Source organism: Grus americana, chromosome 3, assembly GCF_028858705.1.
Source record: "Grus americana isolate bGruAme1 chromosome 3, bGruAme1.mat, whole genome shotgun sequence".
In the NCBI taxonomy this organism is placed as follows: domain Eukaryota; kingdom Metazoa; phylum Chordata; class Aves; order Gruiformes; family Gruidae; genus Grus; species Grus americana.
In genome coordinates, this window is record NC_072854.1 from 48377734 (window position 1) to 48512510 (window position 134777).

The 134777-nt window shown below is 39.1% G+C and overlaps 1 protein-coding gene across 4 annotated transcripts; it reads right to left on the reverse strand.

The window, feature by feature from the left end:
- Nucleotides 1-56831: 56831 nt before the first annotated feature.
- Nucleotides 56832-110157, reverse strand: HACE1 (HECT domain and ankyrin repeat containing E3 ubiquitin protein ligase 1). 4 transcript variants are annotated; one of them, XM_054820349.1, is made up of 24 exons: nt 109971-110157; nt 105480-105534; nt 104169-104258; nt 102301-102405; nt 100899-100974; nt 100490-100621; nt 99561-99643; nt 97215-97311; nt 93948-94049; nt 91407-91513; nt 86615-86765; nt 80417-80754; nt 77399-77467; nt 76648-76735; nt 74772-74883; nt 74586-74683; nt 74311-74398; nt 73043-73192; nt 67978-68174; nt 64311-64442; nt 63480-63578; nt 63119-63189; nt 58144-58257; nt 56832-57692 (listed from the first exon to the last, which is right to left on the reverse strand). In XM_054820349.1, exons 1-24 carry the CDS (start codon nt 110044-110046, stop codon nt 57590-57592), a joined length of 2733 nt encoding a protein of 910 aa, XP_054676324.1. In that variant the 5' UTR covers nt 110047-110157; the 3' UTR covers nt 56832-57589. The 4 variants fall into 4 exon arrangements, with proteins under 4 accessions (XP_054676324.1, XP_054676323.1, XP_054676325.1 ...); XM_054820348.1 differs by having other exon boundaries at nt 86519-86765; XM_054820350.1 differs by lacking the exon at nt 58144-58257 and having other exon boundaries at nt 86519-86765.
- Nucleotides 110158-134777: the final 24620 nt, after the last annotated feature.

The window sequence follows — 134777 nt, forward strand, 5'->3', positions numbered from 1 at the left end:
TTTATATTTTTGTTAGTGTGGAGGAAAAGGAGTTACCTCTCAATTACATCTACTTTGAAAGATCAAATTCTGTAGCATTAGCACAAGGCATTGATCCTGGCACAAAGAGCTTAAGTGCACGTGAATTGGCTTCCAAGAGAAAAGGTGATTCCTCTGCTTGTCTTGCAGAATTATAGGACATTTTTTTCTTAAATGAGCATAGTTCTTACCAGAGCACAAATCAGTCATAAGAAGACTCTAGCTTGAGTGGTTTCAGAGAAAAACCTTACACTGTTTTGTGCATCAAAATTATTGAAGCCGCTCCCTATTGCATACACAAGATGTAACCCTGGGCAAGCCTCAGAGCAGAGAAGCTCCATAAATAAACTATTTCTCCCCATGAGCCAGAACCCATGGCAAAGCATACAACAGAGCCTTATGAGCTGATCTGACCAGACTGAGCAAGAAAAATTCCTTCTTTCTAACAATTATAGTGACCAGGTAAATTATGAATGTGCATGTGCTACCTCTTTCCTATCCTCATCTGGAGTGAGACAGTAAGAGGAACCAAACGTTGAAAATCCCTCTCCCTTGAGAAACCTCCACTCTACTTGTGTTTATGTTCTATTCCAGTGCCATGAAAATTAATATTAAAATTACACTGTATTAACACATTTGCACAAAGCCTGAACAAGGAGATAGTCATTACTGATATTAAGCTGCTGATATTTAAATAATTGCTTTCCTTTATGAGCCTTATTATCAAGTGATCTTGTTACAGCTAAAGAATTACCTATAATCACTTGCACAGAGAGGATTTTAAGCCTGATCAGAAAAGAATCATTAAACATTAATTAAAATACTGCATGTGCACTCTGTATTTGGCTTGACAGCTTGCAGGAGCAGCCTGCTAAACAATTCCTGCTAAGTGCAGAGATAAAGCAAGGTGTGTCTGTACCAAGTGCACAACTGGGAACTGGAGACATGACTTTAGTCCATTTATAAAGTTTTCTCATTAGGTTTCAATTCAGGAGCAATGCCACAATGGTATTTAAAGGATATTCAATCACTCATGACAGAAAAGCTAGACTGACATTGCACAAATAGTGTTTGATTATTACCAATCTATCATGTCAGTTAGCAGGAGGACAAGATACATTTCAATTGATTTCAAAAGACCGCCGTGACAAATGCGTTCCAAGAAGCTGGGCAGCAACAGATTTCAGATCCTGATTAATCTGGTATACACAAAACTGTACACCCTGGCCTTTTTTAAGCACACAACACACTCTTCAACAGAAAATTTGAGCAGCTACATGACCAAACACTGGATTATTTTCTTTCCAGTCTTTTATTTGATTCTTGTGTTTGTAGGCTCAAGCTGACCAGCACATTAGTCTGTTCAGCTCTCCAAGAGGTAGTGGTTGCAACATTCATTAAAAATCTGGACTTCCACTCATTTGTTATATTGTCGCCATAAGCAAGAAGTAAAACAATGTCTTTGAGAAAATGACCCAAAATATTTGGGGACCATAAAAGTCAGTTGGATTACATAGGAGAAAGTAATGCAATCAGCCAGGCCACGCTCCAAACATGATGGAAAGGGAATGTTACCCACCAGCAATGCATTGCACGGTCTGCTACCTCCATCTGCTCTGAGGGGTACCAGGGTCTATTGAGGGGTCTCCCACAATAAGCAGACCTGTATGTCAAAGAAAATTCTCCACTGAGTTATTTTTTCCTTGCTGTGGACACTGCTAGTGAAACCTGGTGTATAGTGTTCTCCAGAAACAACATGCAGGTTTTCCCATGTCTTCTGTGTTCCCAGATTTGTTTGCCATATAAACACAGAAGAACTATTGGCATTCCAAACATGAAGGAAACATGAAGCAAAAACAGTTTCTTCAAATCCAACACTGCCCAAGCAGAGAGTATTTATACAGAGGTTACCGGCATATATGATTCCTTACAAAGGGTCCCATTACAGCAGGGAAAGCCATGGAAGCAGGTTAGATTTATTTGTTAGATTATCTGGTGATTAAGACAAAAAAATTGTCCTTGCAGGAATTCCCTTTTCTTTCCGTATGGATAAGATAGCCAGACATTTTCCCAGTTGTTCTCCATTGAGGATACCACAGAGATACAGAATCTTTTTTTTTTTTTTTAAAGGTCCCTTGAAAATATATTTTCATGGGTGGAGAAAGGAGGGGACAAGGGAGAATTTCTTCTATGCAGGCTATTACCTGTCTAGTTAGAACCATGTGATTGGGGAGATGGCTTTGAATATTACTGTATGTCATGGAAGACTAAGTGCAAGAACTCGTAAAAACCACAAGCTCCTTCATCATGTTCCTTTCACATTAACTCTGATGGTCGGGGCAATCAACAGCAAGAGAAGAAGTGTTACCCCTTTTGCTAATGTGACTAATGATTAACTAAGACTATCTAGCACCGAGGGAAATATTCCAACAATTAATGGGGAAAGTGTGAAATGTAATCTGCTGGCTTCTTCGTTAGCTGAGGATCTTGAGAAAAGAATTAAAAGTTTAACAGTAATTGATGTGGGCTGATGTAGTGAAAAAACAGGAGAATTAATCCTATGGTTCAAAGTCTTGTTCTCTGACGCAGCGGTGCAATCGTAGAAAAATATCTTTTGCCTTCACACTGGGAGAATGAACCAGAATATGAATCAATGCAAGGCAGTCTTTCATCGGAATGACTGTACATAGAGACCTTTCTGGCACTTCCACCACATTTCCTCCTTCTGGCAACTAGCAAGAAGCACAGTACTGTTGGATGACTCCCAACGGATTGATCCATAACAAAGGCTTTGGGAAACTCCCTGACGTCCAGATAGGGCTCCCGAATTCTGTATCATAAAGCAAAAAAGAAGGCAGACAGCCAGCTTCCTTCCACACATGCCCATAGTTGCTGTCTTCTCACTGAGATTACCACTATGGCTGACTGTTTGAAAGTCTGATTTCAGATTTTTCTTAAGGCTGATTTCTCAGTACAGACATCTTTATTTCTAGCTGTAATGGCAACAACTTCCAGAAAATAACATCCCCAGTTTGCTTCACAGTGACACTGAGCTACAAGGTTTAATCACGATTAGCTAACAGGATGCTGAACACAGTTTCTCCTGGTCTTCTAAGGCTATAAAATCACAATCAGAAACACAACAGCCATTTATTCTTCAGAACAAATTTTGCACTTTGATAAGCTTTTACTCATGTTTTCAGCGACACTGTTCATAAAGTGAGGGACTGCTCAGTCAGAGTAAAGGAAGCAGAAATGAGATTTGTGATTGGCACCATCCTTGTAGTCATATCAACCACAGAAAGGCATCTCTCTCCAGCTGGGTCCTATGGGGTGTTCGGAGCGCATGTAAAAACTGAACTGCTGAACTAATTATTTCACACGTCTCATAAGAACAAAACACCCAAATCTACTCTTAGGTCTGAAGTCTTGTGTGACAAGTTCCAGTCCATTTACTAAAACCCCTCGATGTATGGAATTCATAACCACTCTGACAGCCTTAGTTAAAAGTGTGCCATTATAATTTGTTGCTCAACATAACTATTACCCAAAAATGATGTTCCTGCGTACTCACTTGGTGAAACGTGGGCAGGTACGGAAAGAGGAAGGGAGCTGGGATAGCATGGCATCTGAAGTGGGCTTCACTGTCTCACACCATTTGTTGAAAAATGCACTTTGAAGTTAATCACATTGCTTTCACCTCAATAACCAATGTAGACCCTGAATGTTTAATTATGCTACTGGTTTTATACCTAATCAATCTTTTTCATTAAAATCCAGTGAAGCAGACAACTGAGATAATTGCTGAAGAATCATCTTAATTAAAAAATTTAGCTTCTAATTAAGAGTCATTGTTTACCTCATCAGAAAGCCATTAGGATTCAGGACAAGGTTGCCCTGTTCATTATGTTTTCACCTTTTTTTTTTTTTTTTTTTTTTTAAGCTTTGGGCAAAGAGGGTGATACAGGATTTTATGTTAAAAAAAGAATTATTATAGTCACAAAAAGGGAGAATATGCACAAGCCAGTGTCACCGTTTGTCAGAAGCCCCATAGCATATTTACATCCAGAGTAATTGCAGAATATCTTTGCATAGAAATTGACACTGCCTTGGTCCTTGAAGATAAAGCCACATCTATACTTAAAATGGACATGACCTCCTAAATGATTTCTTTATTGCTTTCCAGCTACAATGAAGATAATTTTGAAATCCCTTAACACTACTATCCTGCAATCAGAAACTTCTCTCTATTTCTCACTGTTGTTTTCACAAGCGTCTGACACTGACTGAGGTCAGCTTCAACTTCAGGAAAGTACAATCAGGCATTTCAACTAGGGAATTAGCAATGCATAGCAATTAAATGACATCACTGAAGACGTGCTGCTTCACTACGCTCACACTCACTGCAAGGTATCAGCACCAGCTATACAGATGCAATGATACTTCAACTGACAGAATTAATCAGGGAAAATTAATATCCAGTCCTAACCCTTGCAGGTTTCCCCTCTCTATACATTCCAAGGCAGAAGGCAAAAAACAAAGAAATCTCCATAAGGAAGCAAATTCATAAAAATCATGATGATATCAGACTAAGAAGCTGAGTTCCAAGGTCAGACATTTGAAATGCAAAGCTAAACATGCATAGTTGAAATGGTTGCTAATCAGCACAAAAAAACCCAAAAAAACCCCAAAAAAAAAACCCCACAACCTATTTTATAGAAACATCTTGTCCCATGTTTTTATTTCTTTAGTTTCAGTGGCATCCTGCAGGATATGGTGTAAGGAACAATACAAATCTTTGGTTACACTTCTCAGCTGACCATTATTTCTGACACAAGGAGTTCACACTTTGGAAAACTACTGATCCACACTTCCCATGGCAAATTGAGAAGATAGTATTACAAGTATGAAGAATTTCTTTTTCACGCAACTTCTTTGCAACCATTAAAGTAGGTAAGGGTGGAATGAATAGCTGCCGGGGAATTCCTGTAAAACTTTCAGGTACCGCCTGGGTGTTATTCATTTAAGTAACAATTGCCTCTATCAGTAGGAATGATATTTGCCAATAATAGAAGGTAGCCAATTATGGTTCAGAAGAAAGTATCAGATTATAGGCTCATTTTAAGAGGGGGAGAGAGAGAGAGAGACAGAGAAAACAGAAGACATTTAAAAGAAATTACACAGAAGAGTAAATAGCAGCAGCTCCTAGCTGGTTTCAGACAAAGAACTCAGTTGTACTAGCTGGTGCCAGCACTTCTTAATCAGTCATACTTGCTCTAACGTTTTAATAAAGTCTGATTGCAGGAAGCTGAAGCAGTTCTTGCTCCACTCAACAGGTAATTTGAGCATGCACAACTGAGTGGCAGGCAACCGGCTACAGTACAACAAAGTGGCACACCAAAGTGGTTTTAGGGGTGTGAAATGCCAGAAGGCACACGTTTGCCTGGGAGACTCTCACACAGAGGAAAGACAAGATAAAATGTTCCGTTTACAGATGCACCTGGGTGACGTCACTGAAGTTTCAGGTGACCTAATCCAAAACTTAGATGTTCAAGATATCGTCAAATGCCGACTGTACAATACCCAATGAACAAACACTTCTATTACACTGTCACTGAACTGACCCAAATGCCTTCCCCAGTAAGAATCTCAAGCCCTCCTGGGAGGCTGCATCCTGTAAGCATGTTCAGATATCAGATATCAAGTTCAAACCCTCACTTTCTCTGATTTGGATGAGTAAGCAGAGGAAGACCCATACCATAACCTAGCTGTTAAGGAATTCAGACCTAACACAACATTTCACACTTCTGCACCCAAGTAAATATGGGATCTCATCACTGGGATCTTGGATGTAGAGGAAGGAGAACCAAGAGCAAGAACAAATCAATCATTTTAAGAACCAATAAAGTCCCCTGGCTTCTGAAACAGGTTCACAACTGCTCATCCAAAAGGAATAGCGAAGCATTTCTTTCCCGTCAAGAGTTGGGTGCTTGCCTACCCATGCTAGAGAACAGAAAGCTTTTCAGTACTGTATCTGCGGGAGCTTAGGCATCTCTTCACTCAACTTTCTTGATTCTGAGTTGCCGGCACTTCTACCTCCACATGCATTACAGGGGAGCCTATCTAGCCTGATTTTACTACAGAAACTTTCTAGTTACTACGTTAACAAGACTTGTCCTTGTAAAGGTAAGCCCTATCCACCATTACAAGGTTGGCTGTGAGTCAGTTTTACTGGTTACTTTATACTGTGCTCATATAAAGCTTTTATTGCAGTCACTAATGAAAAACACATGCCAGACTAGTTACTTATTACAGCCGTAAGAAAGCTAGTGACATAAAACAGGCACAGTGCCTTGCCGCTGACCCCCTATAAAATTTCAAGCCTGCCATTTTAATTGGTGGAACTAAATCAATTTATCACTTAATTATGTGTCAACTTATGAAGAAAAGTGATTTTTAATTTGCTTGCAATCCTACCGATCAGGGCTGCAGTGGCTAGAAAGTCAGAGATTTAAACATAAAAAACTCCCTCATTGCTGTACCCACTCACTTTTACGACTCCTTTAACAAAAGAAATTGTGTGCTTACCCAAGAAATGAAATTTCAGAGGTTCTGAAATGCAATGGTATTGAAGACCAGTTGTAAGGAGTCATAAGGTAAATATGAAGATTTTCTAGGCTGGGAAAATATATTTACCGTTAGGGTAGATGAGCAAACATTATCCATCTCAGCCTTTTGCTATCTAGGAAGCCCTGAGACAAACAACAGAAGAAAAAGCTCAGCCTTTTAAGCATTGGACTTACTTGAGCATAAGTAGCTTCAGACTCTCATGTCCACCCATGTAATCCAAACTTACAGAGGAACTTTATAAAGTCTGAATGACACTTAACATTATATCCACGCGAGGCACGGGAACTGAAAGCACCCATGCTTGCTCTGTTCCTGGGGCTGGTTTGCTTGGTTGGTTGTAGGTCCTTGTCTCTGGGACAGTGATGGCAGTGCCCGCTGCACAAACAGGTAGTTTCCATATAGCAACTTGGGTCAGTGTGAGGAAGGAGAATTCAAGAGGCCTCTGACTACAGAAAAAGAGGGCTATAGTTATCGTTTTGGTAGAAAGTTGATGGGATTTCCATTCGAGGGGCAATATCACCTGCCTGCCTGCCATCATCAGCCTGGGGATGGGCAAAGCACATCAAAATTAGTCCATGCATGCTCACACTTGCCTTCAAGGTTGAGTAGCTACAAAGCTATGAAATGGAGTAAGGAAAGAGATTATAAGGAGCTACAGCTAAACAGGCATCTTAATAGGTCCCGGAAAGGCCCTACCAACCCTCAAAGCTTCCAGAAAACGTCAGTAAACTGTATCCTGGAAAGAGAATGAAAGAAGAGCCAAGTAGACATCTAAACACAAGCACTGCATGTATGTGAATGACAACAGCAGAATTCAGGAGGCATTTACTACACATAGCAGGGAAATACAGTCTTAAAGGAAAACTGTAAAATATCTAGATTTCATTCTGATTAGCACAACAGGGGAAAAAAAACCAACAAAACATTCAGCAGTGAGACTGAAAGCTGCAAAAATCATTAATTTTGGCAATATACAGTGGAATCCACAGAAGGGCAGCTCAAGGCAGAGGAAATTAAGAGATTTACTGACGTGTTGGAGGGCATGGGACATCTGCAAAGACAATGAAGAACTCAAGCTATCACTGAGCGCAGTGTCAGTGGTGCATGCAGAGTAATGCGGATCAGTAGCATTACGGCCAAAGTGGGAGAGCATCTCCAGCATACAGCATAATTAAGTGTAATTGGAAAGGTGGAGGAATCCTCGGAATGGGTTGGCTGGATTGCTGCAAGTAATAAAAAAACAAACACATGCTGAGCCAGTCTGAATGTGTAAAGGCCCTTGGGACCCACATGCAGCTAAAACAGGGAAAATTGTCCCACAGCCACCCTCACAGATATAACTTGCAAGGGTTTCACAAAGGCTGGGTTCAGTGCGTAGGAACACATACAGTCTACTCTCATCTGCTGGGGGAAGCAGAGAGGTCGTTACTTCCATTACTGTGTTAGGAGGAAAGCGCTTCTATACATTAGCGGCACTTTGTATCTTAGAAAAGGCAATGAGATTAGGAGAGGGCGAATGATCTGATCTAAATCTCAAAGGAGAAAACTTGCAAGGATTTAAAGCACCAACCTCCACAAAAGAACTGAACAACACTGAGGCTGTGGACTCCCTGTTATTATTTATACAAAGATTAAGAGAAATGTCAGCACTTCCATGAGGTCTGAGGGATAGAAGAGGGCAACTCATAGCGAAGGAGATGGACAAGAGCCTCAAAAATACAAAGGATGACAATTACACTCAAATGACTCAAATTAAAAGTCAAAAAAGTGATAAAATCCTGTAGCAGCTGTCCCCTCATGCAGCAGGATGACAGCATACAAAGAGAAGGGACACCTATGATCTGCCAACAGAAGATGGGAAGGGAAGCACAGTGTGTAGATACCATTGATTTCTTTTTAATACAGCCAATGAGACCTGGATATCAGGCACAGAGCATGGTCACCAGAGATGTCTGGATTAAAAATAAATAAATAAATCAGGCTCTGCGTGTGGGATATGAACAAGTCCAAAAGTGGTTTAAAGAAAAAAACGAAGGGGTTCCAGAGCATATTTCCTCCAGACATGTGGAAGAAAGTCTGTGAGGGACAGTAAGATGTGGCCCTGTACAAAAGGCAAACAAGTGCACAGGAATTTTCCAGAAAGACTTCACAAGTAACATAAATTCCCCTAGACTGTTTTATTTATGTAAAGTATCAGAAAAAACAGCAAGGAAGCAATAATAGTTCATGATGCACCTAATAGAGGCTTGGCAGCAATTGGTGCCTGATTTATATGAACATCAGCAGAACCACTACCTGCTGATACTTGATTATTACAGTCGTTTTGTCAAAGTAACTCAACTTAGAAACACATTATACAGCACTGCAATGAGTCAGACCACAGCAATATTCACCAGGCATAGTATTTACAGCAAGCTAATTTGGAATAATGGCTTGCAATACATTCCCAAGGAATTCCAAAAATTTGCAAAGGGCAGTATTTCATACATACAACAAGCAGTTTGTGTTAGCTGCAGTCCAATGGAATGGCTGAAAATACACATTTGCTTAACTGAGTAGACATTACTAAAGACAAATGAAGAGAGATTGAAATCCATACTTCAGTTTAGTACACTCCCCAAATCAAGTTGCGGAGTTTTATTGGCACTGATGTTAAAAGTGCAAGAAGCGCCCTGTCTAAGAAAAGGTGTATCACCCAGAGGTGCAAATCACTGAATACTCTAGACTGTGGTGGACAAAAGATAATGGAAATTTCACTATGAAATGTCAGGCTGCTAAATCCTTTCACAAGCAACATCAGTGTCATAATATCACATCCAGGTGATAAGATGCAGTAACAGGAGGATAAAACTATTTCAGGTTCTTCTGTAATATAGAATATTGTAACATGTATAGATATATATACTATAACATAGAATACTACCTTATTTGCAGTAAACAGCAGCTCTTAGTCAGATGCACCCCATAAAACATCCACCAAACCCAGCAACCCAGCTGATCAGTGAGAAGCTGTCACATTTGCTAATGCACCAGTACCGTTTCCTCGGTTTATGTATTTCCCACTTGCAGCTGATGGGTCTTCTGTTATCTGACCAGATCTGCTTTGCAAAGCCTGCTGATATCCCCAGACAAATGCTGCATCCTCACATATAACTATGGGTTTAATAGAAAATTAAATATAAACCAACACAGGAGTCAATATTAAGAGCATTAGAGTACACTAAGATTCAAGCATTTGGTAGTTAGAATACCAAGGTAATTTTAATTCATGCACGTCTCATTCTGTCCCGGCAGGTATAAGCACCATGAAGAATTTAAATGTTCCTTTTGTTCCACCAAAAGCGGCAAAACCAGGGCTGCAGAAAGGGATTGGACCCAGAGGTGCTGTGCAAAGCATTCAGTTGTGAGGCATGTCCCACTCTCAAGGGTTTAGAGTTTAAAGTTACCAAACAAGAGCAGAAGGTAGAACAAAGGCAGAAGAAACTTACTTGGGGTCATGCACCATGTCAGTATTCAAACTGGGACCAACACTAGTCCTCCTGAACCCCAGTTCAGAGTTTAGATGTTACATCATAAGAAAAGCCAACCATTGGCCAATAACTTGGGCACACCGCAGGATGCCATGAAGCCATCGATGTGGTTCCAAGTTTGACTGCAGGAACATCAGCATATTCATAGATAACGAATCCTTCCTCCAAAGGTCACAAGTCTTCCAGACTCAGTGGTAAAGTAAACTAGACCTGCTGGGAGTAAACAAGCCTTGGGCTCATAGCTATGTCACAGAAATTCAAATATTATTCAAATCTTTAAAATAATGAGGACTTAGTTTTTTAATATCTAAATAAACCAGAGAAGCAGACTAGAGGATGATGCCTTTCCCCAGACAGTTATAAGCAATGACATATTTCCAGTAATACCCCAACAGCAGCCTGAATATGTAATAGATTAAAAGTACACTGAAAGAGATGATTAACAGACAGTCCATTATGGGCTCCCTAAAGTAACATTTTCTGAAATATTAATATTTAATTATGGAAGTGGCAGCAGACTGCAGGGTTTCCCTTCTTTCTTTTCAATGTGTTCTCCTTATCTGTCACTAAAATATTACAGATAATGAGAAATCATGTACCTGTGTAAACTCTAATAGCAGTAATATGGCAAAGCAGAACAGAAAAAGAAAAAAAGAAGATAGGCCTCAAGCTGTTCATGGGGGCTCTGGTAATTGGAAGAGTCAATGGCTATATGATTCAAGAAAATACCTTCCCTGGAGAAGGAGACTGATTGTCCCGCATTTATACAGCAGCTAACCAACACTAAGCAGGCTTTCCTTTGCATATTATTGGTGCCAGCCCAATGAGGCAGAAAATTGCATCGTGTCATTTAATTTCCCAATCTTTGTTTTCATTGTATTAATCTTTTGGCTTTACTTCACTTTATAATTTGAAGGCTCAGCAAGAAGCAAACCAAATGGAAATTCAGCTTACTTTCATGTCTAGCTGAATGTTCATTGCAGTTTTGGAAAGTTTAATTCTGCGTAATCTCATCCATGAATAATAATCATCTGGTTTTGTATGCAGACACATTAGTGGTTATTAAAGACTGCCTTAAAAATTCTTGGGATTGTGCCCAAAAGTCAGTCACCAAAACACGATTAACAAATAGGTTACAGGAAGAGAGCAGATATAGGTTTTTTAAGCAGAACCGTGTGCCCTGTTGTTATAGAAGAAAGTAAAGAAGTTGGCAAACTTCCTGAACTTGACTAATGATTTTAAAGTTTACAATTCCCAAACTGGAAATTCAGATACTGAGGATGTTGAGACAGAGTGGTTATCTTGGAAAAAGCACAGGAAATAATTATGGAGGTTTCACTGAGATATATGGAAGGGGAGGAAAAAAAAAAAAAAAGAAAAACCCACTGATTCTCTCCTTGTGCTTAGAGTTAGTTGGCTCACCGAGGGCTGTGTTGTGCTGGGTACCACTCAGACAGCAAAGCCCTACCGAGATCTTCTGTTCGGAAGCAGGAACAGATTAGCAGGATCATCTTGCAGAGAAGTTCCTTGCCTCCACCTCAGCCGTCATGTCAGGGCAAAGTGAGGAATAGATCTCAAGTCCAGGCCTCCAGCTCACTCTATTCTCCCTAACACCACACTGACTCCTTCTAGAAGGTCTGAAGGCTCACTCAATCGCCTTTGCGTGCCTTTTGTGCATTACTCTTGTTTTCATTTATTGAATTGTCATGAAGACACACTGCAAATTTATACGACACATCTAATATATATTTCATGCTGTAGCTATATGATTCTCAGTTCATCCAAATAGGATTCATGAGCCATATCCAATGAATAAAACTATTTTAAAAATGAGATGTCTTTTTCACAATTCTGTCTCTGTTTTGTCAAAAAAGGTGATTTTTGCTTTCAACCAGAATTTCTTGTAACCATGATGAAGAAGCTTCCCCTGCTCAGATCTCCAAGAACATGTCTTACCCAGAAAATTTTAGGGTTTTGCCTATTATCTTTCAATTGTGGGAAGTTTCAATACTTGCATGCACCTTACTCACAAGAAAAGAACGTATAGCAAATATTGATGTCACTGCCTCAAGATATAAATAATGAAGACCTAAACAAAAAGAAGCTTCTGTTTAGAAAAAAGCAGGAGAGGGTCCTTTAAACATTCATGACTCGGAGACAAAGGAAGAGCACTGTCAGCTAGACCCTGCAATTCAATGCACCTCTCCACGTCTCAGTAAGAGACATAAAACCTCTGACCTGATGCTAACTAACTGATGGTGAGTGGAAGGACCCAAAGGAAACCACTATCTGACACGAGACTCATGAGAGCCAAGCTTCATTACATAAGTTTGGCCAACATTTTTTGTCCCTGTCAGGGTGACTACCCAGTTACTTTTCTGTTTCCCCAAAAAAGCTGTCCTCATGGGACACCTCGGGAAGCTGGTTGTAATTAAAAGACTCCAAACATGCGCTGCTGCTGTCACTTCCTCTACCTGTGCCCCCTGAATGCACAAATTATGTAGAGGAGCGATTGCTTCTTGCTACTGGAGCCTATTGCAGGTTTCTACAATTAAACACATTTAGAAGCACCTGCTTATCATCACAAAGTAGATAAGATGTTTTAATGCCTCTCACGAGATGGTCATCATTCACAGAGATGTGTTTTGGAGTTTAAAATTTTATTCTTAAGCTTTAGATTTTGAAATAGACTGTTGAAAAGTTTAGGAAAACTTTGCTAGAGTCACCTATGCTCCAAATGCACCAGAAGGTACTGGACTTGAGCATAAAATATGTCAGGAAATTCTGTATCTATAGTATTCTAGATGCATAATCAGATAGTCATAATGTTCCCTGTAGCTCCCAGATTTCACAGGAAAAGATGAGCATCAACTCAGAGCCACATTCGTCTTGCTGAAATCCTAGAAACGCAGTCCTCTCTCATCTGAGTTAATCTAGCCTCAAGCAAACTCAGAGCATTCACGGCTGCTTCAGTTTGCACATTGAAATAATCATTCTTCTCCCATTGTAGACTCCCCGTGAGCTCATTTAAAACAGATAACAGGTACCCAAAATAGTTTCATAGACCTCAAAACATGAATTCAAATACTCCACACATTCAGTTCAATGAAGTTTCCACAGTTCATTAGCAGCAAGAATTTATTTTAATTCCATATATCTGGAATAAAACAAGTTCCAGTAACAAAAGGAATTGACATTTTTTTTAGATTCTGACTTAAATTGTCAAGAAATGTGACCTGTTTCACCAAATTGTAATTGAGGCGATAGATGGACAATTGTCAGATATGATATGGTACAGATTTAAAGGGTCTTCTTACATAAAGGTTGATGTGTCTCTGAAAGTTAATTACTAGTATTTTGTGCAAACTGTCAAGTAGTTTTCATAGCCAGGACCCGTCATGAATATATTGCTGATATTCAATTGCAGAACTGAGAGAAGAGGGAACATGTATCAAGACAACCAAATTATGAATGACAGTTACAAGTCCTGAAGGTGGTAATTTCTGTTTTTCGTCTACACTTGATATTACTTTTTAGTGGACTTCCTGCTTTCTGTAAGAATGTTTTTCTGTTTAACTTGTATTTTCCAAACACTTGTTTTTCCTTGTTATGATTTGATGCAGAAAGGATGAAACTTTTTTTTTTTCCCCCAATCTTTGCTGCAGAAGTAGGATGGGTATTTTGGGGCTGCCTTACTGGAGGAGGAAAAATAATGCACACCTTCCCCTCTTCTTCCCACTCTACTTGAGAAGACCCCAGGATGAATCCATCAATCTCCAGACACCTCTTTCCCACTCTCCTCATAAAATGTGAGTAAATTACCTCTTTTCAACTCCTTCCTCTAATTTACCCTGTTGACAAACCTGCTGGGAAGCAAGAATTTTAGATACCAGCCTTTTGCAGCACCAGAGCGCGCCTGATGTATCTCCAACCTGGGCACCAGCTGAGGACAAGGCAGATGGGCCTGAGTCTTTCCAGCAGCCAAGGAGAGCAGGCATGGGTCTAGGGCAGCAGCACCAGTACATCAGGATGATGAAAGAAAGACGTGGGATAACCCTGGTACAAAAGGTTTTCTGCTATGGCTCAGCTTAGATGTTAAGGAGAGAAGTGCAAAAAATGAAGTGTTAGCCTTCCCCAGAAGTCTTTCCCAAAGACTTCACTTGGCAGTTAATTTATATTTTCATGAAGATCTATATGTGTGTAGATATATTCATCAATAGCTTAAGGCGACCACGAGTACATAACTATAACTGGAATAATAATGAAGCAAACAGAATTACAACATTAAGAAGGTTGTGGACATCTTGGGTAAAAGAATAAAAGGACTGTGCAAAATGTTAAATAAACTAAATACACTCACAGACACTGACATGTTGTACAACAGATTAACCTCCATGAGAGATTACATGTAGTGGAATAGCTTAATAAGCGCATTTATTATAATAAAAAAAACTAAAAAGAAAGTTTTTGGCAAAAAAACTTCATAAGAAGTATCATTACCATTATAATTATGTAGAAATCTTTCTTTTTCATTATGCCGATTATTACCAGATTGCATTAAGTGAAAAAATGGAAGCAGACTTGGTCAGCCAGTCTTCTAATCTAAATGAATTAGTAAAGACTTGTTTGGTATCAGAATTAAGGGGCGCTATCTTTTTTCAAGCCCAATTCCCTGAAACATAGGCAAATCATTTAACAGCCATTTAAGTCCTAAACAGTTAACAGATGGTCGTCTTAATGCACCACAAGTCACAGAGCCTTGCTAAGAAACTTAACAGCTCATACCAAAAAAAAAAAAAAAAAAAAACCACAAAACCAAAAAAAACCACCAAGCCATAAACTACAAGGTAGCAAAGCAAGAAAAGAGTGCAGTCATCATCACCTTTTTACATCCCCATAATAACAGGATATTCATTAAGAGGTAAAATCCTATTTGCCCTGGAAAATGAGCAAGCAACAAGGAAGTGTTCACACTGGTGGAGAGCGTTCAGAAGAAGTGATGTTAGGAAACCATTTACATGTAAAATTATGGTAGCTTTTTTAATTCTTTTAGTTGGCAGAGTTCAAATTTGGTCTCTAAGGCTCAGTGACAGTATGCTTTAGCATACATAAATATATACTTGTTCCTTGCTTATCTGGAGATAAAGGTTCAAAGGATCTGATATTAAAGAAACAATTCACAGCTTCAGAAAGAAGCTTTCAAAGTGTTTGCAGTGGAAATTACAGCAGTGTTTCCAGAATTTGTATCTAATTGCTCTTTCAAAGCCAAAACTCTCATACTTTCCCATCTATCTTCTGGATAGACTATAATTTTCTTTTACAATTAAAAACAAAGGGGGAAAGACTATGGGAGCTTTCATTTCTTGAGGGGGGGAGGTGTACCTTCTGTGTAAGCCACAAGAAACAGATGTTATAGCTAACAGCAATGAAAATAGTATTTTTTGGTTTCCTGTGTTTTCAGAGCTTTGTATGGGCACATCAGGGACAGTATGCTGCTTCATTTGTTTTTAAATTTCTACAGACTGCAGAATATCTTTGTACTTTTCCACCACTGTAACACTCTGCCTTAAATAGCTGGCATGGTAAAATACCTTCAAGCTTTAAAATATTGAAGAAACTTGAAGAACAGTTTTAGATTGCTCAATGCTGTGCCCTTGAGACCGCTGTAGCCTTGCTGTGCCAATAGAAATGATCTTTTGGCTTTTCTGGACTTTCGATCAGAGCCTGAAAGTATAGTTTCAGTTCTCATTAATTGGCTCAGATGAAAGGGAATGATGATAACCATTGCCTGAAGTCTTGGACCCATATGAGCTTCCATGAGGTATAGATATTAGTGCTGAAACCCCGTATACCTTGTGGCTCTGCCCTCTGACACCTCTTTTTAGGAAGACTGTCACATTCAATAGCACTGGCAAGCTCTAAACCATAAGGGATTTCTGATGGAAATGAGGAGAGATACTGAAGTTACGGCTACAGGCAAGTGCTATTTTATTGCTCCATAAATACCTGAATTTTGGAGCCTCAGTCTGGAGCAGATCCCCTCCCAGAGAGTCTGTCCTTATTGTCCGCCACAGCTTGTAGATGACTGCTGCGGTATTTACGCTGGTGTGCATTGCAGCCCTACCATGTCCCACAACCATCCTGGGACTTGCAGCTTCTTAGTTCTGCTCTATTTGGGAACATCACATCTCCTAAAATGTGAGAAAAGGCCAACAACAACAAGAAAAGAGAAGTTCTGCTAATAAGCATTATGGTCTGCATTTCACACAAGGGGAAACTAGAACAGAGAGATTTGTTTGCCTGAAATCACAGAAGAAATCTATGCCAGAACCAAAAACTGGAACCAGGCTCCATGCTTTGCCTGTAACCAACCTATCCTCAGGTAGGTATTACCCACACCCTGTGGGGTGCCTTCAGTCACTAGCCAAATTACCTCCGATACCGGAGAAAACATAGGGAGCATTGACAGCACTATGTGAAAATCCTCAACCCAGGACTGCCAGGGTGGCTTTTTCCTTCTCCAGAAGATATGTATCACTCCATGGCAGGATTGGAGTGTGGACACTAAGACACCACACTCATCCCAACATGGGGGCACTGCGTGGGGACGACGAGGTGGGCGCTTTCAGGGAGATGAGGGAGTGTGTCGGTAGGAACAAGAGGCATCCCTGCCCTGCCAAGCGCTCCGCCGGAGAGCCACGTCCCCCAAACAGGGAAGAAAGGAGAAGCAAGAGGTGGGAACCAGCTGGAACTATAAGGAGATTCATGGAAGAAGTGCAATTGGAAAAGTTAACCTCTCAGCTAGAAAGAATTTGGTAGTTGGGAAATAGGAAGAGGTCCACACTCGAAATTTTATGCAAAGAATTTGGACCATTTGGAGCAAACATTTCGAGTTTGCATTTAAATTTAAATTGGGAGAAACAGCAAATAATAAGAAACAATGCAGACAGATAGAGAAGGTCTTAGAGTAGATATTTTAAATACCAACACAGCTAATAAATGCAAATGAAGTTCAGTGCAGATAAGCACAGAATTATGAGACTGAAAGCAAAGAATAAAAAGGAGGAACTATCTGCTTAGTGGCAATCAGCTGCACTGTAATGACCAAGAATGAGATCTGGGGAATTATTGTGAGAGAAATCCCTAAAGCTTTCAGCCCAGTGAGGAAATGATTGAAATAAACAAGATGATAGGCTTTATTAAACCACCAGAGTATAATGTTCAGCTTCCAAACCCTGCAAAGGGTAGGAGTGAAATGCACCAAAGCGAAAGGATTAAAGCCAAAAAAGTAGCACTAACTTCATAGACTAAGACGGATTTTTTTGCCCTTGGCTTTTGTCTGGAGTCTGAATCTTCTCGATTGCTCTGCTTCTTTGTTACAATAATGTCCTCTTTTATTATTTCTCTTCCTTTTATTATTTTTTAATCTGTCATATAAAACTTTATGAGAACTTAGCCAAGAAAGGACAACATCTCCTTCACAATCGCTGTAATCTATTGTTCAGGTCAGGCAGATTTTTAAAACATAAATCCAAATTCTACGTTGGACGCCTGCCTGGATTACCAGATGACCTCAGAATTATTTGCAGGAACAAAATTAAAAGCAGTATTACTGCAGTATAGCAATGTTCAGAGGAGGTGTCAGCAGAGCCTGGGATGTGGCAAGGAGGAAGCAGATTGGACAGAAGGAGAGAAGGACTTGCACTGACAAAGGTCTGGTGTGGAGATTATACAAGAGCTATATGCAGAGGAAGCCTATCACTCCAGCAAGCCAGTTTGCCCAGCCATCTCTCATCACAGGCCCTCCAGTACTGACTGGGCAGCTCCTGGCAGCCATTGGCATCTTCTGGTACAACCTGATGCCTCTTCATCACCATCCCTCACCCTCATTCGTGGCAGAACAGAGGAATGGACGTAGTGTGGCAGCCTGAAATTCATTTAGCTCAGACCTGCTAAAGGGTCAAGCACAGAGCAAACATGCAGCAATATTTTCCCAGGACCTTTTCGAGCCACTAAATAAAATACTGTTGTTCAAACAGGACACTTTGTTTCCATTTAGTTTGTCAGGTTAACTTTTAAACTCGTTTAAACTTTTAGCATCCACAAAATCTGGTGGCAAGAAATTCCATGGGTTCACCCAAAATAAGACCATTATTCTAGCTGAGGCCTTTCTAGTGATGAGCAGAACAGAGGATAAAATTTTCCTGCCTTTTTTTATGGTTCTGTACCCTGCCTCAAGAACATTCAGCTTGTGGTCCACAACAGTCCTACATTTTTTTCCACAGAACCAGTTCCCACACATTTGCTCTTAATCCTGATTTTGGCAGCAGTAAACAACTGCACTGAGCATGGAGCCCGCCTTTTGTCATTATCTTTTTGTGTGTTTAGACTCTTTCTGCATGTTGCAAACACCATTTAATCTGTTCCTCACATGGCTGCTCTCCCCTCCACACTTTGCTTCAACTTTAAATTTAATAGGATATTTCTTATCCCCCAAGTAGGACATCAATGACAGCATTGACTTGTACCTGAACAAGAACAGACCCCTGCAGATACATTTCCATTCTGTCAGTTAAATACTGTCTGAGTAGTTTTCTAATGTGTTTTGCATCTACCTTGCAGTAATTTCATCCAGTCCATAATTCCCAGTGTGTTTCCAAGAATGCTGTACAAACAGACTCAGAAGCCTCACAAACTTCAAGGGGTTTTGTTTTGGTTTGGTTTGGTTTGGTTAGGTTTTTTTCCCAGTAGGTACTTGTACGTAGTTCATCTACTCCTGTATTTTCCTGCGGTTGACTTTAAGTTGACTGGCCCTCAGCAGCTCTTCCACCCATTTTATCCTTCATGAAAAAAGACACTCTACCTGACCTTCTTCCAGAACCTCACCCACACTCCCTGAGCTCTCAGAGATAACTTCCTATGGCTTCAGGATCATTTTGGGCTCTAACCATCCTAATGCTAAACTTCGTACTGCCCACCAGGAGCAGCAAATTCAAAAGTTTGAACTTCACATAACTATTCTCTACCTTCCCAAACTTAATTAGGGTGTACCTGAACCTGCAATGAAAATGAAAAAGCAAAAGGCTTTGGGCACTCTATTTTGATGACAGTTTTGGTCCACAGCTTTCATGCTCTGTTGAGCAACAAACCAGCCCTTTCCTTGGGCATCATCTCCTTCAGCAAGTATGCCTGAAGAATGATTTCTTGCTGCTTCTTACGCCTCCTGCTAGTCAAGTCGATTCTTTTCATGCGGAAGAGTAACAAGCAACTAAAATGACAGTGACACGTCGCTGATGTGATCAGAGTTCAAACCGCTGAGCTACAGGTGCAGCTCCCCCATTGCCTGGTGATGTATTAAAAATGCCTCCTCTGGTCTATTCCTGCAGACAGCTGTTTTCAGATGGATTCCCGCATAATTGCACTTTCCAGGGCATATTGCTTCTCATTCTGTTCTAATCCTTCTATTTTGGTCAGTCCAGTGCACGAAAGCTAAATCGAACATTTTCAGGCTGTCACAAAGGTTAAAAAACCTATTTACCACAAAATTAGACTCTCACTTGCAGGAGATGCCAAGCTCCTCTGGACTCAGCAGGGCTCCAGTCTTTATTAGGACCTCTGAAAACAGCCATACTCCTAATCAGAAGCTCTCAAGGCTAGGTCTTTTTGTCTCAGCAAGGCTACTTTGAGCTCCTCTACTTGAAAAATGAAGCCCAAAACTCAGAGTAAGAGCTGCCTGGGCATTTCTAGAGGGCAAAAATCCTCTGTAAACAAGTCTAACACTTTGCCTAAGTGTTCCCAAAACAGTAGTACAGAGCTGCTTTCTTTACCCCTTTGAGTCCTTGTGTATTTAGAGGGAGCTCCCAAAGGTCAGAGTGATGCCATAGTAACTTTTGCATCACCACCAAACCACTCAAACGTCTGCAAAATGTGTCTGGATCAGGGTCAGCTGCAGCTCAGCAGCCCCAAGGGGGGCTGGCACATGTCAGAGCAAACCCAGAGGTGCGGAGAGTGAGCCTTGGAGGGGGCTAATATCCCATCTTCAGCACCTCTTAGGCACAGCTCTGCCTTTGGGTGATTGACTTTGCGACTTTCTTCACACTGGGGGGAAAAAAAGAAAAAAAAAATTAAGGAAGGACATGGTGAAACATAAGCAATTGAAAAGTATACCTTGAATAGCCTCTCCCGGACAGAATCAGCTGAACTCAGATGCAAAACTGCTTTTTGCCAAACTGCATGAAAGCATCATAAGGTCTCATTTTATCTCCATTCTCTAGATTTATCATAGTGATGCCCTCTCATCCTTCCACTCCAAAAAGCATTCCCATTATAAACCTCCCTTTTTCAAAGATTTTAACTCATCTCCGTATGTGCATGATGCTGTAGCTTGGCATACGAAGTCCTTAGTCCAGATGTGATATTTTTTTTAAAGAGGCTAAAATGAGTTCTGCAGTTTTTGATTTACAGACCCATAAAAACTATAAGATTTACACTTTAAAGAGCTAGGAAGACTATCTGAAAAACAGAAATGATTGAAACTGGGGGAAAAAATGAACTATCCAAGATTTTAATCCTGGAATCATCTATTTGAAAGGCAAAATATTTTTTCTCAGACCTCATCTTCTGGGCATCTACTATTTTTAAATATAGCAAAGGCTAAATTGATTCCACCTGCAATAAAGGTGCTGGGGGGTAATATAGTAGGAACAGAGCATTTTGCCTGTGATACATGGTATGAGGGAACAATTTTGGTATTCGTAGTTATGATTCAAGGAGTTACAAGGTATGACCAAAGGAACGAATATCATGTCACCAGACGCAGACAACAGCAATATGACATGCTAGCAAAGCTGGCACTGTATGCAAAAGGTAACAGCTTCTGAGAAGTAGAATGCATGGTGGCTGATCCCTTAGAAATACAGCTGCTAACAAGCTGTCCACACACCCACATTGGGCAGGTTTTTGTGTGTGATCTGAGCCCAGTCCAGTGTCCCAGGTAGCCCCTATAAAGCCAATTCAGTTTTGCTGAGAACCAAAATCTGCTACACACCAGTACTCAAGACACTCCAAAGGGGGCTGTCGGTGCCGCAAAGCAAAGAAGGGTCCACCTCTGCTTTCCTGCAGTACTGCCTGAGTCCATCCCCAACTGTTTAAACAAATGGGTATAAAAGTCTTAAAGACTTAGTTTACAGCAAAAAGGAACAAGATGCAGCTGGTAAAGGACCTAAAAAGCAGTGTTCCCACATCAGCTGTTGAAAACATCTTGCATAATTTTATAAACCGCGTGGTGCTTTCCATATTCAGCAAATGAAACCACCAGTGGCAGCATCTTTTATACCAGCCTGCTGATAAGTTAGTGTGGGTAACACAGGAGACCTGCTGGTCAGATGTTCAAGACCAGAACAGACCACTGGCATCATTCACCGTCTCCCTCTCAAATGGCTCAGTATACAACATCACACTCCGTACCTCATGCCTCAGCTCGACAGAAGCTAGCGGAGCCTAAACCCTCCATTGAGCACGTATTTCATTTGCAGCTCGGTGCCATCACACCGCTGCTGCCACAACCCACTCTTGCTGCTGCTCTCCCTGTGCAATAACCCGTGTACTCCTCGGTCCGGGCAGACACGCTGTTAGGAAAGTGAGCCAACAGCTCAAAAGGTTGCACTGGCTCCTCGGTAGATACATTGCTGGTCTTTCCAAGTAGAAAACATAACTGACTAGTTTTTCTGCTGCCTCACAACAGAAGGAGCCCCTTTGCATGTATTTAGCCTCCATGTGCTTTGAAAGACATCCCAAGCACTGAGATGCAAGGGGAAACTGAGGCCGTCTCATACCCAGTGCCATGTCCTCTGAATCCCCTTGGCTCTGCTCTTTTTCTCTCTCTTCTCATCACAGCATATGCATTGAAACGTTCTTTCGGCTATTTCAAGAGCCATGTCAAAAATTTGGTATTTTACTAAGGCTACGCGCTGTAATATTGCTGCCATAGACTTTGCCTCATGCTTGGAAGTGATCCAAGCAAGAGAAAGTAGGAACTTCACACTTAAATTAGACAAGTTCAAAAGTCAGTTCACTGAAGGTATTTCAGTAGCAAACCAAAATGGGTCAAGACACTGTTTATGGCCTTATTAATTGTTTCTTGTAAATTGAGTAATAGAAGAGATAAAATAATGACTGCTTCATTGTGTTCCTTTTTGATACATTGCCTGAAAGACCTGACATATTTTAAAAGGACACTGCAATTGAACATTTTAGATTTCCCCTGGCATTATTTTACTATATGTTCTAGAAAATATTTAGCTTATTGAGACATAAAAGAAGTGCACAAGGAGATGGAAAAATGGAAGTGACATCACAATTTTCTTTTTAATGTGATTCATAAGCCAACGTATTGGTAACTGCTGACTGAGATATTTCAGTATGAAATTCGAAGTATGCAGTATGAAACTTCCCTGATCTGTTTTGCAATGAGCAAGGAATGTGAGAACAGGATATTAACAAAGGGGCAGCTTTCTTATAATCCATGAAACCAATAACTTACACTGCATTTAAAAAATGAACTGCACTTGCTCTTATATTCTGGTTACATTTTCTCTTTAAATTTAGATGTAAATGCCTTTTAGATACAGTATTCTCACTACCTATCTCCTGCAGCTGTGAAGGTTTTGGTTTTCTCACTTGATGGTGAGTAAAATAATCCCCCAATATATGCCTCGATGGTAGGACATGAGATTTAAGTGGTTTTTGTTTAAGACAATTCTAGAAAAGAAAATGTCATGTTATTGCAGTGAAAAACAGTAGCCTTTGTTTTGCAGTTTCACTTTTCAAAAAATAAAAATCAAACCACTTGAAAACAAAATCATTTAAAACTAAGTTAGGGAGCTCAGTATTTTCTGCTGTGCTCGTTCCACTGAGCAAGCTCAGTTGTGAGCAGGGACTTTTCCTCCAGAGCAATGAATCCTGCAATAACATACAAGCATAGAGCATTTACTTTCCCTCATAAATTGTCACACTTGAAAACATCAAAAAAATCTTTCTATACTCTCTTTAATCAAAATCAGTTCTATAAAAGCAGAATACAGGTTTAAAGAAGGCCTCAAATAATACATTACCATGACACTACAAAGCACGGTGTGCATGAGGTATGCTACGCTGGCGTTGCTACTGAGCAGGGGAGACCTGCAATGCAGTAAATGTTTGATAGGAAATGAAAGGCTAGCAAGGTTTTCATTTCCCTTAGATGTACTCAAAACATTTCTTATTTCAACATATTTATATAAACATGCCCTTGTTTCAGGCTTTTAGAAAAAAAAAAAAACCAAACAAACCCAAGCACAGTTTACTACTAAATGACTACTATCTGCAAGTGGCAGTTCCAGCTAGCAGCCTGTAATTTGTCAGGGACAGATAACAGAACACTGTTATACTGCACCCAGTTAATCCTAGCCCAGTTTATCTCGTGTGCATGTCTGCACAGCCCAGAGATGTAAGCGGTAACAAATCTCATGGCATATGTGCACATGCCGTTGCCTTGTTCATCAGATTTTATTGTATTTTTTTAAGCCCCACATAAAATGTTCTTCCAAGGTTTGCTAACTATAGAATGTACCTTTGAACTCCAGGACAACTGAAACTTAATGGGAACCTCAACTCTCATTCAGCTGTTTTGAGAGAGGTAATGAGAGAGGGAGAGAGATTTTTCTAAACAAATGAGTTTTCATATTGGAAATAGTCTACTTTATGTTTTAATGCATCATGGCGGAACATTAAAGTGTGCTGTGCAGGCTTTTAAAAGAGAGAATATTACCATTTGTGGTTAGTCACCATCCACAGCCCATTATTTGAAGGAAAATATTATCCACTAATGGCAGCACATAGGAAATTGCTCCCTTGATAGAAATGGTTTACAGCAAGTAGGAAACAACTTTGGAATGGAAATTTGCTAATAGCTTTACCTTGTCTTTGCAACTTTTTATATTCTTCTTTGCTTTTACTGCAAAGTTGACTCCTTAATAGGATAGAGCCTTTATCAGAGAATATTAGTTATTCGTGTAGCTTCTGTGAGCAGTGGAAATAAATCATCACAAGTTGAAAATGTTTCTCAAAGACCATGAAAAACATCCCTTTTAAATTGCTCCATTAGGTACAATTATTTTATTTATTTCCAGCTTTAGATTTCCTAGTTAGTATCTTGTTCACTTGTTCTAGGGACAAGTTTTAATTCGTCTTATCAAAATCACCCAGCCCAGCCTAAGGTTAAATTTAATTGGGAAAACAACTAATAATGATGTAGTTCATCTTTAGTAAATACGGGATAGGTGCAGTGTGCCCAGACTCTTACATTAGCAGGCAAATGCTACACAGAAGAGCATGGATCAAACATTAAATCTGGATGCTGCATCTTCCATTCCATCAGTAGACATTGCAAAATGCAGATGTTTCAGTAAAGCTATTTTTCAGAGTAAGATTTAACCATGTAACTCTCTTACACAGTACAGAATGTGCATTAATACCTTTTTTCTATATTGCCTTTCATCTGACAATCTCAAGTGGCTTTTGAGATATTAAGGTATTAACCAAAAAAGGTTAATACGCTACCAAATAAGATTTCTTTCTCTGCTCTTGATCCATTCAAGTTTCTGTTCCCTTTACAGCCAGAATCCAAACAAGGTTGTTTTTTTTTTTTTTCAAGCCAGCCATAAGAGTCTGTTCAAAGGAATGTTCGCCCTGACTTGTTTTGAACTGCTAACACATAATAATGACCTTTACGATGTGTTGATATTTGCAGAGAGTGAAGCCCTTTCTGATTTCCACTGCCAGTCCTTTCCCTCAGGAGTTTGGAGGGGCTGGAGAACAACTTGTAGGCAAAAGCACCTGATAGTTGGTTAAATTGTGAGCCTCTGTCTTCTGTCTGTCAAAGATCAAGTAGTCAACACAGGAAGCGGAGGTCAATGGAGACACCTGCTTACCCATAAAACTCACAGGAGCTGATGTGGGAATCTGAGCAAGTAGCAAGCTTTTTTCTCTCTGGGTGCCCCAAGGTAAAAAGAAATCTTGTTATTCACCCAGTAAGATTAACAATATGCTTAATTCACACTAAGTTCATGGTCATTTAAATCAGAACATCCAGTAGTTTGGGCAGATACCTATTGTCCTCAGGAGCCTTAGTTGCCAGCTTACATTCCAGACGAGTACCCTCTTGAGTATTCAGAAGAAAGGTTTGCAGGTTCAAGCCTTACAAATATCAGACCATGACAGTCTTTATGCTTATATAAATTGACATGTATTCTGCCAGCTCTCTGTATAGCTACGTCATACGTTAGCCAACATTACAAGCAATACCAGAGCTTGTCTCTTTTAGCTAGCTTGCAGTAATCAAAAAACAAGCTAACTTGCCCGAGCATCGCTCCTGGTCAGGAGCACATGCAGGCACAACCATTCTCTCACATCGCAAACCCATTTCTCCAGAAGGCAGTACTTGTAGTCAGCTCAAGGCTGCACCCAAACGGATCAGCTCTGCAGGTGGAGAAACAAGATAATAACCCACCAGTGACAGGAGGAGCAAGATGTTGAGCCCTTCCAATAAATTCTCCCCACCTAGTAGGAACAGGCTGTTAGCTGTCTGCATAAGTTATCCCCACAATCTGTAAAATAAGGAGATTCTACCTGTCCAGCCTTCTCTCCCTGAATATATTGTAACAGTAGGACATAACTCAGCTGCTGCAGATTAAAACTGTAATTCAGATGCCCAAGTACTTTATAGGTGAATTAAACCTGTGTTTGAATTTTGTCTATTAAGCATTTCAGCTGAAAGGGAATGAGAAAGTTGCATAATTTATTATTTAATGTTTTCAATAGACCTCACTATCACACTCAAAAGAAAATAGTTTGCATGAGATGCATATGTAGACAGGAGTTATAAAAAGACTATGCCAAAAAGTTTTATGGTGATGCAGATGCAATAAGAAGATTGCTTTATAAAGATGCTTTCTGCACAGTAGCTCATTTAAAGACTGGAGAATTCCTTGTTCATTATCACAAATGCATACAAGACAAATTCAGGTTTTTTAATGACTGTGGAGAGCATGCCTCACTTAGGCTTCCAAATTTCGGTCCTACTCTTTCCTTACCTCTTCTCACAATATGACATTTGCCTGTTTCCTAAGTAAAGGTTAATTTCTTTAACATGCCTCACAAAAGAGGAACCAAAATAACACACTCCTTTATGCTTTCCTTTGGAACAGCATCATTGAAAGATTCTCATTTCTCATTCTCTCATTCTCACCAGTTCTCACTTGCTATTAGCTAGATTGCTTACTAGCACCACATTGGGTTCCACCAGGAGCTGTGCAATCTAATAAAAACTCCACAATTTTTCTTTTGAGATGGTGTTTAAAAATACTAAAATCACAGGACCCAGCTACTGTCACTACCCAAAACATGAACAGACATTTCAACCATTAAAAGTCAGATATTAAACACCAGTGTTGCAACCCAGTAGCATTTCCACCTACTTTTTGCAGTGGTACAGGCATCACTCCGTGCTCAGGATGTGATCACTCTCCCACTCTGCCAAGCCCTTTGAGGTGACAGAACCATTACAGGTGCCAGCTCAATGCACTGCGCTAATCGAAAATCAAGCACACATTTGGCTTCACAATGCCATGCAACAATAAAAGCATTATTTTCTGTTATTTGACCCAGACATTCTTAACTACAAAACACTCCAATCTGTAACCCGAGACCCTGAGAAGGCCTCCTATTTCAGGGACAAAAGGCAGAAGCTGATACCATCACAGCTGAATTAGTGGGTTGCTTCAACACTTTCTCTGTCATCAGGCACGTAACTTTACACATCAGATGTTGCCAGCAGGCTTGTAGGAGGCCAACTTGCTCGATGTCTAGAGACAACAGCAATGACACGCCAGCTGTTTGAGAGAGAAAGGAAACCAACAATCCTAACCTCGAGGGCCCAGTTCTGTACAGGGTCGTTGGATGACTGGGAAGCAGCAGGCAACCAGATACAAAATTCTGTAGACTCAAGTTCAGTTGAGGGACCCTGTGGGACACCAGTGGTTTGTGACAGAACTGATCATCAGATGGGATGAGGAAAATGCACAGATAATTGATTGAAGCAACATTTATGCCCAGATAACCCTCCAATTTTCAACTAATACTTAAAGGAGATGTCAAAGGAGCAATAGAGCTACCAATAATGATTACATCACTTTTCATCCCGTAAGATCTTTGGATGCTTTTCAGACTACAGGATTGCTCATCCACTGCCGAATTACAGCTGGCTACAACAGCCATTTTGCAGCACTATACAATAGCTATTATGAAGGAAATGAAGAATAAACAACTTCTATTGAGCTAGCAATGGGAATCTTCAATAGACAGAGTGTAATTGCCTAAGCTAAAGTAGGTGAAGGTTGCAAAATGGCAGTAACTATAAGTATTAACAAAGCACAAACAAAGTCAGCAAAGTTAGCCTTGAAACAGCCAAAAAATTTTTGTGAAAAGTTACAGAGGACACAGGGGCAATCAACAGCAAGCTTTAACATCACATCAGGGAGCAAGGAAGAAGGGAATCTCAGCTCTGCCCAGCTATCCCACCCTCCTTCCCCCACAAATATAGCATCCTTTCCAGCCAAAACCATCACTCCATATGGTCTTGTCACCTGAGTAAACAATGACTCTGTATGCAACTGTAATTCACTTGGTCTGAAAAAACAGAGTGAGAAAGGAAGATAAGGAAGGCATCTTTCCAAAACAGTCTCCCTCCCACTGCCTGTGGGGATTTACACTACTTACAGCCTTTTGGGGTGGCAGTCCTCCCTCGTTCTCTGCTCCAACAGAAGCCATGACTTTGCTTGCAGGACAGCAACGCATCCTGGGAACACCCAGGACTGTCATTGCACAGTGTGTGCTTTGTTCCAAAACAAAGGATCCAAAAGTAGCTCCTAGAGACTCTCACTCTACAGCTTGAGGGCCCACAAAAACACAAGTGTGATACACTCAGCTATTTTTTGCTCATATTCTGCCCTACACCTTTGTTGCCTCTAGTTACTGGCTCCTGCAGAGAACGGTTGCTTTCTTCTGGAACAAGGTTTTCATGTTTTCCCACAAAATATGGCTTCTTCAGAGCCCTAAGGAAAAGAGGATCAGCAAATCTCACTGTCCACAAAACCAGCATCATTTTCTGAATTTGCACGTTACTGTGTAAAACTACTCTTTTCTGTATCAAAGTCTGCCTGACACATACAGCATAAGAGAGGAGCAAGGGTAGATCTCAAATTTACCTATAAAAGTAGGGATCTCAAGACTTTTTGTTTTCCCTAGATCACCTCAGATCTTCCTGTCCTCACTAATGTCTTCCTACCCTGTCATCAAACTATCCTTAGGATTGTTTTTCCAGAAATGTGTTGAATTTTTGCATTAATTCAGAACTTAAACACAAAGGACATGAGACTTAAAGAAGTTGATTTGTTTTGTTTTCATTTACTTTTAAGATTATCCAAAACATCTTTACCTTCATACAAGTAAGGAATGTACCTTTTCACCCAATAGTCATATATCTGCAGGAGAAGCAAAGACCACACAACACCAGCTCCTGGTGGTTAAGACTGCACTTTGATATGAGCCTTAGGCATCTCAAGGCAGGTTATTTGTTTGAATTGCAAACTCTTGAGTAATGTGCAAAGAAATATAAGGTCATTACAAATGACAAAACTCAGAAAAGACATAAAAATTACTTCTCGACAAGGTGCAACAGTTTACCGACCATTCAGGGACAGACAGTAGTATGACTAGGAATGTGCAGACCACCTTCCACTGGTACAGAGGAGAGGGGGATGTTGATCACTAGAGTCCTTTAGAGCTTCCATCTATCATTTATCTAACAAAATCCATCAACCTTCAAGGAAAAAAAAGTCATATAGAAAAGTCCATTTTGAAGAGACTTGTTGGACTGCCTGCCATAATGAATATTACTGCTTGGAAGCTGGCATTTTCTACAGCTTGCAGTAAGTCAGATCAGCAGAGTCAATCTGGAAGGAAGGAAGGAAGGAAGGAAGGAAGGAAGGAAGGAAGGAAGGAAGGAAGGAAGGAAAACCAAACACAAAAACCCACCAAAACCAACAACTAAAAAAACACCTTTCATGTCCTGTTTGTCAGGAAACTGGCTGTGTCTCAGGTAGATTTAATCCATATTTTATAGTCTTTGTAATATTCTGCTAAAATTCCACTAAATGTTAGTTGTCGTGCTGTGGCATGATGGATTTAAAAAACCTCATGACTTCATTGATTTAAATGGTCTTTGGATAAGACCCAGTCTTGCATCCTTGCCTAGTCTCATATTTGCCAAAACCCAATTTAAAAACCATTAAGTCCTGTGAGGAGGGGATTATCATTAAGAGATTATTTTAATTCAATACCATTTAAGCTTAAAGTAATAGCTAATAACAGCAGTCAATGCTTAAAAGAATGTCTATAGTGCTTTGAAGATAGAAAGTGTTACTTAATATTTATGCTAAAAAAGAGAGCTGATTTTGAGCAAACTATCTCTTTTTAGGGGAGCGAGAAGAAATAAAGCAAGCTACTATGTGTCAGTCTGTAAATAAATAGCTTTTGTGCCACTGGAAAAGGCTCAGACAGCTAATGAGATTGACATCTGAACCAGAAGATTTCAAGTGTTTTGGTGCTATTAGGTACTAATCTATTTCTTTGAACACTTTCATAAAAATGGCCATCTTCATCAGACAAGTAAAGTGGTAAAAATCAGGTCTCAGCAAGACAGCTTTTCAAGCGCTTACCAAATTACAAAAAAAGGACACACACTTATGGCTTTGATTTAATTAACTTGAGTAAGCTACAAACTAGCTGTTCTAGTTTCATTTTTTCCTCATAATTGTACTCAGAGTTACTGTGCTTCAGTGATCAGAGGTGGATGAATCTCACAGGTGAACAGTTCTCCCATGCAACAATAAAAGTCATAAATGTGTTGATTCATTTCCACCCCACAGAGTGGAGGTTGCGGGGAGCTCAGAAGGATAGAGGCAAACCAGCCTGAGTTATATCACCAGTGTGAAGCTGCAGCACCTAAAAAAAATGTTATTCCAGCACATATTAACAAGGGTTTAATTTGTAAGATAGCAAATGGGTTTTTCGAGAACACTGAGACTGATGCCTTAATGAAGCAAACATCCAGGACCCTTGTTCACTGCTCTGCCTTCAACACTAAGAGCAAGATTGAGCAGCAAACAGCTCTACTGTGAACCCATCACCTTTGTGTGGTCTCTAATTGAATGTCAAATCTGTGATCAGCCCCAGTTTGACTTACTGTTGTCAAGCATCATTGTAAAGTCATCTTCTCTGAGGCCTGTCTTTTGGCTTCGCTGCGTGGCAGGGACACGAATGCAGAGCTGCCTCCCTGCCCGGGTCAGGGGTGGGTGGATGGGTGTGAGGCTGCGACGGGGCAAGGATGACTCGTGGCTCAGTGTGTGAAATGCTCTGCTGCTGCTCGTGCCCTGAGTTGTTCTCTAGCAGCACTATTATGTTAAAAACATAGACCGAAGTTAATTCTGGTTAGCCTCGAATAGTTATCTTCTTCCAGACTCAGCTAAGCCAGAAAAAAGGGCAACCATCATAGCTGCTGATCACCCTTCTCCCTTGTTGGAGGCTACTGTCCCTGCCAGTCTGCAAGTCAAGAAATCTGTCCAAGCACTCTCATCTTATTTCAAGCCAAGACCTGTGAATTAGCTCCACATAACACCACAGGTGTTTTTTCCCTGATGCAAATAAGGGCGAAAGCTTGCACAAAAATCCCCATAGTCTGAACAACATGGGAAGTAACCTCTTCCACCAGCTCAGCTAGAAGATATCTATGCACAGCCTACACTGCTGGTTTCTTACATTACCAACTTCTTGTTTCAATGGACGGATCCTCCAGGTCTCAACGACATGATGCCACAAGACAGCTTGTACAAATAGGTTACCTGTCTCCAGATAATGTGGCCAGTTCTCCTCAAGTTTCAGGAGTGCTATAGAAAGGGTCAGCTAAAGAAGAGGAAGAAGAGTAACATCAACAAAATGACGCCTCTCCGTCAGGGTCTTCCTGAAGCCAGCATGAATAGGCCAAGACAGAGGGACCTCAGGACATCAATAAACAGCCTCAGAAGTCAGATGCTGTTACAAAGCTCTCAGTTCTGCTGAGAAGTGTATCTTGGGAGAAGTGTTTGCTTCTTGGGAAGCAAAGAAAGGAAGGAGATCCCCTTCAGGAACTGGGAGGGAAGGAGATGCCCAGTTTTGACCACTACCATGGATCGCATGAATCTGCTGCAGATTCTGTTCTTCACTCCATGGGTGCCTAACTGCCTACGCTAAATACTGTCTTAAGGCACGTTTGCTTTCAGGTGTGTGTTTGCTCAGGGTGACTTTCAGCAGATAAGTGCTATGAAAAATCCTCGTACCTGTGCTAATAGCAAATGCCTTTCTGGATCATGAAATGAAATCAGGACAAGTAAAACGACATTGAAATTGCACAGAAAATGATAGTAATGAATCAGCAGGAAGACAAACAGTACTTCTGCAATTACATGTGCTACACAGAAAGCTCTCTGTCAACAGCAACTGACCTCTTCAAGTTGTCACGCATAATATCTGATTGTACGATTCACCATCTATAGCACTGAAGGGAGACAGTTGTCAAGCATCATTTCTTTATTATTATCATTTGCCATAGATTCAAATGCTCTTTGAAGTGATCAGAGATTAATAAATAGAAACAATTGGTCTGTTCCATCACTCTGCAAAGATTAACACAATCGTGTCCTTGGCAAAACCTTGCATGTGAAGCTAACATGAATGCGGCAGTGAGGAAGATGTTCAAAGGACTCCTCCAGACCTTGGAGCAATCTACAGCTGCATCCTCTAGGAGTCAAAATAGGAATATAAGATGAGGCTTTGTCCCATGACAGTTGAGTCTGGTTTAATATATCTCAGGAAAGGATAAGAAATCAACTGAAATTGGCAGTGTATTTAACAAAAATTAGAAGAAAAAAACAGTAGAACAGGCTCCAATTTTTCTGTTGATACCCTCCTGCTGTTATCACTGATCACCTCATAGACCATACCCACAACACATCCATGAGCTGGAAAGTAAGGTTAAATAACATGCCTAAGCTTCTCTAGGAAGTCTGCTGAAGAGAAAAAAAAAAAAAAGTTGGAAAAAAAAAAGTCAACCTGATCATCCAAATCCCAGGCTAGCCTCCCAAGCACTGGAGCATCTTTCCTCTCTCAAGTATTTATCAGACCACTTCACGATTCATTGCCTTTCCAAATAGCTTTTCACTGAGGAACAGTGAGTTGCAAAAGGCTTTGTAGATTGAGCTAGAAAGGTCTTCAGAAGGTGAGCCAGGAATGATTTCAGATACAGAAAGCAAAATGCTGTCTTGAAAGAGGTCAGAGAAACAGGTCCACATCACTTCAGTGCTACTGTAAAACTGATATGCTGAACATTTAGCCTCAAACATGAACTGAGGAGCCTCCATCCCCCCTCCCTGCCCCTGCAGCCTATTCCTTAGGTGCCATTTGAGGATTTTTCCACTCTTTCATCTCTTACAACAACTTCTCAGAGCTCTTCTACCATCCCAGGACAGATTCTGTTATAAAAACAGAATTATGCCTGTTACAGATGTGACTTTTGATAAGTTACCAGCATAACCCTTTATGTAATCACCAACTGCATCATGATAGTATCATATATGAACATTATTTCTTTTTCCTCCCTATCCAATTACACAACCAGCCTTACTGACCCTGTGAGCAGCTTACAAAATGCCTATGGCCAAGAGCCATACAAACAGGTATGTCAGAAAGCCAAGGGAAAGGAGGGGGCAGGTGACAAGAAAGGCTGGGGCATAACAGCTGCTCAGACCCTAGGGCTCCTTTGCAGGATGGGTCTCAGCAAAATATCGGGCCGATGCAAGGGTACCCCAGCAACGTTCAGCCAAACATCATCCAGTGATGGGATCCTGTAGTGACACGCTGCACATGGCTCAGGAGTCACAGGTTGGCCACGTGGGAGTCGTTGGTACCACCATCAGACACCTCCATAGTGGTATTCATGGGTCTGTCCGGGATGAGAGACGGGAAGTTTGTGCCCCTACCATTATCCTGATGCAGTTAGAGCAGAACAACTTTTACAGTCAGGCAAGATTTCATTCACTTATCTGACACAAAAAAAACCCGCAACAACTCCAAGGCAAAACCTTCTCAAGTGGATTTTGACAAAAAACCCCTACTTGCGGCTCAGCCACTAAGGACAGCCATGCTCTTTCTGTCTGAAACTGTCAGTGGTCCCCTGCTTGGCAGAATATTGACTCCAGCGCCACAGGGTTTGGGGGCTGCAGGGAGGAAGAAGGTAGGTTTTAAACAAGTCCCATCAATAATGTCTTACTGGGTAAAGTGCAAGAGGTTATTAGATCTGAGACCTTTCAACAGGACTTTCAGCTTTCTTCTTCTGAAATTCTGCAAACTGAGTTTTCAGATTCACTGAATATTTTCCCCAGTCTGATCATATAAAATACGATTGAGGGATAAACAGAGACCTGGACACTTCACCTGAATACCTGTTTTCAAACAGCATATCCAGTGGTGGCCAGAAGGCAATGCCACATGAAGCGCTCCTCCACATTTTGCTTCAAGCTCTCTATAGCTTGCCAGCATTTTTAAAAAACAAGACACAGCATGTCTGTAAAAAGACAGAAACTAAAAGGAGCTGCCAGTTTAGGGTCTTGAAGTCTAGTTGCTGCTGTGCTAGAGGAAGACGACCACAAACAAGGGGTCTAGTACCAGCAGAAGAATAAGGAGGAATAACTACACAGGTGCTTTTTTCATCCCGTGTGCTCACCTCAACTTGCCTTGGGGAAGGAGGGGAGGAGGAAGGCGCCTGGCACAGCGGAGGAACAATTGAGCAGTTGTTCTGAAAAGAGACTGCACAGAAATAAAGTTTAAAGTTCTCCTAGTTCTGGGGAACTGTTACTGACCTCTTGCACTGAGTTGATAAGGGTTTGGGGGCGGGGTTGTTTTTTTTCCTTTTAAACTCTGGCATGTCACTTCCCAGATTAAACTCAAGTCTCTGCCAGAAATCAGCTGCTACTTCTTCTTTGTCTCACTGTCATCATTAGAAGCAATATGATTTTAAGAAGCAATTGAGAAAAAAGTGCTTTTATTTACAATTCCAAAATATCTTAATCTAGGGTTTTCTTTAAGGTGATCAGTTTTGAGCTCTTAAAAACAAGAGAGTGAAACTTAACATAATGAAGCATTTGGTTTCTAACTACCATCAGCACAATGCGTACCTGGATTGTGGGTTGGCTTTTTGAGATAGTTTTACTATCTTTAAAGCACATCAGGGTTAGAGAGGCATCAGACATAACCTCTGACTGTTGTGGAATTGGCTGAGAAGTGAAACCAGTAGAAACTGAGCTGACAGCAAATTTGGGGGTGTCATTGTCACCCCCAGAGACAGGTCCTCTGCCAAGTCGTCGTTGTCCCCCGCACACACATGTTGAAAGCAGAGCTTCAGCTTTCTCCCAAGGGCATGGATTGATTTTACACAACTGACAGAAAAACATATAAGCATCTGTGAAAACAGCAAGTGTAGAGAAGATGTTTACTGTGAATATGCCTGGATATGAAATACTGAAATGTTATATGCTATAAAACATTTTTTTAAAAAACCAACAGAGATATAAAAGACATCTAAGTAGAACACCTCTTAAAATAATATATTAACAGCTGGGGAGGTATTCATAGTTCATTTCTTGATAAGAATATCTATCTGGAAACTCTCAGCCACTATTAAAAGACACCATAGTTCAATGTTTCTTTCTTCTAATCAGTATTTTTAGAGAGAGTTTGAGGGTTTATGAATTTACTTGCACCATAATCCAGAGATCTTCCTCATATTTCTTCACTGCTCTATCTCATGATTGGTTTTAGCAATTTATTCTGACAAAAAACAAATACATTCATGCTAAGAGGTTAAATACACACGCACTCTCCCAAGGAATTTCAATCTTGTTTATCACAAATACATCTTTCATTTCTGCTTTTTTTTCTATTCCACAGCAGTAACCAGATGAGCTTTCGCTTGTTCATTTGTATCCAATCCCATCTCCCTTTCAAAAAGCTCAAAAATATACTGCCAGCTAGGTGCACTGTATTTAATTATTACCTGACAGTTCTTACAGGTCGCTTTCACATTTGGAGCTACATGGGTAATGCTTTTGCTTTACACCATTAGCAAGCAGGAAGGTTGGGCAGCTCTTTCTTCTGATCCCCACCCACCTATTCCATCTGGATCTCTGAGCACTTTGCACTACAAGGTATCATTATTTGCAATAATCAGCTGCACTTTATTTGCATAGTACATCTTGACATGCAGCATCAAAGCAGCGTTGCATTCTGTTGAGATCAGTGGTGCATTAAGTTCAGTGCCAAAGCACAGTGGAAGATTTTCCATACAAAGCATTAAGGTGGTGTGTGTTAAACCAAAATGAAGAGTGAGAAAAAAACTCACAAGTCTACTGCAGTTTGTCCACTCAGTTGCATGGTCTGGTTTGTCTTACATATGCCTTTCAGTTTGTCAAAATGATGTCGAATTCAGAGTTAAACTCTAGAAACTGTAAGAAGGAGTCCCACATGATGCCAAGCAGGCATTTGTCTGTGCATTTGCCCTGCCTAAAACTAGGGTCTAGGAAAAACCTCTGTGGGTAGGAAGGCATTTCAGTTAAAATACAAAAGCCAGGAGAGCTGCATTTCCAAATTAAACACTTTTGACTTCCTTCTGTTCAAAATGGACATATCTCATGTCATTATCCTAACTTGTAAGAAAAGCAACGGCTGAAACAATCATCCCAAGGTCTTTCTCATGGGACAGAAGGGTTAGACTTTTCCTCGAGCACTTCCATACACTTTAAGACATTGCTGGGAGTGTTATTAAACCCTCCATATGTTAGAACTACATAAGGAATTTATCAGCTTCTGCATGCCCGTTCAATAACGGCATGGTCTGATGGCCTATTGACAATACCCTTCCGATAAGGTCTTGCTGGTGGCAGAGCTGATAGCTGGGGGCTGGCTTGTTTAACAGCATCTTAACGTTAAAAACCATCTCTTCGAATCTTGCAGAAACACTACAACATCCTGCCACAAGCTCAGTGAACTGTTACACTGTCCGAGTTTCCTTGAATTTCTCTGAGAAAAAATAATCTTTATGCTAGAATTTGTTTAATGACTTGCTACAGAGCATCATTTAAAACAGGCTAACTTACGAAGTTGTAGGCGGTCATTCTTAGATGTCCATTTTTGCATTCATAGTGCCATAAATAATGGCCTTCATTTATGGCCTTATCATCTTTCCTGTTTTAGTATCTCCCAAAGTGGCATTTTGTTGGGTGCTCCTGTGTCTCAGATGGAGTAACACCACTCGTACGTACTGAACCACATTTTTTAGAGAAACATTCCCTGGGTTAATGACTTATACTCTAACATGGTTCTCCCGTACATTGTCCTTGCAAATTTTAGAACTAATTGTTTTACAAGTGGTTTCAAAGCACAGCAGTATAGCTTCTCACATACTTTCCTTTCCTCTTGGAAGCACGCACTTGCATTAGCAAGTTACACTCATGTTTTACTGCTCATAGATTGAATGACATTTATCACTCTGCAAGCAGAAACAGCATGACTGCCCTTCTACATGTGAAACATGCAATTCATTGATTTCTGGAGCTGTAACCACAGCTTTACATTTATCATATGTCAGTTCTGGTTTACTTAGCAGTCCCCTGTGCAGGACAATGTAGTTAAAAACATTGCTATTAAAGACTGGGGGAAAAAAAAAAAAAGAGAAACATTTCACATACAATGGTAACATTCATCAAGTGTTCTTTGCAAAGTGATGTAGCACTATTTATCAACTACCAGTTTCAAATCTCTCTAGCAATAACTTTCTTACCCTTATAGACAGCTGAGAGATGTAAGTACAAAATGACAAAAAGAATAGTTCAAACACGACCCATATAAACCTGTTACTTGTGCTGAACTACATCCCCTTTTTAACAATAGGAAGAAACAATTTTTGATCGCCGAACATTTTGTCTGAAGGTTCAGATCAGCTTCATGACCCTTGGGGAGATTGCCCCCAAAATTAGAGCTTCACTCCCAATTTTGAATACCCCCATTTGAGTGAACAGCTCCAAACTGAGGCATCCTACTTCAGAAGCCTCTGAATCCCTCAAGCACTCGGCTTTCTGTAGGCAGCCCCTGTTCAAGGGGACTGACTGATGACCTCATGGATGTATTACAAACCCAAACAAACCTTGGCACCTGCCATTTGGTTTTCAGATTAAATGAGTGAGGGTAAGTGACAAAAAGCTCATCCCTATCGCAACTATTCAAGTTAATATCTGCAAATATCTAACACCTTTACACAGTTCTGAAGATCTTCCACCCACTTCTCCCTTTTTTTGATTTGTGGCTGTGATCAGCACAAAGGCTCTGACAACTGGTTGAGTGCGCAGGGCCAGTGCCTCTGGTTCCTGGTCAAGTAAGCCTATTCTGTTGTCCAGGAAGTCAGAAGAAGGTTTTCCTCCCTTCTCTTCTGGAGGTGTTGCACATCCCTTCCAAATCCCATGTGGAGAGTGGCTGCAGAAACATACCTAGAATCATCTGCAAAATATTCGGTAAGCAAAATTTCAACAACCCGGAGCTTGTCACATGTCTCTAGACTTTAAGGAACAAAGTATATTTCAGCAAAAGAAGCAACAAAGCGATGGTTTTGCCAGCTGCCGGAGCTGGAGGCACAGCAGCTGCCTGCCTGATGCTGTGTTAGACGCAGCAACGCAGTCACCCACTCGCTGCTGCTCAAGGATCTTCTCTTAGTCCTTTGCACTAGAAAAGACAGCTCTTGCCATAAGAATAGCTTGTCTTGGGAGGAACGTGGGGGGAAGAGGGTGGCAACTGTCACCACACCTTGTTCCTCCAACTGAAATAAAACATTTTCAGCCAGCTGAGGGGAAAAGCAGAATTTGTTCTGTCAGATGACCACAGGGACACATCAGCACGACTGCAGGAACCAGCAGACTTAGACCTCTTATTGAAAATATATTCTCTGAGGCAAATGAAAGCAGAATAGCTTAAACAAAATGATCTCTTCTGATGACACTTAACCTTGAAGATTGTTTCTTTCTATCAGAGGTACTTTCATGCAGTTTATGACATGAATAGCAAAATCACAGACTCCTTAATCATAAAGCAGGTCTTATTTTCTCGTTGTTCTCTGTGTGTGAAAATTGCTTTTCTGGTTAGCGTTGAATATGACTGAAATGAAAGGCTGTAAAAGAAAAATCTCCCCAAAAATTATTGGCTTCCACTATTGTGTAAAAATGTTAGCAAAGAGTAAGTTATGTAATGATTTTATCTGGCTTTATCTGTTTTATCTGCTCAGGAGTAAATTATATTTAGATTAAATAGGTCATAGGAAAAGATAACCCCCAAGAACTCACATTTCCACCTCCTTCAAAACTTGCTAGTATGAAAACAAAGTAAGGTCTTTCCAATGTTTCTTATTAAGGAAATGTCACCATTTCCACCCATCAATTAGGACAGTCACTTGAAAAGTGGGAGATCCACATTTGAGATCTTACTGTCAGTTAGGCAATGCAGAGACTTAAGTTTATCTTTCTCAAATCCTGGGTGTGGAAAGGACCTCAAAAGGTCAAGTGATCTGACCTCCTTTTCAAAGTGCATCCACTAGATCAGGTTGCTCATGGCCATGTCCAGCCTAGTTCTGAATGCCTTCAAGAACAGACACCACAACCTCTCTGGGCAGCCTGTTACAGTGTTTGATCACCTTCATGGTAGCAAAAAATTCATAATACCTACTTGGAATTTCTCTTGCTGTAGCTAGTCTCTGTTGCCTCTCATTCTTTTTCTGTGCACCTCAGAAAACATCATTAAAGTATAAACATCACCCATTGCATCCCCTTCATCTGCTCACCACAGAAGGTGGTCAGACTCGTCAGGCACAATCTGCCCATGGTACCTCCATGCTGGCTGTTCCCAGTCACCTTCCTGTCCTTCATGTGCTTGGACATGGCTTCCAGGAAAACAGGCTCCGTAATCTTCTTGGGGACTGAGGTTAGGCTGACAGGCCAATAGTTCCCTGGGTGGTCCTCCTTGCACTTCTTGAAATGGCCATGACATTGGCCTTTTTCCTCTTGCCTGACTGCCATGACCTTTCCAAGATGATAGAGAGGGGACTTGCAACTGCATCAGCCAGCCCACAGCACCCTCTGATGCAGACCATGTGGTTCCAGAGTCTTGTGTTTGCCCTGTTGACTTAAGAGGTCACTAACTCAGTCTGGCTTTCCTGCAGGTCAAGTATCACTCTCCCAGTCTCTACCACTAGACTCATAGACTTGAGATGCCTCAGGACAAACCTTACCAGTAAAAAATTAAGCAAAAAAGGTATTGAGCATCTCAGGCTTTTTCATGTCCTTTGTCCCTAGGTCCTGTACCCCTCTGAGCCATGGCCTCACAGTTTCCCTGGTCTTCCTTTTGTTGCTGGTGTATTTGTAGAAGTCCTTCTTGTTGCCCTTCACTAGATCCAGGTCCACTCCAGTCATACAAATTACCCCAGCAGATTTATGTAATCCCAATGCTATCATAAGTCTTCAACTGCACGTGGACTTCTATTTGTTTCCCATGCTGCATATATACCTGCACAAACACTTGACCGATTAAGTCTACCTTCATAGAAAGTAAGCAAGCAAACTTTCCTTCTTTAATACTTCTCATAGGAAGTTCTGTTTATCTATACAGGTATCAATGCTATCATAGTTCTTGGATAGCTAAAAACAGGAATAGTAAGTTAAAAGCTTTCTTTCTGCCTATATATGGGTTTCATATGGTCAATAGTCAAACACTAGCTATAACTCCCATGCCCATATTCTGAAAATAAAACAAACAAAAACCCAGATAAACTGTAGAGGGTGAGATAGGGACTGTTATAAGGCAGATAGGAAGGGAGAAGGGATCTACAACTGGGTATTCCTTGGTGTTGATATTCCTCCCCAGTAGTGATGAGTATTCCCCAATACTGAGCACAGAGTTGAAATGATTTTAAAGTGTCAAGAACTAGAGGCAAGAAAGATTTTGGCCATGGTATCCAAGTGCCACGGACATGGAAAGCACAACTCACAGAAGTAATATTTAAATAAATGGAATAGAGAAAGCCAAGCTCCAATGAAAGTTGAAGCCAAGTAAATTTAAGTTATACATAAGCTAAAAGTTCATAAAATAGTGTGGCAGTTGACTACTAAAACACGTTCATAAAGAAAAAGGTGGACGACTCAGCTGTTCAACTCTTTTTGCTGGCAGTCTTTCTGGGAAGTGTATTTTAACAGAGCAGAAATAATTGGCTCCTGAAAGAACATATCTTGTGGCCTCTTACACAAAAGGTCAGATGTGAATGTACCCACAGACCTGAATGTTCATAGACTGAAACCAGAATAAAGCATGTAGTTTCTTGTTTCTGCTACACAGCAAACAAAATACTCAGCAAGCACCATAGCAAGAGAGGTGTCCCCAACAGCACCACGTTCTGTGTAGCTGCTAAGGAGCTTTCTGCCGGGAAAGATTCATTTTCATTTTACTTGCATTAATAAATTCAGACAAAGTTTTAGGCATACGGATGTGAATACAGTAGTAACGCAGTAGGGCAACAGCCTGTTTATATTCCTGTAGAATGACATTTATTGCAACGCTGAACTTTACAAACACTTTGGACCAGATGGTGACTGGTCTCCTTGATGGCACACGGGGGAACGAGAGCGCCTAGGAAATGAGCACAAAGGAAATCTTGGCAGTGCATGGGGTAACACCTCCACTGACAGTAGCTTTCCCAAAGCAACAGGGCTTTTTCTGTTTGCCCTTTCCATGGGTGTAAGCCTGGCTGGCTATGAGCTCATCAGGAGGAACAGATGTGGCAACCTTGTCAAGACTGACATAGTTGTCACCTGCTCCTTGCAGTCTTCAGACTGGGGCCTACTTCAGCTGAACTTCTGAAGGTAGCTCAAGCCTATGCTGAAGTGAATCAGAATATTTGGAGAAATCCTCCTAAAGCAAGAACAAACAAGGGTAATGTTTTGGCATGTAGCTGTCCTTTTTTATTCAGGTCTCTAATCAATTTTGCTCACATTCAGCAATCCTTTTTTAGCTTTCTTCTTTTGCCATCTCAGTCAGCCCCTTTCAAACAGCTTGTTGTCCTGACCCCCCAAGCTGCAGATTTTGCTAATGGTCTGGTACCCCACTGCAATGAGCAGAACTTCATGCCCATGCTGTGGACATAGAGCAAAGTCCAAAGAGGCCTGGAAGCAGAGAGATCTTTCTCCTTCCCTCTCCCATCCCAAGATGACTCCCATGTCCTGTTCGACTCTCACAAATAGGCTTTAAAAGGTTTGCTGGTAAAGCCTAATCTTCTGTCCGCAAATGCAAGCTTTTGCCTGCACACTGCAGATGCGCTCTTTCGGTTTTATGGAATGCAACTGTTCACATCAGCAAAATCTACGTGCCTTACCAGGCTCCTCACCATTAATTCTCATCTGTACCAAAGAAACAGGATGCTCTTTGAGATACCTGGTGAAGGTACTCTTTAAGCACTTGTTGTAGCATACATAGTGCATACAAAACACCACTGTTTGTGTATATCTCTGCAGTGCAGCATTTGAGAATGTACCTTTACTTATTACCATAGCGTAGGCAACGAATACAAGCCTAATGTAACGACGTATCTTTTTCTCAGTCATCCAATATATGTATTAGAAGGTCAACTCTGCAGACTCATCTGCATAGACAGCATAGAAGAAAATGTTTAAAACAAAGATTTAGAAATAAAACTCTGGATGGTACAATTTCAGGAGAAATAAAAACTAAAAGCTACAAAATCACGCAGACTTCATTTTGGACTAGCTGAATTTACGAGTGCAGTTGCTTCAGGCATTTTCCCCGAGAGAACTGAAAGCCACCGGAGGGAAAAAGCATTTGTGTGTACACATGCATATCTCGTGCATACACACAGACGCATACATTATATTTACGCACGCACATGGTGCGGTTTCTCCTTTCCACTGAATAAAGCATACAGGATCCTAGGAAGTACCAGTCGATTTGGTGGCTGTATCTTCACATATAGAGCACATCTGCCAAATGACAGAGAAATGGATTGATCGCCACAGATTTTTTTTTTTTCTTATTTGATGCTGATGTAATTTATATCAGAAGCAGAACTGGAATGCCAACCCGGACCAGCAGCCAGCCACAGCACCAACGCGTCAGCTCCCAGTTTCCTCTGTTAGTTGTGCACATCTGTAGATCTATCAACCTGTCAGGCCCAACTCCTGAACCACTTTAATGTGCTCCAAAGATAAACACTCCTATATTTAGGAGAGGAAATGAGAGGCTTCTTTTGCTGATAAAAATATGATTTACAACTGGCGTGGGGACAGAACCTTTCCAATTAAAAACACCACTCAAGCATTTTCTTGTCCTCGATGTCAATGAAATCAGAACGTCGGTGTAATTCTGTGTGTTAATTTTAACTTGATTTACTGGGAATAATCCCCCTGAGGCAGTAGCTGAACTCCAAAGCATTCCATCTTCCTATGGGATAACAAGGAACAATAAGAAACATGCTACTGTAAAGTAAACAAGGCTGGTGTGAAGTTTGTTTCTGTGTTGTCAGATAAACAAAGCCTATAGCAAGAACTCAGCAATGATCAAATAAATGTCCAGAGACCTTTTTCTCTAACAGACAACTCAGCAACTTCAAACAGATTTCTTGAGCTAATTCACTCGTGGTATGGGACGATAAAGCGGTATTAATCTCCCGCTTTAAATCAAATTTCTGTCATAGGGCTCCATTAATGTCTCCCATGTTATCAGGTGTCTTAGTGGTAGGAAATTATATTTCTAAATTGAATTGTTCTCTTTCATTGTAGTAAGAAATATTTTCCAGACTTCTAATAGGAAGAGTAAAACCTATGACGCAAACAATATATTTGAATAAATAAAAGCTATAAATTAAAGCTACTTTCTTCCAAGCCCCAACATTAGAGCAAAATAACAAAAACTGGTTACCTAGAACGGAGAAATTAAATACAAGATTTTAAATGAAAGTGAGGCAACAGATGGTTAACTTTTTTTATTTACCATTTTATAGCAATTGGATTTTTTTAAAAAACCTTTATAGTCAAATAATCTCCAGGCACTACTAAAACACTTATTGATTCTCAGTGTATATACTTATTCTACAAGATGTCCTAACCTGCAGCCTCTACTATTTTTTAATGGAAAGATAGTCTCTACGCAAGTCTGCAAAGTTAGTGCCCCTTTGTTTCATGGGAGACAAATTTGCAGTAAGTAAATGTCTCTGCATTAAATTTACTGTGCTAAAGTTAAAATGAATAACCACAGGCGACAAAACAACTTAATTTTATGGCCAGCAGTAGAGCTGCAGGGTGGAGAGGGGTAGGAGGCAGCAGAATCTACTGCAGCATTAACAAATTTTACAGCCTTTGCTTTTCAAGAAGAACAATACCGCAATCTCAGTTATGTTCAGACAGACTCGTCCCACAGACTTCTTTGAAACTTGTCTACTGCTGACCATCGCCATCTCACCGAGTGCAACAAACAGCACTGGTCAGGAACTTAGATCAGAGATGCCACCCGCACGGTCGCACAGCAGTAAATACGGAGAACTCTCATATATCAATATATTTGGATTTGCATTAGGCAGAGCATTCAAAGCCACCTGCCTGGGCACCACCACTCAATCCACGTCAGCTTTGCAGCCAAACCCAAATCCAGGTGCTACAAAAGGAAGGAATCATCTTAATTTATCTGGCTTTGGATGACTTAGAGGGATTCAATTGCACTCAGATGCAATTTACATTTAAGAAAATACAAAAAGAGACAACCTGTGTAGCTATAGATTTATTCCCTTTCTATAGTAATTAGACTTGTTTCACAAAGTGAAAGGCAGAACCCTTGCCACAAAACCTTTACTTTGGAGGGCAGTGAGGGTGGTGTTAACTTTTAAGTTCAGCTGGGAAACATGATGTAATGACTGAATACAATCAAGAGCACAGCAAGAACTGATCTGCCTTAAATATTCCCGTTTTCACTCCTAAGACAATGGTCCCAGAGAGTCCCCTCCAGTATCACCATGATCTTCATTGCTGCATTTTCTGATATGTCCCAAACTTTAAAGTATCTATCCTCATAATTAGAGATGATCATGAAAACATGCAATAGTTGTGAAAGTTTTATCCATAAGGAAAATTTATTATAAACATTTCTCAAGGCTAATATGGGCACGTGCATGATGTACTTGCAAGTAGAGCAGTCACATATACACACAAAACAACTAACAACAGCGAGCTGAGAAAGCTATGGTGAAGACCGTCTCTCAGGCTACTGGCTACTTTTGGTGACAGGAACTAAACAAGATTTGATGCAGAGCTAAAATATAACTTAAGCGTTTCCACAAAATAGAGCTCTTGATTTTGAGCCAGCTTACTTTGAGGCAAAGGGAAGGATCATTCTCCCATTCAAGAGAAAAACAGGGAGAGAGAGAAGGGGGAGAGAGAGAGAAAAGAAAAAGCAGGAGAGAGAAGAGCGGCCGCAGCCGCTGAGGCTGGGGAGAAAGGGCGAGCGCATCCAAGAGGTGGCAAGCCTGAGGTTAGCATTGCAGCAGCTGTACCGCACTCTCTGCAAACGATTAGTAATGAGAGGAGCCTGTTTCCTGTCGATGCATCCCAAGGGGTCTCAACACTTTTTATAGTTCCTCTGTTTGCCCATCGGGCTACTCACGACATTAATTTTGTCCTCTTTCAAGTAAAGCTGGTTTACTGCACACATTTGAGAGGCGTTTGCAGCCCCGGCTCCTAAGCAAATAGATGGCGCGTACTGCCGCATTCAGCAGCCTGCGCACGCCACGTCTCTGCGGAAACTTCTTCCGCAGTTTGCCCTGGGTATCCCTCTGATACATAGCGGAAGAAATGTCTTCCCAAAACACTGATTTTTCCCTGTAGACTGCTGATCAGGGTCTTTTTCTACCAGAACCGATATCCAGCAATAAAGAGGAAATATGGTCTTAGGACAACATAAGCACAACCACGAGCCCCTCTAAAAATCCAGGATTTTAAGAACTCCTCAAGAGTACATGTGAAAATATGTAGTGTAGTGCAGATGTTAGCTCTCATATTTCAAGATGCTCTTCTACATGGAGAAAGAGAATCTAAAGAGAGTAAAAGACTCCTTAAAGTGTCCTTATTTGTATTACCTGAATTCAGTAAAGATTTAGATAAGTCTCTGCTCAGAACATAAATACAGAAGTTCGGCAATAAAAAGAAAAGCCAGTGATCAAAACCAGCAAGAAATAACAAAGCAAGTTATTCAAAGGTCAAACCCACACCTCCCAGACAGCAGTCTATTAAAAAAGGGCTAACATACAAACACTAAATTCATTAGAGGAAAGAGGAGTTAGACTAATTATCATCTAATACTCCTCATTAGAGGAATATTATACAATCCTCCCATTCCAGCACTTTCTTACACCAATTTACAAGCAAGAGACCATTTTCTTAAGCAAGCTGTTGATATAAATGATGCCTTTTCCTGAAAGTTAAAAGCCAAGCACCTTTGGAAGCTCAAAGATTTCTGAACAGAGACTTCCCTTTACCCACCAAGTTACATGAGCCTGACGTACAGGATGGCCAACATTTAGGTGGGCCTTTGACAGGTTTAAGGCCTGGCATCCTGCAAAGATAGAAATCAGAGCATTCTACCACTGGCAAGGGAGACTTAGCAGCAAATAATTCAAGATAATTACACTTAAATGCATTCCCATTGCTTGATGATACTGATTCATTCTTTGCATGAAGCGCGCAGCAAAACAAAACCAGATGTTTACCTTCTGATATAACTTTATATGCCAAAAAAAGCAGCTTAAAGCCCTGAAGTAACAACGCCTTATAATATTTAATGGAACGGCTGGCAAGACGATCTCACTTGTAAAGCTGGGTGCCACCAATATCTCAACTCTCCTGCAGCCAGAAAGAAAACACGAGCATCAGCAAAAGCGGGTGTTCCGCAAGCAGCCCTGTACGCTTTGGTATTCTGACACCATGATCTGAATTTCATGTGCTATAATCAGAGATAGAGAGGTTATGCCACCTACATACATGGCTCGTATCTTTCATTATGAAATACGTTCAGTTTGTGATTTCTTGCTCCTGATGATGTCGATCTTTGCATTGCTCCCAGGGAAATACAAATGTAAAAAATCACAAATAATTAAGTTCCCTTAAGCAGGTTCAGACATACTGAACTAGCACAGCTTTATGGTCCAGGATCAGGGTAGGTAGTTATCCTAAAGCCGAAAAAGCAATGGAAATATTGTAGATAGATTTATACTTGGCACTTTTTTTTTAGGGCTGGTAGGAGCTGATGTTTGACATATATCACCACCTGGCTGTATATCACCTTCAGAATTAAAGACCTTCAGACCTTGCAGATTCTTTACTGGTTTACTGCTTTCTATCTTTGCCTTCATCAAGACATGCTCAGAAGCATTCCTGATGCTGTGAAGTTTGATTTGTCTGAAGGGGAGGATGGCATGAAATTTAAAGTCGTAGAAAAATAAGGTATGTTTTAAAAAAACAGTGTCTCTGTAGAGCTGCAGGATAGCACCCTGGACAAAGAGACTGGCACGTTTCTGGAAAACCAAGAAACTCCCCATCCTTGGTCTTCAACTTCTCTTTTTTCCTTTCTTTTAAGTGCTCCATGCTTCAAATACAGACTTAAAGTTTTTTCATGTATGTAACTGTTCATCTTACAAAGATACAAAGCACAGAGCAAAACAGACCAAACAACACTTACTTATCTTTACACTGTCCAGAAGCTGCTTTCCACTTTGTAGAAGGCACCAACACCCAACTCACTTTTCCCCTCCAGGAAAATTTTTACAGAAGCAGGAGGCATGTACCTACACCAGTCGCACCAACAGTAGGCTTTAAATCACGATGCCAGTGCAATACTAGGGAAAAATAACTTAGGGGGTTGTGTTAGACAAAACCTGCTAAAATATAGGCATTGGGCTTTATTTTATTAAACTAAAAAAAAAAAATCGTTATTTATAGCAAATATGTATTGAAGGCACGTATTAGATTTAGTGTCTGAGTCTCTACATAACAGAGAAAGAAATGCAGGCTTTCTTAAGCATAGATTGTATTAGTGAGAGCTTGTATGTACAGAAAAATGTAGGATTGACACAAGATGGACTGTGAGTTCAACTTTAGGTGGTTAGTCTTGGTACAGAAGTTGACAGGTGATGTTGAATGGATACAGAAAAAGACCCAAGAGGAACGTGACACCGACATCAAGGCCTCTGAAAATGAATTTAATTTCTGCTGCAAGGAGAAAGTAAGATTTCCCATAAGATAACCCCTGTTGCTTACAAGCGACTTTCCAACCATGTCAGAAGCTGGAAAGCAACAGCTTGAAACTTATCTGAACATTAAGGAATCAGTGTTAAACCACGAGGATTTCCCACCTTTACCAAATGCACCTCTCCATTCAGGCCATCAGTTTCTGGACATAAAAGCCTCCAGTAACAAAGCAATGAAGATTCTTGAGAAGATGATGCCTCTAGGGGAAGTTAAAGCACCTGAGACACACTCTTATGGAGCATCCCCACCAGTTCACTAGTTGTTGAACATGATTGCTTTCCAGACAGATCAGAGGAATGAACCTATCGCCCCACACTTCACCAAGCACATAGTCAAGGTGACAGGGAGGACAAGACACTGAAGCAGAAGCAAGCCTGGGGGAGCGTTTGGCTAATCCTGAGTCCTTCTGTATAACTTTATTACCGTTTTCAAAATTTGTGAGCGGTGAGCAGCATTTTTAAAAGAGAGAGTTTCCTAACTGCATGTTTACGACAGCCATCCGCTCTGGTTTGCTCCAGCTGCCAGAAGAGCTCAGCAGGATGGCGAGACAGAAGAGCAGCAAGTAGACTCCTGAGGCCCCACTCAAGGGCTGTCTCCAAGGAATGGTCACCAGAATTAAGCCCTGGGTAAAAATACAGACACTACATCTGGATGCTTCCAGATGTCCCTACCAAACTCATCTGTTCTGCTAGGCGTCACACAGATATACAAAGGGCGTCTCCTTCCCTCAGAAGTTTAGTCTAACTACAATAGCATGGGCCTACGTACGGAGACATGAAGTGATTTATTAAGGTTGCAAATGAGGTCAGTGGCAGAGGTAGACATCAAATGTGAGCCTCGGCAGTCTCTGTATAATCTGTCTGTCCATTGAACTTTGCTGGCTGTTAAGCACAAAGATACACGACCAAGCAAAAGCCCCTGGTGAACTCACATCAAACCACTCAAGACTGAGTAACAAAAAAGCTTGGTGCTGGAGACAAGACAGACACGGAAGCAGAAACAAACCCTACAGTGCAGCAGTGCAAGACATGGCCAATGGTGGGGTTTTTTCTGTGAAAGACAGTAAGGAAAAGATTTTCTTCAGGCTTTTCCACACATACACAAAAATAACGTACACACAGATATGAGATGTAATTAACACGCTGGTCTCTTCAACAGTTTTAATCAAAGTATTAATGCAACTTCTACAAAGCATAGCTTTACATTAAATGTTATCACACATTTCCATTATTTCATTTCTCTGGTAATGCTATTAGTGGAGACACAGGAAATCATCACCAAATATGCAGAAACTTTAACGAATAGCAAAATACTTTTTGTCTGGTCTTTCTAAGATAGTTCTTAAATTGCCACAGTCTACTCAAGACTGGAGATGGAGATTCTAATTATGCTAAAATAAAAACACTTCTACAAGAACCCCAAATCTAAATAAAAAAGCAACACCTACGTGAATTTCATCCAGCTGGATTTTCAACCTTTGTGTGTTAATTACTTCTGAGTAAAGTCAGGGGAATGGCTCTTTTCTGGCAAGGAAGGTAATAATAAGATGCAAAATATATTTTTTTTAAAAGGTACACACAGAGAGATTATTTCCAAGACAAACAGACAAAATAAATAAGCTGCATTTGAAAAAGACATCAACAAGCTAAGGATCAAAAGCACAGATATGGTAATTAGCCCCCACGTGTCCTGCCCATGGAGTTTACACTTGGAGTTTTCTTAAATTAGAGACGCATTTTAGCAGAGTTACATGCTGTTGTGCTTAATGGGGAGCATCTTGCCTGTACAGAAGGGAGTCCCTTCTCCTATACAATGTGAAGCAATGCCCTTTCAGCAGAACCTTAACTTGCTTTTGCAAATACTGCGGAGAAAATCTACCTTAAGGCAGAGGGAAAAAAATTATCAAAATTATGAGTCAGCAGAAGACTCACTCTGAGCTGGCATCAAACATGAAAGAGACAATTCACCATCTCCACCAACCCTCCCCGAGACCTGCTGAGCCCGACCAGTTGTCCCAGTCTCTGCGGCAACAGGCTGCAGCCATCAGACCAGGTGGGGAAGGAAAAAGGATCGCGTCCCGAGGAGGCCCAGGCACTTTTCCCGCCCGTCAGCTGAATGACGTACTTACCTGTGGTCAAAAACATCCCTGTTATTCCACATTTACGCTCGGGACACTGTTCACCTCTTTCCTGAAGATACTCTTCACTTTCAGAAGTGTGCTCCTACTATTGCTTTTCTCTTGCTCACATCCTACACCTAAAGCATCACTAATATGTGCCACAAATCAGGGGTAAAGCACAGTAGTTGTCTCCGGGCCACCTCACCAGGCCTAATCTATTATGGAACTAAGATTCCCTATAGTACAATCCCTTCCTTTAGGTGACAGACACCTAAAAGCCATACTGCCATAACATCCACAGGCATCCAAATACCAATCAATAGCATCACTTTATTCCCACAAAGAGAGCAATTAGAAGAATTAATCTAAAATAATGCTTATACATAGACTCACCTAAATACATCAGAATAAACTTATTAGCACAGAAAAGATATATATTAGATACCTGTGAAATCGTTGCACATGTGCATGTAAACTAGCTCTTCAAGCATTCAGTTTTCTTTCCAATTCATGTAATTTGTAGACCAAGGTGTTTTTATATACTGGTCAGCACTAGGGTTCCGTTTCCTTTTACCAGAGGTTATAAATTTGACTAGACAGCAACAATTGCTTTTTAATCTAAGCAAACTGATCTGTCAGAGGCAATCAGTACGGTGAAGCTATCCCAGGAGAATCCTAATAATCCCGATGAATCACTCGGCGCTGTATGAAACTCAATAGTTGAACTCTTGCCACAGAATGTCACAAGCAGTTAATGCAGCAAGTATCTACAGCTGCAAACAGCGGGCTCGGGGACGCATGTCTTCACAGTGTTTGCACTCCTGCTGAATTTCTACACCTTTAGCATTCATCAGTTTCTAATCATACTAGCATAACTTTTTTATTTTTTAAATAAAAGAATTTCTCATGGAAAAACATTAACACACAGATATTATTTGGTATTTCTATCAATGGGTACATGTTACATTCAGATAAAACGGTCCAGAAAAATCTGGGTGAGAAATTGGAAGGGTTCTGTTTAGCAATATACAAGGAAATGAGGAGACCAAAATGGATGGAAGACACTGTTTTCAGAGGAAATATTTCGACGGACCTTAGCAGCCCTTCTCATTGGTGTTTTGAGCCTATTTCAAACACAAGCTTAATATTTCAAACACATTAAGTGGGCATTTTAAAAATAATGTGCTACAACTAAATCATGTGTCATGTACGGAAAGACATGCAATAACGCCTTTTATAAAACCCAAAATAAATGTGCATAGGAAACCCATTCTATTTTAATTCAAATTTTATTAATTTATTCTCTAAGTTCAAATTACATGCAGATTTTTATAACTGCAGCTAGAAATACTACTTTATATGCATAACTAGAGATGTTTCAATCTACCTAACTGTATAGAGCTATTTTCAAATGAAACGAAGTATAAGAGTTCAGACAGCAACCTTATACTAAGTTTCCTTATGTGGTGTGATTCCTACTGCCTCTAAGCTACAGGTAGTCCCGCAGAAGTACGTGAACTCTGTTATTCTCCTCAGAGAGTAAAAAAAAAAAAAAAAAAAAGTTGAATTGACAAGGGTGTCTATAAAATATACATGCCAGTCTCTAGTCTATCAGCTGTATGATTATCTATAGTAAGTCTGGGTACAAACAGATGTTCTGACTTGAAAAGCACTTATCTTTACAACTCAAGAATCCCTGAGGAAGTTTAATCTAGTTGATTTAGCGCTTTGGTTCTTAGCATCAGTTTAGTAGCTGGCCAATTTTACTTCTTAACTGCAAATATATTCTTCTATGGACATGCTAAAAATTCTTAGTAACAACAGCTGCATATACAAACTACTGATTTGCCCACAATTTTAACAGCCTAATTGAATACCCACCCACTATTTCAAAATGAAGGTAAAGAAAACACATATATGCAAAATCTCCAACCACAAGGCTAAAATTGAAAGCCTGCTTTGCTTAATCTATACAAAAATTGTCCAGTTAGTAGCATTAATACAGGAAGACAAAATCTCCACACCTTAAAACACTCTGATATGTAGCATTTCAGTATTAATAATAATATCATATATATTTTTTGAAATATGTTCTAGTAATTTAAATGCTTTGGATTTATGTAATGTATATATTTAATATATAGTTATTTTATACTTATTTAAATATTTATTGTTGTATATTATATATAATACAGCACGGAAACTACAGAGAAAAAGAAACTAGCCTTAAAAATCTGAAAAGCTCTCTTGGGAAAACACCTTCTTGTTCTCCACTCTTCAACATCTGCATCATGTTCCAAAAGCTTGTGGTGGAGATAAAAGGTGCTGAACACAGATCACTACACCTGCCTGGTAAGAATTAAGACAGGGTCACCCATTTCCTCTTACTATAGTTCATATTTATCAGCCTGTTAATTAATCAGCTGGTTTTCTTCAAGCATTCTTTCTAACATGGAAGGAAAACTCCCATAGAGATAGTACTATCTTTGTTTTCTGATTTCTGCAAAGGGAGCTGATTACTTATTACCTGGAATAGAGGATACCAGAATGGTAGTCAATAAAGCAATATGTTCAATTTAGGATGCCAAATAGCTGCAGTATTAAAGTACCCACTCCAGAAAGATTTTCTGTAGAAAGCATCTCCTAGAAAATAATCTTGCATCACAAGAGTTTGCAGGGATCAACTAGTGTAAAGGACCCCAGGCAAACAGCTGTTCGTGCAGATTACACACTGACACCATCTCAAATTTCTTCTGGAAGCTAACCTGTCCTCTTTTGCTCCTCACATCTCCGTTGATTAATCAAAAGACTTGAGGTTGACCTCAATCATGAACCAACAACTTCTGTTTAACACACAAAGAGAAAAGTATGTAAGACGGGGAAGAAAAAAAAAAAAGAGAGAAAACAAACCTTGAAGAAGTCCTGCTTCCACTCTGGTCTGCCAGCATCGGGCAGACATCAGACCTTTCGGAAGAAGCCTTCCTTCTTAAATTACCAGCACCGCTGTATTTGATCTCAACTTTCTCCTCTGCTTCCCCCCATCAATAGGCCATGAACTCCTCTTTTGCTTTTTCTCCCCAGATGAAAACCACTCTGCAAAAACTAAGGTACAGGAGCAGAATGGCAACTTGGGGGGGGTGGGGGGAAAGAGGAACACAGCAAAACACCCCTATCTTTACAGATTATAAAGCCTTTAAGGGGACTGTTGTCTCCACTCTGGAGATCACAGTGGTGTTACAATAGGAAGAAACTATTAAGATAAGGCACTCCTTTAATTCACTTGCTGTCTTCCTTTTTCATAAAGGTGCCAAAAGAAAATCTCCTTTGTGAGTTTTAATAATTTCTTGAAACATGTATTTAATAGAATATTGTATAATAACTGGTTATTTACAAGGTCTTTAAAATGGTGACTGGGTGCTCTTAGTGAGATTTCTGATTATGATGAGCCGCTTTTTTCTTTTTTTTAATTCTAGAAGAAACATGACAAATTTATCAATTGAGAAATTTGCCTTTTGTCAAGATTTGCTCACACACAATCATCAGTCATAGACTGCAAGGAATTCAAGGTTCCTCTAGATGTCAGACATAACCAAATCCAGGGTCTTTACTGAACCAAGAAATCAGAACTCAGCAACTGTATTTAAATAATACCAAGAATGACTTACAAAGAACTAAAATAGCATAATTACAAAACCAGTTACTCCTAGTGGGAGCATTCAGCAGCTGCATTCTTTAGATACAATCAATTAAATTTAAGTCTTGATTATTGAGGGAACGCTGGATTTTGCTTTTGAGCCACATCCGCTTGGCTGGCACAGGCCACTGGGAGGAACAGAAGCCAACCAGTGCCAGCAAAAGACTTGCACTGCCTGAGCAGCAAAAGGATCTTGTGTGTCCAAGGAGCAGAACTGCAAAGACTACTTCCCTTCGGAGTGAAAGATCAACCCCACTACGTGTGCAAAAGGAATGACAATGGCTTGATTCAATTTCTACACTTGATTCCTGTGCAATGCCATAGAAGTATTACTGGAAAAATCACCTACACGTTAAGACTTGGAGGAACACCTACAGCATATTGCTTGTCTGCATATCGTGAGGGACAAATAAGGTTTTTTGCTCTTTTAAATCTTTTGAATAAATAATCTGAGCAATCTTCACCCTTCTGTGCTTTATGCACCATACATCCAGGTTGGACATCACTGAAGAGAGTTTCTACTCCTGCTCAGTTCTGGAAGGGGAAGAGCAAGGCTTTTCTGAGGCACTACTGAGCTAAATGAGCTCATTAGACTTCAAGAAGAGTCCAACTAAACTAAAACTACAACTTTGAGTTTATACTCTTAAATAGAGAGTTCACGCGCTTCCAAAGTGGAGATGGTCCTAATATTTTTCTAGTGTACACGTGGAAGTCTCCAAGTCTCTGGAAAATTCAGGCAAACCACCTTCTCCCTCTCATTCCGTTTTCAATCTTATTGACTACAGAACATACAGTAGAAGTCATTAAGCTACATTTCACAGTTTATGGTTTTAATGGTTTTGCAACATTAGATGCACAACACATTTTCAAGCATCAAAAACTAGGCTTTGCTATCTAACATTTCATAAAGATAATAAAAGTTAATGAGTGTTCATGATCTATGATCTGACAAGACATCTGTTCTGTTCTTTCTGAGATAAAACGCTCACACTGCCTTGTTCTGGCACAGTGGGAGAGAACAAATATAAACCAATTAATCATTCTAAACGATAAGCTATATTAAGTTATAGTTTCTCAACAGGCTTTTCATACCCCATTGCTAATAGGGCACAGGTGTCCTAAAAACAGTCTTGCAATGCAATAATTAAATCCTGCTAACTTCACATGGTCAGCTGTGGCAGACAGTACTGTTTAGCGTTTCAGCAGGAAAACACCTGTTCAAAACGAGCAGTAACAAGGCTGCTGTTATACCAAGAGTCCAGCATCAAGAACTCTATTCCCATTTTCTACACATTTTCATCGTGCTTTTTTATTACAGGAGTGTTTTCACAAAATTTCATTCTGACCTATCAAGGGAGTATTTGGTGCAAATATTATAGGAAATACTACAAGATGTTTCGTATGGCACATGACTAACATCAGCATGGGGGAGGAAGGAGTAATCTGCTTCTGAACCGTTTGTGAGGCTGCAGCAGGAAGATCTGTCATAGGAACTGCTGAGAACATTAAAACTCTGCACTCCGTTACATTTCCAAACCAGTTGCTGAGCACTTTAATAATACCTTTTGAGAACAAATTCAGTTTGTTGAGACTTATGTCACCTACGGTATAATACAAAACTGCAAAAAAGAAGAAAAAGAATCTGATTCTTACGGTATGATATATCTGAGCCTTATAGTATGACATGCTTTGGACACTACGCAGGAGTACGCGAGGTTTCCGTTTCCTGCAAAACGCTGTATGTTACCATGAAACAGAACATGCGAAATAAAAAAAGAAAAAAATAATCACAGATTGCGTAGCAGTTAATGAACAACAGTATTTACAGTAAAACCCTGGGATAAAGATAAAATCCCAGTTTGCATAAAGAAAACAGAAATAGGTAATTCCTGACAAATACCTTGCATCGCTCAGAACACTGTCCTGCTAGCAATCTACCTTGCAGAGGCACACAAAGAAATGAGCTGTTATATAGTCAGGGAACAAAGCACTGCCTAACTGGGTAGAAAAGTGAAGTACTTTTGCTAACTGAAGGATCCGAGATAACTGCGATTTAACACTAAACACTGCCCCCCCGGCCTCAAACATCCAACCTATCTTAGCCTAAGCTTCCTAGAGCATGCCAGAGATGAACAGCACCTCTCCACCGACTGAAACAACAGTCTAACCAGCTTTCACTGGATTGCCTTGCTGGAAGAGCCTGCTCTTTCTGCCAACTAAAAGCTGTATTTTCCTTAAGTTGCAGTCACAAAGACTGCGTAAGAATTTAAACCAACATTTATGCATACATGTGCACAAACAGAACCGGAAGGGAAATAAAGATAAGTCTAGGTATAAGCATAGCATAAAGGACAAATACTGTGGCACCACAGAATCAGATGGTCCACAGATTTCTTGCTCACACCCCCAGAGAGGTTATGTATGCTTCGGATTAAAATAAATAACATCTGAAAAAACCAGCACCAAGCAGCCTAGACAGATCAGCTGGTCAACTCAGGCTATATGTATATTAAGTACTTGGTACAGGAAAACACAAATGGATCAGTAGCAAACAGTTTGTGCTGAGGACCTGAACCTTAAAATTTAAGTGTCTGAGGGGTTTGCTGTGCCTGAACTCATTTACTAACTCTTCACATCAGTTAGGTCTTGCAGACATAATTAGATGTTCCTCCATTAGCATTTGGTACATTTTTGGATCATGTTTTTCTGTTTAGTTTCTCCTGGAAATAATCCAGTTTGCATTCTCTGAAGTAAAAGAGCGACAAGCAGGGATGACCGGATGATTAAAGAAACCCCAAAAAACCAAACCCACAAGCCCACCAAAAAACCCCACTCCTAGCCTGAATCAAAACAATAATGTAGACCTACCCTAGGGCACCTAAAAAGCAGTTATGCAAATGCATCATCTACCCCAACATGTGCAGCTATTTACCAGCAAAACCCCATGCTGATAGCCATTGCTGTGTATTTTTACATATCGAGTACTGTATTCTAATTTTATACAAATTTTGACATGAGATTCTAATTATTATAGTCTTGCCAATTAACTTCAAGTTCCTTGTGCATTTGCTTATGTCCATCCATACACTTTGACAATGACTTCTCAAATGCTGCTTCCATGACAATTTAAATTATAGTAAGATGAATAAAATCGGGGGGGGGGGGGGGGAATTAACCACCCACAAATACACACAAACTTGTCAGATTCTGGTAAAAATATTAAAATTTAATAATACCTTTTGAACATACAATTATGTCAAGGAAAGAGTAAAGGCATTCAAACAAATGGATATAGAACTTAAATAATATTTACAAATTCTAAACTGCAAGTTGACTATAAAGTCACAAATACTTTAAATATTTAGTAGAATATAATGTAAATTCTAATATAAATTAGATATTAACTTCATCTGTTATTTTTTCCAGTGATAACAGTCTAATCTTTACATAGTATATACATTAAAATACTAAAAAGTTATAAAATTTTATTTCTGTTACTATGCAAAGAAATGGAAAATACATCCGATCTGTCGTACTGTACAATATCCAAATTGAACTTTCTATAGCGTTCTCTGCAAAAATAAACAGCACTTTCACATGCAACAAGGCATAAAGTACAAGTCTGTCCATTAGTAGGATGCCATCTGAGTGCAAAGTAAACTAAAACACAAATGTCATTCAACCATGTAGTCGAAAATCAAAAGTAAACTGCGGAAAGAGATTTTGACAAAACTTTCTGATTCAGACTGAAGTAATAACGAAAACCATGTAAACTGATTTCCATACAGATCTGTCATTTCAAAAAATGAATATACAGCATACTGAGAAGCTTATCGTGACGGTATCAGAGTTACTTTGACAACATATAATGGAGGACAAGCCGATGATCCTGTATGAATTCTGAAGCCCTGCCCTGCCAATGGGCTGCAGCATCTAAGCTGCTTTTCTATTGACAGTTTCCAGAATTACTTCTGCCACTCTGAATTGCACATCGGTAGTCAGAAGAGTCTTCTAGACTTCATTATGCCATTGTGTAACCATAGCTTCCACAGTGCAATGCCACAAGAAGCCTGTCCTTAAGGATTTCTTTACTTGGGTATTCAGGTAACTTCAGCATGTTGATACTGAAAAGGGGAGGAAAAAAAAAAAAAAGGCAAGCACATCACAGTTAAGCAAGAAACCCAACAGTAAAGTTTTCTGATGGAAAACCCTGAAGATGTCACATCTATGGAAGAAGACAAACCTGTGCTGCGTTACAGTGCCATTGAACACTTGAATACATTGCAGGAAATTAAGGGGTTTTTTCACTTCAGTAAATTGTAATACAATACTGTAATATTCCCTTATTGATCCCACTGCCTTAATTAAGCAAAATGAAGTAGTAAATGAGCAAACAATATAGCATCATCTTGGTTAAAATCTACCACTTTCATGTTGGATAGTCAATACTTCACAAATTGTCTAAATTTATTCTTGGCCTTTTAACGAAAATATTCATGAGAATGGTACTTTTGACTGCGACTGACATGAAATAGCCCCATTTTTAAGATATTTCAATGAGACCAGTTAACATACCATGTGCTTGATGTTGGTAAAAGATTTGCAGTATACGGCACAGCAGCAATTGTAAAATTTTGCAATCCACTGCCACCCATTATATGGGCAAAGCCACCATGAGGCACCCTGGAACTGAGAAAATTCACAGAAATTAGACCGTTACGAGAATGTTATAAGACAAAAGCCATATATTCCTTACACTGCAAATACCTCTTACTGCTACATGGGACCAGTTCTTTTATCAAGGTTCCCCCTTTTTTACCCATATCAAAGTTCTCATTGCCAAATGCTTTTTATTACAATATTAAATAATGCATTAGTCCATTTACATTAGGCATCAAATTGTTTGAATGGTATTTAAGAGAATTCTGTTTGCAAAGAGGACTCCTTTCTACAACCAGTTTTTATAACAGAATGTTTTCTCAGTTTAGGCAAACATCTACGGTTATTTATATTTACAGTTTAAGAAATACTGCATCATAAAAAAGTTTATTCTCCAATTACTATCTGTGGGACAGCTGCTCAAAGTGTCCTTGACATGTCTTTTCATTTACTACTTCAGATCAAATATTTCAACTAATAAAACCATTACATCAGTCACACTATCACCCAGTGACAACCTATGGCAAAACTAGAACACACTAAACAAATCACTAAGTGAGAATGCATTCCTGAAGATGCTAATCATATTACTCAATTTTTTTCCTTTTACCAATATATTATTCAAGGAATACTCAAGGTGTAAATGGACAATAGCCCTGGAATCTTCAGAGTCCCTCCCTATAAACTGAGACAAATAGAATAAAATTCAGATATTTTCATAACATCAGTTTAAGTTGGTACACATTACAAGGTAACATGCTGTTAGCACGGACCTCACAAAATAAAATAATATAAAAAAAAATCATAAAAAAATCATAAAACTGTAATGAAAGGATAGGGACTAAAGAAGTTGAATGTGAGCCAGCAATGCATCCTTGCATCAAAGAAGGCCAGTAGCCTCTTGGGCTGCATCAGGAAGAGTGTCACCAGCAGGCCAAGGGAGGTGATCCTTGATCCTCTCCCTGTACTTGGTGAGAAACATCCGGAGTCCAGCTCCTCGCTCCCCACCACAGGGGGGACAGGGACATACTGCAGCAAGTTGGGCAAAGGGACACAAAGATGACAAGGGATTGGAGCACCTGACACGGGAGGAGAGCAAGCTGGGACTGTTCAGCCTGGAGAATAGAGGGCTCAGGGGGTGTATATAAATACCTGAAGGGAGGAATAAATAAGGTGGAGCACAACTCTCAAGATGAAGCACCCAGTGGTGCCCAGTGACAGGAGATAATGGGCACAAATTGAAATCCAGGAGATTTCCATTTAAACATGAGAAAAACTTTTTTACTGTGAGGTCATTAAATACTGGAACAAGTTGCCCAGAGAAGCTGAGGTGTCAGCACCCCTGGAGACAGTCAAAATCTGTCTGGATAAGACCTTGAGTATCCAGCTCTAGCCCGACCCTGCTCTGAGCATGGGGTTGGACTAGACAATCTCTAGAGGCCCCTTCCAACCTCAGCTATTCTGCAATTATGTAGCTAGCAAAGAAAGAATCTGATAAAACAAAATAAATATTCCGTAAAATATATAACAGCTGTTAGAATTTTGGAATACAGGTACTTACATTAAAAACAATGCTCCCATATCCACAAAATCAAAGTGACTGTAAAAACCAGGAGCAAGAATGGAAAAGAATGAAGTAATGTTTCCACTCACAGTAAAACTACTTGGCAAAAATGCAAAAGAGTAAAGGTTGCTACTGCCTAATGCTAAAGAGTTAGGACAGAACTCACAGTAATGCTTTTTAAGCGTACCTTTAAGAGCTAGCTATAGTATCCCACACATAAATCTGTATCATCCAGCTTAATGACAGCAATGTTGGGCACATAGTTCTAGCACTGGTATATAAGGCAACCACTACGGAGGGAAGTACTGATTATTTGCAGCGTACTATTTCTGACATACAAATGGAATTGTGCTCACAGCCACAGTTCAGAACAGTTGTAAAGATTTTACGGCAGTACTCTTCTATACCATGTTTTGGCTCGCATTTCTAATTCAGTGCTGCCTCCCCTGCAGTGACTTTTTTTTCCCCTCCAATGAACCAAGAGAATTCCACATTCAAATCAGCAATAAACCAGAACTAACTGTTGAAAAATTCTCATTCAGCCTGCTATTAGCTTAACGTTTTTACAAATTAACTTATTAAAATGTTTTCATACAACAGGTCAAAATCATATAGTATGATCAGGGCTTTGAACATTTAAAAGTAACAGCTGCCAACTTATGCCTCCAAGAACGAGTTTTCTTTCCAAGCAAAACACTGCCAATATAGTAAATAAAGCCTTCCAAATATGCACAAATAATATCACAAGATCTCATCTCTCTTACTGCATGTGCAAACAGCCTTCAGCAAGAGCAAGGATACAATTTCCTAGCTTTGGAAACTTCAATTCTATTAAAATGTTTAAGTTTACAACTGAATCCTAACTTTTATACCTATTTTCCCCACTAACAGATTTTGCATAAATTTACTTGTGGCTTATTACTCAACAGAAACTACAGTCCCCTAAAAAGTTAAACAGCAATCCTGATACTTGCAGAATACCAATAAAGTAGAATTTATCATGATAAGCTCTCAACATTCCCCTCCAACTGTTAACTAAAAGCCTGATCAAAAGTTGCCAATGGATAATTAACAATAATTTAGCCAAATTCTATTATAAACACCAAACAGAAAAAAAAGGAAATGCATGTAGAATTGGCAATACAATTTCAAGCAGCTGTCAACACAGAAAAAGTAGGTGGTGCATAAGTGGACTTTCAGATCCCCAACATGATGCACAAGAATATTTAGGGTTTTTCTTGAGTGTGCTAAGACCTCCAAACACACAGAATCTGCTATTCAAACATGGCTCACGACAATTACTGTTAAGAGATGTCTCAAAATTGGTATTAACGATGAATGCAATGGTATCTCCACTGAAACTACCAAAGCAAGACTTCATTACATTGAAGAGAAAAAAAGGTGTAAGAATGGGGGAAGAAAACAAAAAGCAAAGTTTAAGAAATATTTAGAGATGTCAGAGAAATACTGAAGACATCGTCATAAATATGTTTTATTTAATTTGCTGAATTTTATAGTCTTTGATTGGAAAAGAAAGAATAGTACCACTTCACACACACACAAAAATCAAGTAAGGGAATACGCAGAAGAGATTAAAGGGAAATGGAAAAAACAAAATCTTGAATGCAGCCTGCCAACCAGTACATACAGAAATAAATTCTTCACTAAGAAATATGATGCCAGAAGGAGATCATAGTTTGAAATCAGGTATACTTTTAGTGTACAATTTTACTTCAGATACTGGCCTGTACTAGACTAACAGGTGTTTTAGCTCACAGACAACTCAGCATCTAAGTCTTCCATGCACAGAAACTAGGACTGTCTGGGGATTTATGTGCAAAACTGCTAGCTGCATACCACTATTAGAGGTAACTTTCAAAAGTTAAATTTTTATGGGAAAAATAAACCAATTGCATTTCAATCGCTGAATCGCTAGTTCCTACTAGCTGATACAGAAAAAAACTAAACAATTTGTTTTTAAATTCCAGTCCAGAGTTCTTAAAAGAGATACCAAAAATTTCTTCTCTACTAACAAGAAATGGATAAGAACAAGTCAGTATGTGATTTGTGACCAAAATGAACAGTGCTCAAGCACGTATTAATCAGACAACATAATTGTTTACTTGATAGAAAGCGTCTCTTACAATCCAGTAGATTATCCCAAATGCCATGAAAATACTGAATGCCACTTCAGTATCATTTGGAATGTTTTAAGAAGCATTTGAAACATGACCTTACATCTTAAAGATCCTTATTTGCCATCTAGATTTAGAAATGGACTAGCCCACTAAAAATAAAAGACCAGCAGCTGGCGTGCAACAGTTGTGCAGTTAGAACTGCAGGCATCATTTCTGCAGAGGACAAAAAGATTGATGTGCAGGGAACTAGCATCTTAAATTGTCTGTGATCCCTAAAACCAATGAAATTCATAATAAATCAAGTGAAACTAATAGAATTTGAAGACCGTGCCATTTGACAATACATCTGTGACTGTGAAATTCCTTAGTATAAAGATAAGGTTTGATGATCTTAATTTGTGTTTTACCATTGCTTAACCACAAAACTTATAAACAAAAGGTCAACGACTCTCCTAATCCTAGAATATGAAGGGAACATCAAATTAAGAAGATGGTTCGATCTCTACCTGCCACCACAAAAAGACACAGCTCAGGTGCCACACATATGTCTGCAAAACATCTGTATACACAAACATGGCAACTCACCCAGCTCACAGGGACATTTATTGGTCAAAACCTTCCTCCACTGCCCTCAAATCATAAAGTAAATAAAAGTGGCTTTCTCTGAAGAACAACTAGAATTTAGGACAGAAACCCTACATAAAGCAAACACAATCTTTCATAAGGTTACATCTTCATTTGATCTTGACATGCTGCACTAATGCTAAATTCAACTCAGATTTAGAAGGATGTTCTGTTTACACTGAGCGAAGTGATACCTAGTTATCTCATATATTAAAGCCTATATTAATTACTGGACAAGCCAAGAGCCACATAAATATGCAAGAGGAAGAAGAATATAAAGCACAGTTAAATTCACTACTGCCTTGTTAAAAATTGCCTGGGACAGCATCTTAACTACACAAAGGCCTCTTGCAAAGTAGTCAAGTATAATAAGTAATCTATCATTTCACTGGCAGAACAGGCAGCAAAAATATTAACACACACTTTGTCTACTTTGATCAACATATAGAACACTAAAGTATGCAAACAGTTTCTAGTTAGGTGATCTTGTATGGTAATCGGAAGTCTCTTGACTTATTTCAGAGTATCCAGACAATATATTTGTTGTTACAGAAGAGTTTCTCACCTGCCAGTAACGAACTGTAATAGTAATACTCTCTCTTCCTGAGTTAGTTCTTCCACAACATCCCAGAACCACTAAATGAAAAATAAGTTAGCTTATATTTTTCATTAAATACATGCAGTTCTTGAAAAGATAATGGTAAAACAACAAATGGAATATTTGTGTGTTTGTTACTTAATGATGGGCATTTTCATATGAAATTCATACATAACTTAGTCACTTAATACAGGAATATAGTATAAAAAACCTCCACAAATTTTAGCCAAAATAAACTTCCATAAACAAAAAGTGACAACGACAACAGCAGCAGCAGCTTTTTTGGATTAAAATGCAATAGTCTACATTATTAAAAAAATATTTTTACCTGAATAACTTGGTCTCCTCTCTCATAGCCACTGGTGTATTCTGTATTTTTTAACCAATCATTCACATCAATTTCTGGCATACCAGACAACAAAAGCTCCTTCAGAAAAAGCACACAGATTGTGAGTAGTCCTCCTGACTAACCATTAATTTTAAGTGTTTATGCTATTTTAAAAAGTAATGCTTTAAGAAGCATGAAAATTACAGTGCTTTTCCTGTTTAGTTGCAACCTTACGGAACCTACAACTAAATTTTAATACAAGAAGATTCTTTAATTCAGGTAGCTTCACATGATCTGTTTCATTTAAGCACACAGAGGTGTGCATCAAGAGGCAGAAATTATTGCCAAAGAACCTAAAAGAAAAAAAGCTCTGAGTTTTGGCATGACTTGAAACAAAACTTGAGAGGTCGTGATTACAGAAGACCAAACCACCACAAAAACTTATCGGAATTTAATTCTGTGTCTCAGAAGAAGTAATGACAATAAACAGCACCCCCTTACTTTTAAAAAACTACTTTCCTCCTGAAATAAAATATGAACAGGTTTAAGGCCACAACATCCTGATACCATGTTGAAATTACAATTTAAGGCATTTATCACTGGCACATGAAGTTATCACATTCCAGGAAGATGGTCATTCTAAGTAATTAGGATAAGCAGGAATACACATATTGAGATCCTCACTGATAGATGCACAGGAAGCAAACCAAAGTGAAAGATACAAAATGCTTATTTTGTGAGTCTTGAGCTTTATGTCTACATCATTACACTACTGATGAAGTATGCTGAACAAAGTATTCAAAAAAAAAAAGTATAGGCATTTATGCTTACCAGTTCATATTCATCAAAAAGCTGAATCAAAGACGGTGGAATGAACATATGGAAGCCTTGTAAAAAGGCATTTATCTGAGGCTGAATGGCTCTTGTCATTCTAAGCTCTGTGACAAGCTGGACATACTCAGCCTGCAATGCAGAAAACAACATTAAGGCATACAACAGCAAAAATACATAGTGCTCACACAAACTCACGCACACATAAATGCAGTCCTCAATACATCACAAATCTCATCTATTGTAAGACAGTTAAGAGTCCCTATGCACTTTTCCCCACACACAAGCAACCCAAAATAATTCAGAAGGCCTCCCAGAGTTCAGAATCCCTTCTGCTCTTCCCCTTTCCTTCCTTCCAAAGGCAATTCCCAAACAGAAATGTTTAAATCATAACACAAGCCAGACAAAACACAGGGACTTGGATGAAGATAAAGGGACTAAAACTTAGTTTGTCATGCCTGCACCTAATACAACCACCGTTGTGATCATCTAAGCACATAAACAAAGCAATGTTTGTAAAGAAAAATATTCTATTCACCAAACTGACATATCTCAGGAAAAAGCGTAAACTTCTGAAGGAATATTTGTGAGCTGAAAAGCTCAAAAAATATGACAAACACTTATTTTCTGCATTACAAAAATATTTACATTAAAACACTTTCATTATGAGAGAAAAAAGTTGCTGTGCTTTAGGTGTAAGAAGGAATGTTTTAAACAGCCTGGAACAGCTGAGCATCCTGACTATCAGCACTGGCGCATGCTGAAAGACCTGTACCACAGAATTTACATAATATATGCCAGTAAAAAACCTGGTCAATTTGTTTTTACCTCTGTTCACTTCATTTACATTTTATTCCCTCTCAGAAGCCTTAGGAGCACATTATAAAACAGAAATATCTAAATAATTTCATGTCTACATATGCATTCCTACATAGTGCATAAAAGGTACAATCCAGCTTTCTTTTAAGAGAGATTTGATTGAACAGACATGAGACGGGCACCACAAATATGATGACAAAGTCTGGTTTGGGTGAGGGGTTGTTCTGTATTTTCCTTTGAGGTAAATCAAGCAGAGATCATGCTTCCTTGATTTCACAACCCCATATACTGTGAGACAAGGATCAATGTTCATTATGATGTTCAGATGCAGAGAGCAATTCCATTCCAAAGCTGTTTGAAAAAACTACATAATTTTTTTACTGCCAAACAGCATGGCCGGCTCACAGACAGACAAGTCCTGGGAGGACAGAGAAAGCCACAGGATTGTGTAGATCTGCACCATTTTTCAAAATAGCATATGCCTTGCTCTTTTTTTTTTTTCCTAAATAGTAAGTAGAAAGCTGCCAAAATATACACAGCCAAGAACAAAGAGAAATACATAGCGTGGACACTGAACAAAGCCTGACTTTTCTCTTTGAAGTCTCCCCATTACCATGACAAAAGGCAGTTGAACCGCTACTATAACCGCCACTTCAGTTGGAGCTACATGGACACTTCAATTGCAGGACTGGAACGTTTGCACAGTATGGTCGGATGGTCCCACAACCACTCAACTATTACACAGCTGATGTAGAAAAAGAACGTTCCCTCATTCAAAAAAATCCAACTTTTTATGAACAGCTATTACTACTGCTCCTCAATGGGGCATTTACTCTTTTGTTTTGGTTTTCAATAAGAGGGAGATTGGTTGGGTGATTGGGAGGGTAGTGGTGTCTGGTTTCGGCATGGGGTTCTTGTGGGTTTGTTGGTTTGGTTGTGGGTGGGGGTTTTTTAAGGAAGATTCGTTCATTACTTCATTTTAAAAAAATTATATCCTTTAAACAGGTAATCTGCTAGTGCACATACACAGTAAATTCCTTTAGAAGCTGAATTTTCTTCTCCCAGAGGTATAGCAAATACAACCAGTTTTAAATAGCAATCTTGTATTCCTCAGGTAAAGGAAGAAAAAAAGAAAGATATCTCTTGCAGATAAAAAAAGATGTTTTTTAAAGTAGACACTTTCCTGTTTAACCTGTTAGAACTGCTAAGATAAAACATACTGCAAAATGATGTCACAGTAAAGAAATTGGGAAAAATCCCCAAATGCCACTAAAACACAGATCTACAATTTTCAACAACTTGTTCTCCACTGTCAAAGAAATCAGTGAACAAGAGACAGTGCCATCTTACAGATGTTTGTTGACTTCACATTTTGCAGCTTCAAATTCAAACATCAATTAATATTAACAGTTCCAAAGCTACCACAACAGTCATCTGTTTCTGACCACCTTTCAAATAAGAGCTATACAAACTCTCATCCCCTCCTGCCACAGCTGAGGAAGGCTGATGAGCTAGAATGGATGCATCTGTTCTACACATGTTCAACCATCCTTTTTAATCTGCGCCCCAAGTCAGAAGTTAACAGAGCAATGTAAGCTACTGACTGAGAGTATCCTCATGTGGGCAAACTTCTGATTTCATGCTAACTGATAACAGTTTTTAAATAGCTGTTGTGAAACCACAATTTATGTCAAGTACATCTATTTGATATGTTGAGAAGCTAAGACTGCCCAGAAACAAGAATCAACATCCATGCTTTCTCTGATAGGTAATAAAGAAATTAATCATCCACTGCCTTCACAATTAGACTTGTTTTACCATCTGTATTCTTTCATGAATGACTATATTGCAGGCAACAGTGCAGAATCAGGCTAATAATATGTATTCCTGTTATTGGAATGACACTCTGCCTTAATGAAAATGAGGATTAAGCATACAAGAATCCAGTGCCAATTGCTCCAACACAAACTAAAATTTTGTTAGAATAAATGCTGACACCAAGTGGCTGTTCACCAATACAGCAGCTGTCTGTGCAACTGGTAGCACTGAATGAATGCTGTGTACACAAAGCAAGTTAGACTAGTTCAACAGAAATGAAAATCAGAACACAAAACAGACATAAGGATGAAAAGAGTCAATAATGCAAAAAAGTTGCAGGTCTACCCATAACACTCCTGCAGTTACTCAAAACTATCTAGTGGGTAACTGCAGAATTCAATTAGACTGATGTCCATCCTAATTTCTAGATAATTTTCAAAATCTGGCTGTGTTTTTCCGTATTAGTTTTTGAACTAATGCTGCAGAGAACTCGGGGACTTTCCAAGCTGTTACTATTACAGTAAATTTAAAAGGTAGATTATTTCCATACACACTGAGTGACTTGCAAAAGGCTGAAAAATCTTCCTGTAGTCTTTTACTCTGTCAATTATTCATGTTACTGTAGAGCAATCCAGTGCCCTAGCGTGCCCTAGCAGGCAGCACACTTTGCAACATTACCTCCATTTTTACTTTTAGCAATTGCTACTGGTTTACCTTCGTGGTGTATATACCCATGACTTAACTTTAGGAATATTTGTAACTTTTAAAATAAACCCTTCATTTAAAGCTGATCCTATTTTCCTTCCAACAGTTCTATCAGAAAGAAGAACCTCAAACCTGAACACTTCGAGAGATTTTAAATAGTACTATTTCTACAATGTGCTAAGCTAGAAAAAAGCAGAAGAGTGTTGGCAACTGTTTTGTGTATTTCCTTCAAAACTGGTATACCATTTATGCCTGCAGTTATTCAGAAAGTCAGTCCAATTGCTTTTCTTACACTAACAACTTCTGAATAAACCTGTATACTCACCTTGTTTTCCTGTGTAACAAGTATACTTGCACCCCCTGGCTTCAATGGCACTTCTTCCATTGCTCCAAACACGTCAGTCTCAACAGAGAAGGTCAGCTCTAAACCCAGATCACTGATATCATTATCTAAAATCCACTGCAAGTTCTTTGCATACTCTGGATCAATAGATGCTACATCCTGATAATTTACAGGTATACCTAGAAAAAACAAAGAGATAAACCCCCTCAAATAAATAAGATAAAGCAAAAAGGGTTCTAACTTAATATATGGTAGAAGATTGCCCTCTAGAGAGAAATTAGAATAATGCAGTAATAGGAAAAGGGGAAAAAAAGGGATTCACCATTAGTAACTACAGCAGAACTGTACTTACCACATTTTACAAGTATCAAAGAATCATCTTTCCTACGTTTTTCTTCCCAGGGAAGCAAATGGCATACCACTTGAATAACAACAATTTGCACAATTTTAGTTCTCTAATGGATTTCAGTAAAAGTATCTAACAATGCACAACACACAATGTTAAATGAGTTTCCTAAAAAAAAAAATCTTTAAAGTTTTCTACATAGCTTTTAGAAACAGAAATATCATATTATCTATAGAATAATTTCTTTTCCCCCAGAAAATTATTTAGAACAGGAGAAGGGGAGGGGAAGACAACTTTTCTGTGCTTAGAAAACTCTTTTGCTCTTCAGTTTTCTTCCTTTTAATCATGTTTGCTATGAGACTTACTATGCAGCTGAAAAAAAATATTTCTAGGAATTTTACATTTTCAAACTTAACTTGCAAGTCATTTAGAAGCATTAAGAACAGAGTTGCTAGAAGTTTGACTTTTATCCAAGTATAGAAACTGCCTATTTACAGCCCCTTCGCAGATATGGCACTCAAACAAATTTGAGCAAATGTGCCCAGAACAAGGCGACCCTGAGTTTGCGCGAGAGAACTACCCTCTTCACTTAACAAGAAAGCAAACCTCAATTGCTTTAACTCTGTCATGATAGATACTTTAACTCTACCAAGACAGATAAATACCTGGGAAAAGGGGCAGAGGGTGAGGGCAGTAGTAGGTTCAGAGAAAACCAAGTTATTGGGAAGTACTCTGTTTGCTTCACCATCTTTCATCCATTGGGAAGTGTAACAAGGGTGCCCATTAGAAGTAGTCTTAGCATGCTATGGACTGCAGAAGCAGCACCCCAAAAAGAGCAACACAAAATTCAAAGGTTAGCAGACAGTGCAAACATGTAAGTGCAAAAACTGTTAGTGTATTTCCCTGGAAGAGCTGACTAGTTCTGAAATGGTGTGTACACAAGCTGTAAGGCATTATTTTTTTAATAAAAATCAAGCAGTGCTCCAGTTTAAGAGAAGGATAGATAATTTACTAATGAATTTTCACTGTTATCTCAAAAAAAAAAAATTAACAGCTGTCTAGAGACTTTCACTTTTGCCAACTAATAAGTTTATGTGCATTTCACACATGAAGTGTGGAAATAATGATGTCTCTGAGGGATATAAGCAAAACATGTGGGAAAAGGAGACTGAAAAGTAGGAATTGGAGACTCCTTCAAAGAAACTGGAGGGTTATGATGAGACTACACTCGTAGTGAGCATGTTGTGAGACCAAAGCACTAAGCCTCACTCATTTGCTTGACAGATATTTTACCAATCAATAGACTCAAGGCAAGGCAGTTATAAAAGAAGCTCTGTCAGATTTATCAGGACAAAATTTGAATCCCAAGAAATACTATGTATATTTATCTTGCTATACCCTTAAGGTACGAGTAGTTTCAAAAGGAAGAGAAATCTTGGCATAATTGTGATAAACAGGTATTTCTGTGCAACACAGAACTTCCAAAAGATACTACAGGTAAGCTCTGAGACAAGTTCAGTTAAGTATTCAAGGATTTAAAGCTTCCAGCTCAAAATACACTGACCTAGAAATTAATTTTTGCTTTTGTTTATGCCATTTCAAGGAGTATTTTCTATTATACCATGAAAGAAGGGGCTTAAATCTAACAGCAGATAGCACAGTTAGGAATTTATCTGCTATGTGTCTTTGTGGGTTGGAGGTGGAAGTTTCCTTTTCCAAACAGAAAAGTAATTGGCTCCTTAGAAAAAATACAAAGTAAATGGACAACAGCACTAGTGAAACTATCTTCTCCTCCCCTGTTTAAGCAGAAGGCAGACAGACAGGAAGTTCAAGAAAAAAGAATCTAAGATGCCTTATTAATTTCTGATTATATTTCTGCCTCAGTTTTACATCTGTAATAGAGTGCAGACCTAATAAACATGAAGATCTATGGAATAGTGTTTGATTTCACAGCACACAAAAAAAAATCGTGCAAGCTACATTTCTAATATCTTATAAAGCACATTAGTTGTGTGTTAGCTGGGTCATCACTTACGTTGGTGATCTTTCCATGCCTACCAGATATTGCTGCAGAAAGATCTCAATTCATCACAGTGAAAAAAGGTGGTGCACCCACCTGAGTCTCAAAAAAGTAGTCACATTGGTTCATACAGGTTTTGGCTTCTAATTAAGGCACTTCCACATCATGTCTGTTGACTAAAGAGAAGAATTCCTTTGAAAGAGGTTCACACTGTTCCTCAGATAAAGGAGGTCTTACCACACAACTGGTGGATTCAGTGCCATCAACAGGGAAGGTGACAGAAAACAAGGATCTCGGTGCAAGGTGAGAAACCACAGGAATGGAAACGGTCTCAGGCTTCGAAAGATTTCATAGTCAATTACTGAAGGCCTGACAAGTAGCTGAAGGGAATCTCTATGTTTGTAACCTGGTAACTTGTATTTGACATGAACAACAGTCAGCATAAGCCACAGCTGAACCTGAAACAAAAATAAACCAAAAACCCCACAGGAGCAACTCAGGTTCCTTAAGCAAGAAGGGAGGAGGTGCACAAAGCTGAGGGAAAAGGCCTTGGAAAGGTTTAAATAAACCACTGTGAGGCAGAAAAAGCAACTACTTTGGGAAGTGAAGGTTTAGTTTTCCTAGTTCTCTGTCTGATAAGTAATAAGAAGCGATAAAAACCTGTGAACCTTTTAAACTTAGAGAAGTTGAGTGTGCACAAACCTCTAGAGAGTTCCAGGATGCCTGTTCAACAGAACAAGACCTTATTAAGAGGGACTGGTGAGATCTTATTAACAGAGACTACTCACTGTTGTTTGGTTTGCAATAGCTACTCTAGCAAAGTGAGAAAAAAGGGGGGGGAACCCAAAACAATAGGTCATCTTGTCACTTCAGTAACCAGCAAATCCAGTATATAGTCACGAGTCAAACTAGTAAAGAACCCAAATTCATTAGCAGTCATTTCCAAAAGAGGTGACAAGAGCAACACTTGACAATTCTCAAAGTGTCACTGAACTGCAGAAAAAAAATAAATGTTTTTCTCATTTGTGAATGTATCACATGGATATTAGCCTGTGAGTGTCATTCTTCTGCTCACACAGAGCAATCTCTTGATGTCAGAGGCCAGCTGTTAAGTCAGTGCCAAATTGTGCAAAAGATATGTCTGCTTTGAAATTGCTTTCCTATGTGAAGATCAATGGCTAGGGAAGCCCAATGAGGCATTGACAACATGGTGCTGCTTCAGGTTGGCTGTCCTCTGTTGCCTCTAGCCCAGTACACAGTCACTCTCTTCCCCTCGGTACTGAGGGAGAAAAGTAAAATGCATCCCTTTGTCAAGAAGATCTTGACAAAAATGACTGAGCCTGCACCATCAATGAACTGCAACAGTGTTCCCTGAACACTTTCAAGGAAGAGAAACAGTAAATCTGAAGTTAAGAGTTGATTTGTCCTGGACTCAGCAACCATCACAAGATGACTGCAGGTAGAAAGAATGATTACAGAAGAACAGAATGAGATGCAAACAATTCCTTGAAAACCTTGCTAAGTCTTAAAGTAATGAGTGTTTTTTGAGGAAAAGTAAAACTTCCAACATCAAGCTATACTTCCAAAAAAGATTAGAGAATAGCGCTTAAACACAAAGGAAATTCTGCACGCAGCAGCAAAGGAATTTATGTACTTAGAGGACCAACAGGAAAGCAAAGGAAATTTACCCTTCCATCACATCGTCATACAAGAGGAAAAGTTTTTCATGACAATGCTGAACAGGGGCATCATGTTCGACAATCAAGAGGCACAAAGGTTCTCAAAGAAGAGCAGAGAAGAGCCCTAGACCACAGATACCACCAGCTAACAGCAATCCTTCTCTATTAAAAAGGAAAGTTAGATTTTTTATAAAGACTTCTGACCAATCCTCTTGATTGCTACAGTAAGCATATGAATTAACTTCCCTCAGGAAGAAGACAGGATGAACTTGCATTAGTTCTGAAACACTGTTTCAGGAAATAAGTAGTATTTGTTGGAGTGGGTAGACAGGGAGGTTTGCAACAGTATGGATTCACCTTGCTAAAATATTACACCACTGAGGGACTCCAGGCATAATAAAGAATGCCTGATAGATTATTGCCACAGTTCATAACCATTATTAAGTTTGTAAGTCTGCCCTAAGTTAAGTAGGGAACAACTCTTTTCATTTCTCAAGAATGACATGACATGGCAGGACAGATGAATTTCACAGCCATAATGCAAAGAATTGCATACACCACAAAAACAATTGGCTGCACTACTCTGCCTTTCAGGCATTCCTAGTCAGCAACATTAAAAGACAACTAACTTATATGGTTATGCTTTAGACAGATTAATGATGCCTTCCTTGTTTTTAATTTAGGATTCGTATTTAAATATAAATTGAAAGATTAGCTATTTTATTAAAAGTTGCTAACTGTATAAAATTCCCACATAGTTTTGCTAATGTATTTCTGTATTTTGCAACTATAACAGTTCCTAAGAGAGGCTCAGACTGGAATAGCAATTACTGCCATATTATGTTGTGACTCTGACTCTCATATACATAAAAGATTAACAAGACATTAATTTCCAAGACTTTTTCACTTTTAACACACACACACACAAAAGTAAAAAAGGGAAAAGGTTTACTGCTCAGACAACTGCTACGACTAATAAACAGGATTTTAATAAAACCATACCAAGAATATGTTTGTAGAATGACCTCGTGAAGTAGATGTTCACCAACTGCCTGTGATTCAGAGCAAGCCCCAGGATCTGGCCGGCAAAACGGAAGTAGTTCAAATGATCTGGATTTACAGAAGAGTTGCTGTTGGGCTGGAAAGTTGTTCCTATAAAATAAAAAGATTATCACATTTCATGGCTTTTTTTTTCCCCAGTAAAGTTGATATTTATCAAATACACTAAGCATCTGAAACTACTGAAAGAGTTTTATTTTGGGGTTCTGGAAGATTGTTTGGGGTTTTTTTGTTTACACCAAAAAGACATCAAAGAAATGTATTAGAATGTAATGAGACATCCCATTATTAGAATGATACTGCTTAGCCACTCTCCGAGGCACCACTCTGAAATAATTATTATCAACACAAGGATAATCTTGATCTGCTAAATTCAGTCCTCCATCTTACTATATTGCCATGTGCATGTTTTGCTCGCTCTAATGGGCCACGCTTCTATGAACTTGGGAACATGTTCGAAGAAGTATCAGAATGCATCTACTTCCTTTCATCTGGCTCCAGCCAGATGCAGACAGGAGACAGTCCAGTCCTGGTCTCTTTGGAAAAGACCACCTCAAACAGACATACCTGAACTTTTCCTTTTAACTTTCAGGAACTAATCTATACCTCTACTGTTGAATGAACTCCTTGCCGCTTCCCAAGACTTTGTAAGGTAGAAAGCAAAACATTTATCACTGATGATGATGTGAAATCTTTATCAATAAAAGTTTTGCTTTATATGAAGCACTCAAAAGACAAAAAGTCAAATACAAGGCAGACACATGGAGATCAACATCTGGTTTTACCACAAAAATTAACTGATTGAACGTGTGGATTTCTAAAAGGAAATAAAGGAATACCTCCACAGTTCCCTTGCAAATGCAAAAGGGAGGAAATCACTTTCTATACTGCTCAAAGTGTTATATACTTCTACCACTAGGCAGAAATAACATGGACTCATTAAGACCAACAACTCATTCTCCTCTTACAAAAGAGAGAACAAAATCAAGGAAACTTCAAATTAAGAAAAATATTTCATCTGTAGTGATAAAAACGTACAATGAATACATCACATATATATATATATATATGAGATCAATTCTGTCAGTGTTGCTTTAAAAAGTAACAATCTTATATTCTGAAGCCAATTAAGTGACTTTTTGCTTGGGTTGTAAAATGCTTTTATAAAAGGTGACACTAAAATCAGGAAAAAAAAAAAGGCAGAGACATACCATCAGCTGACTGGGTAAATAAGGCGTAATCTGGGTTAACTATTTCACTGGATAAGATATCAAACCACTCACGCACCACACCCTGTCCCTGCATGTTAAAAGAATAAAACATATTAGTACACAGAACTTTCACTGCACAGTTATAGGTAACCGTGTATTTCTTAATAAAGCATAAATTTATTTTAAATTAGGATTTAGTTCAAAACAATACTTGTGAAAGAGAATTAATATTTCCATATATAAATAACAAAGGAAAACCATGCAATTGTACCCACCATGCCTTCTTCTCCATGAAATCTCACAGCGATCCCCTGCTTTAGTTTTGCACAATTTGCTTTAGACACAACTTCACAGCTACTCCTAAAAATAGAATCTAAATACAAAGCCGCAATTAATTTATGTTAATTCATTGTATTTCAACATATTTCAAAGATATATTCATTCCATTTATAACACAATACCTCTGTGAACCAAAAGGATGTCGTTTTCATTGACAGGCCTGTGAACCATGTCCGAATCTGGCTGCCCGGCATGCAGATGTTCATAGAACCATTCACAGCGATCTTTAAATGGCTACAAAACAAGGGGTAAACAATATTACATAGATGCATTCAACTGAGTAATTCCTCTCTCATAAGCATGACTGGAAAATGGTTATGCATGCTTCTCAATTCAGTTTTGAGATGCACAGAGTGACTCAGTGCTACCTCAATACACTATACAGTATTTTGGGAAGACGAAAGGACTAGATATGCCCTTGAGTGCTTGCTGAAGTCTGGTATGCAGAAAAACTAGACCACCAAGTTATCGAGAAATAGCTGCCAGAGTTCACCACGCAGGAGAAGAATAGCACAAAACTTCTTTCAGGGCAGGGGCAAAAGGAATCTAGATAAGTCATCAGTCACTGGCTTCTGTAACACTACTGATTATCAACCACAGCTGAGCACAAAAGCACAAGCGATATAAACAAGTCATATTTGTAGTAAACTTCACTGGCAATAAAAAACAGTTCAAAGGAATCAGAAACCTTCCAAAGCAATTCCTAGGTGAGAAGGTCCTAGCTTGACTCGTTATTTAGACTGACATTTTGCAGTTCTTCTGAGACAGAAATTGCACAAGCATGGCCTCTCTCATCTATCACAATTCACGGCATGTACCTTTAGTTGATCTAACAAACAGGGTATCAGTTCTCAGGGTTTCTTCATTATTCATAGGTAATGAATTTCAAAAAACATGTATTTCAATCAAACAATGAGTAAACAATACACCTACACCATGCCCTAAAAACAAAACTGGATTACCAAAACAAACGTGCATCTAAAAATAAAGGCACAGTACTGTTCACAACTAAAGAAATAAAGCTTTTGGAACAGACCCTCCACAATTATTTACGGGGAGCGGGAGTTCTCGTTGGTTAGAGGAATTTTACCTTTGTTTTCAGCAAATTCTGTCTTTGACCAAGATATTTTAATGTAAGGAAGCTTTCTAATAGAGAATAAAGCAAAAGTATAACAGCGTGTGCTAAACAAAGGAGTTCCAAATAGATCATTATTGCCCAAAGATCATCTTAATTTATAATAGAACAAATACGCTGAGCATATCTCTGAGCAACATGTAGACAATCATAATCTTTTAAAAGTGATGAAAATGTGGCAGATGCTTAACACTACAGTGTTACTTAAAGTAGCAGACTTCCACACAGGGGTTTGCTCACTAATTTTTCCACTTAACTACACTAGTCTTCCCTAGAGTAACTCTTCAGTCTTGAATTCATGTCCTGCCTTAAACTGAGAAGTTTAGGTTATGCAAGACATCAGGATTTTACTCAAAAAAAACAAACCCAACAACCAAAGCAAAACCAAAAGGAAATTGTAGGAAACAGAGCAAAGGGTAACAAGACAATATGACATTTCACTGAAGGAGCTGCCACTAGTTAACTATGGCCAAATAACTAATAGTGGTGTATCCTCTGGTTTGCTTCAAAACATAAGCCAATCAGGGAAAAAGCACAGTATTTTAAAGCTCAATCTATTAGATGTGCACAAATAGATTTAATAACAGAAAATTAACTCTGATTAACTGAAAGTTGGACTTGCAAGACATATTTAACATTGGTCATCTCAAAAGAACTTACACATGTATTTCAAAGAATTAGAAGTACAGAAATCTGGCTGCCATAATCTGATATTTCAATATCCCAGATTCACAACAAGCACTGGAGGCCACACTTAGTTCCTCCACACTCCCCAAATAGATTTTTTTAAAATATTATTATTTTTAAACAAAACACCTCTTTATATTCATAGAAGTTGTAACTAAGCATCTCCTGACATTTACCTGAGCTTTTATGATGTGCATAAATCTGGACATTAGTTCAGGACACTCAAGAAGAAAATGAAAGTGATCAAAAATTATTTTGGGATTTCTGAAAGAAAAATAGGTTAGAAGCCTGTTAGTCAGAGATCTAATACTAATGCTTCATGATACATAAAGTCTACATAAAGAGACAATGCAATTAGTCATATAGAAAAGTTCCAACAGACTATTTCATAATGTTTTCCTAACTCTTGTTGCCAAATGACTTATACTACCTCTTCCTTTGAACATGGAGGATTACAAGCAACTGTCCAGACAGAAGGTATAAACAGGGCAGTTCCAGAGAAACTCTGGAAATAGGCAAGTGTACAAAGATGGTTTAGGGTCCTTTAAGAAGTCATTAAGTATAACATATTTGAGGATGAATGAAAGTTTTCATCTGCCTCAAAAGGAAAGGCTTTATTTGGAACAAAGATGAGGAAAACAGCCATTAAGAAAATTATTCTGCTACTCTGTGAAAAAGATTTTGTTCACAAAATCTCACACAATCTTACAAAAGGATCGCTTACATATGCGGAAGAGTTCGGGTAAGCCTGAGCACTGAATCATTAATATACACTCCCTTGAATTTGGCAGGACCATTAAAGTGCATATGGTACATATGTCACAACAATAACTTAAAAATACAACTCAGTAAGAGGAAAAATAGGACTTTGAATTATTTTTTTGGGGAAAAAAATAAATTAGAAATTCCATATTTCTTGAAGCTTACCGGTTAACAAAACACTTAAGGACATCATCATGTTTACAGACGAATTCTATAAAACGAGGCGATGTCATCCTGTTCAAAGAAAATCATAAGATGCTTTTGGTTAATGAAGTTGAAAAGAATTTGAATTACGCAATTTATTTTTTTAAATAAACTACTATGCAAATAGAAACTGATGTTTAACTAGTCAATAATGAAATGAAATACTCAGCAGCATTAAGATTTCATAATAAACTAATAGAAAAGGCAAAAATGCCAGTAATCAAGAAGGTCAAGTAACCTGCCCACTAACTGTTATTAACTGTATGAACAAAAAAAAGCTCAAACTAATGGCGATACACATTTTTCTACTGAATCCTTCCAGCTTTCAATACAACAATGGAAACACATATATATGGAAGGACTGATATTATATGCACAATACACATAAGCACATTGCTCTATATTCTTGTTCATTGTATAAAACTCCCACCATGCACCTTGTGAATTGTAGCAAGTGAGGAAGGGAGCCAGGAGGAAATAACATTACAAGCTGAGCAAACTTAATAATGGGGGGCAAGGTGGTATTTAATGGTTTTATGAAATAACAGAACTACTTGCCAGGCAAGCACCTCGTACACTAGTATAGAATTTTCTTTTTTCTCCTATATATCTGGAGAACAAGGGAAGGGTTAATATGGGTGCAAATTTTACTCCATTTATCTACATCTATCTATGTTCTGCGTTTTTTTTAAATGAGAAATTCTTAATTGTATCTTTTACCTTCAGCAAAAGCTAATGAATACGTGCAAACAAGGATAAAACCCTCTTATCAAGTGCCTTGAAAGACTGTGAAAAATAGTACTTTAAGAAGTCCAGGATAACAATCCTAGAACCATTCCTGTTCCTCATGCCAATTTAGACAAAATCTGCTCATTTTATATAAACTGAGCTATTTTCCTCCTTTCCCTTACTCTGTTTTGAAGAAAAAAGTTTCACCATATGCTTCCCCTCATCCGCACAAAAAAACAAAACAAGCACATAAAATCTTCCAGAGACCAAAAATGAACATTTTAAACATACTTTCTCTCTGAGAGATGATCTGAAAGTATTAGACATCTAAAAGTCTTCCCTGAAAGGAAATGAACTAACTCTACCTGTGAATTGCCACACAAGCTGTAAGATGCAATATAGAGAGGAAAAAAAACTTAGGATACACTCGTCAGTTTTGATGCTGAAAGCTTGGAACATTGTTTTTCTTTCGCAAATGCTGATATTGAATCTAGACATACTTTGTTAATATACTGAAATAACAATCGTGGGAAGTAAAATAAAACAACTTCAATATTTCAAATGTTAACCAGTTAATTTTCCATTTAAGCATGAAATGCCATCTTTATTGTATGAATATTAGGAACAATGGAAAACTATGAGCTCTGTTTACTCTCCTCCATTAAACATAAAGACACTCAAATCTAAAATTAGAGCCATTTTAAATTCTTTTGTCTGAAAATGTCATTTGTTATAATTTCAAACGTTATTTGAAGACGGCAGCAGTATTGAGTTACACCATTGTGCCATTTACTCCTCCTAATATGAGAACTTCAGTAAAACAGAGTAAGTCTCAGATCTTTTTACTTCTCTATGCAGTTCTGAAAAGCCCTAAAGCAACACAGAATTCAAGTGTACTCTGCCTTACTTTGCTGCATCCCAGGGAGTTCTCCCAGTTGTCACTGAAACAGTTGTTACTCTCCTGGCTTCTGTGATAACTCTCGATTAAACTTATGTAATATCCATGGGAGTTCTTCCTAATCTGAAGCGTAAATTATGCATAGGGACAGACTCATTGGGCAAGGCCCATCAGCAAGTCACCTGGACACAGGGAGACAGTTACCTCTCCAACTGAATTTTGGTATAAAGAGATAAACTGGGGGGGGGGGGGAAATGTACTTAATCACTTCTATTAACATTCCTGCTTTTCATTTGGCTGCTGTACATAACACTTCACTGGCACTTTATCTTAGCAGGCTTTGATGAAGATTTCAAGGGAAACGGCTAACCAGCAGTTCCTTTTTCAAGGTGGAGTAAAATTAAAAGTACTGAGGTGCTTGTGGAATGTGCTGATCCCCAGATCATCTTCCCGAGTGTCCACAGACGAGTGTGCTCCAAGAAAAACAGTACTGGCCAACCTGAAAGCTTTTATTCCACTAGGTTTGGCAGAGAAAGAAAAACACTTCCAGTGGCTGAGAATAACCAAGAGTTACCACCTAATGGGAACCTTGCTTCCAGATTCCTCAGGGAGCTTGTAATAACCACCATACTGGCCTTATCCTCTACTCAAGAGGGTCAAAGGATCCTCTCCTTGTAAGTTCAGAAATACAATCCATAACAATCTTGGACAGGGTAAGACCTCAGTTACAGCAGATTTACTTCTTTTCTTTTTAAACCAGGCACTGATGATACTAAGTTTAACTAAGTTATAGTGCCTCTTCCACACAAAACTATGTTTGTCAGCCCGGGACAGGATTCCAAGTGAGCATTACTTTGAGATTGAAGTCTCCTTGTTACAAACTTCTGCAATGTAGCCAAATAAGTTTTGCCCCGTCTGTCATTTTCATATACAAAGATAATTCACTTTTTTTTTCCCTGAGCTTATAGCTGGTTTTAGATAATCACATTAAATTTAAGGATAATTTCACATCAAGAACAACAGCAGAAACAGCTAAGTTTCAAGAGATCAAAATTACATTTCCTGCAAGCATCTCACATGATAAAAAAGAGCCATTAGACATTCAATACGAAAGCTGCCCCAACACAGTTACATTCACAAGCAGCAGCACTATGGAAAATATGAAATTGCTGTCTGGTGCTATTAAAGCCAGAAAAAAAACCCCATTCAAATAATTGAACCAGTGAAAGCATGAGAAAGCATACCCTTGACTGTCACTAATATAATCTGGTCAGCACCAATGCTCTTCCAAGAAAGCATATATGATTTTAAAACTGTAACAGTTTTGGTAACAAACAGGATCCCCTCCTTACCCCTGAGGCATCTGACAGGAGCAGCACATATAAAAAGCTTGAATGACAGCACTTAGCCTGTTTGCTGTCATGGAGATAACATCCTGGCAATCAGCACAAGCTTCCTGCTTCCCGGCAACATCATATGTTTTCGACTCGCCAGCATCAGTGGGTAGCTCTTTTCTGCCCTCAGTTCCTGCAGCGGCAAAGGAAGGCATAGGAGTAGCATCCTGGTGATCTGGTCCTTTTTGCTTCAGTAAAATAGAAGTAATGTTGGCAGAGTCCCTTTTGTTTTTCATCAGCTCTGTGGCTATAAGAACAAGCCATTCATCTAGAGAATGCCAGAGCAGTTCCAGCGGCTGCAATAAACATGTGCAAAGACAGACAGAAAAGGGACATGTCAACATTAGATAATATTAATGATGTGATAATCCTCTTAAGGCAAATAAATATCATGCACATTTAAAAGCTTTAAATGATCCTTTAGAAGTCATGTTAGAGATAGGAGTCAAATCCTCATAAAAAATTCTGTACTTGTAGCGATAGAGCACAAAGAGAAAATTTCACGTAGAAGGAAAACGATCAAGCAGCAGATTGAATAAAGTAATTTAGAAAGAGTGAAACACTGAACTGTTTAACAGAGTTTGGCCTCACAGTCGTTACACAGCACACTACTGCCCAATTGCTGCTGTCAAGCAGAGACAGTGATACACACGTTTCCAGAATAAGAGCATGTCAGTTCTTTAAGGCCTTGGCCAAAGCAGCTCCCTCTACCAGCTAAATGGAGCAAACCCCAGACAACACCACTGAGATTCAAACTCATTTAGATATCTAGTAAGATACACTTCATGCATAGTGTGAGCTCATACAGCTCATTTTGACAGTATCTCAGATGTCAGAGTAAGGGTCACAAATACCTAGATTTATGAAATAGAAACTAGTATCAGTAGAATCATGTATCAATTTTTAAAGTTATAAATTTCATTTTAACAAAGTCAGTCTTTATTCACTACCACCAGCTTAAAACCAATATAATTGAAACATGGCACAATTCCATCATTACACATTTGCTCTGAGGTGCAGGCCTACTACAGAGGACAGAAAGTGCTGAGACACCTGTGGCTTTCTCATGAGCATTTCAAAAAACAGAAGAGCTGACTGTGCTGTGCCTTAATGGTGTTTATGGGGACGTTTCACAAATATGCAGTCTAGTGAGCACAGGAAGGTGTATCCTACAGGGAGGCAATTCTGACCCAAGTCTTTCATAGCATTTCAAAAGTAAGAATGAACTTCTAAATGTACTCCTTTTTCCATACTTTACTGTTACATACATGTTTTTCACCAATTAAAGCATCCAAAGACTTAACAGATACTGAAAATCACGTTCTCATCTTCTAAAGTTGCCTTTAAAAATCAAGGCAACCATTTATGCTTCCATTTTTTCCCCAATAAGAAGTTTGGGGAAAGCCAGCCTGATCGCTAAGACTGGTAGACTTTGCTCAACATACTGTATGGTACTCACCTAACCCTTGTACTCCTAGCGACCACACATTTCTCTAGATGGTGATCTGAACACCTCCAGTGTAGGTACCATTTTCTTTGTAAATGTCTGCCATGCAGGATCAAGTTAGCTTCTTTCCAAGACCTACCTGGCACACCTTCACCACAAAACATAATGTAGAAAAACTTTCTAATGGAAAATAGGATTCATTGAATACATGGAAGAACAAAAATGCAGCTGTGTTCTTAACACGTAACTCACAAGAAACTAGGTAGTTATTTACTAAAATGCTAAAATGTGTTTTTCTTCTCCCAACTTTTCAATGTTCAGCTTGCCAGACACTGTTTTCCCGCTGATATCTTGTGGTTTGTCTTTTATTTCCCACAGACTTAGCAAGCCTTTCAGAACTCCTGCGACTGATTTGTTTTTCCAAAGTTAGTTTTTCACAGGTTCTGATCACAAACTCATTCAACAGTGTAGTCAAGCATAACAACTTCAACATTCCACTTTCTTTTTTTTTTAGTCTAACTTCAGGACATAAAGCACTCCTCTAAATATTGCCTACCACCTCCATATCCATGGCTGTCAGCATTTTATGTTAGCATGCATGATCAGACCTTTTCAAGCATAATATGGACATGGTCAATCAAACCATTAGCAACACTTTTTCAAAACTACAAGTCAGCATTCTTGAGTCATTTCTTACCATAAATTGCATATTGAACACAAACCTCCACTCAACCCTCAGTTTTCACATCTCACTTTCCAGAAAAGTGAACATCTGAGTGTGATCAAGTACCAAGCTTTTACAGCTGCACACCTCATTTCTCAAATGCAAGGATCTAGCTATGCAACACCTTCCTCTTTACCCATCTAGAAAGCAAGACACTAGAAATCAAACCAATATTCAAACTGTGACATTGGAGCAAAAGTCTTTTAAGAGAAAGGGAACAGATCACTAAACCATGAAGTGACTGTGTCACAGCAAAGAAGTCAATTCAATTCTAGAAATGAATAGTATCTGAAATGAGGGAAAAAATGTTACGAGCTTCCCAACTTTGTTCAACTAGACAGGGAGAATTTGCAGCAAGTTTCCCTAAGGTGATCACACTGAACAGCAATTGTAAGAGCAATACATGAAAAAGTAATGAATGTAAACCCAGTCAAAATTACTATTCATAAAGTTTCTCACTGGTAGGATCTCATTTGAGTTAGCAGCAGCTTGTTTCATGACTGGGTGTCAAAATTCAATGACTGTTTTGTTTCTTGCAAGATCAGTACAAGAGTGCGTCTCAATTAGCTAGTGTTTCCACTTTAAAGCATTTGGGTAAGCCTGAACTGACCAGGCCCGTAATGAATTCTCTACAAGGAATATCAGTAATGCAAAGACCACCCTGTGATTTTCTTGTCAAGCAATAGTATTCCTCAGTAGCCTCAGATCAAGATATATGCACATTTTCAATCCCTTCCAAGCTAGATTAGTGACAATATGTTCAGTTAGTATACTAATACAAAAAACCTTAACATAGCATTAAGAAAAAAGTCAGAAGAAAGTTTTTCATTTCTTATACTGGATAAAATATGCTTTTGCACCAGCTTTTTAAAAGGAGTTATGAATTACATCTTCAAAGGTCATCAGGTACAGATCTATTTGGATCTAATGAGAGCACGTTCAGAAGGAAAGAATCCCTTATACCATGCAATAAGGCCTGATAACGTTCCTCCACACATCCCACAAGGGTACCACAAGACAGAACTCCTGCCACTGCTACCCTCAGTCCTCCCCAGATAAAAGTTTCTAGGTCCATTATTGAAAGAAGACAGTATTAAACAACAGATTAGCTTCCTATATAGTAAAAAAAGTCAGTATCTGGAGATCTTCACTCACACAAATAAACAGCATTTGAAAAAGTGGGTGGTGACCTTTATCACTTTCCTGTGCTCTGGAAAGTACTGAAGACCTTACACGGGACATGAACAAGCAATTTGAGAGACTTGTTTTTCCCCATAAAATCTGTATCAAAATTCAAATTACCTATAACATTTATCCCCACAACTGAACTTTAAGATGAGCAGCAAACTCAAGTGTAAAGCTACTTTCCTCTAAAATTTTCTATATGGATCTCAAATTCAAAATCTTTAAGTTCCATGTTGACTTTTTTAATACAGATTTAGCTCCCGTTTTGGGGCAGCAACCTCTGTGGTTTCTGTACAAAACAGTTACACAGTCTATATCCAAGAAAACCAAAATAAAACAAAAACCAGAAAAGGAGTTCTTTGTCACTGACCTGCATGTCCCACATGCCAGTACTGGTACCAATGAAGACATACAACTGCCAGGTCTTCAAGCAGCCTCCATATCATTGTAATAATCTAGAGATATAGTGGGCTTTATTCCCTTCTCCCAAAAGGTGAAAAGGATCATCACAACCACGTTTTCAAGGAAAGGACAAAAAAGAAAAAGGAAAGGGAAGGCAGGAATAAGAGAGAATGGGAAGTCATCCAATTGACTCAGAACACTCTCTCACCTCCCACTACACAGTTACTGTAAATTCAGGGAAGAACAGGCTAATCCAACCACAACTAAAGATTAACTTAGCATTGCCAGACCAGTGTGCCCCATTCCCAAACAAGACTAAGTTCTCATCAGCAGTCTTCTATTTTTGAGTTTGAAATTTAAATCAATCTTTTAAATATCACAAAGACAACAGCAGCCCTACTGAAGGGCTGTCTCAGTTTTAATACTTCTAAAATAACTAAATTAAAATAATAGCAATAATAATTATTTCAAAGGCATCCTGAAATTTTTGTTTTGTTAGCTAATGCAATAGTAGTATATATTTTTCTCATTTATTAAAAACCATAAATGTTGGTTTTACACAATTAAGAATTATTGATATTTTCTGGGACAACCATGCCAGTTGTGTAATATGTCTACTCCAAAAGACTCTTAACTCCATCCTAAATTGAAAAAACAATTCTTTCAGCATGCTAAGTAGTTTGGGCACACAGATAAGTAATTCTACTGTAATACAATTTCCTTCATAAATTGCAATTGAATGTTTTTGTTTGCTTTATAGTGAATTCTGAAATGATCTGGAGATGAAAAGCGTGAAACCTTCCCCCCCACACCCCCTTCCCCCCTTTTTGGGCTATAAGCAAACACAAAATGCAAGGAGATGAGGTCAGCTATTCCTAACACCTTGAAGAAAAAATGTAGCAGAATACCTACATAGAAAGGTAACAGAATATCTCACTGCAGATATAGTTCCTGTATTAAATGCATTTAACATCTGCTTGTTATTTAATCTGGTATATTTAAACCAATTTTTATTAAAACTGTTACAAAATGCTGTCTTTAACAAAATTATTCCTGTGATTTGGGTAGGGCTTTGTTGTTTGGAAATGGAAATCTGGTTAAACTCACAGTGTGCCAATCTAGCTCAACATATTTTAGTGAACAACTCTAAAGGACAATTATTGCATTGCATACTGTGCAATGCATTACATTTTGCACGCTATATTTTTCATACTCAAGCACTAGTTTTATATTCATTATATAAATTAATTTGTTATTAAAACTATTTTGCTACCAGAAAAACAAACATTTGTGCTTGTTTTTTTAAATAGTCTAATGCTTTTCTTCTTTCTGAAAGTAAAAAAAACCCCAAGCTATGAAATAAATGTAGCTGAAATTAGAGTATGATCTTTCATGACCTTATTAATATAGCTCTCTTGAAAGTCATTAGAAGTAACCTGACGAACACATATCATCAAATAAATGCAGTAATTTCAAAATATCATTTTCAGAACACCTCGTAAGAAATGCGAAGGTAGAGGAAAATTCTCATGTAATCACTGGCATCTAAATTTGGTGATATGAACTGTGCTATACAAGAGGATGGAATGAGATGGGAAAAAAGAGACTACCCTTCAGTTGTTATCCTTTAGGTGGTCTGAATAGTATGTCGGTTATATATTCAATGCAGATTAAGTGGCACACAGGAAACTGGAACTGCTTTACAGAAAGGCAAGCTATGATTTCCTACAGAGCGGTTTCTCAACCAACTAGTATAAAAACCCCACCTTCAGGAATTAAATATCTAAGTGGCAAGCACCTAAAGTAAGTTTTTGAAAACAGCTATAAATCAATAACTTTGTGAGGGTGGTAGTAAGCTGGTATGTTTCAAAGCATGTAATAATAAAATTCAGGAACAACCAGAAAAAACTTCATGATCACAGTGAGAACAATGAACATATTAAGAACTCAATTATTTCCAATTATCTTGTGAAGCTGGATAAAATTGAATGATCAGAACTCCCAATGATTCTCCAAAAACCATTTTGAAATTACATTAATACAATCTATGATATCAATATTATCATATTTTGAGATTACTACACTCTTAAAATAATATCAATAAAAACAAAGTTTACCAAAATCAGCCAGGTAACTAAGCCTTCAACATCTAATAAACAATACATTAAACAAGAAATAAACAGAAATCATAAGATGAGATGTGCATCAGTGGTCAAATGAATCCAGTGGGGAAAAAATAATTAAGGAGAAAGAAAGAGGAAGGCTTAACTTAAGAAGGGATAGGGACATCAACCAAACTTACTTCCTGTTCATGAGATGTCTGATTAATGAATGCATGCTTTGTGAAATTCATCTCTTTAACGTCTATCTTCCTAACAACATCATATACTTTTCTGACCTTGAACACCTGACTTCTTGGAGTTTTATTTCCATTGTAGCCCATGTCATTTCCATTACTGGGAGAGGATGGGCCAATGCGAAAGACATGGCAAAATATCCTCACGATCCTTAAGAGACTCTTCATTTGAGCTTCATAATTACTTGACAAGCTGGGGGAAAAAATGAAATATTTAAGTTTCTTTTCCTAGATGAAACAATTTAGTATATTAAGGAGTAAGCAATCTAATGGTCAGGTCTTACACACATGCTGAAAAAACCCCTAAGCTTTAAACCCTAATGAATTTTAACTTTTCTTTCCTGCACAAGCCCCAAACATCAAACATAAGCACTATAATTTTTACTAACAGGTACTCAAAACTTTAACTAGAAGTGAAATAAGAACAGCAAATTCCAGAACTTGCAAAATACTTCATTACTTTTTACGAATATGTACACTTCTTATGAACCACTGGTAAGAAATTCAACTTCCTACAGTAAGGATCTCTGTTTATGAAGTAAGGATCTGAATGTATGAAATAAATTGGGATACCCAGTTGAAAATGTTTTTCAACCCAGAAAATATAGCATCCAATGGTAAAAGTGTACTGACTAATCAGATATGCTGTCATATCCCATCCTCACCTAGCTACTATCCTAAATGCCCATTAATGACCTCAATTAGACAAGGGATCAGGATGGTAAAGAAGGCACTACTTCTACTCAAGAGAAACATGATCTAAAAAATACTAAAAGCTTTTTATTTATCCAATAAATATATCAGAAGTTTTATGCCTTCTTATCTGAACTGGCCAACACTAAACTCTGTACCAAACAGTGTAGAATCTGAGATATTCACGAGTTCACGCACAAGCAGAACATTCTCCATCTAATTCAACCTACTTTTCTTTCCTGAAACCCCAAGCAGCTAAGAATTCTTACCATGAATGCGTAACAAAAACTGCAAGAAACTGAAGCTGCTTCTACTGAACTCTACTCACTGATAAATATTATAGAAGTGAGTACATATTCCATTCTATCCTTAAAGTACTTGCAACTTAAAAGCATGCTTTTATATTTTATTTTTTTTTATAAGATCAGTATACACCAGAAAACTGACACCTTAGAGGATGCTGTAAACCTCTGATGCAATTACTAATCCATTAATTCACAAATCTGAAATGAAAATTCCCTGACTGGTGGGCCATAATTACATTACCAGAAGCTCTGGTCACAGTCACAAATTAACATTTGGAAAAAATCTTTGCTTGTATACCAAAAGAATCTATGAATAGAAGAAGCTAAGTCAAGAAGCTAACTTCGGTATTGGAAAAAAACATTTCAGTTGAGGTTTATCATCCCTCAGCAGCAGTGTTTTCCTGATGAAATTTCAGTTTAAATTTCCTGGTCTCCAAGAAGAGGACTTACATAAACAGGAAAACAGTGCTTTCAATAGTTTACTGAAGGTTTTACTAGCATATTTGTGAATGTTCAGCTGGGCCAAATCTGCACCAGCAAGACCAAATCACGTCATACTACATTTTTTTCTTGGAAAGAGGAAATACGCAATGGAGGTAATGCTAACTGAACAGGCTCCTTGCCAACATTCAAGGTAGAAGTCCTCAGGCAGAAGCTTGGTGGCACCCCTGGCTACCTGCCAGAACCATTACAAAAAACAACTTAAGTGACTTTCAAACTTAACAACCAACAAACCCAACAGTAATAGGCTGTGGGATAGCACCCAGGAAAACAACAGTGATGATACTAGTTGTGTTGGGGTTGCGTGGCAAGGTTTTGGGGGGGGGGGGGGGGGGGCTACAGGGGTGGCTTCTGTGAGAAGCTGCTAGAAGCTCCCCCTGTGTCTGATAGAGCCAATGCCAGCCGGCTCCAAGACGGGCCTGCCGCTGGACAAGGCCAAGCCAATCAGCGCCTCTGTGATAACATATTTAAGAAGGAAAAAAACACTTAGAGAGAGAGAGCTTTTGCAGCCGGAGGGAGGAGTGAGAAGATGTAAGAAACTCTGCAGACACCAAGGTCAGTGCAGATGGAGGGGGAGGAGGAGCTCCAGGCGCCAGAGCAGAGATCCCCCTGCAGCCCGTGGTGAAGACCATGGTGAAGCAGGCTGTCCCCCTGCAGCCCATGGAGGAAGGATGAGGGGGTGTAGCGATTCCACCTGCAGCCTGTGGAGGACCCCACGCCAGAGCAGGTGGAGGCACCTGAAGGAGGCTGCGGCCCGTGGGAAGCCCACGCTGGAGCAAGTTCCAGGCCGGACCGGTGGACCCGTGAAGAGGGGAGCCCACACCAGGGCAGGTTTGCTGGCAGGACTTGTGACCCCGTGGGGGACCCCACGCTGGAGCAGTTTGCTCCTGAAGGTCTGCACCCCGTGAGAGGGACTCCATGCTGGAGCAGGGGAACGATGAGAGGAGTCCTACCCCTGAGGATGAAGAAGCTGCAGAAACACCGTGAGATGAACTGACCGTAACCCCCACTCCCCGTCCCCCTGTGCCGCTGAGGGGGGGAAGGTTGAAGCCGGGAGCGAAGTTGAGCCCGGGAAGATGGGAGGGGTGGGGGGAGGTGTTTTAAGAGTTGATTTTATTTTCTCATTCCTCTACTCTGTTTTGCCTAGTAATAAATTAGATGAATTCCCTCTCTAAGTTTGGTCTGTTTTGCTCGTGACAACAATTAGTGAGTGATCTCTCCCTGTCCTTATCTCGACCTACAAGCATTTGGTTATGCCTTTTCTCCCCTGTTTAGTGAATGAGGGGAGTGAGAGAGCAGCTCTGGTGGGCACCTGGCCCCCAGCCAGGCTCAACCCACCACACTAGTTCAGCCATGCAAGAGTATCATTATTGAAGGGTTTAATGTACAGAATGCACTTTACATAGTATATGTTGGAAGGAGGAGAGAGCAGAAAGAGGGCCAAGCTCAGAGGTTTGTATTTACCAAGTACTACCTTCATCCTCATTATGTTAATAATAAAGCAACTGAGAAATACTTAGTTGATGTAGAGACTGAAGCCTCTTACAGGGAACAGAATTGGAGAAAACAGAGACACAGTTTTTGTGAAACTGTTTCTTGTAACAGAAAAAGAAAATAATTCCATTTCCCTTGAGGCATATTACAAAGTACCAAGTACCAAAGAGAAGTGGGCCAGTAAGAGTCCACAGGACATCTTTAGTACGGGCATCTCTGGAAATGCCTGCCTGTCCAACACAATGCAAAGCTTCCAACTTGTCTTCAGCCTCCACTAGTCAATCTCCATGCAGCAGTACAAGAGTACATATCAGCCCAAATCCAGAGACAGTACAGGCACATAGATACTGTTTCTACAGCCATAACGATGCAACATCAGTACAGAGGAGCTGTAATAGTAATAAATCAAATCTAAACACACAATCAGTTTAATTTATTTCTGAAGATACTAAAATAGAAATAAATACTGCTTCATGTGGACTAATCCAGCTACCATGACTCCTGACAAAGTCTCCATATAGAGCAAGTTTGAAACCCTTTCCTGCAGAATGGTTTTACACTATCGCGGTTTATTTGTGGGAATCTATTGGCTCTAGTGAAGCCTGGAGACAAAAGGAATGTGTTACAAGCTAGTCTGATTACACGCCGAAGCCCAACAACAGCTAAACTTCAGAAAGTTATGTTTGCAGCAACAAAATGTCATTAATGTGTCTATGCACTTTAACCCCAAACACTTGAGGGCTTTAAGTCTTTTATGCTCATTCATCGAGACGAACACTCATCAGAACAAGATTGTGATGAATGGAGTCACGAATTTCCCAGCATTGTCTAGGAGTTCTGGCCTGCTATCTACAAGCTCCAGACAAATTTAACATGACTGATGGTGGCGGGGCGGGGGAGGAGAAGCACCTACAACTAAGAATATATTATTTAGTATCCATCTAACCGATGGGCTTCCTCGTGCCCAAGCCTCAGTTGAAAAGAAGCATTCAAAGTCTTACTGCTCTACAATCTATGCTGACAGTCCTCTCCTGTTACCACACACTCTTAAACCTCTTTTCCAAAAAGCCAGCCAGAACATGTTAGTAAGAAACTTCCGCTCATGCTTTCAAGGCTCTTAACTTCTTTCAGAAAAGATTTTCTTAGCTTCTAGTGAAGCATAAAGGTCAGAGCAAATTCTGCTAGCTACTGAAAACAGTAAAATGTTAGTGGTGTTCCAACAGACTACAGATGAGGCATTTTGCACAAACTCCCTCAAACAAATGCCACAAAAACTAGGAAAGCATACTAGGAAAATCTGCTTGCCTATTTTATGCATTTCCCCAAGTAGCACTCCTTGTGCTGCTGAAACAGCACACTGGTGGATGAAATTTTTAGTCATATATTTTTAGCCATAGAAGGAAAACAGAGCCAAACATGAGACAAGTGTCTGAAGTAACAAAACTTCTCAAACATACCAAGAAAGCATGCAGAAAACAAAGATGTAGAAGAGAAGAAAAAAGGAGAGAGGAAAAAAAAGGAATGATTGATAGTTGGCTAAAAAGCTTCCCTACCTAGAGCTCACATAGCCAAACTAACCAAACAAAAATTACATTTCTCTGCAACTCAGACTTCTAGGACTGGCAGCTATACAAGGACATCAACTTTCTCTTGTTGGTGAGAACTTTCTCTCCTGAAGTCCTTTATGAATACAGTGATCTAAACAGGTGCTGTCATACAGCATTAGATTTGAGATCCACCTACTCCAGCATGTGCCCAGCATCAGACAGATTATTAGAACTGTTAAGTAGCACTAACTACCAGGTAGCTTATCAACCTGCTTATGATCCTCTCACACTTACCTAAGCAGTTTATGACCATTTGTTGTAGCAACTTCAGCAAGACTTGTTAGGATTTTAAGATACTGGCTTTCACTCTGCTGAGACAAGTGTTCCAGAACTTGCCGCAACTGATAGATTAAAACAAAAGAAATTGCACAGTGGCATTGAGCACCAGATCAACGTTTAATTTATAACATTAGCACTCAAGCATTAACATCCAGCAATAGTAGCGTACATCTATATTGTCCAATGTCTTATCTAACCTGTTTCATTATAATTTACAGAGATTACTGAAAAGATATACATTCTAGTGTCAATGTATGTACTACAAGATATGTAATATTACAGAATGCTATGAATGCTGAATGCTTAACCATGTATTATTAATTCATAAGAACAAGTTATTTTCCATCTGAAAAATGAGTGGGATTCACTTCTAACTTCTGAAAGCTAAGAGCATATTTTGAGTATCATAATTCATAATTTACCTGTCTCCTCAATTCATTCCTCGGTTAGTTTATGACACAGTATAAACGAACCTTGGATCCTACAGTTTGCTCTCGCAACCTTCATTTTTGCTCAAGATACTGAATGTCCTTCCTTGGATAAGTCATACCCTGCTAATCAATAATTGTTATGATTACTCTCTTCTCAAAATTGCCCTTTTTTGGCTAATACCATCATTTGGCTCACAAAAACTGGATGTTGCAAATGCCCAGACACTGCCCTGTCTTCAGCTCCTTTGTTCTACACTTTTCTCTAGCCTAGACTTTTTTTTTCCCCCTCAGATAAATTAACTCTTCAGTGGCACTGCTCTTCATGCATTCCTATTGTATCCTCATTTACTCCCTTCTCTCTCACTTTCAGAAAGTTCAGTAATCCTTCTCACAGAACTGTAGAAAGGTGGAATTTTTGAAAAGGAATCTCACAAAGGCAATCTAGTCCTACACTCTGCCCCAAGGCAAGGCCACTTGTATCTGCGATCCAAACTGGCTTGCCCAATTTGCCTGCCTAGTTTTTAGATGTCTTCTACTCTGGAAGCCCTGCAGCTGCAGCTTCACTAAGTGATCTCTTCTAATACTTCACTGTCCTTGACCATGTGAAAGTTTTTCTCAGGGTTCAGTTGAATCTCTAGCTACAATTCTATGGGAATACCCTTCTCCCTGTAGTCTGTCAATAATTTTTCCAGTTTGTCAACAACATTTAAAATGTAAATCCTGACTTCTAGCATACATCCAGTCTCTTCACATCATCACTTTGAGATAATATGAACTGGTCATTATCTAAGACTTTGGGCAGAACAGCTAAGACCTGGCCACAGAAAACCACCCTTCCATTTTGACAATAAATCATAACTATACCATGTATTATCTAATATATTTTGCACACTCTCTCATTCAGATCTTGGTTTTGCACACACCTCAACAATTACTCAGACAAAACATTCATTCTTCGTGTTTATTGTCTTCATTTCTACAATATACAACAGTATGCTTTGCCATGTAGGTCTTTTTTGTTCCCTGGTTTTAGTCCTTTCTCTTTTATTTGAAAGATCTACACCATCTCCCCATGTTTCTAAAATATACACTTTGAGAATTCTCACCCGTCATTTTACTTTGTAAAACTCAACCCTGTCTCAGAAATTTAAACAGTTTCTGTACAGACTTATAAATCCTCAGTCTTGCAGTAGAAGTAACGGGCTTACAGAGAACAATAAAAACTTCAAAAATCTAGCAAACCAAGTTCAGTGAAGTGGCAGCCAATACCTTACTAAACCTATTCTTTTTCCTTTTTTTTTTTCATTTACAGTCTGTAAGATTGTTTGCAGTTACTTTCAAGCAAACAATATATAAAAAAACCCACAGCTAGCTGGATTTGGAAGGGGGAAAAGCACCCCATGCTTCCTAACCACTACACAATCAAGAAACAAAAATTATTCTCCTTGCTTTTCCTTTGCTTTAGATTGCACTACCCCACAATAATAAAAGAAACAAGGTCTAGAAGAACCACTGAAAAAGGAATGGAATAGTTTCATCTATAGCAATAATAATCAAATGAAATTGCAGCTGCAATCTTTTACACTCTCATTGTACAAGGTAACTTGATACAGATGAGTGCTCATACTTCAAATGTTCAAGTTCATTCTAGATGATTCAAGCCTCGAGACACATCCTAGAACGGGTATTGGGAGATAGCCACGCAATGAAGGAAAACAGGCCCCATTACACAAAGTAATTCTATATATAGAATGCTCTACCAGCACCTTCATATTGAAGCTTGCAACGAGTCTGCTCTTTCAATTCTTACACTGTATAGATCACTTTGCCAAATATGCAAAGTTAGAGCAATAAATTAAAATAGAACCTACATTTAATCCCAAATTCTTAAAACTATGTGAAGACTGTACATTTTCCATGGCAGAAAGAAACATACATAGTGGTCAACTACTGTGGCGCTGTCAACTGCTGGTAGTGTCTTCTAAGCAGGACACTCAATATTAAGCAGTCAGATCTCCACAACACAGACAGATCGGTAACTATAAAACACATAATACTGTATTACCATGTTTTCCCGTAGATCTTCATTCTGTGTCATTTGGATTATTGTCTGAAAAAGTCGAGGATGATACTGTATTAAGACTTCACAAGTCTCTCCATACCCACCCTAAAAAGCAATAGTTCAAAAAACATTTTAATTAAAAGAAACATTAGAATTGGGTTTTATACTATTATAGGCATTAAAACCTACTAAGGATTACAAATATTTTTTTTTTAATGCTGAATGGAGAAATCCAATCCCAAGATAAACTGAAATTCAATAATGTATCAAGGTTAGACACAAAACATTCAGGAGACAATGGAATCAAATTCTTTCGGTATATCGACTCACATATATCTGCTCCCTTTCTTCTTTTTTTTTGAAACGCTCTCCTATTTAGAAAGATGAAGTTACATTTGAACAACACTTCCCTCAACAATTTACCAGAGATTAAAACCAGTGCAATATTTAGCTTCTCTTCCTATTGCTGATGGATGACACATGTCTACCTAATTACACCCAATCTAATTAAAATTGACAGTCAATGTCAAGGACAACAAGAAAGGCTTTTTCAAATACATCAGCAGCAAAAGGAAGACTAGGGAAAATGTGGGCCCGCTGCTGAATGAGGTGGGTGCCTTGGTGATGGAGGATACAGAGAAAGCAGAGTTACTGAATGCCGCCTTTACTTCAGTCTTTACTGCTAACGTCAGCCCTCAGGAAACCCAGACCCTGGAGACAGGAAAGAAAGTCTTGCAAAAGGAAGATCTTCCCTTGGTCGAGGAGGATTGGGTTAGAGAACATCTAGGCAAGCTCAACATCCACCAATCCATGGGCACTGATGGGATGCACCCACTAGTGCTCAGGGAGCTGACAGATGTTATTGCTAGGCCCCTCTCAACCATCTTTGAAAGGTCATGGAGAACAGGAGAGGTGCCTGAGGACTGGAGGAAAGCCAATGTCACTCCGGTCTTCAAAAAGAGGGATGACCCAGAAAACTACAGGCCAGTCAGCCTCACCTCCATCCCTGGAAAGATGATGGAGCAACTTAGTCTGGGGGTCATCAATAAGCATGTGGAGGAAAAGGTTTTCAGGAGTGGGCAACATGCATCCACCAAGAGGAAATCAGGCCTGACCAATCTGATAGCCTTCTATGATGGCATGACGAGCCAGGTGGATGAAGGGAGAGCAGCGGATGTTGTATACCTTTACTTCAGCAAGGCTTTTGACATAATCTCTCATAAGGCACAAGCGTGACTTGTTAAAGGAAGAAATAGGATAAACTCATGAAAGAGTTATTTAAAATTAATACACAAGTATGATTCCACTTGTGCCTTAGATCAACAGCTCAGACTTCACAACTCTGAGAAAAATGGTTTTTTGGAAAGAACAAAACTTGAATTTGTGGTTTATTTGTATCAACTCTTATTCAACACAGCTGCATTTTTAATCAGGCACCTAACACATGAATACACATGAAATTCTACATTGGCAAGATGACCATGTAACATACTAAATGCTGCAACTCTGGAGGCCCCTTCTCTTTGCATGACAGTTCATAACCTGCTTCAATGATAACAAATTATTTTAATTGTTCCCAGTACCAAGAACTTAAGTATTAAAATTGAAACGACCCAGAATCCACAAGAATTAAAGTCAGCTCTTCAAAATCAAGGTAACCATGTTGAGAAGAGCTACACAAATCTATAATTTCAATCTTCTAAAAACACATACGTACTCTGAAAAGCAAACCCGTAAGCAAAGAATAAAACACTTGATGTAAAAGGAAAGAAAATGTTTTGTTTTCTCCTTTTTTTAATTTAGTTTCATAAGCTTGTAAACTAGATAATCTTGAACACAGTGCAATCATCACTACAAAACAGCAAACACCAGGTGTCACTACTGACACCTAAAAAAAGTTGACAGAATTTTGATGTATAAAGTGGTGCCCTAGAGATCAGAAAACTGGAGACTGAAGCAGACAATTGAAACAGTAATCATAAAAACAAAGACTCATACCATGAAGTACACACTGGTATACTTTCTTACAGGCCTGTGGCTACAGGAAGCCTCAAAATTGAATAGACTTCATGTGGTTCTATGGTAATGGTAAGTCATTCTGCCATAATAAAGAGAAAAATCTAACTCTGAGCTTCGAGTCAGTAGTGAGACAGTATAGTGACCTGGCACTTCTGTGCAACTGGAGCTGAGGACTTATTAGGATTTCTTATATCCAAAAAGAAATGCTGTAAGTAACCTAACTTGGTCAAGACCTTCCGCAGATAGTCTATGAAATAAATTTTTACAAAGTTAAACATTCCAAAAATATCCCATGGGTACGGAAGACAGCAGTCTCTACCACAAACACACAGCTACTTCAACTGCAGGTCTCAGGCACGTGAGGAATCTTCAGAAATCAAATAACTTGAGATTATTTTAATCTGTTAGTACAACAAAAGATTTGAACATTTCAACTTTATCCTGCCAAACTAATGACATGTACCAGGGTAATATGATGTCCACTAAGTGCAGTGATTTTTTTTTTTTTCAGTCTCCAGCTTATAGTTTTCTAGTCTGCTGATTACTAGAAAAGGTTCAAAAGCTTCCATTCATTCATTACATGTTATTTACACACTGATCTTAAATGTTTTTCTGTAGGATCAATTTAAGTGTTCACAAACCAAGAAAAGACACCCTAGCATGCACTACAAACAATATTTGGTATCAAGCAAAAAAGACTGGTTTGCATAGCAGTTGAAAATGCTTAAGACTTGTTCTTTGTTCATCATCCAGATACAGTATTTGGAATACCTTTGAAAAATAAGAGTCATCACCATGTAAGTTTTGTTTGTTTTATTAGTAATATCTCTTCAAGAGAAAAGAAAATGTACTAGTTGAGATGAACAAAATCACTCCTTTCTGCATGCCTTTACCTCTTATTTATTAACAGTTAAGCACCTAAACAGAGTCTATTACCATTAGATCAAGGATTCCCAAACTTGCTATTCAAATGTAGTTCTGCAAACTCTTTGTTTCTCATGAGCTCCCATCTTGCAAAGTCTTTAGTGGGATCTCACTGATATCTTTAAAGACTTTTGCAAAGGGTATAAATTGGGAACCTGCCAAAAAAATTATTTGCAATTTAATTGCAAAAAAATTATTTTTGCATTTCTGTTTTGCCAAAGGACTACCATCTTTCATAGGCCTTAAAACTAAAAAGATAGCACTGATCAGGTGACACTGTAGTAAGCAATAGGAGTACACAGAAAAAGAGTGTTGTTAATTCAATACCTGTACACAGAGATCCAGTGGAGTAATACCATTTTTGTCTGGTAAATATTTGGCTCCTCTCATCAAAAGAATTTGTGCAGTGTCTCTCTGACCATGGCTATTCAAAGGAAGAGAAGAGAGTTAATACAGCACTTATGCACAACTATGAGTGATAGACCTGGCTTTATTGTATCTAACAAACAAAACCAACATAAGCTGGAGAAAACAAATAGCTATGGTATGAAACTCAGCAGAAACACAGGATCGAAGATAATGCCACTTATATTCTTCTACTACCTTTCAAGACACTGCAGAAGCACAGTGTAAAATTAGGTATGGCCCATTTATCAAGTCAGAGTCACCCTCATCATTCAAGAATAATTCATCTTAGCCTAGCCTCAGAAATTATTTATATCCCTCAATACCTAGAGCACGTATTTTCCAAAACCCTTTTTTCTGAAGAAAATGAGAAACTGGGCACTAGCGATTAGATGCTGACTTCATTAAAAACACACTGAAAGACTAGCTGACTATTGCTTTCCTTGATATTTGGTGCATATACCGACAAATGTTAATACAGAAGTATCTAAAGGGTAAAATGAAAGTCTGATACAAAAGACATAACAATTAAGGTTACAGATACAAGTTCTTCAACAAAGTTTTAGATTGCAAGCTAGTTTGCACTGTGCCCCTTATACAAATTAATATGAATATTTGCTGTCCTGGAACACACCAAGGCTGCCTGCACTAACAGTTCAGGAAGGGCTGAGGAAAAGCGACAATTAACAGCTGAGGGGCAAGATGCAGCTTCTGGTCTCTCAATAGTTCCCAGCTGAGTTTTCCTCATCCATGTCCCTCCAGCCCAGGAACAAACAGTTAATCTAATGTACCAGACTTTGCCCCAGTGCAAACTCAGCTACCAGATCTCAGAAAGGAACTAAGACTAAGGTCTACTTGAAGCACCTCTTCGCTATAATTCTCTAGACTAAGTGCACAACCCAACACCTTCAAAAAACAGGTGTTTGAGAGTCAGACTTTGAGCACAGATACCCTGTCTTCAGCCATCATCAGCCACTGCTACCACATCATGCTCTCCCTGTCACCAGGGTCCTAACCTTTCTTCCCGGGTGGCAGCAGCACCACCAACTGGCCCTTCTGAGATGCTAACTTCCACTATGCATCCTGTTCATTCTATCTTTCCCACTGCTCCAACTGTTCATTTCTAAAAGAACATCACCACTGTACTTGCGATGCATTCCTTTCTCACAGAAAACCTCCAAGCCGAGGTAAGTTGCTTACTTCTTTTAAAGTGGATGCCAATGCCAGTCCCTAAATCAAGCATCAAGGCATTCAATTAGCTAGCCGCTATTTATTCTCCACTTCCCTTCTTAAATGCCAAGAGTCAGCGTACACTAACTCTAGAGACCGGGGCTCCCACAACCTAATTCTTGGCAGGCTACCAGGTCAGTCCATTTCTCCTTTTGTTTATATTAACATTTAATCATAGGTGAACTATTTAACCAAAGCACAGGGATTATAAAATTGTAAATGTTCTAACAAATAGCAGAAATGCTCCAATTAAAATAAAAAGTCCTTTATCATATGTGATTAGTTTTGAAATGAAACTAAACTGAAGAAAACAGAACTGATCAAAGCAAGAATATAATTTCAATCCAACATTAACGCATACATGCACATTTCACGTACACTATAATACCATAATGTACATTAAAGAATAGTCAAAATTGCCTTATAAAAGGCTGCATTTTTAGAAACTGATGAGTGTAGCAGTCACTAGCTTACTCTTACTTCTCAACATACGGATTTTCCCACAAAAGAAAAAAAAATTAGATAGTATCTTTAAAACGGCAGGAAAGTGATCTGCCTGGCAGACTTGTATTTACAAATGACCTAGGAAGGAAGGGGCAGGAATGTTACCATTACTTAATCATCCCCAAGAGCTGCATGTGAAGAATACTGACCCACTACAAAGAGCCACTCAAATTCTTACCATAAAATACACTGGGTTTAAATAGCCATAGAAGAGAGGAAAATATTACTCAAAATAATCTAAGTTGGTAGATCTCATTTTTTCAGAAAAAGGTTCAGCAGTCATTGATTTATGACTCATGCTAGAACATGGACAGCTATGTGTTTAACACATCTGTTAGGAAGAGGTGTATAAGCCTGCAGCACTAAGAAAAGTATTTAGATGAGACGCTAAACTACATTCAAACACGAGGCAAGATTAAATACCAGTCAGCTTTTATGTTTCCTAATTTTTGTGCTTTCTAGTAATTCTTATTGCAGAAGAAAAAAAAATCCATTTCACTGTTAGCGCAGTATTCAAAAGTTAAGAATAAATACCTGCAAGCAAAATAGAGTGGAGTTGCCCCTGACACATTCGGCCTGTTTATATCTGCACCGCTGTCTAGCAAACACTGCACCGTCTAGAATAGAAGAAAATACCAGCATTAGAAAGAGAGCAACAGAAAAGTCTATTGGCTTGCAACTATTTAGTGCCATGCATGTCTAATTACACTGAAGGATTTAATTTTCCGTAATGAATCTCAAAACCAGAATTCCTAAACACTAGATGGAAAATCATGGCTGTCAGAGCTCATAAAGCTTCCTTTGAACTTCACATTTTAATAACAATGCTTTTATTGAACTTCAGCTAATCCCAAAGACCCCTGACCCCTGAAACTACAAGCCATTTAAAAAGGAAAACAACACTTTTTAGAGAAGTAAACCTCAGGTTAGTGACAGCCATGAACAGCCTTATCACAAGCTGAAGTTTTAAACACACGCTAAAATAGAAGAAACAAGTAAGCAAATTCTAAAATATTAAAACGAGCAGACTCTCAAACAACTTTTCCTATGTTTCAATCACAAAGTAGGTAAGTCTATAGGTAACGGTTTCTCTGTATTCATTTTTTATTCATAGTAAATTAAGATCATTTTAGATTTAAAAAGCACATAATAGCTGGTACAATTATGAATCAAACACATTCTAAAAAGTAAGGAAGAACATTTTCAAATGTTTAACATTACATCAAAACCTGTAATCGACAAGCTAATAATAGTATTACAGAACAGCTGAATAGTATAAAGTCACTTAAACTCCCATAAACGCCAAGATCAATCATCTCCACAAGAGTAAATTACTTATTCCCATGGAAGTGTACGCAGTCGATACTAAGACAAGCAACAGAGTTCTCCTGAAGTTTATAAAAAAAAAAAAAATCACGCAATTCTTTACAAATCTAATGTGTTAATAAAATTTAGAAACTTACTGTCTTGTGTCCGTTTTGACAAGCTACATGAAGGGCTGTCTGTCCCATTGCATCTTCAACATCTACATTACTGACATGCTGAACAAGATCATGAAGCAACTCTGTTCGTCCATTGACAGCCAACCAATGAATCTAAGTACAAAATGATATGTTTCCTTTAGCAATGATTTAAGTATTTAATAAATATGATTTTAAACCTGACCATACTATTGTCAACATTTTCACAAAAAGAAGCTTTGAACAATACTATCAGATGCCTAGGAACTTTGATCACATCTTTTGATTCTTAAGGGCACTAGACACACAGCAGTTTTATTTATTTACATGTAAGACGGCAGAAGCTTCAGAAATGAGAATCTTCAAATTCTTCGCTTGTTTTAAGAGCATAATGAGAATCAATAGCACTTACTGCAGTCAAGCCTTCATTATTACAAATGTTGACATCTGCACTGTATTCCAACAGCTTGCTCATACATTTCTTCTGGCTATAAACAAAAGAATACATTAAAACCCAGCCAGGGAAAATCATTTATGAAGATTTATCTTCTTAGAGTTCCACTCACTCTAATTCATCATTGTACAAACCACAGGAGGTAGTTTTACTTTATAAGGAGTATGGTAGTGAGCATGTGAAAAAGAAGTGATCATCAGTAGCACCAGAGATCATACAGTGCAAGTGTAGCATATGACAGCACAGAGCTAAAAACATAGTTCTGTAACTGAATGTTTTTGTGGAAAGCGTAGAAGTATTTAACCACCACTCTAACTGCTTCAGCTCAGCATGAACTACACTGTCAAGACAAGAAGACAGAGTTCAGCTAATGGAAATCCATGAAGTTCATCATTGTCTGTACACTTCAGTGAACACATTTACAGTACACCACTAAATCATTAGTTAATGAGACACTCGTAACACTATGTAAATCTTTGGCAAGTACAATAACTGCCTTAACTAGAGGTGTATTTCCTACTTCATGTTTTGTTTGGTCTTTTAACACTCTCTAACACTAAGTGCTTTACCCTGAAGAGTTTATTCTTACTTTTCCTCCTTATTTGGTGCCTCTCGCACCTTTCTCATGCTTCCTTTCCACATAACTGTCTCTTGTGTGTATTTCTGCATTTCATCATGTACCACTTGGCTACTTCTTTCTCTTTCCTCCTACAAATACTCCTTCCACATATCTAAAAGCCACCGAACACTACCCCCTCCTCATTTGAAGTACCAGCTGCAATACAATTCAGTTACTGTAACACATACCTGCTCTAAAAAGACATTATCAGCTGTGTGTTTCCACATACTACAAATCAAGAAATAAGATCTTAAAAGATCTTAAAGAGGTGCTTGCTCACTGCTTTCATTTTTATTTCCCCCCCAACATTGTGCAGGCAAACTTTGTATTCCCTTCTTTTAGTACAAATTTCCTTGGAGACACTGAGAAAAATCTGAACCCTTTCAAACCCTCCAGTGTCCTCTTGGAAATCTTTTCTTACTTAGCTAACTGGAAGGCAAATGCATCCCTTCTTCAATCACTGTTGTAAGAATCATTAATCTCCTGCTTAACAGAAAACACTAAAATGACTGGCACTAAAACTGGCACTTCGGACATAACTTCCTATTTATATAAAACTATTTTCTGAATATTCAAAGTATGGATTTAAACCTCCACATTCCCTCTAAGTGTGCCATCCCTACTTTCAAAAGTGAAAACCAAAGTACCTTCTTTGAACTATGCAAAAATATTACAGAACGTGTCAGCTCAAGTGCATTATGCACAAAACCATTTTAAGAGTTTTAAAAACTTTTTTCTTACCCATTCCTTGCTGCTAAATGGAGAGGTGTGCATCCTGAAATGTCCTGATAGTTTGGATTTGCCCCTTTTTTTAATAATAGAACAAGGCATTCAACTGATCCACAGCTAAGAACAAAATAAGGAAGGGAAAAACTGTAACAAAGATATTTACAAATGAAATCTATATCGACATAAAGACAACAGCAATACTATGTACAGATTACATTCAGTAGAAAATCTTAACACAAAACTGTTTTTACACTCTCATAGTTGAAGCTACACAAAGCTAAAGGAAAGACACTTAAATGCAGTGAGAACTGACTAATGAATAGGTGCTAGCCTTCTATGTGATTTTAGTGACTTTAAATCCCAACAGTGAATCTTTACCGCCAATTGTTTAAAATGTTTTGCTTACTATTTCCTCTCACTTCCCTCAGCTTTAATATATTCACAGGACTGAGTTTTCCATTAAATAACAATTCCAGTATTGATTTTTTTTGTTACACTTCAGTGTCTGGAAGTTACGTTTAAAATTTTAAGTATCAGAAAAATTCTAAACCTCATACAAATATTTCTTTGCTGTTTGTTTTTACTCTAACTCCCTTTTAATTTTCATAATATAGTGGCTTTTCAGGATAATCAATGTCACCAAGAACACAGAAACTTTGCATTGTATGTTTATCTTACTCCTGAACTCTTCAAGAGGAAAAGTTGACCAGGAGGATAAACATATAGTATTTTTGTATCCATCATGACCAGCTTATCCATTGTTACTAGTCTTCCCGATGACAGAACTGCTACACAACACCCCAAAGAAACTGAAGGCTAGCTCTACAATAAGTTGGAAAAACAACACCTTGACAACCTCTTAATGACACCACACCTTGCCAAGATAAAAGAGAATCCAGAAATGAAGTGTAACAATTTCATGGGTTTTATGATCAATAAATATAGCTTTTCAAAGATACTTCTAAGAAGTATGCTAAGAATTTGCTTGCATTTTTTTCTTTAAGTAATTTCATATAAGCAGCTTGTAATTCTGAGATGGGAAGTTTAGGAAACATATTTCTAAAACAGTCTGCTTAGAAGCTGGAACTTCTACGTTTATTGTGCCCAAATACCCGCTATTTTATGCAATACTATTTTTTTTTTTTTACTTTTTTTAACAGTTTAAATGTAAGAACTTTCAAGATATTTAAAATGGGTCCCAAATATAGAGCATTCATTCATTAGTTTCAAGTTTAGTTTCCTGAAAGGCTACTTTGAAAACTGTCTTGTTCATTTCTATTAAGGTTAAGTTAATCTGACTGTTTCTTGGCAATATAGATGTATTCCCCATTGAAGAGCTACATAAATAATAAATAATCTAGGTCATGGGTTTGAAATTTGCGCTGAAGTCCTTTATCCAGGATACAAAAATTTATTAGAAGTGAGCAGGCAAGTTATATGCCCTTCAGTTATGGTCACATGAAGTGCTTTGGAACAGCTGCTTCCCAATGAACATCCAAGTGCTTCCCACTGTTTTTGAATACTTCAAAAACAAGCAGCAACTGCAGACAAGGTTTCTGGAAATCTACAAAGGCAAGAGTAAGCCAGCAATACCGGATACACATAATGGCTACATTTCTTCACAGACTGAGATTCCACAGAATGGAAAAAAAGTATCCACAAAGACTTCCTTCACTAGAATTTGGAAAGCCATTTGATATAGTGTGTAAAACCTGCCCTGTCAATGAGGCGGGCACATTGCTAAAAGAACAAGCAAAATACAAAAAGGAAGTGTAAAAACAAAATGTTAACTGATACTACAGAGTTTTCCAGCTTACATTGGTGCCTTAGATTTGTGGTAATACTTTCATTGTTAACTTCTGGACTGAAGTAAGTCTTACTTTGCTGCAATATGAAGCAAACTTCTCTTCACACGTCCAAATGCGTAATTCACATCAAATTTTGAATTTGATAGCAGCTCTGAGACAGACCTTCAAACAGAAACATAATTTTAATTAAGAAATAGCTCACAATATCCAAGCAAAGTACATACTGTAATTTGCACACAAGTACTCTATTTCTTACTTGACCACTAGTTTTTTTCCTTCCAACTAATTTCTGAACAAGAGATCCAACAGCTTTTAAGCATCTGCATATTAACAATACTTTTGCTCTTTCACTTCTTGTACATAAAAAATGAACTGTGACATTGGGCAACTGTTTCATATGTCAACTAGTAAGAATCAGACCAGATGACCAAATCACTTCTTTACAAATAGAAGCATATTCATAGCTTTGGTTTGAAAAACCGATAAATTCACATTTTCCTCCTTATCTAAACACAGCCATCCTAACCAGATATCCAGCAGCTTTCCCAAACATAGGCAAAGTTTAGAAGGAAGACTGGTATGTGAAATAATTATGATGAAGTAGAAGGATACATGATTTGCCAATAGGATAATAAATTTAAATAGGATCCTTCAAGCTCTAACGAATTAGTAAAGATAAAATATTAGTTAAAATAAAGTATTTCAAAATAGGCAAAACTGCAAGTGAACTGGTGATTTCAACTTCCACTAATGAGCTGATCACATAATTTAAAACCCTTGTACACAATCTCAACAAGATATTACGTAGCAGAACAAACATTTATCCTGATTAGATAAACAGTTTACAGTTTCAGTAAGAGTTACTACCTGCTTGCCTACAAAACTCAGCAGAAGGTAGCACCACTTAGTTGGCACTGTACAGCTCCCCCCAGGTCCCAGTCGCTTTGAGGACAACTGGGTAAGAGAAACAGCTGCTCATCTGAGGAATCCCAGAAGTATCGGTGTCATTGTTCAACTCTTATTCTATGTCTGAGACATCTAATGAGACTAAGAGCTTCTATGTCATCAATAAATACACACTCAGAGCTACAACCCAGTTACAAAACAATGCTTTTGTTCTTATCCTAGGACAAATTTGTCTACATGCATCAACAAAACAAATCCCTGCTCCAGTCTATGGCACAAAATAAACCAGGTTTCTCAGGTAAGAATATGCTGGGATGCACACAGTCAGTGACTAACTGCAGCTACAGAAGATGTCTCAGCAATTCAGCAGCAGAACTCCTGAGAGTGCTCTAGCAGCTACAACTCTAGCAAACGTGCTGGTTTTTCATACCTTAAAAAAAAAAAAAGAAAAAAAAGGAAATTTAAAGCAGCTCTCACCTGTGCTGGTCAGCCATAACCATTGGCATTAGTGTATAAACAGCAGTTTCATTGTCTGTGAAGAAATCAAATTACTCCATTATCATAAAGAAATCTTTCACGTAAAATAAATTAATCTAGCAACACTTATTTACCTTTTAAAGTGTCGACTGTTCAAGAAATCATTCTTTTTACACAGGTTATACACACCTGAAGTTTCTTTATAAAAAGAAAAAGCCGCTATACTTAGAAGAGGTAATTAACAGGATTGCAATACATGAAATTTCAATGTGGCTTTTTTCCTTTCACAAAGTAATAATTACAGAATTTTCAATGGAGCATCAATTTCCTTAAATTGATGATTTTGTTAATTAAGTAAAAGTATTTAAGAAATGTGCACTAACAAAAAAAGTAAATAGTTTATTCAAAAAAAAGGAAATTTCCTCTGTTCCAAGGTGAGTTTCATAATCCTGATACCTATTAGTTTCTAAAAGTCATTTCTTTAAACTAAATTACTCCATAACTATTCATTTTTGTCTCTAAACTTGAATATCTGAATGCAATAAATTTCATTTTACTTTCTAATCAGGTTCATATTCCATGTTTGGAGGCAATGAAAAAAGGCCAGAACACAAAAATGCAAGTCAATGGTGGGAACAGACTGACATTCATCTATATAGTCCTCCTCAGTATTACCGCTGCACATATCAGCACACTGTATGGGTATGATATGCCTGTTTAGGCACTTACAGACTTTCTGGAGTAAGAAACTGTTTTTATAGGATTAATTGGACAAAACTTTAAAGGCTTTAATGTATAATAATTATTATTGATGTGTAATTATTATATTTTCTAGCTTGACACAAACTATCCATTGTTGGGAGTTCAATCTCCACAGACTCCTCAAATAGATGCCAGTTTATGACAGGAGGGACTACACTTCCTGAGGACTGAGGTATATAGTTCCAGGATATGGAAATATAGGACTGTTCTCGTAAAGCTTATTTTGAACTTTTTCCTAAGCATCTTAATTGATCCAAATACCAAAGTTACAAAGCAAACAGAACAGGAAGAATTAAAACAGACCCAAACAAGCGTAGCTTCTCCTATCTTTTATGTACCATGCTTCTATACATTCACTACTTCCACTAGATAGGCAAATTGACATTAACCAAATATTAAACAAAGAATTCTTCAGAGTTACCAAGTGGAGTCAGAGAAACCCTTATCATGTTGCAGCTATGCTATTCATTATTACTCTTTCACAGTGTTCCAAGATTAGGGCTGCTACCCCCTATTTGAAGCAGTCTGTAACTAACAAAAGAAAGAAGCAATGCTAATCTATTACCTTTGAACATTGAAAAAAGATAAGTCATATTCAAATTCAAATCATATTAATTGTTATTTATAAAAAAGTTTTAAAAAAAAAATCTCTGCAGATAGTCATTCTAACCATCATCAAGTTCAAGAATTTGAACTGTCTATAGATTGTTCCTTATGGCAGAACTCTGTGAGCATCAGATAAATTCTAGTGGTGCATATTGGGGATAGAGTTGACTGCTGGGGGGGTGGGAGGGCAGGCCGGGTTGGGAGACAGTGAGCAGACACACGTGGAGGGAGAGTCCTGGAAATAAAATTAAATAGAAACTAAATAAAGATATCAATTGTGGAAAAGATTTGATCACTTTTTAGAAGTGTATCCATGATTAGCTCCCAGTATACACAAATGAAAAAAAAAAATCTTGCTTGAGAATTGTTCCACAAATCGCTTGGCTCTCCAACTGAAACAAAAACCAGAATTTGAGAACGCCAACTAAATCCAGGCATGACACCTTTACGTATTCTCACAGTCATGTCCTATTAAAGAGACACCAAAAAAAAAAAAAAGCTTTAAATATACCAGCACACTTAACTGAAATGCTTAATACTGATCTTAATACAATTTAACTATATTTCAAGTATAGTGATCTAGAAAAAGACAATAGTTAAATATGAGTGTAGCTAGGTCATAAAAGGTGTTTATGGTATAGTTACAAAACTAAACCCTTTGCTATTCCATTAAGAGAATCTACGCTGTGGAGCATATGCAGATTTTCCCAGAGTTCTTCTGTACAGAAATAATTAAAAAGCTGTGGGATTAAGGAGCTTTTGTGCCTATTTTTGTTAAATATTATCCCTATTCACAAACTTATATTGACTTAAAGTAAAAGTACATGACACCAGGGAAAGAAAAAGCATTATATGCCTCATGCACTTACAGAACTTATTTATCTAACTTGCTTGCATTTCAAGTCATTAATATCTAAAAACAAACAACAGAAAAAAGCACACAAAATGCAGAGTCAAAGGGCCTAAAATCTACAGCTTTGGGCTGCAAGACCTAGTTTTCAGGTACTGAGGCTTAACAGTAGAACGCAGAAAATTGTGTCAAGCTCTTAAGTGCCCAGAAAATGCCTGCTGAAGGATACTCCACAAGAGTGATGAAAAAAAATCTATAGTATTTCCTATTGGCAAGGTCAGCTCAGGGTATTCACTGGCATTGGACTCAGGTGTTAATGTTTGCTTTAAAAAAAAAAAAAATCACTTAAAATTCATCATCTAGAATCCTGCCCTGACAAGACACACTTATTATTTTATTTCATAAGAGATATTGGCTTGAATTTGGCAGAGATCGCAATCTAACGGAAGTTTCAGCACCATCTATATAATACCCTAATGGCTACAGCACATGCAAAGGAAGTTAAATACCTGAATTTAGTGCCTTCTTCAGCATAAGGATGTTCAAACATACACCTCCATTTCTTAAGAGGGTACTATGACTCTTAGTTGAAGGATGGAGAGGTAAGCTATATATTTTTCAAATTAAAGACATTAGAATGTACTTGGGAAAAAAAAAAAATCATAATTCAAGAGGCCAGACACAGCACACAAGAAGCCACCAAACCACATGCCATACTAGACTTGTGGTGGTATTTTCTAAGCTCATCCTGTCAGTACATGTTTGGAGTAAGACATTACAACCCAAACCTGCTTCTCAAGAAGAATTTGGACAGGCCTGCATGAATCTAGGGAATGCCAAGGTCAAGAAACACAACATGTAATGAGCTAAAATGTACCCAAAGTTAGATGGCTGTTGAACGGAGGTTTTCTTGGAATAAAATTTGAGAATTCAATGCCATTTATCTCCTTATTTCAGTCCCGCTGTGATTTGTTTCACGTAATTCTTAGAGAATACATAGGATTGACATTCCTTCTGCACTACAGGGCAAGGGAAGTACTTGTTCGGGAGGTCACAGGGCTTACACTTGGCACTACCACAGAAATAATTATCTCTTAAGTGTAAGATAATAATGCCCAAGATAGGAAAAAAACAGCTGAACTCAAATTCAGAATGAATTTGCTTACGCTTGTACTGGAGTAAATTTAAAGCAGCTCCAACTGGCATATGTTATGCTAAGCATTATTCATATTACCATCATTGATTAAACTGGTGCCACTACTACTTTATTTCTGTAAGTCTGAGCTGAAATTAACAGTATTACATCAGTTTTCACTGCTGCCATTCAAGAGCTTACAAGAAGCACCAAAATCTGTCTGAAACTTGTCTGTCATTTTGTGACATTTATGAGCAACTGCACTGGCAGACTCTGAAGCTGTTGACAGGTGACAATAAGGAAAGGGTGTAGCAGCTCAGCGTAGGGGGGAAGTCCATACACAGCGGCCAGGAAGTCTGAACAGGAAACGCATAAAGAAAACCGAATATTACTCATTTTCCTCCACCATTGGAGATGAAAGCTGGCAGACATAAAGTCAAAGACTCGTCTGTAAAAGTAAACCCTGAAGAGTGTAAAATGACAGCACACAACTCACAGAAACTTTTGCATATCTAAAAGCTTTTGCAGGGGTAGTCTTCCCCTAGGCTGGATCTTGCTGGAACACTAAACGACTTGCCATAAGAGGGTGAAGCTGTATTTCTAAGTCCATCCCGATATCGGGTGGCTAGCACCCACGAAAAGTAGTTTAGAGCCAAAAAAAGTTAGGCTGTGACCAGTGACTTACAACACCTTTTCAAACAAAATTCAGCACCACTAAAAAGAAAAAGACAAACCAAAGATTTGCCATCAGTAGTGTACCATCGACGAAGCACCTAACAAAAGATTTAAAACCGGATAAAAAGAGAGTCCAGCACCCCAAACCACCCGTTCGCCCGGGCCCAGGCGCGGCAGCCGCGGGCAGAGGCACCCCGAGCCCTGTGACAGACACCGCCGTCCTCCGGCGGCGAGACGCCGGGGAGAGGAAGCGGACGGGGAAGTCGTTGCTGTTGTTGTTATCGCCGTTACAAATACAAAAGCCCCGCGGAGGGAGGGAGCAGGTTTCCATTATCCCGAGTCGCCTCGCCGGACGGGGCTACGCAACGGCCCCCGGCCCAGCTCAGCTCACCCCCCGCCGGGTCGGGCCGGGGAGGCCGCCGCGGCGCCGGGGCAGACCGCCACCCTGCCGTCCCTCTCCTACCGTCCGGCAGTTCCACGGTGCGGGCGCGGCGCAGGGACCTCGTCAGCCGGTTGAGCTGCTCCATGGCTCTCTCCATCCTCGGGGCGTCCAGCCTGGAGCCGCTGGCGCACACACCCCCACCCCCCCACAGCCGTCCGCCGCCTCAGCCCATCGCGGTCCTGGCGGCGCTGAGGCCCCCGACGCCGCCACCGCCGGCCCCCCCCGCCACGCTCTGCACATGCGCAGCAATGGGGCGGCTGCGCGCATGCGTGGCGGGTGGGGGCGTGAGTGGCGTGCTGTCCGCAGGAAGCTCCTGTGGAGAGGCGGCGGGGCTTTGTTCAGTTTAGTTTTTCCCTAGGGGACAAAAGAACGGGGGTAAATTTTCAAAACCTGTGGAACTGCTTGTTACGGGTTTTGGGAAAAAAAAAATTACTGCTTTTTGAAGTCGCCTCTACTGAGTTACCCTGCCAGTGTGGCCTCGGGGCCTGCGTTTCCCCAGAGCTACGGAGGGTAATGGCGCCTGGCAAACGCACCCGGGCAGGATGGGGCACCTCTGCTGCAATCCCTGCCCTGAAATTGCAGCTAGGCTGCGGTGTTGATCAGAGAAGCCTCAGGCCGGGGGTAAATGGGTTCCTACCAGCCAAACTCTCTGAGCTTTAAACCCAAGGGGTTACTGAAAATGAAAAAGGAAGCACGTAGCAAGGATGGGAAGTGTGATTGACTTTACTAGCACTTCAGAAGAAATGTGGGAAAAGGAATATTTAGGAGCTGTAGCCTAAAAAAAAAGTAAGCATTATTTAATAATAGCAATAATACATAGAGTAAGACATGAGAAGCAAAGAACAAATGTTCATAAATTATTTGTCTTGTTTTGTTTCAGTTGTCACTCCCAATAGCAACAAAGCAGACAAAGCACTTGAATCTAAGGAGAATTTGTCACACTGAGAATAGACTGAGGAAAGATCAGTTAGGTGCTCTCATGTCAGCTGCGCCTCATGAACTCACTCCTAGGCTTGCCAAGACCTCATTGAAATGGACAACTGGAGGACAGGTGGGGCTCAGAAAGAGCAGGCATTGTACCTGCCAGTGCGGGCGAGGAAAACTGGGAGATTTGTTGGTAACTGTGTAACTTAAATTCCAGCAAAAGTGCCAGAACAAAAGCTGCAGGTACCTCAAAGTCAACAAGGAAACAACTGCCAGAGTGAGCCTGTCCTTCTTGCAGGATAATATGTGTTGTCAAGTGTGAAGAAGCATTCAGTGTCAGGTATTTTGGCCTTAATGATGCTTCAGGTGTCATTTACTGTAATCTTGGCAAGCCGGGGAAGTATGGATTACATGAAAATGCTGTAAGGTAATGTAAAAATGGTGGAATAGTCATACCCCAACACGTTGTTATTAACGATCTACGTCCAAATGCAAGGAAGTGTATGGGAATCCACAGGGATCTGTAATGATCTGATTCTGTGTAATGGTTTCATTGTTTCATTCTGAAAGTGAGATAATGCCATAACACGTTCGCATGATTCCAACCTGGAAAGATAAATTGGAGAAAAGATTAAGAATTGGAAAAGGTTCAGAAGGGACAACAAGGACAATCAAGAGATATGGATTGGCTTCCATGTACATGAGAACGGAGTTGGAACTCTGCTATCTGGAAAAGAAACACCGGAGAGGACATAGTAGAAGTAAAAAAATGATGAGTGGCATGGAGAGAGGGGATGGGATCTATTGTTCACTGTCTCTCTGCAGTGACACAAGGGGTCACTGAATGAAGCTGGTAACAATTAGTTTCAGAAGCAAACAAAAGGACATAGTACAACTGTAGTTCTTGCCAAATGATGTGGTGATTGCTGAAAACTGACATAGTAACACTGGGGAAGTTCATGGAATGAAAATCCACAGAGGACAACTAAATACATAAAAGTCTTATCTGCCTCAGGAAGCCCCTAACTGTCTTCAAATTGTTTAGCGCTTTGATTTAGCTTTGATACTAGAAAAATACTCCTAATGGCCGTAGTGGTAGTAGAACAGGTTGTCTGAGGAGACATACAATTAGATAATTTGCAAGAGGAGCATGAAAGGAGTGATGTAGATACATCAATCTTGTGTTGGGATGAAGACATGACTAGATGACCACCTTTAGGAGTCCCTTCCTAAAATTCTATGGAAAACATTAGATGTTTATTACTTATATCACAGTAACACTGATGTATCTTGAACCAGAATCCCTAATCACAATCACAAAAATAAGCAGTTTACATAATATAAAAAATCCAAAATGTGAGGAGGATAATTTTAAGTGAAAATACAGAACTGTTGAGGAGTGACCTGGTTTAGCCCCAGCCAGCAGCTCAGCACCACACGCCGCTCACTCACCCCTCCCCCAGCGGGATGGGGAGAATGGGAAAAACAGAGGCAAAGCCTCATGGCTTGGGATAAGGACAGCAAGGGAGAGGGAAACAATCAACAACAGTACTGATAACAGATACTCACAATGGGTGATAACAGAAAGCAATTTACTATTTTGAAAAAGCAATTTTCTATTTTGAAAATGCTAATAAGCTTAACAACAAATAAAGTTTTATCATTAATGTGTAAATGAGAAACCATTATAAGGCATATACTTACTTATTTGAATGCAATTTTAATACCTGTTTGTTAGATGTGTCTTTCCACTAGTTAGCATTACATGGAATATTGTAGTAGACTAGAAATGATTAGGTGAACCACAATGTCTAGTTCATGTGCCAAATTCAAATATCTAACTGCTTGAGGTTTACTTTTTTGATCAATCAAAAAAGAGGGAAAAGAAAGACTAGTGTCTTGCATCGATAAGATCCTGTCTCAAACTAATACCTACAAGACATGCGGTGGCTAGACTCTAGTCTACTCTAGGAAATTATCAGATGGCTTCCAGTCCATTTATCAGATTAATTTTTCGCAGTGGTTTTTAGAAGATAATTGGGATGTTGATTATGCAGGTGAGACCTGTGAATTTAACACACCCCGATGATGAATGAAAGGAATTTGTGCTTCCTAGGGATCAGTCTTAGCTTACAGATAGCATATGAAAACAGGGTTGTGTTTAAATTCTAGGACAGCCTTTAGCAAAGAAGAAGAAGAAAAAAAAAATAAAGCAGAAATCAAATGGAGAATCAGACTTGGGAAAACAGGTCGCTAACTTGCCCACATATCTTAAAAAACCCCAACATATTATAACACTGCCTGATCTTCAGAAAGCCCCTAGGTACCCGAATGACAGCCTGAACTCCCCTGGTAGATGACATCAGCTGAGGTATTCCATCTAGAAGTCAGTTGATTAAAATATCTGGAGAATGCTAGGAGGACATGCACAGTGAAAGACCTTCAGCACTGGAATTCGTTGTCTCCATTGGTCTGATAGTCTGAATATCAACTTTCGAGAACGTTGCAAAACCCATCTGTTTTCTCAAACCTTTGATTTATTGGTGCTTGAAAAGTATTTTTTAGTTTTAATAATGAATGACAGTATTAAAAGCTGTTGGGTTTATAGCTCTGTAACATGTAAAAGGAATTAAGAGCAGAAAAAAAATTATATATTTTGAATATTATGGGCACATGTCTGGTCAACCTGGCTCAGAAGAAAAGATTTTATTACCTCTGAAAAGTTACAAAGAGAAGCAAGAAGAATGGTCAGTGATGTGGAATGGCTTGTCTATGAGATAAAGCAAACAAGACTAGGACTCCAGTGGGTGGATCCACTGGGTGGATTCCAGTGGACACGATAAAGATTTTTAAATGCTTAAAGTCTTGTCAATGTGGAGAAGTCAACTAGGAAATTAAGTTAACACGCAACAAGCTTAAAACAAATGTGTTGCAGAGGCCAGGGTGCAAAGTGTGTTCCAATAAAAATTGAACAGTTCATGGAGTACTGGGTCATCAGCAGATTTTAAGTGTGATGGGTGTAGGTGCAATCTGACTCAGTCACTGAACTACAGACTTCCACAACCGGGTGTGGAAACCAGGTAAAGAATCACACTCTGCACACCTGGTTCCATAAACTCTGCAAGACGTAAGAGGACATATTCATCACTCATCACAGTCAGACACAAGAAGCCAGACTGGCCTTACGTGGTATGACAGTTCTTGCCTGGAACAGCACATGCTCTGGCATTTGTAAATCCATGCAGATGCCCTTGCCAATCTCTGCAGATGAGCAAATGTGCCTATCCCTAGCCGTGTTGCCAAAACAATGCTTTCTCCTTCCCTTGTCCACAGGGTTCTGCTACCTGGACCTTGCCACACTTTCCTCCTTCCTTTCCAGACCTGCATGATATTGTTGCCAGGACAATATTCAACTGCAGCACTTGTACAGAACACTTTCTCTTAAGTGTGGAGGCTCGGGTGTAAGATGAAAAATGGGTTCTATACACGCTTTTTAGAGCACAAAATGTAAATACTTTTTAAAATATTATGTGAAAAATGTGATTGATTTTGCTGAAATACTTGATGGAGTAGAGCAGCCCTTTTAACAAGAATGTTAGCACAACTGGAGTTTATCACATGCTTCTGGCAGATAATGGAACAAGGAATAGGATATAAATGAGGTGTCATCACGTTATTCATGGTTTTGAAATCCATCCTATGTCACAGTCTACCTCTGCTGGTCCAAACCATTCTATAGTTGTCTTTTTCTTATTTCATTGGTATTAAGAAAGAAAAAGGACCAACTACAGAATATCTCCATACTTAAGTGTTCCTTAGAAAAAAATAGTATGTGAGTTCTATTTAAGTAAAAATAAACAGTATAATGCAGTTCTCCCCTCCTCGGTCTATTTCTGTAGGCGTGTCTGCAACACTTCACACTCAGCTTCACCAAAGGCTGCTGATGCTGCTAATAGAAACAAACAGTATTAGCATGCTATTAAACAGTGACAATCTGTGAGCATATCCAGAGCTTTTTCCTTTTATTCCAAATTTCAAAGGACTGAGGTTGTTCAGGGGCTAAGATTACAGCTTACTCCAGTTTCCAGGGGGTACCTTACTAGGGTAGGGGATGAATTAAATGACCTCTTGAGGTCCCTTTCCTTATGTGTGTGTATGATTCTGGATACACCTGATAGCAGAACCTCAACATGTGTAAATAACAACCATTGTTTGCCTTTGCTCATCATAGCAATCAAAGAGAAAAAAAAAGAAAACTTAAAAATACATGTCCTTTCTAAATGAATGTATTTTGAGACCCTCTGTGAGTGCAGTGGTATTTTAAGGGACCTATTTAGTGGCATCTTTTAAAAGCATCAAAATAAAGGACTGAAACAAACCAGCAGCATTAAGGGTATGCAATCAACAGCAAAATTATATAAATTCTTATGTATTTAGCTTCCAGTTCACTGCTAAACACAAAATATATACAGGGATGCATGTTCAAAAGTTAAAGGATTGTTAAGACAGCAATATAAAATCCTTTCTAAATTTTGTTTTAAATAGAGAATGTTTTACAGTCAACCATTGGATGCACTGTGATCTGCAGTCAGCAGGTAGACAGTGAAGAGATAACAACATAAGCTCTTGCTCATCAGGGAAGATTGTCAGCCAAGCCCCTTGACTAATTTTGCTCCTGCATTTTTTGACCCTTTTTCATCTTTTCTTGCATAAACTCATTCTACTTGCCAAGACGTTCCCAAACAGATAGGACATATAGATGGACATTTGCAGCTTTGAAGCCATATTCTTTCCAATGTAGGAGGAAGAAGTGTACAAGGAAAAGCATCTCCTGAAGTCTAACAACTCCTTTTATTGATGACTGTATAAAAATTCAGGGAAAGAAAATCCAGTGAAGGCCCAAAAGCAAACCGGGTAGTGGTAACATGATGGTGGTGTCAGTGATCGCACATTTCAGTATCACTTTCAGAGGCTGACTTATACTCTAGATACACACAGCTGGTTTGAGAGTTGCATAAATGGCTAAGGGTCTTTCTTTTTAGTAGACTGTAGTAGACTTCATCACCAAAAAAAAATCAGCTCAGCCCTATGAGCTGTTAGTATGTCCTGGGAAATTCTGACTTAAACAGTGTGCTTTTCCAGTGGTATTGCTGCTGTCCATGCCTATATTGACTGCTGTGGAGAATTAGGCACTCCAGGTGGTAATTAATTCCATCTAGTTTAGAAATTGATATTGCACAGGGATGAAGCACCTTCTGAGGTATCTGTAAGACACCTGTAGTAAGACTAGATCTCAAACTGAAAACTTTTAAGTAAATAAAATTAGCTGAAAATAGTAAAATTAGCTAAAATTAGTTACACCATGACGGGTATCATCAATAATACTTCCAAATTGTATTAACTTCCTTGGTGTCAAGGAAAAAAATGTCATCCCAAGGAAGGACTAAGATTCCCAACTTACCACTTTGAGCTTCTAAGTCATTTGCTGATTGAATACAGTCAGCAGAGTTGTCTTCAGTACTGAGATAAGGAGACACTGTCCATTGCGCTCGCATATCTAAGGATGTCATGTTCAACTGCCTTAGAGCAGTTGGTCAAATTTGTCTTTCACAGTGAATTAAATCAAGTCAATTATCAGTTGTGTTGGGTTTGCGTGGCAAGGTTTTGGTAGCAGGGGGGCTACAGGGGTGGCTTCTGTGAGAAGCTGCTAGAAGCTTCCCCTGTGTCTGACAGAGCCAATGCCAGCCGGCTCCAAGACGGACCCGCCGCTGGCCAAGGCCAAGCCAATCAGCACCTCTGTGATAACATATTTAAGAAGGGAAAAAACAAGTTAGGGAGAGCTTTTGCAGCCGGAGAGAGGAGTGAGAAGATGTAAGAAACTCTGCAGACACCAAGGTCAGCACAGAAGGAGGGGGAGGAGGCGCTCCAGGCGCCGGAGCAGAGATCCCCCTGCAGTGCAGCCCGTGGTGAAGACCATGGTGAAGCAGGCTGTCCCCCTGCAGCCCATGGAGGAAGGATGAGGGGGTGTAGAGATTCCACCTGCAGCCCATGGAGGACCCCACGCCGGAGCAGGTGGAGGCACCTGAAGGAGGCTGTGGCCCTGCGGGAAGCTTGTGCTGGAGCAAGCTCCTGGCAGGACCTGTGGACCCGTGAAGAGAGGAGCCCACGCCAGAGCAGGTTTGCTGGCAGGACTTGTGACCTCATGGGGGACCCACGCTGGAGCAGTTTGCTCCTGAAGGTCTGCACTCCGTGGGGGAGACCCAAACTGGAGCAGTTTGTTGAAGGACTGTAGCCCATGGGAAGGACTCATGTTGGAGAAGTTCATGAAGGACTGGCTCCCGTGAGAGGGACTCCATGCTGGAGCAGGGGAACGATGAGAGGAGTCCTCCCCCTGAGGATGAAGAAGTGGCAGAAACACCGTGTGATGAACTGACCCTAACCCGCATTCCCTGTCCCCCTGTGCCGCTGAGGGGGGGAAGGTTGAAGCCGGGAGTGAAGTTGAGCCTGGGAAGATGGGAGGGGTGGGGGGAGGTGTTTTAAGAGTTGATTTTATTTCTCATTCCTCTACTCTGTTTTGCCTAGTAATAAATTAGATGAATTCCCTCTCTAAGTTCGGTCTGTTTTGCTCGTGACAACAATTAGTGAGTGATCTCTCTTTGTCCTTATCTCGACCCATAAGCTTTTCGTTACACTTTTTCTCCCCTGTCTAGTGAATGAGGGGAGTGAAAGAGCGGCTCTGGTGGGTACCTGGCCCCTAGCCAGGGTCAACCCACCACATCAGTCCTGCAAGAGAAACCTGACCCTGGATTTTACAGGGAGTTCATTGCTGTGAGCATTCTCAGGGGAGACCAGAGATAGACTGTGTTTCTTTTCAATAAGATAATGCCATCAAAACAATTAAAAATGTGGAGCTCATGGCATTTATTTTGCTATGAGCAAAGTCTTCTTCAGAGATAAAAATTATTTTCAGGATTTGGAGGAATGCAGATTGTTGTCAGAAAAGGAATGCAGTACTAAGTAAAAATAAAAGCCTTCAGCTCTTTCACTCTCTTTTTCCTCTGTACGTTCTTCACACAGACATACAAAATTATAAGGACTTTAAGCTAGTTAGCCTACAGCATAGAAGAAAGAGAGAAATTGATATTGATAGTTCTGGTTTTAAATCCCCAGAGAAATTTGTGGTATAAAGACTTCATTGAACTTTGGATGTCATTTTTTGTTGCATCTTGTCTGTCATTAGATTGCCAGGTCTTCACAAAGAGTCTTCTCTGGACAGTGCTGATCCAAGCATCCAGTCCTAAATTGGAATTTTTTTTGCATCACTGGCTGCCAAAATATAGGAATGGATTCAATGTGTGGGAAAGCGCATTTCAGCTATATTCTGTTTTCTCCTTTTACCAAAAAACGAGATTCTGCTAAAGTTCAGATTCACTTTAGCAGGTCCTATTCAGTTACTGGCAAACTATGAGTCAGGACTACTTGAAAAAAAGATCAGATCTCTTCAGAAAGGAAAAATATCATTAAATATTTACAAATAGGTAAAAGAGTATTTTTTTTTTTTGTCTGCCACTCATACTGAAGGGACAGATAGCATGGTAGCTCATGTTTCATCAAGGAATAAACTAAAAATCTAACAGAGTATGATATTCTTATGGGATACTCCAGATAGGCAGGCATGATGCGACGTGCTTCCCCCTGCAATCCTGTTAGCCTTGATTCTCTTCCCTAGCAGTGGACTCACGAGTACAATTTGAGTCCTCTCTGGAAGCTGCTCTGCCGGCAGAGATTTTCTTCTCCACTGCATTGCAGTGTTCGGAGTCAGCACATCTTCGAAGTGTGGCTTCGAGCCATTTTTCCTAACAGCCGTGTGCTCCTTGTGGGCTGAGCCGGCTTCTTCTGGACACACCAGCAGCCTGAGGTTGGAAACTGCCTGCATCTTCTGTGCAGGAACTTGCCTGTGCTGAAGATGAGGCTGTGTAACAGAGGACCTTTGCAGAATTATGGTAGGGATCAACTTAATTCACAGAGACCTACTTCATCTACCTTCCTCTTTCCTATGTTACCATCAAAGAACATAAAACATTCACAGAAAACAAGTCTGCACTGCTTTTCCTCTGCTCTTGAGAGGACTGCTCTTATTGCTGGATAGATGTCCCAGACAAGGACTGAGGAAATCAGATCAAGCCACTCCAGACAGAGAAACGTGCATAATGCCAGTGAAAACCATGATGAAGGACCTATACGTGTCTCTGTGAATTCCACTACTAACACAGCTGCCTGTTTCTGCTATACACTAATTCATACAGCTGTATTTTAGTACGTCTGACCATGTAAAATGCTACTGCATGTAGATTTACAGTAACCTTTTCAGGATATATTAGCTGTGTATCATTGGACAGATAGGCTTTATACATAAATACACGAATCCTTGCTTTTCCAGATGCTTTTCAGATTCAAAAATCTATCTTTAGCCTTGTTGTCAACGGTATTGAGAGTAAAAAAATGTAGCATTAAGCTGTTTCACTTTTATCTGTTATCTGGACTGAAAATCAATTGTTTCATTTGCATATCCATCTTAAAAACAATCAATGCAACCTTACTTTGTTGTCAATGGGATTTATAAGACAGTAATAATAATATGGATTATGTCCACATTTATTTCTACTGCAAAATGAAATGTGAACTTGGTTGTGTTCACATTTGAGTTCTGAGCCTCATTATTTGTGCTAGAGGTGGCAAAGCAATACTAATAGAAGCTGTAAGAATAATAACAACAATAATAATTCTCACCAAATAAGCTCTATTATTTCTTTGTCTTGTCTTATTTTTGAGGAATATTATCCTATGTAAAAAGATATTGGTTTTATATTTGCTTAATGGGATTTCTTAAAACCATTTTAATATCTTCTTTTAATGGACAAACTTAGTTCCCTAAATAATGCTGAAAACTATGTTCTAGAAAAGTGCAAATTGTGTATATTTTGAGTGGGTTTCTTTTCATTTTACTGTGACGAGATTTCATCAGGGGAGGAAATTAACTCAGGGAAGGCTCTGAAAGCACTGCAGTTGCTTTGATCCTGCCAACTAGCAGGTGAGTAGTTGTGGGTCAGGACATCAGAGAAACTCCCCATCACTTTTTCCGGTTTTATTTTATCTGCATTGTCAAACTATTGAATTCTTCCCTTCTATTTCTTTCCTGCTTTGCTATATGAATGATACTAAATACTCGTTTCTCTTTCTGAGACTTATGGCAGTGCTGCAAAATAGGTACAGATCTTTATTTAATTTGTTTTAATTCTAATTAGAACTTAAAATAAGGTTAAAAATGTTATTGTCTATTTCTATGACCCACATGATTTACATTGACTCAACAACATTTCTAAACTAAAGGACCATCAATTACAGTTTGTGCAGCATCCATTTCTATTCTCTGTGGAGCAGTCAGTGCCACTTGACGCCTACCTACATTTCCTTAAAGCTGAGTTGCTGAATTTTCTCAGTAATAAAGCATCCAGACTTGCAGATCTATTTTTTAACTCTCTCTTTGTCTAATACATCCATGCTCCTGGTCTGAAGCAACTCTGTCAGTTCTATTATATTTCCACTATATTTCTGCTACATTTCTGTTACATTAATTTTTTGAAAGGAAGTTTTACTGTGCCTCAGAACAAATCCACAGTGCTCAAGGATTAGAGTGAAGATACTTTGAACTGTTTTCATAATGTCATAGCCTTTAACTTTGCAATATCTTTACCGAGGCTTGAAAAGCTTACAACTATGTCTCATATTTAAAAACCAGCATCACTCTTCTTTTAGTAAAACCCATCTTCTGCACAAAGCATTTTTGAGCAGGAAATACCAAGGGATGAGTAAGACATAGACACAAGCCTTTGTTCTGCTAATCCTTATGCTCCTCTTGGTATTAGTCTAGATGGAATCAGCGAAGAGCCAACTATTTAAACATCTGCTTGGGCAATAAGAAGTCGATAATCATTCTGTCCTTGTCTGTCTGACTTTGATGATGCTGTTCTTGTAAGATTCTTGCTGGCTGTCATGTTTTCCCTACTACTTCTTTGGTTAGTTGTGTTTGCAACTTTAGTCTGTGCAGCTGCAGCTCTCTACAGATGTGAGGGGTTTTTTCCTCCATATAATTATGGAAATTTCTTTGTATTTCTAGAACGTGCGTATTTACATTTCTGCAATAGTAATTATGACTTAAGGTACTGTAATTCATTATCTCTGTAATCAAGCAGAAGTCACAACAAGGAAACCTGCAAGGTGAACAATGCTGATATACTCCATTACATCCTGAACAACAACTTAAACATATTCAATGAACGGAGGAACTAATAATTTTGTTGCATTTGTTGCAAATTTAGAGTTTACAATATACCGAGATTTTCATTACCTATCCCTGTTTCAGGTCCTTGTTAATTCTGTAAAAATTGCATTTGGGCTGACACTATTTGCTGTCATTCTAGAATTGATTGTATTTTGAAGGACAAGCAAAATCTATTACTTTGCTCCTGATCAATGAATTTCCTTCCTGGAAGGGTATTAAAACTGCGCTAATTTTAGTTGTTGGAAGACAAGGGAGAGTTCTGTCACTCAGAAATGTTCAAAGGAAGGCAATCTCCTTTCTTTTCTCAAGCGAATAAATGAATGAATTATATACACATGAGAAAACACATGAGAAAACATCTATCCTTACTTAACACAATAATAACTGAAGATAAGTGATGTGCTGTTTGTCTGTTACTTGCTGCTGATGCTGTACAGGTGGAACTCCCCTTGGTATCCCAACCCTCCTGTAAGGTATCGCTGTAGAAGCTGTTGGTGCCTGTGAACAAGCTAATAAATTACCAAGAGAACATCAGAAAGTTTCAGATAAATGTCCAAATTACTTTCCAACTTTGCATCAACATATTGGAAGTTGCAAATTGCTGTCTAAGAAAGAAACTTCTACTTTTAAATCAGAAGAATATGAAGATGTAGCCTCATGCTACAACACCATCCCTGAGATTAAGAAAACAATGTAGCAATTACTATACTGTTTGGACTGGCAATAATAATATTTCATGCTCTGAAATGGATCCTATTTTGCAGGCATTGGTGGTGTGTCTTTTACTCTTGCACCACAATAAAAAAGACATGGTGAAGCCTCAGGGAGCACTGCTGTGCTCCCTGTAACTATCTTGACTAAATATATGTAAAAAGCAGGCCTCACTACACACATTCTGCGGGACGCTGGTAGGTTTTAACTCACAAAAGACAGAACATCATTAGGGAGATTTTCCAACTGAAGTGTACTCCCTTGTTACTCTAGCCAATGCCTTTAAGTTTGTTTAGTGTTCTAGGGTTGGATCACTAACAGTTTTGAAAATGTTTAAGCTGATAAATATCAGCATGTAAACAGAGACATGTTAAAGAGGACCGTGATTGCAGTGGTAAGAATGCTTTTGTACATTAGCAATTCAAAACCATAAAGCTCTGAAAAAAATGGGAGTAAATTTTGATACCAGCATTACTTCTTTTCTCAGCTCCCTCTGGGGGTTGCTGAATAATTTTTCAGCATCTTGTAGCTAATATACAATCAGTGACATAGAGAAGATGTACAGGAGCTATTTAAGCCAAGGGAGAAATTCAGTCTTTTCTAAGAAACTGGAGCAGAAGGCAGCGTACAAAAACCAACCACAAGATGTCAGCCTTAATGAATTACAGCAGATTATTCTGATGGGCTCCTTCCTGATAAGTAACTAGATAGGGAAAAACTACTTATCATGTTGAAAATTTTGTGGAGAAAATAATCTAAGAGTAATATTCCTAGTCATAAACATATTCAGAAAAATGAATTATCAGCTCTAAATATAGTCCCTATGCACATTTGTTTCTAATAGAAAAAAAGCTGAAGATTGAACCCTTCTGCTTGAGACTCACAGGAAGGAGGGATTTGTCGCTCCCCACTTGCCTTTTTTCACGCTCCTTCTCTAAGCCTCTGCTGTCAGAGCTGGGGTATCAGACTAGATGGACTTTTGGCTTCTTCCTGTACAGCTGTTTTTATTTTCCTAATATTCTTGACCTTGTTGTCATCCTACAGTTCTGAATGCTTGTAAGATAATAAGAAAGTCCAATTTCCAGTCCAGGTTTGGAGACATCCAAGTGACAGGTATTGATCGTTGTTCCTGGAATACTTTGCAAGCTATTCCCCCGTAGTTCGCCGTTTGAAAGCTGACAAAGGAGTTGTGCTCTCAGTTGCTTTTTTTGTGGGACGCTCTGTTTGCCTCTGGCTACTCACACCAGCGATGTTCTTGTGTTTGGTACTGGTTGCTCGCACTAGCCGGGTTTACCATTAGCTACTGCCATCAGTCACAACCTCCTGTTGTTGTTTGTGCTGGTTGTTCACGCTGTGCTGCTTTGCTCCGCTCTGTTCTGCAGCTAAGCTGCTGACTGCTTCTGTGTCTCTGCTCAACCCTTTCAACAGACCATACAGTCTTTTCAGCTGTGCTTAAAAAGTTGAAGTGATACCCAGGACCTTGCTACAGTGGGCAAATTTCCCAAGAGGAGCTTACCCCTGCTTTTATAAAACAGGCAAAACACCAAAAGATGCTTTGACCCAGATTTGCTTTTGGTTCCTTCCTTTGTGAGATGCAACAACAAGCTGCAGCATTTGCTCCATCCGCAGTCACAGACAGGTTGCCCAGAACACAATTAAAACCCTTACACAGCAACTTGTAGCTGAAATACCCAGAGGCACCGCAAGATTTATCAGGAAATTAAGCCCTGAACCTCGAGTTCCCTCACGGGCTCTCAGCTCTGTGCAGGCAGGCAGGCAGTCTCTAGCCTCCCATCTCACAGGGTTCTCGCACAGGCTATCATCTTGCCCTGCACCTCACACCTCCAGCCTTACAAACCACTTAACTGAAGTTGACCGACTCCTGTCCTTCAGTTATTAAGTAACTTTTGCTAAAACTACTTTAGTCTTAAAATTTAATTCACCTGCTGTGTCTTCAGGTCTCATGCAGCATTTGATGATTCCAAGTCTCCCTTGGGACATTTGCTTCTGCTTTACGAAGAGAGCAGGCATCCTGATATGCAGATAAAAGATGGTGTGGTAAAAAAGGTAAAGGATGAAAAGCTGTTGTTTCTTGTTTCTCTCAACTTCTATCTTGCAATTTGTCTGGAATCTATCTGGGTTTTGGTACAAAATCTCTTCCTTCCTGTGTGGTTTCTTCTCTGCGAAGCAACTAGACGTATTGACCACAGTCACCTGGGATATAGAATCATAGACTCAGGAGTTAACATACATTGATTTAGTACTCATCAATTATTTTGTAATGAGTACCACTGGAGAAATACAAAATGTCAGCAAGACAATGAAATACCAGAACTTATCTAAAATATATATCTGACATAGATACTTTCTGCAGAAAGTCCAATGCTTCCAACATACAAAAATCAAATTTTCAATCACTTAATTGTATTTTTATTTTTCAACATTTCCAAACACAGTCTATTAGAATTTGCCATTTAAAGAGCTTGTTCACGTCGCAAAATTGATTTAGTGTAGTGCATCTCCAGCTCTTACGCCAGAAGCTCCTAGAGCACTTGGTTTCATGGGTAACTTTACATTAGTCAGCTCAAGTTTCATTGAAGACAGCTAATAGTTACTGTATTCCATTAAAGAGAGTTTTCTTTCCTTGCCTGATGCTCAGTCAGCTTCTTGAATGTTATTCACTTGTTCACCTGTTCTCAGTATGTGATTTTCTAGTTTTAGCATTTTAAGACAAAGTAATAGATCGATGTTTCTTTCAACATAAGTTTTAACCAGTGACAGTGATGATGATAGACGATGTATACCTTCCCCCCATGGCCAGACGCTAATTCACAATCCATTTCCTGCCCTGCATTCCTAACCTCACCCGTTGCATTCCTTATCTTCCTATTCTGCCACTTTATTTTGATTTTAAAAACATGCCCACCCACAACCACTACCCTCATCCTTCTCCTGTGCATCAGCTTCCAGCATCACTTTGGGCCTTTGGAACACGCGCTTACAGGCAGAAAACAAACCAACCCAAGCCCAATGAGACATGCAGAGTTACCAGTCTTCTGTTGCAGTCTCGTTTTCCTCCTTGCACTAGTGTTTCCCAGGGGGCAGGATGTGGCTTAGTACTGTGTCTAAAGAGCTAGCCAGGCAAATGGGAATGATGTGTACTGTAAGATAAAGTTTCTTTTTAACAGCTCATGGCAAGGCCATGGAAGGATAGGATTCTTGGCATTATCCTGGTTTCAGCTTCCAAAACACCATAAAAAGCTGTTTTTCTAGATTTCTTTTTTATTTTCTTCTGTACTACATGAAACCCATATTTGGATGTTGAAATTTTCAGACCTCTTGACATTTTTATCACCCACTTCTTTCTCTCTGAATTTGGACATGTGACAAGGTTCCTGTGGCTCGCTCCTTCCTTGAAGCACTGAATCATGCAACAAGGGACGTGCTGAGGCGCCAAAATGTACCTGTGGACTCTGTTTTCCAGCACATACTGCTGGTTGCTCCTCAACCTTGTGGCCTCCCTTATCCTCCTTGTCCCTGCCAGATGCAGCTGGTTGATTGGTCTTTCAGCTGCAAGGGGCCTCTGGGACCCCGGAGCCAGAAAACAGATGCTGGTTAACTTGAGGATACATCCTGGAGGTAGCTGAGTGTTTCGTATGGTAGCTTGGGAACATGGGACTGGGGGAGGTTGAGCGGGCGTCAGTTTGAAAGAATGATTTGACGTATCTAGATTTGAGAGGAAATGTGATTCATTCTCTGTTACTCTCTAAACACCTGACAAACCTTGAGCACTAAAACACAAGTAATACTGATAATAAATGGTAACTTTATTATTATTTCTTATTATATTATTTTTTCTTTCTTATAGTATCTATTGTTATTCAGAGAGGTTTGTCATTGGGTTGCGTCTGTTGCCAAAGAATTCAACCTTATGAGTGAAAGCAGCTTTGTAAATGAAGAGTTAATTATCTAAAACATATATATAGTTGGGAGAAATAGCTGTATAGAATACCCAGTCTTGTCACCCTTGTTTATGTCATCATCTCATTAACTTCCTCAGAGCAAGGAGGGGGTGTGGATCCTGGGAAGAGAGGAAGGGGTGTGCAGGACAAGAAGCAGAATGTTTTACATCACTCTGAGCTATTATTTTAGGCTTAGTCATTTCCCTCTTTGGGCTCTTTGGGGCCACCTAAGAGAAATCAGTGAGATGAATGGTCTACTTCGTACACTTTGGAAAAAAACCTCCCTATTTATAGGTCAGTTCTTCTGAAGACAATGTATGCATAAAAAGATTAACCCATGGAAAAAGAAGCTGTGATAAAAGCAGCTATGGTAAAGTGCTAGAAGATGTAGCCATAGCCAAAAAGTGGCCCACAGCCAACAGACCATTTGGCAAAGTTTTCTCATACATTGGTTATTTGTAACTTGAGTTACAGAAGCAAGGAAAAGTGACACTCTCCAGCAAGCTGCTGCCTGTAATATGCGTGGGATGCCAGGGAGCACCTGACAGCAAAGAGCAAGGACACAGTATGCCGGTGATGTTAGCGGCCAGGTGGGACAAGAAGACAGGAATGCACAGGAAACTGCAGCAGGAGAAGGCTGCAGGGAGATAAGTACTGCAGAGGAGTTTAATTTATTGCCTACCGCTGTCTTCCAGGGACTGGAATGAGTTTCCCATGAACAAAGCACTACCAGCAGAGCCCCATGCTCAGGCCACACATCCTGGCTGCATTACAGGGCTGCATGGAGCACCAGGACCGTGCTCTGTGGAGGTCACCCAGAGGGACGGAGCAGAAACCTTGAGTTTTGAAACTTTCATGTGCATATGCAAGGAGGTTTAGGGCATGAGGTCAAGAGCCTTCTGAGCTGTCACATAAAAATTACTAAGGCAGCCTAGCACCCACAGGCTGTGCCTGGCTTCTACTTCCCCTTCTGACTCCCCTGTCAGCTGACACAACTTAAATTAGGCTGTGCTAGAATAAGACATGCCAGATCTCACATTAACAATATACTGTGTTACCTACATGTAAAAATATAGACTATGACAGACCTATGACAGACCACTAGGATTTTTTAAGTTCTTGCAATGACCTAGTTTCTGACTGTTCATAAAAGTAGACAATAGCTATTTTAATCTGAAACTTTGATTTTCATACCATATCTTAAATAATTAATCAAGCAACAAAAATTATCATCTAAACATATTCATCTACAAAGGTACATGCAGCCATATATATACAAGAGAAATATGTTATTTTTTGTCCCTGTCCTTAAAAAAATTCCCTCAATAAAACTGGAACAGAGGGTTGAATAATATTTTTTATCAGTGTTCTATTTATAGCAAGAGCATCGGATAATGAGCAGAATATTCTTCTTTGTAAGGGAATCAGAATCCAGCCATAAAGAAAATAATATCTATCTATTTACATATACGTTATGCCCTTACATAAATATTTAAATAGAGCATCAGGGAGATAGCTATTCCCATGCAAGGCCATATTTGTCTATGGGTATGTATGTTAAAAATTCTTTAATTTGTTAATAAGCAAAATCTGATTTCTGGATATGCTAACTCTGCAGAACTTGTGTACTCCAACAGTTTAATGTCTGTATCAAATCCTGATTATTCCTAATCTTAAATCAGAGGAAATCCTCCCCTCCCCTCTGCAATCACCTGATCTTGGTTCCTGGATTACCTTATAAATACATAATTGCTTATTAACATGAATTGTCTCCTTCGTTAAATATATATTGTATACAAATAGGGCATGTCTTTCATTTTCTCAATCCTAAGGGTTGCGCTCTCATGCTGTTATGTCTCCTAGGTCTTCTAGGTATACTGTAGAAGAAAACAGCTGGGGTCATCTAATTTCCAAACATTTTTCTCCTGGTCCAAGTACAGAGTAAATGCAACGTCCCGGATTTGGGAGGACCTGCACCCACTCAGTATGCACACCGCTGTGCCGATCTTACCCACACCTCACAAGGTGTGATCTCCACACAGGCACCCTCTCTTCCAAGGGCAGGCAGCAGTGATGCCCCATGGTATTTGCATGGGAGAACGATCCATTTTCCTGGGTAAATCGACAGAGAAGAAAGAACAAATAGAAAATGTCATTGCATCGCTGAATACTGTGGGCAATTCTGCCCCCTCACCCATCTCAGAAAGGATATAAAAGGATGTCAGGGGTGGTCGAAGTTATGCAACTGCTCCCATCTGACGAGTTTCTAAATACTCAAAGCTGAGGGTGAGAAGGAAGGTATAATAGAGCTCTGTAAAGTCAGGAATAGCACAGAAGAGGTGCACATAATGTGATTATGGGGCATCAAGTGAAATTCTCCAGGCGCCATTCTGAATATGAACAAAAGGAAGGATTATTTCAGGCATCCCATAGGAACCTGGAACTCATTGCCACAGGACACCGTGGTAGCCCAAAGTATAGATGGGTTCATAAAGCAGCTGGAGAAATTCATAGAGAAAAGTTCATCAAAGGCTGGTAAACACAAAGTCCTGGATACAACTCTGACTCTAAAATGCCAGTGGACAAGACCACAAGAAGATACTAAGTATCACTATATCCTCTACCTGCTTTAGTGAATCACGCTGATCATTGCTTGAGATTAGGATATTGGGCTTTACATTTAAATTAATAAAATCATTTTTATTTTCTATTTCCCAACAGAGTTAATTACTTAGTTAATTACAGAGTTAATTGTTAATTACTGCCAGGCCACAATTTGCATTGCCCGTTATATAATGACTGTCCACTGGCAGTTTCATAAACTGTTGGTCTGTTTTAATGTGTGTTAATAAATGCAATTACAAATTATAGTGCAAACATTATTTACATATCTGTCCCATGACTCAAATATTTGCTCCTTAAACATAGTTAATCAGAAATGTATGTGTCCAGTCTATAATATAATCATCTTAGTCAATTAATGTTCATTAACTAGAGCTTAAATGCAAATGAAAATTCAAGTTGGCCTTATAAAAAAAAAATCTTTGGGTTGAATCTTTGCCTTATTTAAACTACTAGATAACTTTGAGGAAGAATTATAACACCCCATCAGATACTGGCCTGCCAGATATCCAAGATGTGCAATTGAATACGTGCTAGGAACAGTTTTAAAAGAAGAGAGTAAAGCTTCCATGCCTGTTGTTAAAGGGATATATCATCATCACTGTAGCTCAGAGCTGGATTAACTTTGGATATACAAAAATAGCTTCAGCGGCTGTGTAAGGTGAGTTTTGACTTTGGAGATTAGTGTTTCACAGGAAGAAAAGATATTCTAACAAAGTCTCTACTCATAACCATGTCTCAGGAATTAATAGTTCTGAAGTCAGGCCAGCTAAGCTGATGAATCACTTCAATGACAACACTGAAAAAGCTTGACTTTATGTAGCTGTGGACCCTATTTCTGCTAAATTAGACCTCTAGTAAGCGAGTTACAGAAGAATGGGCATCAACATAGCAAGTTCTGGGCAGTCACACAAATTATGTGCCCACAGGCACTGAGGGCAATGCAGTTTACCATCAGTGAGGTGGAAATGCTGGCTAATTCAGAGATGGAGGGAAACCAGCGGAACTGGCAGAGTTGCCTGAGAGGACAGCTAGCACAGAGTTACAAGAGGGCAGCAAGACAAGCACTGGGTCTTGCAAACATGTGCAGACCTCCAAGCATATTGCCTTGACATCCTAAAGGCATTAAGCTTTCAATTCCCTTGCATCTTTCTAGAGCACATGCTGTTTTCTCCTCCCTTCGTGTTCCATGGTGCGTAAATCAGCAGCCGCTCCTGAGTGCTTGTGTGTACACGAGCCCGTGCAGCTGGTGTGTTCAACAGCACAACTGAATCTTCTCAAATATGCAGTCAGGGAAGAGCTGTCTGTGAATAATTTTTCATATCCTTTTTGCATCTCAAAGACCTTTCAGGTGGCATCTTGTAGACATACAAGTTTCTTCGAGGGGACTGAGGTGAGACACAGTTTAGCTGAGGAAGAAAACTCATCCTATAGCTGGTATTTAAGTTGCATGTTTTTCAACACTTTCCCACATAAGTCCAGATAATTGATAGGCATAAGTGCAGACATAATAGAGGTTAAAATATTTTTTGCTTTTCTGGCTGATTTTATGGGCTCACCTTTCAGCCAGGTCCGTTAATGAAAGTTTCACTGGCTGACTGCACAAGCATAGTCACTGATGTAATGCAGGGGATATAAGTAGGAAACAGGAGTTTCGCTAATGAGAATTTGAAAGTGACTTTCCATAGAATTTTTTTTTTTAAAAAAAGGAGAATTATCAGTAAATTTCACCAAACCTCCAACCTTTGTAAATTCAAAAAAATTTTGAAGACGGGTTTCCTATTTGTTTTTTGTGAAGGAAAGCTGATGACCAGCTTCAAAAATATGCAAAAATCTGATGCTATAGAAAGGGCAAGAAAGCAATTTCACAGTTATGAAACATATTACTGCTTACCAATTCCTTTCCTGTTAAAATTAACAATTTGGTAGTGGGAAAACCTAATTCCTGTAGTATTTTATTGCTAGGTAAAACAGTTATCAGGCAACAGTAGAACAAAAAGTTCTTTAGCACTCTCTTTGAAGAAAAATTAATTGAAGTTAGCATTGATCAGTGTCACAAACAATGGCAAGATGTCTTTAAAAGAGAAGGGCTGGTGGCATTTCCTACCTGGATCATCCTCTTCTCCAGAAGTTTGCTCTATCTCTGTATCTCTTTGACAGAGAAAGTTTTGTCTCCAGCCCTTCCTTCCTTCAACCAGAGCTTTGAATTGTCCCAGAGGAGCACAGCTGTGGTGACACTTCAAAGGTCAGGACATAATCTGTAATGTAGGTCACATTTGATAGATGAATTTATTCAGAAGACAGTGGAACAATGGTACTTTACTCCATGAAAGTTTGCCTCTAAGTACTTTGGTGTCTTTCATACACTTAGCAAATGGTTGTCCAAAGTTTCATTTACTTCATGCTCTGTTGTGGTTTTGTTTGAGGTTCCAAGAGGACAGGAGAGTAGGTCTGCTGCTAGACCCCTCCTGGTTAGGTAGAGTTTTTTGGACAAAAGTGAATTGATTAGCAGCCGTGACATAGTTTGCACATCGCTTGCATGATGGCCTGCTGGTTTTTCAAAGAATGGACTTATTTGGTGAGTACCGGTGAAAGTCAGTAGAAGGAGTGTCCAATTTCATTTAACACAAAATGTAAGTACGAAAGGGATAAAAGATTCAAAGTATATTGAAGAAAGGCTCTTCACTTGCCTTGCCGAGTCCTGGGGTAGACATTGGAAGGCTGAGACAATAGCAGCATTGTTTGATGGAGTCCCTGGAGGGAAGGGACAATTAGCTTTACACAAAATTTGGAGGATGTCAGGAGTGCCTTGGGGTGGGGGAGGAAGGGGGAATGAGAGAGCAGCTTCATTTCAAAGAGTTTGATTTGCTCCCAATCTACTTTCTTCTGTGTCAGCAGGGATTCAGCAGGAGCATTCATGCAGGAGAGAGCAGGTGACAGGACTGCTGGCTCTGGGAGAGGGCAGTCCTGTCACATCTCCACTGCCATTCTGCTTACCGCCCCCCACTGAACTCAATTTGTGGCGATGAAGTAATTTCTTAGTAAGATGTCAGTTCCTGTCTCAGGTCAGTCTCTACGTTGCCTATTTGTTAAAATAATTAAAAACCAAACAAACCCCTTTGTGATTGTTCCCATGCTGTTTCTCACACATAGTGAGAAACTGCAAGGCCATTTCATTGTCCTTTTTCAGATAGGTCCCTTACGCTTCTTCCATAATGCCTGCAGAAAATATGACGACAATTAGATTACTGGTGTGCTGTGATCGCTGTTACCTCATTGTCTCCTGATATCTTCCTGTCAGTCTTCATTCTTACTTTGAGCTTGTCAACTCTTTACTAAACATATTGTCTTTTTTTTTTTTTCTCTATTTGCATAAACCCTTACACAAATAGTCTTGGCACTTAGACGTCAGGTAGCAAAAGAGCAAGCAAGAAAAAGAAGAAATCACCCCATGTGATCTAATTTACCTATTCTCTGCCTGCTCCACTCATTTTTTAAGCTCTAGGTCCCCTTGAATAAACGAAAGTTGTAGAAGACTTGCATGGCTACAGTTCAGCTTTCATGAGCAGAGCCTGAAGGAAGAATCAGTGCAGGAGGATGCAGGCTCAGTTGAAAATCTCTTCTGTTTCTAACAGACTCCTTTTTATCTCTGACTGTAGAGATAATGAAGGGATAAAGCCTTTATCTCCTCCTTTCCTTATTTTTGCTATTTCCCCCCTCATAGCTGCTGACTGGTTAGTTAAACAAAAGAAAAGGGGAAAAAAAAAGGAATCCTTTTTTCTTCAGACTTCCAGCTGTGTTAGCATATCTGTTATTTAGATGTTCCTGGGTCTGGCACAGCACAATAGGATGGCTCTGCAGAGCTGTATGAGACTTGTCTCCCCCTATTATGTGTCAGTTTATGGTTGAATGGCAGAGGAATTTACAAGCAGAGTTAAATATCCAGACCTAGGGACAGCTATTCTGAAGGGTAGGAAGTGTTCTGTATCTATATCTATTAAGGAGTTACAGAAAACTCCTTGTTGTGGTTTGGTTCCATTTAATGTTCCTCTGAGGGTTCCACTACTAGCTGTTAAGTAGCATACACAGCATGTCGTCAAGCTGAAGTATGTGAATCACAGTATTTGTTACCTATACTAAGAAACTGGCACGCTGAGGGAGACAGTTCTGTAGCCTTTCCTGACTCTTCCTCAGATTGGCAATTATTTTTTTTAGACAGGCAGTGAGAGTTGTGGTTAACAAACTTTGTGAAAATGTCTTTTCTCTAAAGCCTTTCATTACGGGATGTTTTTATGCTCATGCTATGAAAAGGGAACAGTGAGGGAATCCGATTCCCATGGGAGAGAGAATTCTTAACAGGCAGAATGGATTCCCCAAATTCCATTTGGTTCTACATTTAGTATTGTCACTGATTCACTGAGTGATGCTGCACAATTTACTCCTTTATGCCTTAATTTATTTATCCCTAGAGTGAGGCTAATATTTCTGTAAGTACCAGAAGTAACTCACTAGAAGGATGCTAAATGATAAGTAGCACTGCTACATAGAGTAGCACGTACAATTAGGAGAACACTGATCTTATCTGATTATCATCTTAAACCAGTAAGCCATAAATAAAAAACAACTTCTTAAGCCATCAAAAGAATTCTTTGGTCATTCAAGGACTGTTGAACTCCTCTCATGAAGCACTCTAAATGAACACTTAATTGTGATGAACTTAGGGTAGTGAGTTTAATTACTTTTAGTAAGTCAAAGTAAGTGTATCTATTATGTTACACTGAATCTATAACTTTGGAATACTTTCCCTTTTATAAATTGACATTTTTCTTGAAAACTCATCAAATTTTCACCCCAATTTTCTTGACATAGGATACTTATTTCATGTAATTACAGTGGTATTTACTCCTGTTCACTTAAAGCTTGTGTTTGATATGTTTATGTTTAGTGCACTGTGAGTTTTACAAGTTTTTTTTAAAATTTATATCATACTGTTGGGGGTTTTACCTCAAATCAGATCATAATCTAATGTTACAATATCCCTATAGAGAACCCAAAGAACTAGCATATGACGAATTAGTATATCAGTGGTGTAAAACTTGTAACAAAATCTGTAAATATATGTACACATATATTTTTTTAACTGGAAGGTGATGAAAGCTGCAGAAACTTGTGCTTATTTTATCAGGTCAAATCTGTGATTCCCCTTGGCTTAATGCAAAGCCGAACACTTTCTTAAACATAAAATTCTACACATGATGTGCTCAGATGTTCTCTCAGAGCAGCACTCAAAGCTGATGTTTTATTTATTCAGATCTCTGTGATCTATAGTAAATCTTTAAATGTTCAGTTGTTTCAGCTTTGCTAATGACCTAATTAACCTCTATATTTGTGTAATAAAATTTAGTTTGCTTAACTTTTTAAACTTTTACTTAAAAGAAAAAACAGTCTAGTGAATAGGCTACTAGGCTAAAAATTAAGTGATGGGAGTTCACTTTCCAACTGAGGCATATAGCCATCAGCAACAACAAGAAAATACTTTTTTTTTTTGTATACATCTCCTATCTGTAACATGAGTAAATACTTCTTTTTCTTTCATGTCTGTCATAAGAAATAAAATCCATTAATGGCTATGAGGCATTCAGATATTGTGATGAGAAACATATGGATACACAAACAGTGGCAAACTAAACAGTGCCAGAAGATGAGTCTGAAGACAGGAACTTACTCATCTATCACAAACACTGAACCAGTTAGCTCTTTCCCCAGCAATTTTAGGGCAGAGCTCAGCGAGGAGGAGGGGGACACCATTTCCAATTATGAGGTTGTATCTGGCTGCTGTTTGAAACCTGGAGAGTTTAATAATACAGATCTTGGCTTGGCTACCTCAAACCAAGCCACCAAGAGGCAGAGAAAGGTCTTCATCCATGAGAAGACATGCAGCCTGTTGGTCCCAAGATAGACTGTTTTCTGTGTTCCAGTAGGACTTATATGATGAATATATTTCCTGGTAAAAAAATTAGATCTACATACCTCAATAGATGGTATGTCACTGTTTTATGTGAGCAGATTTGAAGAAGGAAACAGTTTCCTGTTTCATGACAACAAATTTTTGAAACCTTTCTGCTCTGCACTGTGCAGAAAACAAAGATCTTTCCAATTTTCCTTTATTTTTTTTAATTGAAAGAGAACAAGATAGCCACACTGGTTGTGTCTGGTCCCAAAAATATATTTGAGAGACCACTTTAAAACTATGGCCTGAATTCAGGA

Excerpts from the sequence above, each read along its gene's own strand:
- HACE1 (XM_054820348.1), bottom strand. The coding sequence starts at position 110,046 with ATGGAGAGAGCCATGGAGCAGCTCAACCGGCTGACGAGGTCCCTGCGC. Across the intron at positions 100,622-100,898 it reads ATAATGAAGGCTTGACTGCA|ATTCATTGGTTGGCTGTCAA; the intron begins GTAAGTGCTATT and ends TTTTGTACTTAG. Across the intron at positions 64,443-67,977 it reads TTGTTACACAGGAAAACAAG|GCTGAGTATGTCCAGCTTGT; the intron begins GTGAGTATACAG and ends TCTGCATTGCAG.